General features: G+C 35.9%; 2 protein-coding genes and 1 long non-coding RNA gene across 4 annotated transcripts in view; all 3 read left to right on the top strand.

Moving 5' to 3' along the window:
• Positions 1-21,634: 21,634 nt before the first annotated feature.
• On the top strand, positions 21,635-96,218 carry LOC109088243 (zinc finger SWIM domain-containing protein 6). 2 transcript variants are annotated; one of them, XM_042733240.1, is made up of 14 exons: positions 21,635-22,160; positions 64,433-64,789; positions 66,400-66,548; positions 68,128-68,278; positions 76,541-76,720; positions 78,073-78,249; positions 78,513-78,659; positions 80,913-81,041; positions 83,694-83,960; positions 88,051-88,186; positions 90,701-90,858; positions 92,160-92,323; positions 92,415-92,496; positions 93,334-96,218. In XM_042733240.1, exons 1-14 carry the CDS (start codon positions 21,734-21,736, stop codon positions 94,194-94,196), a joined length of 3,387 nt encoding a protein of 1,128 aa, XP_042589174.1. In that variant the 5' UTR covers positions 21,635-21,733; the 3' UTR covers positions 94,197-96,218. The 2 variants fall into 2 exon arrangements, with proteins under 2 accessions (XP_042589174.1, XP_042589173.1); XM_042733239.1 differs by having other exon boundaries at positions 21,636-22,160; positions 80,913-81,062.
• A 3,733-nt stretch (positions 96,219-99,951) lies between these two features.
• On the top strand, positions 99,952-119,978 carry LOC122138759. The gene is made up of 4 exons (XR_006155783.1): positions 99,952-99,988; positions 104,637-104,907; positions 106,252-106,402; positions 119,309-119,978. It is a non-coding gene; the product is annotated as an uncharacterized LOC122138759 (long non-coding RNA).
• Positions 119,979-141,319: 21,341 nt separating this feature from the next.
• LOC109096786 (kinesin-like protein KIF2A) overlaps positions 141,320-141,413 on the top strand; it is a 22,240-nt gene continuing 22,146 nt past the window's right edge. The window contains exon 1 of the mRNA XM_042733238.1: positions 141,320-141,413. This exon is cut by the window's right edge and continues 117 nt beyond it. The gene's annotated coding sequence lies outside the window, so the exon portion shown is untranslated.

The following is a 141,413-nucleotide window of genomic DNA, read 5'->3' as shown; positions in this document are numbered from 1 at the left end:
TAAACAGTATAGAAAGATTTAATATTAATAATAAACGATTAATCGCATCCAAAATAAAAGTTTTTGTTTACATAATATATGTGTGTGTACTGTGTATATTCGTTTCGCTTTTATAAATACACACACATGCATGTATATATATTTAAGCAAAATATGTTACTTTAATTTATTAAATATATTTATATATGATATAATTTATATTAATATAAATATATACATGTAAATACATGTAAATATTTTCAAAATATATGCTGTATGTGTGTCTTTATATAAATATATGCACACATATATCATGTAAAGAAAAACTTATATTTTGCATGCGATTTATTGCGATTAATCATTTGACAGCACTGAATAATAATAATAATGATGATGATGATGATGATGATGATAAAAAATCACAACAAAATTACTAGTAACAAAAAAGTCATTTTTATTTTTATTCTTTTAAATAGTTCTTTGCGCAGCAAAATTACTAAAATTTAAATAAAGATAAATTAAAGCTATATAGAAATATTTAAAATAACAAAATGAAAAAAGCGCTAAAATTAAATAACAAAATTACTAAAATTAAAATGAAAACATAAAAAGAAAGCTAATTTAAACTATTAATAAATACTGTAATATAAAAATTCCTTAAATAACACCATATGGTATACCATTATTTACAACATTATAATAATAAATGTTAAATATAATTTAAAAATAATAAAAAAATACACAATATACTGCCATTATACCATTATACTATTGTATTTAGTTTTTTTTGTATTGTTTTGTATTGTATTATACATCATGTAAGGAGCTTATCATTGAGATGTAGTATGTGTGTGTGTGTGTCAGAACCTGACAGCCTCTGTCTGTTAGTGAGCTCACATCCACTCATGTAGAATTTAAAGCAGCTTTCACATTCTGCATGACATTCTGTCCTCCTGCATGTCCAAACTGAAAAGGTTATTGGAAATAAGAGCTTGACTGAATTCACAGTGCGCAACCAAAGAGAGTTCTCACATTCTTTCTTGAGGTTCAGCCGTTGTTGAAGATGTTTGTGTTTAAGAAGCTGATACAGAAATCACAACAGTCAGGCAGGATCCACAAGTCAAATGCTTTATGTTTCCCAGATCCTAAAAACTGTCTGATCCATTAGTTTTGAAATAACAGATTAATTGTACATGCTATGATATTTTTTCCCCTTAAGGCAAGACAAAACAGGAAAACCGACTGCTTCATCCACTGGTCAGTTTTCAGAAGTTGGATTGTTTTGCTTCCCTGTTCCTTGTTGGTTTAAATCATTATGAAATGTGTTAAAAAAAATGTGGTGTCCAAAACAACCAAATTTAGTGAGCTGAACTGCCTCTTGACCTCTAGGGGCGCTATTTATCCATATAAAACACTGAACGGAAGCATGTCTCTGTGAATGAGATATTGGAAGATTTCTGCTATAGTACAAACAGTTGATCATGATTATCTGGGTCTTTATATATTGTTACAGATCACAGTTATTTTAACTTTCACTATTAGAAGCACTGTGTTAGTAAGTTTTGCACAAGCAAACACTGACATTTAAAAAAAAAATTAAATCTGGTTGCTCATGCTAATATTTTTAATATGTTGTTGTCATGTTCAATCGCACGCTTTAGACACTTTGGACACCTTAACCATGTCAGGCATCAGGGAAAAGGACCACCGGTTTGTTTTTAACACAACAACAGATGGCTCAGTGTCAGTGCGTTCTCCTCCAGCCCGAACCTGAAAGGAAATATCACAGAGAAATGCACTCCAGATTGCTGGTTTGTCGGTCGCCAGTCGTCCCCTGGGTAAAATTGGGGAATTTCGGCATTTGTTTTAGAGCCAAGAGAGTGCCAATTGTAGGAAACCCAGACAGACAATGAACATTAAGTCAATAGTTTGTTTATTTGCGGTCGTCTTCATTTGGCTTTGTGCAAGCGGCGGATTTTGTTGCTACACAAATGAATTTTGCTCAAACAATTATATCTCAGTCGCAGATGTTACTAATGATGCATCACAATTTAGACTTTTAGACTGCTGTTCTTCACGTCTTCTGAAGTCGTTTATTTTTAGTTTATTGCTTTTTTGTGAATAGAATTGAAATTCTCAGCCATGTTAAAACTCATCTCCACCATCTCACATTTCTGTCCTCTCTGATGTCTGATTGAAATGATAGTCCTTCATTAGAGACTTAAGATAATTTATGGCACCATGTATTACTTTTGCGCAGTTTCTCGTCCCACATGAGATGTTGTTCTATCAGCTCAGGTTTATTGAAAAGATCCTCCGAGATTTCGTTATTTCCCTCCTGTATTGTACAGAGACGATTCGTCTGTGTTAAACATTAATTGAATTTTGATTTTAGGCAATTATTCTTCATTTTTGTGGGTATTTGCATTAATCTAAAATATTAATGGGTTCATTTGGCTGAGCTGGAGAGAGTGTTTGGCCGCAGAGGACCCTTCCTAACTCTGACGCCCCTCGAGGCCTTTCTCCACTAATCTTATGGGCCTTTTAAGAAGAGAGAAAAAGAGCACAAATTATCTTAAGTATGTTAAAGGAAACACTGGAACAGAGAAGGATCATGCTTGCAGATCTTTCAGAAAATCCCATAGTACTATGATGTTTACCAGAGGTTTTTTGAGAGGCACTTTTATTAGATAACAGTCTAGATAAATTAATATTGCATATAATATATATTTGTACTTTGACACCTTTAAATGGCACATTTAAACAATATTAACATTGACTGGTCACTTTACATGTTGATTATTCTTTAAAATATTTTACAGTAGCATTTATGTTGGGGGAGGGGTCAATATTTAATTTTTTTATTTTTTGTAGGAAATTAATACTTTTATTGAGAAAATATGCATTTATAATGTTAAAAAAAGATTTTTATTTTTCCTGTTAACTTTCTATTCATCAACGTATATAAAAAACACGGTTCCACAAAATATTAAACATGTTTAACATTGATAATATTCAGAAATGTTTCTTGAGAAGCAAATCAGCATATTAGAATGTTTTCTGAAGGTTTATGTGACACTGAAGACTGGAGTAATGATGCTGAAAATTCAGATTTGCATCACAGGAATAAATTACATTTTAAAATATATTACAATAGTAAACAGTTATTTTAAATTATAATAATATTTCACAATATTACTGGTTTTACTGTATTTTTGATCAAATAAATGCAGCCTTGGTGAGCACAAGAGACTTCTTCTTCTTCAAAAAAATTTGTAACCCCAAACTCATTCTTCATGTACTGTATATGAATAATGCAATTAAAAAGTACTGTAGTATAGATAAAAATTACTATTGGTATTTCCATCTGCTGCTTCTTTTCCTTTATAGACAGGTTTCTGACATTAATGACACATGAATGGAATATGCATTAAATAAGTATTTAACGTGAGATTTTATTTAAAAAATATATGCAAATATAATAATGCGGCACATTTGCTATTGAAAGGCATGAGCAGCATAGTAACCAGTTCCACAGACAGACAGAACGTGGTTATAAGCCTCACTGTATTGTCTGCATGTATCTCAATATTTCCATGATATGAAATTCAGATTTTGGGGCGGGTGGGAGGAAGGGGGAGATGGAGAGAGAGAGAGGTTTCCAGACATTTCTCTCCTGGCCGTGTGGACTGTCAGACGTCACGCAGCAGATTGTTTTGACACCCCGTTAAGAAATTCAGGAGGAAGATGGACGGCTCATGAAATTTGCAGGCCCTGATTGAATTTATGATATTTTCATAAAGGCCATCAAGTGTGGACGCCTGCGGGGAGGAGAACCTGACAGACAGACGCAGAGAGAAAAAAAGCAATGTGGGCTCAGGATGCTTTCCTAGATGATCACACAGCACATGTGACTGACCACAGGAGCTGATCTGTGTGCTCTTTAACACAGAACTCACATCTAGATTTGCTTCAGAAGCTCAGCAGCTCACTGTTATACGAAAAAAAAAACATAGAAATGTGAGAAGTTAAACAACGACATTTAAAGACATTTAAAAAAAAAAAAAATTCTGCCTCTTTTGTACCAATGTAATCAAGCCTGTGTGGGCGGGACAATTATAAATTAGTTTTGCATTTTATGATTAAAATGTGAGGAGGGTTTCCATGGCAACATGCTGTAAGGTGTTGCTATGTGGTTATTATGGTATGCTGAGTGATCTAGCCTGTTGTCGTGCAGTTGCTAGGGTGTTCTGGTTGGTTGCTATGCAGTTGTTATGGTGTTTCAGCTCAGAGTGGTTTAGCTTGTTGTGCAGTTGCTAGGGTGTTCTGGGTGGTTGCTATGTGGTTACTATGGTGTTCTGAGTGGCTTAGCCTGTTGTTGTGCAGTTGCTAGGGTGTTCTGGGTGTGGTGCTATGCAGTTGTTAATGTGTTTGGACTCAGAGTGGTTTAGCTTGTCATGCAGTTGCTAGGGTCTTCTGGGTGGTTGCTATGCTGTAACTAAAGTGTTCTTAGTGGTTTAGCCTGTTGTTGTGCAGTTGCTAGGGTGTTCTGGGTGGTTGCTATGCAGTTGTTAATGTGTTTGGACTCAGAGTGGTTTAGCTTGTCATGCAGTTGCTAGTGTCTTCTGGGTGGTTGCTATGTGGTTACTATGGTGTTCTGAGTGGCTTAGCCTGTTGTTGTGCAGTTGCTAGGGTGTTCTGGGTGGTTGCTATCCAGTTGTTAATGTGTTTGGACTCAGAGCGGTTTAGCTTGTCATGCAGTTGCTAGGGTCTTCTGGGTGGTTGCTATACAGTAACTAAAGTGTTTTGAGTGGTTCAGCCTGTTGTTGTGCAGTTCCTAGGGTGTTCTGATTTGTTGCTAGGCAGTTGTTATGGTGTTCTGAGTGGTTTAGATTGTTGACATGCAGTTGCGAGTGTGTTCTTGGTGGTTGCTATGCAGTTGTTATTGCATTTAGACTCAGAGTGGTTAGCTTGTTGTCATGCAGTTGCTAGGGTCTTCTGGGTGGTTGCTATGCTGTAACTAAAGTGTTCTTAGTGGTTTAGCCTGTTGTTGTGCAGTTACTAAGGTGTTTTGAGTGGTTCCGCCTGTTGGGTGCAGTTGCTAGGGTATTCTTTCTGAGTGGTTTAGTCTGTTGTCGTGGAGTTGCTAGAGTGTTCTGGGTGGTTGCTATGCAGTTGTTAATGTGTTTGGACTCAGAGCGGTTTAGCTTGTCATGCAGTTGCTAGGGTCTTCTGGGTGGTTGCTATGCAGTTATTATGGTGTTCTTAGTGGTTAAGCCTGTTGTTGTGCAGTTGCTAGGGTGTTATGGGTGGTTGCTATGCACAGGTGTTCTGAGTGGTTTACATTGTTGTTGTGCAATTGCTAGACTTCTAAATCATAAACATATTAAAGACATCTAATAAACGTTTATTTGACATCTGATAGGAAACGTCCTATAGATATATTGCAGTTGAGCAAACTCTCTAAATGTCTTCCAGATGTAAATTCAGACGTCAAATAGATGCCTCTCTATAATGTACGTGTGCTGTCAGGGTTGTGACGGTGTATTGAAATCTGAAGTGTGAAAATTTTCCCGCCAATGTAGTATGGCAAACAGCATTAATACTCTCACTGCACAGCCTAACATGCTTCAGATGAGTGGAAAGTGCATGAAATACAAGTACAGATAAATCATGCCTTCAAATCAGCACTTCTTATGTTATACAGATTTTGTAAATCAAAAGAACGTCCGTGTGCTACTGTCTTCAAAGACCTGAGCTTTTAGTTCATTGGTTTGTCAGAGTTGCACCGCCCCAAACAGCCCTGCCTTAATAATTAAAGTAACTGAAAAATTAATATAGCACTTTTTGGGTGCACATGCCTCTGTTTGCACTGCAAAATTGGGAAGATGTCCATTAAATATTTATGCATTCACAATCCTTTCAATTATTATCCGACACTTTGATAATAAATCCTAAATGAGAATATCCTTAATGCAGAATGCACAGCTGAATTACCTCCTAACACAATATACACACTTCAATTATTAAAACTAGATGGAGGTTTCGGCGCATTATACATTTATATTTCCAAACACGCTTGAGCAGAATTCTATTGTTTTGGCGAGCTGTGATTTCTGAGACTTGATCATTGTTTGACAATAAAAAGCATGGCAAAAAAACAAAAAAAAAACAAAAAAACCTATTTAAATAGGGAACAATAAGAGGCAGCTTCCAGTCTAATGCTTCCTCAGATGGAAAAACAGCTCTTTATAAGTTGTTGTATGTAGTCGTATTGTCCAGATTGGCTCCCATCAGCATTTTACAGATGCTTAAAAGATGTTTCAGTGTGGGATGATCTGTAATTCATACTCACTAGAACCAGTTGCATGCTGCTGAATGAAAACTCTATAATGGAGTATCATTTTCATAGTTACACTGCTATAGGAGTCAGGCTGTTTTATTATCATAGTTTGTTCAGCTGATAAATTGTATGGTCAGAAGTGTATGCTGTTAACAGGGATTTCCTCTCATTTCACAACACTGTCTACGTTGCATAGCCACTTGTACCAAGTTTTTTTTATTTTATTCATACCCTGTGCATAATTTACATTGGTCTACCATTTAAACCGGTATATCACTATCACTTGGCTTATGAAAGTGAAAGTGAAAATGACGTGACATACAGCCAAGTATGGTGACCCATACTCAGAATTCGTGCTCTGCTTTTAACCCATCCAAAGTGCACACACAGAGCAGTGAACACACACCGTGAACACACACCCGGAGCAGTGGGCAGCCATTTATGATGCGGCGCCCGGGGAGCAGTTGGGGGTTTGGTGCCTTGCTCAAGGGCACCTCAGTCGTGGTATTGCCATCCCGAGACTCAAACCCACAACCTTAGGGTTAGGAGTCAAACTCTCTAACCACTAGGCCACGATTTCCCCCCTTATTGCTAGGGTTTTACTAGGTGATTGCTTATTCTGCAAGTCAAAAGAGCCCACTTCCTAATCTATAATATTCTGGTATATGCACAAGTTCAGTATGTACGAATACTTTTGTATTGAATGCAATACGTTTGATAAAATTTTTATTTTTTTTTCAAAAAGTTTTCTTATCGACCTTGAACCTTTACAAGCATCACAATTTGCAAAGATGCAACAGAATTTTGTAGAAGTGGCTCCACAGTCATCCGGCATATGGAGGAAGTCATCATTCTCAAATGTTATCTGGCTAAAGATAGGCTGGTCGTAACCATGACGACCATTGCTGCATCACTTATCACAAAGGAAATTGGTTGGGAGAGTGCAGGTGCTCGAGAAACACATGCACACTCTTGCTCAAGTCTTCAGAAAGCTGTCCATTATTAGCATGCATATAGTGGATATCTCAAGTAAAACTGAAAAATAGAATCCATATAAAGTAGATCTTTATTTTTTGAGTGATTTTGCATGTTAATATGTGGTTGTTTGTGTGTTCTGGGTGGTTGCTATGTGATTTCTTACTAGTCTCTATGAGTCTCTGATATGATATTTTAGTCTCAGACATACAATAAAATGCCATCAAATTGGACAAAAATTATCCTGCACAGTTATCTATTACATCTGTCCAGAATAAAGTGAAAATCAAACTGAATGAAACGTGCCGATTGCGGTATTAAATTTAGATCTGCTTATGTTGCACCATATTCACATCATACCAAATTATAACCAATCACACATTATAACCAATAACACACGAATCCATTGACCATACAAATGCATTCACAAGACAGATTCATTAAAATCAGTAATTTCTCAAATTCTATAGTTTTGCTAATTAAATTCGCTTGCTGACTGAATTTGCGAATTCTCTCATCAAAAACAACAAAATGCAGATGTACGGATGATGTAAGAAATTCTTTCCACATTGTAGACAGCTTCACTGGTTATAAAGGGTGTTTTTTTTTGAGTGCTTAAATTCCCGCTAGACTGAAATCAGTGATAATGTTCTATGTATGGAAGCCTGTTTCTGCCGCCGAGTAAAAAATAAAAAAGGCAATTGCAAATTGCATTACATAAACTTGCAGAACTGCATTATTTTAAGTTGCAATTGCATGTAATAAAGTCAGAATTGTGAGACATAAATTACAATTTCTGACTATTTTTCTGAGAATTGCAAAGACATATCTCACAATTCTGGCTTTATATAAAGAAAATGTCAGTTTTAAAATCAGATTGTGAGATATAGTAGATATAGCATATATATATATATATATATATATATATATATATTTTTTTTTTTTAAAACAAGTCACAATTATTAAATAATTTTGAAAAAATGAAAAAATATTTTTATTCTCTTTATAACTCACAGTTGCTAGAAAGACTTGTGAAAGAAAAGCAGAATTGTGAGCAGTTTAAAGTTTATATTTATATCTCACAATTCTGAGTTTATTCCTCGCAATTGTGAGTATACATCCTGCAATTCTGACATTATCTGGCAAGAGATTATATCTCGCAATTCTGAGAAAATTGTGAGACAATTGCAAAAGAAAAAAAGACAACATTGTGAGATAACCACAAGTACCTTTTTTAAATGGCTTGCTTTATTTTATTTTATTCTATTCTATTCTATTCTATTCTATTCTATTATATTCTATTCTATTCTATTCCATATCTTTGAAATTAAAATATTATGGCCCGGTTAGCTTAAGCCAGGACTACGCAGTTAAGTTAAAGGTATAGTTCACCCAAAAATGAAAATTAGCCTGTGATTTACTTACCCTCAAGTCATCCTAGGTGTATAAGACTTTCTTCTTTCAGACGAATCCAATCGAAGTTGTATAAAACATTGTCCTGGCACTTCTAATCTCTATCATTGCAGTAGGTGGGTGTTGCAGTCCAAAGCAAGTTGAATAAAGCACGCGCATCCATAATAAAACGTGCCTCACACGGCTCCGGGGGGTGAATTAAGGCCTCCTGTAGTGAATCCATGCATTTTTCTCAGAAAGATATCCATATTTCAAACATAATAAACACTTTTCTATCACTTCTGCTATCTGTTGGATGATGTAGGATGTTGGTGTTGCGTGATTAGTGATGAACGTGGAAAGAGAACAAAACAAAATGCCAGTCATGAATTAGAAGCACAAAATGAGGATTTGTAAAGAAAAATGTTGGTGGTTTTCAATATAAGCCAAGAAAAGACTGGTTTTCCTTTGCTAAAGTAAGGAAACTTTGCTTCCTTAAACAAACTTGTGGGACTAGCATATCTCAGAGGCGCCCATGCGATGCATACGTCCTACCTCATCCGCCAGAACGCTTCCGCACAGGGACGGTTCTAGACCCTTTTTAGGTGGGCTTCAGCCCCCCTGTTTGTCGTCTCAGCTCCCCTAAAACTATAATCAGCTATCTGAACAATCAGGCCAGTGCTGCTTCCTCAAAAAAAACTTATCATTCTCGCTCGTTTATCGATCTCAATGTGGTACTCACACACTGTGATAGATTGTTACGGTACACGCACACATTTGAATGAAGTGCGCACACACTGAGAGGCACTGCATGGACAGCATGCCGGAACCAAATCGCAGCCTGGTCTCATGAAAGTGCATTTCAATGGCACGATTTTCTGTTTCTATTTGGTGTGCTTGTGATACGCACCTTCCCCACCATTCCGTCTCGTATGCATGGCACGCCAAAGTCATTTTCTGCATATAAACTGCACACCAACAAAACAGAAAATCATGCCATTGAAACGCACTTTCATGAAATCGGGTCATTCACTTTCATGTCTTCTCGAGCAAATAAGCAAATACACAAAATATTACATCACAATGGCTGTCTTGACAAGTATTCAAGTAAACACAGTCGGTTACATCTTAAATAAACATAAACAGTTAAGAAAATATTGTATGTGTGTCAGTATAACGGATCCTTGCATTTCTTATATTAGGTTAATAATGTTAATCTAACAACAAAAGAAAAACATGAGATTCACTCACTAAGTAACTTCTGTAATTTTAAGTGGTAATTGTGTCTAATTACTTCATACAGTAATACAGTTTTCATACTCACAGTAAAATACTGTTTATTTAGGTAATTTGTATCGTTGTATCTAATGGTCTCTCTGAGGGCTAAGCCCCCCTAAAGATTAAATCCTAGAACCGCGCCTGCTTCCACGTACGACAGTCAGCATTAGTGAGAGAAAAGTGTTTATTACATTTGGAATACAAAAACGCATAGATTCGCTACAGGAGGCCTTCATTCACCCACTCGGAGCTGCGTGAGGCACGTTTTATATTATTTAACATGTTTTGGACTGTTGAACAGAAACACCCGCCCAGTACTATGATAGAGCTTAGAAGAGCAGGACAATTTTTTATATAACTCTGATTGGATTCGTCTGAAAGAAGCAAGTCATATACACCTAGGATGACTTGAGGGCGAGTAAATAAAAGGCTAATTTTCATTTTTGGGTGAACTAACCCTTTAAGATATTTAAGCAGCTTTTATAAAAATGTCTTAGAGGAAAACTTTAAATTTAAGAAACATAACAACAACAAATACACATTTTAAAAAACTCAAAAACAAAATATCATCATTTGAGACAGCTCGTTCAATTCATTCCTACACTAGCCTTAAGCCTTGTCTGTGAAACCAGGGGTATAATTAGTAACTTACTATGTTTTCTATTGAATTCTGAACATCCATATTTGATAACATAACACCCGTATCTGGTACTTGCCTAAAAAGATGGGTTTATAATGTGCATACTTAATAGATTACACTAGGCTACGTTTAGCCTTTCCCTGGAGCTGGTTCACCCTCTGCCGGTATCTTAAATTACACACTCATGAGGTGTCATTCATGTATGTATAGCCCTAACTCTAGGAATTCTGCATGTGAGTTTATTAATCAAAATTGAATATTCATATATATGAGCAATAGCAATAGTGATGCTTGCTTCAGCACACACTACTAAATAAAAATAACCCCTTACAACGCTAAAAGTCCAGTTGTATCTTTAGCTGAATTCGTAGGGGTTTCCTGAGCCCTTTGGAGGATATGAAAGAATAGCTAATCATAAACGTGGGTGGGGGAGGCTCCTTTTATGGAAAATATAATGAATATGGTTATTCTGACAGCTTGTTCACACCCAGCCTCCCACAAACCTGGCAGATTCACACTCTCCACACCCTGTCACCCCCAGCTCCTGAACCAATCCACAGGCACGAGGGAAGAGAAGCCACAGAGCCGGAGAGCACCGGACCTCCAGACTGATGCAGCCGGCCGGAAAACAATGGCTTCTTTAAGCACCAGTGCGTTTTGAATAAATAAACAGACAATAATGAAGCACACGTCGTCGACACACCCTGAGTGATGCAGCGTTACAGCTGAACTGATCATGCAAACGCCCTCTGACAGTGACTTCCAGCATGAAGGGCGCTGCTAGGAGGGGCGGAGCCTGGAGCGGCTCTGTGCTTTCAATGAGGTCCTCTTCTGGTGCATAATACATTAGCAAACTAGACATAATACAGCTCACAATGCTTTTTCATCCTAATTTTGTTCAAAACAATGCATGAACTCTCATAATTGATTTAATATTAGTAATCAGTAACAGTTATTTTTATGATATCATAACATTTTTATTCATTAATGATTAAGTCAACCATGACTATCGCTGTTGCTTATACTTTAGGTTAGTAATTCGAACAAACCTTAAACTGTAAGTATCAAACTTTGATGTGTAACTGATATATGGTGTTCTTATTTACTAATTTAATATAATTATGAATTTCGCTTAGCTATTTTGTTTATATTTTATGTTATTATATGGTAGTACAGTACTTTTATTGAATTTACTTTTATTTTTATATTTTCAGTTTAATTTTTTTTTTATATTTATTCATAAGTTTAGTATTATTTTTAGTAATTTAGTTATGTATGTTTGTCATTTTTATTATTTTTGTTTTTCATTTTTATTTAGTTGTTTTTTTGTTTTATTAATTTTAACACTTATTTACTTATTTTCTGTTTTTCATCTAATATTTATATTTAATTTTTATCTTAATGATAAAACAATAATATAACAATGATTTTATAGGAAGTAATGTTAGCTTTTGTTTTTAAATTGTCACTTCAATTTTAGTTTAATTTGTTTTTTTAGTAAATTGGTTGCGCATTTGTCATTTTTATTTTTTATTTATATTTAGTTTTAGTAATTTCAATAATTCAATTTTAATTTTTAAGCATTTAAGTTTTTTTTTTCATCTAGCATTTTCATTTTATTTCAGTTTTATTTCAATTACTAAAAAAAATGTTAATAATTTTATTTTCAGTTAATAATAACAACACTTTAAGGGCAAAATTATCATAAAAATATCTGACAATGTCTCCTTTGTCTTGGACCATTAAGCAGCTAGGAACCACCCTGAATTACCCTAGTAAATTGTCAAATTACCCATTATAGTAAAACCCTAGTGTTGTGGCGGTAAGCTTACAGTGCAAATATCACATATCAAATATCAAAAATGTAAAAATAATATATACATTTATAAATTTTAAAATGCATTAGTCAATTGCACTATAGTGAAAAACTGCAGCCTATGCCACTTCACTCTTAATTCAGGTCAATAATTATACAATTTCCACAGTAGCGAGGCGATAAGCTTCTGAAATCAAGCGTAATGGTTCAGTATGTTCCGATATGATGCAATTAATGAGATTTGAGGTGGTTTTGCCAGATATAGCATTACTACAAATTGCATTGCCCGCGCTAATCAAATCAAATGCAACACTCAAAAAAAATAGGCCACGTATGATGTTTGTCACACCATAATTTCACAGCAAAGCTCCTGTTTTAATTAAAGCAGCCCACGCAGGATAGTCCAGGCATTTCAAAGAATATTTGCCCCTCCTTTGTCCTTTTTTTCATCCTCGGTGCAGATTTGCATGAGCCGTTGCGGTGGGAGGTGACTCCCCCATCCTGCATTTACATACATAAATCTGTGGAGCACATTTGTCCATTATAGCTGAGTATTCTAAGAGCAGGGCCTCGGGGTCCGGCGGTCTAATAAGCCATGCGCTGTCAGAGCCGTGGTGCATCATCATAAATTGTGCATGGAGGTTATGTTTTAAACATTGCTCTGCTAGCACACACACACCCAAATAAACAGCGCATGCACACAAAAATCATGTTGAACTGTATGTACCGTATACATACAGGCCTACAGGATCTGTTCTTGCCTGAGCGGGACTGTTGGTTGCACCAGACGGGTGAGCGACTGAACCAGAGGGTGTGATGCAGCCCATCTGTATCAAGCTGAGTGCTCATGTAGGCGCCCATATTGCCCAGTGGTTTGAGTCTTAATTTCAGGAAGGGGGCTGGGATTTCTTCTGATGTGCGAGAGCACATGTCTGTATGCATGTGTGCACAACGTGTGCTAAAGCATGCCTGGATGCATCATACATTTTGGCAGCACACAATCTGTACATGCAAAAGGGCAGCTGAACTGAATTGTTAAATTCGAGTGTTTTAAACCAAACAACATAACCGACAGCAAATGAGAGGTGTGAATATTGTAAATTCTCATAAATATGTCTTTGTCTGTATGGGCGAATGATTCATTCAGTGTAATTCAGAGTGAATACTAGCTACCAGGCAAAGATAGCAGCGAGACATTTTTAGCTGTGTGCTGAGGATATTTCATAAAGAGGAGAACAACAGAGAAAAGCTTAAAACAGGGCGGTAGTTCTCTTTTTTTTCTGGAACCAAATAATAACATTGTAGGTATGTTCTCTGTAAACTATAGCCCTCCCAGAACTTTTGTTTGTGACGACCTAAAGAGAACCTATACAGAGCATTCTCTAACAGTTATTTTTAGGTTTTATGTACTTCGGGAAGTTAACCAAATATTATTTGAGAACCAAATATCAAAATTCTAGAAATGTTCTCCATGTTTTTGTAAACAGAAACTAGCTTTGAGCAACAAAAGATAGAAGAAAATATGACACATATTACATTAAAAACAAGTTCACTTTCCACAAGGATAAATTATTATTAAAAACAGTGAAATTACCCATAATCCTGAAGAGAGAATCAGCCAATCACAAACCAGTAACTGTTACCATGGAAAAAAAAAAAAAAAAAAAAAAAATTAAAAGTCTCTTTGCACCTTGAAACTGCTATAATATTTAAATCTAAAAATAAAAATGGTTAGGCTATGTTTAATATAATATATAAAATAATAACTGAAACAAAAAAAAGAAAAAAAAATCCTTAAACTTATTCTATTTCAGCTATTTGCCAAGACAACATTTCTCAGATTTTTATAATTTAGTTTGAAGTTCTAAAATAACTAAAAAACTAAATAAACTAAAACTGATAAATAAAATTTATAACAAATAGACAAATAAAAAATAAACATTTCTTAAAAAACAGAAAATACACTTAAAGAAACACTTATTTAAATTAATAACTTCAGTCATTTTATTATTAAAATATATAGTTTTTTATACTTATAATCAATGAAAATTTGTCAGTATTTTTATATTGTACTGATGTTTTTGATGGCATCATTTGCAGTGCCTCATGGGATGAGAAGTTCACTGGTTCATGGCTTAGAAGTGTTTAGTGAAGAATTTGTAAAAAACTAATTCCCAAAACACTTCACAAAAACTCTCACCAAACATCCATCACCCTCCCCCCTCGCCCTGTGGAGATGCAGCGATCGCAAGTTCTTCTTGCATTGGTGCTACTCCATCTCTCTCTCTCTCTCTCCACCCCCTTCCCAACGTCGACCGGCCGTCAAAACCCACTCAGCCCTTCCTCAACACCCCCAATGACACCCTCCCCCCACCCTTCCACGAGTGTAGCATTTAGTGATTAATGTGAGTTTTAATTGTCAAGCTCACTTTTATGCTCATTAAAGTGTATTATGCAGCAGTTAGGGTATTAAAGTTCAGTGAGAAATTTCATGCATACTAATCAGAATGCAAATGAGGCTGGCATAAAAGAATCCCTAGTTGCTGGCAGAAGTGTCGTTAGTTATCTCTCGCCGTGGCTGTCTCCAGCAAGCTAAAGAAATGACTCGGGCTAAATAGATTTTTTTGGTACATGTGCAGGGATGGAGCAGGCCATGTAAAAAGCCAGCTTAAGAATGGAAAGGAGCGTGATAAAAAGAACTATTCAATGCCGTGTAACAATTAGGACAATGGCGCTTGATAGAAATAGCTTTCTGTACAGAAAGGGAAAAAGCTGCGGCAGCCTCTGTGAATGGAAAACGTACATTGTACGATGCTGTTTGCACTGGAATCTCATGTAAAAACAGCCTAAATTATTGCCGCTTTTGTGAGCTTGCATGCACAAAGAAAATATTTTTATATATTAACATATTTTACATACTTATTTGATTATGGTGAAAAGAACGAAAAAAAGATATTTAAATATAAACAGCCAAAATATTAAACTTTAAAGAAATAGTTCAGTCAAATATGAAAATTCTGTCATTTACTTGCACTCATGTCCAAACCTGTGTGAGTTTCTTTCTTCTATAGAGCACAAAAGCAGAAAGTAGCTCTTCTGTATAATGAAAGTGGATGGAGACTGCAGCCGCCAAGTCCAGAAGGACAAAAAAGTGACTTGTTACTGAAAACGTTTCCTTTTATCATAAAGCCAGTGCAAGTGTTCAGATGATATTCATCCTACACTTTTGGAAATAATGGTTCCAGAAGAGGGTTTTCACAGCAATGCCATAAGAAGAGCAATTTTAGGTTTCCCTAAGAACCTTTTGTAAAGGAATAGTTCACCCAAAAATGAAAATTTGCTTAGCAAACCTCAGTCTATCAGAGATGTAGATGAGTTTGTTTGTTCATGGGAACAAATTTGGTGAAATTTAGCATTCCATCACTTTCTCACTATAGGATCCTCTGCAGTGAATGACGGCACCCATTCACTGCAAAGGACCCATTGGTGAGCAAGTGATGTAATACTAATTTTCTCTAAATCTGTTCCCATGAACAAACAAACTCATCTACATCTTGGATGACCTGAGGGTGAGTAATTTTCAGGCAATTTTCATTTTTGGGTGAACTATTCCATTAAAAGAACTATTTTAGAAATCTAAAGAACCTTCTTCTACCATAAAGAATCTTTTGTGGAATGTGGAAAGTTCCATGGATGTTAAAGGTTCTTCATGGAAGCATAGACGCCCACAAAGAACCTTTATTTTTAAGAGTGTAGAACAAAAAAAAAAATGCAGTACGTTTTTAAAAGCTGACAAAAATGCAAATAGGAAATATTATTAGCATTTTTAAGTTATTTAGTGAAAAAATGATCTCCTGTTATTGCGAAAGCAAAGATGAATGTATGAAGTGTGCACGTGTGTGACTAAGAGCATAAACGAGTGCCCTCTCTTGCCCCTCACAGTGGCACACACGCGGGGAAAAGAGCTTCTGTCATTATAGCTGCGCCATATTTCTGTCTGCAGGGCAAGATGAAACAATAATAAAGATATTCAAAATGAGGCCCATACATTTTCTCCTCAGCGTGATGTGAGCGCACAGTGATATGACAGCGCTGGTCCGATTGCTCGGCACCAGGAGGGGGTTCCTGGATGCTAATGAGATTCATACAGGCATTTGGGAACAATGCGAAACCTTACTGGCTACCCACGATTCTCAAAAGCTTCAGCTTGCATTGCATTGCAGGAAATTGTCTTGTTTTTCTTGACCTCTTTTCTTTTTGCTTTTAGCTGTGTGAGCAACAGTACCAAAGACTGAAACCCAGACTTACTGTACATACAGTGTATATATGTCCTGCTTTACTCTATATGGTTTTCAAAGAGTGTCTCAAGTTGACCTAAAAGTAATTAAATGTAGAAGTAGTTATTAAAATATTAGAATAACCAAATGCTAACTAAATTAAAATGGTAATAAAAAATAAAAAATAAACATAAATCACTTAAATGTATTTCTTATGTAATATAATGTAATAAAAATAATAATTACATTTATAATTGAGAATATATTAAAATACTTAAACTAAATCAAAATGCAAAATAAAAAATACATAAATCAAGATTTAATCTGAAGTGTATTTCTTACGTAAACTAATGTAAAATAAATAATGAAATAAACATAATAAAATAATTTAAGTATTTATAATAATTTGCATAATTATCAATATATGAAAATATTTAAACTCTAAATTAAAAAGCTAAAAACACATAAATCAAGAGATTTAATGTAATGAAAATAAACAATAAAAATAAAATTAAGTATTTAAATGTATAATTATCAGTGTATTAAAACAATAAACACTAAATCAAAATACTTAAAAAATACCTAAATCAAGAAATTTTAATGTAATAAATTGTAAATAATAAAATAAAAATAATTTAAGTATTAATATATTGAAATAATGAAACTAATCTAAATTAAAATATAAAAAAACATAAATCAAGGAATGTATTTTATACTATAATTTAATAAAAATAATCAATTATCAAATAAATAGAAAATAATTTAAGTATTTAAATGTATACATTATTATTAATATAATAACAATATGAATATTATTATTTTATTAGTATAATACATTTTTATGTAAAATTATCATCTAATAAAAATGGTAAATGTTAATATTGTGACAAAAGAAATGCATCTCCTAACTAGTCTATATTTTTATGCTCACTTTTAAGCTTTGTTTTGCATGACATTTTAATCAGTGCAACATTAAATCAGTATCATACTACTATAATATTCAAAATTATTTTCAGATATAAAGACGTTTTGCCAGGTTTGAAGTCTGTGAGTCTCTGTTACTAAACATGACACACCAAGTTATCATATGTTTTCAAAAGAATACAGCACACAAGTCATACAAAAAAATATAGAGAAACATAAACAATCACAAATATTCACAGAAAAAAAGCAGGCTTTATGAGAAAATAATGAACTAATTAGTAACTTGAACTATTCTTTTAATCATTCACACTTCTCTTTGGATAGTGTTTGCCGAATTAACAAATGTTCTCAGAAGTTCTCAGTTTTTGTTTTATCCCTGAAATAGTAATGATTGCACATGTGACATTGCGCTTTTCATGCTGAAATTGACCATCGTAAATCCATCGACACGCTTTAAAGGGAAACAAAAGTGATAGAGTTTAATACCAGCAAAATAGCCTTGCTATGATAAATCTATGTTTGTGTCTGTATAATTAAAAACACAGGAAAGATCAGAGTACAGGCGACTCGGGCCGGTCCAAATCCCCTGACTCTCTGTTTTGCCAGCTGTCATTTACATGATGCCAAAATGTTGTCAGATCAAACAGATTTGTTTTGGCCAAGCCTGTACGGATCCTTTGATCAATTATCCTAATTAGGAGGGCAGTTATCCAGGATAGAATTCCATATGCATGGATAAAAGTTTGTCCTCTGTGACAGAGCAGCCCAAACTTTTCAAGAGTACAGTAACACCTGAATGTCACATGGACAAACTAATTCTATTTTGTATGTTAAGGAATATACAGACATGATGAAACGATTGACACTGAACCAGGGTTATTTTTTGTTAGCTAACTAAAACTATTTTCATGTTAATTGAAATAAATTAGAACAAAATAATTAATTTTTTTTTTATAAATTGTTGTCAATATATTTAAATATTTTAAGTCTAATCTAAATAATTTTATGTATTTATAATTATGTATAATGTAATAAAATAATAAATAATAAAATAAAAGTAATAAAAAGTAAGTGTTTGAAAGTATAAATTATTAATATATTAAAATAATTGAACTCTAAATTAAATTAAAATGCTAAAATACATAAATCAAAAATGTAATACTATAATGTAATAAAATAAGATTATAAAATAAGTATTAAAATGTATAACATTTATGAATTACTAAATGCTAAAATATATTTGTTTCTTATGTAATATTATAATGTTATAAAAATAATACATAGTAAATTTGAATAATGTAATTTAAGTATTTAAATGTATAAATTATTATTAACATTTTTAATTTAAACTTTAAATACATAAATCAAGATGTACATGTAATGTATTTATAATCAATAATAAAATCATTTAAGTATTTAAATGTATAAATTATTATAAATCAATTATTAAAATGCTAAAAACACATTAATCAAGAAATGCATTTCTTGTAATATCATATATAAATAATAAATAGTAAATTTAAAATAATTATTTAATTTAGGTATTTAAATGAATTATCATTGATATATTCAAATATAAAATCTTATTTGAAATACTGTACATAAATCAAGATGAATATATTATAATGTAATCAAAATAATTAATAAAAATATTACAATAATGTATTTAAATGTATAATTTTATTTAAATAATTAAACTCTATTCTAAATTAAATTAAAATGCTAAAATAGTACATAAAAATTATATAAACAAAATATAAATATTAGATGAAAAACGTTTAGATGAAAACCAAATAAAATAACAACTAAAACTGAAATAAAAATAAATGAAACCTAAAATGTAATATTAAGAAGGAATAAAAATGAAAATAAAAAAGCACATAACATAACTCCTCCACATTTCCATAAAATTAATTTGAAAACTGAAAATGTAAAAATAAAAGCTAATTTAAAATTATATAACAATATCCATAAACACTTAATTAACGATGATTTGCATGTTGATTTTAAGAATTATTGTAAGTAAAATGGAGATTTGAAGAATATCTCAATGAAGATTTTGACAGTATCATGTAAACAAACCTTTGATACATTTAATCAAACAGTCTGAAGTGTGCACATTTTCATGCAAACTATGTAATAAAAAAGCTTTAGATAAGTGCTTCATTTGTAGAAATATTAAATTGAACCACATGCTTTCATCAAAAACACTGCCTACTAAACGCTCTGGCACGCGGCATGTGTCCATTAAAAGCTCCGAAATGACAGATGAGGGAAGCTCAAATTGTGCGGACACTAATCTGAAATGCACTGCATTGATCGGCTGGAGATTACAGCGTCCCTGCAATGAGTTGCAATTAGTTACATCACATTTCTCAATCAATTAAACTTACCCTGAGGCCACACTTTTTAATATCACCGGTGAGACTCTTGCATGAAATTAAATTAGCGCTCTCTCTCGTTAGGTGGTAACTTCTCCTTTTGTAGTTTTATCACAGACACCGACTGTGGTCTTCAGATCTGTCTCTTGATCAGATGTAATACATCTGATGTACTACAAGGAATCACCTGGAATGAAAATGAGAAAAGACAGGAGTTAATATGAACATCTGACTATAGCAAAGATAAGAGTTAAAACAGGTGAAATATGAAAGATCCGCACAAAATGACTCTGGATTGACTGCTGAAATGTATGGCATAAAGTTTGCATGGATTCACCTTCAGGTTGTGTGAAGGATAACTCTCTCAGCAAACGTCTGATCCATTTAAATTGGGAGCAAACCTTTTCCCTTTATACTGCACATTTAAGATTAATAGATCTCATTTATCTGTTTAGCGCTTAACAGAAGCCTTTAAACCAAAGCAGGATAAAAATGAAATTAAATTTAATTAAATGTGTTGGATTTTGCAGCTATACATTTAAGCAAGGGACGAAATGTTCATAATAGTGATGAACAATATCACTTATTTTCATTTCGATCTGGTAAAGGGCACATAGGGTAAAAGGCTTTGGTTGAGAATTTAGGATCATTGTTTAGAATATGTGTATGGCATCAATAAAACAAAACAAAAATCTATAGATTTTATTGCAAAAAGTCTAGTAGTTTTGTGTGTTGTCACTTACCAAATTGTTACAAATTGTTATTTATTTATTAAAAATATTAAATAAAACTATATTTTCAATACAATAAATAAACAAAATTATATGTATATATATATATATATATATATATATATATATATATATATATATATATATATATATATAATACCATGCATACTATTATATTTACTACTTTATTTTTACAACACAATTTTATAGAAAAATAAATAAAATATTTAAATTATACAACTAAATTTTTGTTTAAACTTTATTTCTCAAAAAGTATTATTATGTGTATGTATAAAATCTCTTCTCATCTCTATATATATGTATATAATATTTATATATATAATATATAATATATAATATTATATATATATATTAGTATATGTAGCAAGGTTTATATATATATATATAGAGAGAGAGAGAGAGAGAGAGAGAGAGAGAGATAGATAGATCATTTTTGACAAAAAACTACTAATAATTAACATGTTATCTTTATAATACATATTGTTGAACCATGCTTTAAGCATGCATACTGTGCAATATTTTTACACGTAGTATAATTGGGTCTGTATAGAGGTTAATGTAGGTTTGTATACTTTGACAGCTTTTGTGGGACGCAGGTTCAAGACTCCACCCATCCTCCTATTTACATGCCTGCTTTTTGAATGCCCTCTAATACCTACGATTTCTGTATTTCTTTCATTCGCGTGTGGACGGCGTTTCCAAGCTCTCATGCCTCTTCCTGTTGTGAACTGACACTTATTATGACTCTAGCAAGGATTCCGCCTCCCATGCCTTTTTTAGCACGGCTGCAGACGCGCAGGCCACGCCCCTTGCTTATTTTGTCTACACAAAGGCTCCGAAGCCCCGCCCTTTTGACCAAATAAGTCCAGACTGTCCTTACACGGCGAACAATCGATGCGCGTCGCAGCCTTTTCCTTTCCTTATCCCGTTTATATAGTACGGCGACTTCCGCCCTTGCCGTTAAAGCAGTGCGATCATGGCGGAGCGCGTTCAGCAGCCCCCAGCTAAACGGCTCTGCTGCCGACCCGGTTATAGTACGACGTGTAGACAGGGGCAGCGAGCCGGTGGAACAGTATGCGGCGGTTCGGGTTCTGGCCAAGGGGGATCCAGCAAAACCCAGAGCCCCGAGTCGCTCCTGGACATTGCAGCGCGGAAAGTAGCGGAGAAGTGGCCGTTCCAACGGGTGGAGGAGCGTTTCGAGCGCATCCCGGAGCCCGTACAGCGGCGGATCGTGTACTGGTCTTTCCCGAGGAGCGAACGGGAGATCTGCATGTATTCCTCTTTCAACACTGGCGGAGAGGAGAGTGCGACTAGCGGGGAGAACGTAGACGAGACGCGGTTACCGTTCCGACGCGGGATCGCATTGCTGGAGAGCGGCTGTGTGGACAACGTATTGCAAGTCGGTGAGTGTGGACGTGAACCCGCGGCTTGGAAAACGTGTAAATCTAGCGATTCCAGGCACCTTCGCGCAGACACAGTCGAGAGAAAACGTTCGAACGTCGTTTAAATGAGGAACACGAGTCGAATGAAAGGCACTATTGAAATTACGGCGAACAAAGGGAGGAATACAACGGGTTTAAATCTCTCGACAGGGTGCCGGTGATGTCGTTTCGCACTTTTAGACACCGAGCGCTCAGGTTTATCGATACATTCCGAGCGTTCTGGGAAACGTTCTGAATACATTGTAGCGCTTTTGTATCTGCGCGAGATAAACAGCGCGGAAGTGGAGCTCGACGTCTGTAGCTCGATCCATTCAGCGTTTAAAGCACACTTTCTTGACTTTTTCCTTATTCTTTCACCTCGGACATGTTTTGTAGTTCGACTTTAGTCGGTGTAGCGACATATTAATCGTGTGTTTTTTCGTAAAGCGATTGAAATGTCACCTCTTCCGAAGCTTGTCTGGTCTGTTTATTTTTTTCTGAAGTGAAAGCGAGGAGGGGGTTATTGGCGTAGTAAGTCGACCAACTGCTGGATGTAGAACTGTCATGTCAACTAAAATAGCTGGAATAGACGCGAATATTTGTTGTTATTGCAAACAAGACCTTGGCTCTTGTTTTTAGTAGCGAAACACCGCTGTTTTGTATTTAGTGGGTGCGCATATCAAATAGCCGTCAGGCATCCCTATTGAAATTGGCACTTTGTTCCCATTTTCATGTTCGTTTGTGTCTTTTCAGCTTTCCGTCATCCTTCAAAAGGAAGGGAAACAAAAGCGGCTTTTTATTTTCATTCACTGCTTGTTAAATGGAAAAGATTTGGGAAAGGGGTGGGAGGAATGGCGATTTAAAGACGCAGCGCCTCGATTTCTTTTTAAATGTCCCCTAATAATATGCATACGTTCCGGCTGACCCTGGTGACGTCAGCGTGCGCCTCAAAATTGTTAAAGTAGCTGCGAACGTGATATTCAGCTCTGGCATGTAGTGATTCACTCGCTTTGTCGTTTCACAACTTTATCCACCTTTGTTTTTAAAGTCCCCGCAATTGATTCAGCGGCTCTCCACCCTTTGGAAACAATTCAAGATTTTAATCACATTAGTGCCTTTGCTTAATTCGAATTGTAATGCAATCAGCAGACATAATTTTCTGCATGACCATTCCCCCCCTCCTCCACGTCCGTAGCCCCTCAAGTGAAGAGGTGCCTCAGCTGGGCTCTGTGCCCTCACCCTTCAGCCAAAATGGGTTTGTGCTCTTAGGAAAACGCACACACTGGCCCATGTGTGTCTTCCCTGCCCGGAGCCTCTCGGGCGGACTGGCTGTCTTGGAAGATCAAGGGCTCTTGCCCTTTTTCCAACAGGCTACGTGGAGCTCTCTGCTTTTGATTCTGCTTTTTCCCCTTTGTGTGCACCTCATTCCGAGCTCCAGCGATGGGAAATGACAAGCCTGCGCGCACGGGGAGGGTTTCTTGGCTGATTGCATCCCAGTATGGAATTCTCTGCAAAAATAAAGCCAAGCGGCGATAAATAAAAGATGCAATCTTGCGACGCAGGCAGGGCCGGGGGGGTTGCTTCCAGCCGACCCGGATTAGCCCCGATAGGTAGAACTCACCGTGACGAACGAGCTGAGACTGAATTCAGGACAGGAATTTGTTTTCCTTTCTGTCATACGCAGGGGGAGGGGATGTAATAAAGCCATATATTTCTCATAAATATGGCCGTGGCGTCCCTCGGCTGGCAGTTGGCCACGATACTCTATATTTACATACCAAGGGCAACTGAGCAGCCCTCCTCTTTTAGCGCATGCAGGGAATGTTTATCGCATTACAGGATGTGTAGATGGTACATGCAGCACTGATCTGGGTGGAAAGTGTGTGTGTGTTTTCATGAACAATTTGGCTGAAGCACACTGCGGGACTATTGCTGTGGAAACGCAGGCGATAAAGCTCTGGGTTGCAATTGCAAACCCAGTAGAAGTTATGTATTTATTACCAGTGCTTATGCGTCTGTTGCTGCGACTTGCGTCATATTGATCACCCCGAGCCCGAAAGGTCACAGAGTTCAAGTTCAAGCCCCTTCTTTCCAGCCTTGTGTTGCGTTTCCATCTGTTATGACTTTATTAGGCTGCCATTCGGTGATCCTATTAGCTTATAATCTGCCTTTTGCTTGCGATATGTTTGCCAATATGCTCAGCTGTTAAAGATCAATCGGAATTAACCGCAAATACCATGTGATGCGTGTCGCTGGTGTGCTGTTTGATGTGTAATAACAATACCGAGGAGCGCCGCTGAAAAGATCACAGGTCTACATTGTATATGTCAGTACTTTCAGTTGGCGTAATAACTTGACAGTTAAATCTCAAAGCGACCCTGTGATGTCATTTTCCATTATTATAGCTCAAGTCAGGACATTTTGCGGCGTGTTCTCGGAAATACTTCAGGTTTTTTGAAATTTTAACATTGTAGATGTTAATGGCAGAACCATATGCGAGTCCCAGAGGTGTATTGATCAGATGAAGAAGACGGTGTCATAGCGGCATAATGATATAACGGGACAGAATAAACTGATTTGTTTATTGATCTCGCGTCAGAGGAGACGCACATTTCCATCAGCCTCATTAACCCAGAAAGGGTGTGTGTTTTTAAGTGTGTAAAGAATGAAAAATAGAGCGCTGCACATGCTGTAATGTGTGTTCCAGCTCACTGAGCCAGTGGAAAGAAAAGCCTTATGCCGGCGTTAACATTTCTGCTATTCGTACACAGAAGTGCAAAATTTAAGATGTACAACTTAAATCTTGCATGAGGCTGTTGCTTTTGGGGCCTGTCAGAAATGCCATGCGGAAGAGAGCGTTGCTGAGTGTATAAAGGCATCAGAGCTTCTGGTTTGGTAGATTTGAGGTCAGTGTGCCTGTGTTATTGCTTTATGATGCTTTATAAGATGTGTGACGTGTCTGTGAAACTGCTGATGCTTTTTCTACCTTCCTAACGCACTTTTTAGATGTTCTGGAGGAAGAGACCAAGATTTCCCCCTGTATTCTTCTCATTTTCACTCAGAAACTGCTAGTAAATTTCACAAATAATTACAAAGAAACAGAATTAAACATAAAATTTAAAGACAAATATTTTTTTCTTGTAAAGCATACTATTTACAACATCTAAAATTATTATTTTTATTATTATTATTATTTTTTACAGTTTAGGAGAAATTGAGTGTTGAAATGTAAATTGATTGATGGGTAATGGACTTGGCATGCTATAATATAGCTAACTTGTGAATTTTTTGCACACATACAATAGTCAAAATGCAATGTGGTCGACTTGATATTCCACTGAACCTGAAGTAATAACAGTCGTGATTTTTTTTAACGTCTCTTTCTTTACTTATTTAATATGACTGCAAAAATCAAGTCAATGTTTACTCAAAATTGGATTTAAAATGCAAAATAACAGTTTATTTCTTAGAAGATTTACTATTTGTAGTGCATAATACAATGCGAAAAGTTCATTAAATAATGCATTCTGTTTCACATACTATTTAAAAAAAAAATAGAAAGCAGTATTTCATAGAAAAGCTAACATGCATAAAATTCCCTACTGTATCTTACAATGCAATGTGGTTGACTTGATATTCAGCTGAACCTGAAGTAATATCAGTTATAATTTTTAACATCTCTTTCTGTAATAAGACTGACAAAAAAGATTAAAGAAAATGATTAAAAATGCAAATTCAGTTTATTTCTAAGATGCTTAACTATTTGAAATGCATACAACAATTTGAAAAGTAGGCTATATTATAAATAAAAAGTACTATTTCACATCATATGATAATAAAAAATAACAATTAATCAAAAATAACCTAACAAACCCATACAAATTCACATAATTTTTCAGAGTTTTTTTATTTTTTATTATCTTAGCTCAGCATTAAATCAGATCATATGGTCTTGCCGTAAATGCTACATTTTCCGCAGCAGCTTTGAATAGTCAGATTGACAGTAAGCCTACAGATTTGCACCATGTATTGAAAGTTAGCACTCCACCCACAATGCTTTTTGATGTAGTTTGTGGTGGAGGGCGTAAGCTCTGCTCTCTGCTGCAGGGTCTGTTATAATATTAGACTGTAGTTTCTTCACACGTCACATGCTTCAGTTAAAAGTCTACCAGAGCTTTATTACCAGTCCTATAAAAAACCCAGCGATTCATTCTTGTGGAATTCAGTCTGTTCTGGAGATTTGGAGAGCTACGTTGCGAAATATCACATCATAACGAACTGCATTTTGACTTCATTGTGAAGTTTAGTCATTCCAAACTAATGCTGTGACCCACAGCACTCGGTTTGAGCAAAACTAGAAACCTGCAGTTGTCCGATGAAAGCTAGTCTTCATAGTTTGGATGCTAGGTTGAACTCAAATGTTTACATGCATGACAGACTTGGTTCTTTGTGTTCGACAAAGCAAAGATGGAGGATTCTGGCATCGAACGAGCTCCTGTGCTCTTCCATTCTCTGGAGTAGTTTGTTCTTGTGAGTTGTAATGCGCAATGATGTGATATGCATTTAAGTGATGTTGGTCAGAATAAAGTGGACTTGCTCGGTATCTTCATATTTCTTTCTGTCCTTTCACTTCCCAATGAAGATAGGAAGCTTTTATAGTACAAAAAAGATGCATTAGGCGTGTAGGCTAATCGATGCTTTGTGTTTTAGTGTTCTCATGCTGTCACAGAGAATGATGGGAGATATAGTTCCGCCTCGTAATCTGGTGAAATTTTTCTGGCAAGCTTGAAAAAGTTCGAATGCACAGTAAAAACAATATCAGTGAGCTTCTGATTTGAGGTGTTTTATGAGTTCGTAGAACTTTATTTGATTTCAAAATGTTAAAATCATAATTCAAAACGAAAACATAATTATGAAGAATATCAATGACCTTGTGACTTGATTTCTGCGATTCTTTTTATTATAAGGATCAGGGGTGTTTTATGAATTTTCAGTGCTCAATTAACTTCCATGATTTGTTATTACGAGAATCAGAAATGAATAAATTATATGTTGAAATGAGTAAATAAAGAAATTAATAATTATAAATTTGTAGCGTTTTGTTAATTTTAATAGTCAGTGAGCTTCTAATTGGATTTCTACGATTAAAAAAAAAAGAAATTCTGAAAATTCTTTATTTTATTTAATAGGCATCAAGATATTCAAATTAAAATTCACAATGAAAACATTTATGGTCAATATCGGCGAACTTCTGATTTGAATTTTTGTTGTGAAATTGCATTCAGATTGTTTTGAAATTCTGAATAAATGTAGACCTGTGACTGCACATACTATGTGTTCATTTTAATGATTAATATGTGCAGATTTTACTATTTATTGTATTTTGGAATCTTTGATCACGTTGCTTTTACTGCTACTTGAGGTTGTAGTTATTTTACCCTGGTAAAGAGGGTTTTGCGGCCATAGTAAAACACTGAAACTTGTGCGTCTCAAACTTCTTTGGGAGATAAATGAAGTGCATCCAGTAAGCAGTCGGCAGTCATTTTCTGTAGCGTTTGACCTTGTTCTGGAGGATTGTAGTGTTTCTCGGTATGGTAATATCTGCACGCACTTCAGTTTGAGAGCGGCATCACGGTCAAGTATCTGGAGAGGATCAAGGAGTTTGACCTCTCCGCAGGATCACAGAGCAACGACAGGCTGCCCTTATATCATTATTTAATAGCCACCCCTTCCTGTACCTCCCTGTGTTATTTTGTAGTGTGAAGTAAGATGTTACTCAGTAGCCACTTGCATATGTGTCTCAGACAATGACTGACTGGAATGTGCTCCGCTTCCCAGCATCCACATACTTGAGCAGCATCCAGTGCCCTGGACGGGTGGAGTTTGGTCACAAGGCCCTGCCTGGGCCCTCTTTAAATGAATAACATGGCTATCTTAGATCTCACCAACAGCCAAACATGGTTCCGACTGATGGTTTTGAAATGGGTTTCGGAAATTAAAAGATTTGCATTGCAACATTGCAAATGTTTGCATTTTTTCTCTGTATTTTTAATGCTATTGGAGTTCTGTTTTTGCAATCAATAGTTTTTCAGTGTCATAGTGTAAAGTTTAGCATGCATTCATCCTTACTATTTACGGGCTGAACAAACAGGCCCCTGCTGCATGCCTTTGCCTTTGTTGTTTTGTTTAAAATGCATATGCAGGCAACAATGAAGAACTATTAATAAATAATTTAAAATGAAATTCAAAATGTAAAATAATGTAATTGTTTTAATTTTTAATGTTTATTTTGCGTTCATTCATGTTTGTAGTATCTTAATATTAATTCAAACAGCATGTAATGATAAATTGAAAATTGTAAATAGAAAAATTGTAATAAATAAAAATGGTCACCGTCTTCATTCTTCAGTTTAAGATATGTGATAAACAATGAATACTTTTTTCATTTATCAATTATTTTTTTTAGAATTTAGTTCAATATGTTGCCATTAATGGATTGGGTTGAACATTTTTCAATTTTGTTATGTTTATGTATATTTGCGGTATTTTGCATTGTTAATTCATTTTTGGTTAATAAGTGAATTTATGTAGTTAGAAATATTACAAAAGTTGTAAATGAGAAAATTCTTTATTAATAAATGCTATTGTAATATATTGCAATATACATATGATACATGCATCCGCAATGAACAATAATTTATTTATGTTAGTTCTATATGTTAACCTTTTTCTAATGCATTTGGTATCATGAACCAACAATAAAGAATTTTAATTGTTGTAATTTTTAATGTTTGTTTATGTTGGTTTGCATTGTTACTTGTTTGTTTGCTATACAATTAATGTTATTTTATACATCTTAAAATAATACGAAAATTGAAAATGAAAAAAAAAAAGAACACTAACCTAATGTCACGCTCTTCATTTTCAAATGCATATGTGCTCCATCTGTGCATATGGTGTTATCGTATTAAGTTTGACTGCCCAGTGAATACCTTTTGAATCTGACTCAGTTATTAGTAATCTGAGGGGTTAGAGTGCGTTCTGCTCCTTATGGAATTCTCCAGAGTTTCTGTGCTGCTGTGCCTCTGTAAAGCCCTCGTCTGTGAACATGCTGAAGCTGTTTGTAGAAGGCATGGGTTTTTTTTTGGATTGTGCTCAGGCCTGAATGAAGACACCTCGCCCTCATTTGCCTGCCATTGTTTCCCTTCATTGTCTGAATCAATACGTTCAGCTAAAGATAATGGCTGATCATTCAAATGCCTGGCAAACTGTTGACGTGTTTTTCTGTGCATTCATAGGGCGTTTATCAGCATTGCTTTAAATGCAAATGGAATTCAATGCTGTTTGTTCAGAATCAATTTTTATTCACGTGACTGTGATTCTGGAGCTGTATTGAGCTGAAGTAGAGAGTTCAAGCACATGAACCCAAGGCCGCACTCAGCGATTTCAAAAGGTTATGCTTTAGTTGCCTTTGAGAGGCTTTGAATCTTTAACTAAGCTAGTGGCCTGAGACTGAGAGAAGGTATTTTGGACTTTCAGATTTTTTGGCTAAGTATAGCAATTGAGGATTTATAGTAAATGGGATGAAATTTTGTTATAATTCATATCACTGAGTATTTTTTTTTTTTGTCTTTAACGTTGACTTCGTGCAAAATAGAAAACTTAGTGCTTGCTGTATGCTGTAGATGCATTATGCAATAAAAACATTTCTGATAGTAGTATGACACACCCTTGTCACGTGTTTAATTGGCACTTGGCAACACAATACGGTTCAGTATGTTAATGCATTGGGTATCATGAACTGACAATGAACAAACATTTTTATTTATTTACCTATTAACATATGGAACTAAATAGTTGAATTGAGTGTCATGATCTAAAAATAAATAGTTTTCATTTTCAATTATTCTATTAATATTTGTGGTATTTTTACATTGTTTATTCATGATTGTTCCTAATACATTACTATTCATTTACACAGCTTGAAATTATCTAAAAAATGCAAACATTAACGTTGACCTAGATTAATAAATGTTATTCATTTGATTTCATGTTAGCTGTTGCATTGACTAATTCAGCATGTGACGTCTGATTCTTCACTTGAAAATATTTAGCATTTTTCTTTCACGTTTGTGTAAAAATCTTTTTTCAGAATAATCAAATTGTTGTTTATTATACACCTCATCGGTAAATAAATAGATTTTTTTTGTTTTTGAAAGAATACTCTGCTCAGTTTTTGCTGCTTAATATTTTTGTGCATTTATTTTTTCTTTGTATAAAAAAAGATAAATGTCTTCAATGCCATTTTTCATCACTTTAATGCGTTCTTGCTGAAAAAGTGTTAATTCATTTATTTTTTTATTCTTACTTACCCCAAATTTTTCAGTGGTAGCGTATCACATTTTTGATAAAAAAATAAAATAAATAGTTGATAGGAAATGTTTCTTAAATGTCAAATCAGCATATTCAGATATATAGAAATATATTCAAGTAGAAAACGGTTATTTTAAATTCTAATAATATTTCAGAATATAACTGCTTTTGTCCACTTATGTTATTCTACGTGCTTTTTTTTCTTTCTACATGTTATCTTAAGGGTTTTTCCCATTATTTTAATGTTAGTTTTGGTATAACATTATAATACCATTCATATTTTTACTTTTTTATAATTTAAAGAAGAAACCAATCCCATATTTGAGGCTTAATACTATAGAAAAGCACTATAAGTGTTTCATTTAGTGTTTTCAGCTTGTTTATTTTCATATAAAATAAAATATGGCATGCAGTTGCATCAAACAATGGTGTAAACATCATTCAATGTAAATTGTGATAATCGTAATTAATAATCGCAATAACAATTTCAAGGGAATAATTGACAATTATGATTTTTGTCATAATCGTGCAGCCCTAGTAGGATGCTATTCTGAACACAGCACAGAAACGCACTTCCCCTTTAAGGGGCTTTCTGTACTAACCTTCAACATGCACTTGGGCAAGGAGCATGGGAAGTCTAAATATTATTAGCTCATTCTCTGGTTTGTTTCATTGGGAGGCGTTTGATGGAGGAGTGAGCGTCTTTAATTGCTTTTAGGGCCGCAGCTGTATGGGTTTTTTTGTTAGTTAATATTTAGTTAATCTGTAGACTCCAGACCTGCGGGAGAGTTTTCCAGCACCTCTTCATCCATCTTGTGCTGATCTGTATTCCTCCAGCACCATTAACCTTCACCGAGGGTGAGGAAGAGGGGGGCTAGGAGTCGAGTTTGTGGGGGCAGGGACACCGAGGACTCTCTCTGCTCTGTTTGTTTTCCATTACACACCTCTACGCCCGGCACCGTTCTCCTGGCCTGCGTTTGCAGCAGACATCAGGGCTCACCGCAGGTCCATACGGCACCGGGCCCTATAAAAAGGCTCAAACGTCGGGGCCCAGTATTCCCGAACGCAGGGAATTGCCTCAAAAGCCAGATTGCCTGTCCTGTCCCTAATCCAGGCTACAGCGAGTCACTGGCAGCGGATCTGAATTCGGACGGAAACCCCGAAGCGCACTGACGCACAAACCAGTTAAGTCGCGCAGGGGAACGGGCCGTCGGATCTCGCGACCTCTCGCGCTCCATATGTTGACTTATACGAGGGATGGCGAGTGGGTTGTTTGTCCCAAACCCTCTTTTTTTTCGACGAGGGCCCGATTGGTCTTCATTATCTAGGCCGCAGCTGGGACCTGGAAACGGCGCGGTGATGAATGAGACCTTTAAGCTCACATTAATAGCTAAGTATTGCTCATAAGGAGCTTTAGATTGGCGCTCGCTGCTTGATTGGTGCGCCGCTCGCCGCTACTGTCTTTGTGTGTCTTTGAAGAGCGTTTTGAGTGCTTGTGCTGCTTTTAGAATGATAAAGCCACCATTTTGCATGTTTTAGGTTGTTCAGAGGTTGTTTGGAGGCCTCTGGGTTGGTAAAGTGCTGCAGGCTTTGACATGTAGACAATTTACTAATCCAAAAATGACAAAAAGCACCAAAAAAAAAACAACTTTTCACATTTACTAATCCAAAAATGACAAGAAGCACCATAAAAGTAGTTCAGCTCGAGCAACTCGAGTGGGTCAATCCTCGTCATCATTGAATATGATTTAATTATTTGAATAACTAAAACAATTCTTTCTGGATTTTCTTCCATGCTTTTTGGTGCCTGGCAGAACTCATTCCCTTGTATGGAAAAGAGCAGCTTTAACATTCTGCTCAATATCTCCTTTAGTTCTGAGGGTGAGTAAATAATCACGTGATTTTAATTTATAGGCGAACTCTCTTTAAAGAGCTCAGCCCGGCATGGTGCGTTTGATGGTGATATAGCGGGCTGTGACAGAGGGGCTGTTATTTCCCTTTTCTCTTGTTTTTTTTTTCTCTTTTGTCTAACCGTGGTTAACCTGACCACGGAGCAGAGCTAGCAGCTGTGCTCCTGACAATCAGTTTCAAAAGCAAACCCGGGTCACCACTTATCCACCATTTCCTGCTGCAGCTCCCCCTTCTGGGACCCATGTGCTGGATAGACTTACACACACACACACACACACACCTCCTCCGCCCCTGCCTTCCGTCTGCTCACCGACTCTAATGAGCTATGAAGAACAGGACGCCAAGAGTTTAACCTTCCCGTTCAAACGGCCCGTTTTTAGGTAAACAAAACAAACGCAGGTTCCTTCAGGGGCCGCACATGCTCGCACAGGCCCTTCGTGCCCCGTGTGAATCGCTGTTGTTGATCCAATGCCTCGCCCATCTCGGTCTCACCCTTCAGCCGCCCCGTGGAGAAATGAGAACCAGAAGATCCTGAAGTCAAACAGGTTGAAATGTATCACGAAGCGCAGGTCTGGTGACGTGCCGCAGGAGATGAACGTAGGCTATTTGGCGTGAGCGCTTGGCAGAAGTGTGTGTTGGGAGTCGCAGCGGATTGAACGTGAATCACATTTGGACCTGTTTACTTCCTTAATGCACGTTTCTGGTTTTGTGAATGATTCATCAGTTATTCACAAAAATGTGCTTGTTATTGTAATCTTTCCTTACTTTCCTTATTAGCTGCGTCAACAATCACTCATATTTTTCCTTCCCTCCCCTGTTGCCATTTATATTTCATAATAACTCAAATACTTTTTAATTTATCATTAATCTTGTTTTATATTTCTTTGTAGCTTAAATTTTTTTTATTTGAGTTTTAGTTTGTCATTTTAGTACTTAAACGTAGTTTATTTCAGTTTGTTGCCAAGGTAAAGTTTCTAATTTATGTTTCCCATCTAGGCTTATAATTATATTTTATTTCATTTTTGTTTCATTTCAAATGGCTGAAAACCATTTCAGTTAACATAAATAACACTGGCTGAACATTTTTCATTATCCATTCAATTCTTGATGCATACAATTGTTTTTTTGTCACTAAATGTTGTTTTATGTTGTTTATTTTAGTAATGTGTTTTATGTGTTATTTTTGTATATTTAATCAGATATTTTCATAGTAAAATATCTTATTAAATACGACCATAATGACATGATTTTAATGAATAAAAGTTATCATAAGTAACATTTTAATTTGTTTATGTGCTGCTTCTGTCATTTTTTAATGAATGTTTTTTTTTTATATTTCTGTGTACCTAATTTTTAGTTTTAGTAATTTTATTAGTTTCTGTTTATTTCAAATTTTTGTTTGTGTGTTTTTTTTATTTTTATTTTTATAAATATAAATATATATATATATATATATATATATATATATTTTATATATATATATATATATATATATATATATACCTATATATATATATATATATATATTTTAAATTATAGCTCCCTATATATTTATTTTTAATTTAGCTCAGTTTCAAATGACTGAAAACCAGTTTTAGTTAACAATAATAATAACACACTGGCTGTTGTGCATATACTTCACTATCCAATAAATTCCTGCAAAAAAAAATCATATATTTTTTTTCACGAAATGTTTTGTTTTACTCAATAACTTGTTGGATTGCTGAACTAAAAGGAGTTGTGAGTGATGATGTTAAACTTTTTAGTGTTTAGAGCTCAGTATCTGCTTTAAGGCTGTTTTTAAGGGTACACTATCAAAATAGCTGATGAAATATGGTCAGAGATGTGATGCGATGATGATGCTCTATGGCAGATGATGTTGTTTTATTGTGTTCGTGTGTGTGCGGTGGCATGTTTTCCCATCAGGATTTGAAATGGGGCTGCAGCACTGCCGCGGCTCGATTTGAGTATGCAAACTATTGATAGGCCTTTATCATTTTTATTTACTGGAGCGCGGGAGGCAGGAGTGTGTCATTTCACTGGCAGAGCCCAAAACCGTCCGAGATTTATGGATGCATAAGCAAGACGAATGGATGGGCCCCACTTCCTCTGCGGAGCACCTTCCGACGGCAGAATACGCCATAAATGACATATTTAGACCTGTGAGAATTGGGCGGCATCCATTAATTTAGCGTGAGTATTGACAAAGCCTTGAAAACGGGGGGAAAGAGGCTAGTTGTGAACTGTAATAATGATTGTAATTCCATCCATGAGCTGCGAGAAAAGCTACAAAATGGAATAGGATTCAGAAATGGTGTGCGGCATGACAAATCGCCTGTGCCAAACCAAAAGGGTTAGCAGTCTGTAAATTACTCCCGGAGAAAGAAAACAAAAGCTTGGGAGCATTTGGAAACGCATTGATTTTTTACGTCAGTTCACCAGCATATAATCTGACTTACTCCTACAAGATGGAATTGTGCAAAATTGCTTGTAAAAGACACCGTGAGCCTTTGTTTAGTTTGTAGCCTCTTGCCTAACCTGAACGATTAGTCTTTGTGTTTGGGATGAAAGGTGAAGCCATCGGCGCTTTAAGTTGACGTTAAGTGAATGAATTGTTCGAGACGTGCCATAAGATAAGCGAACAAGTCATTCTTTGTGTTTGACTCAGCTACAGGCCTGCTTTTGTGCCTCGTAAGAGTTCACAGCACCCCCATAAAACCAGCTAGTGAGTCAGTAACTGTTCAAACGTGGTTTGGAGTGGCTCATATCCTCCAAAAAACAATTTTCTCTGGGTAAGGAATCATTTAACACCAGGCCAGAAGTCTTTAAGAACTCCCCAGTAAGCGTTTTCTCTCAGAAACACGAGTAATGTGTTTAACGTTAAGGAAAATCGGTCTGCGGTTTTGCGACGGGCGGCTACACTGGCATGGCAGCCCTTTGCAGTAAGTCTGCTGTGACTTTGACACACTTTTAAAAAGTTCTTGAGCGGAGCACAGCTGTGCCGGCACTGATTGTCCACACACACACACACACACACACACACACACACACACACACACTCTTGGCTGCCAGCAGGCGTGGGTGGCGTTTGCATTACTAAGGTTTTGGCATGTTTGTCTCTGACAAGGTTAAAGTTTTAAATGGGCATTGTGTCACAGCGCCCTGCATCTGTGGAGAAGAAACAGCTGAAATGCTCACATAATTAACTTTTAGAGATTTGTTGCAAGCGGTTATGAAAGGCAAAGGGCTGTTTTTCTCTCAAGCATTGGGTCCTTGTTTTTGTTTCATTTTATGCTGCGTTCATGTCTCGTTGAAGCTCACACATTCCCAGACTCAGAAATTTGCTCCTTTTCTATTGCTAAAGAGGATCTATGGGCGGCTGTGTTGTTGATGGCAAAACTAGTTTTGTGTCTTTTGTTTATGCCTGTTAGCTTTGAGGTTAATCTATATGCTAGGGTTTAAATTTTGCAAGCAGATTCAGCCTGTGTTTCAGGAAAACTGACCAAAATTATTGATCATCTTGGACTTTTTGTTCAGTACGAGAATGAGAACATCCACCCACATTGAAATATTATGCAAAAATATTCTATTAAGCATTCTTTTTTCATTAAAAATATCCAAAAACAAGATACATTTATTTGAAGCGACACTGCATGAGATATTAAGACTAGATTTCAGAAAATGCGAGTCAATTTTGTCTTGCTACACTAGCAGATTTTTACACTTGTTTTCATCTTGTTTATACTTAAACGCATTAAAAAGACAATTATATTACTTAGGACAATCTATGAAAACAAGTTTTAAAGTCTTATGCAGTGTTGTTTCTGAAGTAAATTTATCTTGTTTTAAGGATTTTTGGATATGTTTTTTTAAAAGAACACTAGATTTATCAATAATTTTTAGATGCTATAGCTGGAAAATAAGACAACAATACTAGGCTAAACTCATTAAGAATTTTTTTTTTTTTTTTTTTGCAGTTTAACAAATCTAATATGCTACTTCCTGTTTAAGTAGGAAGTATGTCAACATAAGAAATATTTTAATGGGTGACTGATGTATTCTCTTGCTAAATATTTAATAACAAAGCACCTCAGGTACATTAGCAAAATTTTGGTGAAAATTTGCCTGCAAAAATTTGTTAACAGTGTTGTGATGTACCGTTCACACAGAAGTCACTTTCAAAACAAGCAGCTGTCTTTTGGTCAATGTGGTGAATTTGCATGGCGAAAGTCATGCAGAACTCTCAATTGCATAGATTTCTATAAATATGACTGGATTTTGGGAAATTTCGCCAAACATTTGTAAATGTAATTGCACTTTAACACTGGCTTTGAAAACATGACGTATGAATGAGCTGCTACATTTTTGATTATATGCAAATTGGGAACATGTATTCGTATTCAACAAAGATGTGAACGTTTTATACTAGGTCTCAAACTTGTAATTTTGACATTGGTCTGACTGCTGTTCACAGTGAAATGCTGTAGTACCGAATAGATGGGGGTCACCAGTCAGACCCGCAGCTCCGGACAGAAAACGTAAGCGGGCCGCTGACAAAACCCTGGGGGATCTCGAGAGGTTTCAGCTGTCTCTGCAACGCACACAGAGAATAATGGATCTGTTTTTGTTGTGCATTGAATGACACATCGGACCCAATTTATATGTTCTGACAGTGCGCTTGCACTAAAACACAGTTTGTGCTAACACACCTCTGCAGATCCCCAATACTGATACGATCTGGGCGCAGCATGTCTTTGTTTGCTGTCGGTTTCTGCGGCGTCCTTCTGGGAAGTGGCCGCATGTGCCTCCAGCACTGATCACACACTGGGAATTAGGTCTGACACGCACATGGCTGGTTGGCTCACTTGCTCTCTCTCCCTCTCACTCGCTCAATCCGGGGGAGGAGGTGTGGAGGGGTGGAACTTGGCAGCAGAATTCCTTCTTTGTGCTGCAGTTTTAGGCCTGGCTTTGTCTCGAATTTCATGTCGGTTGATGTCGCAGACCGAGGACATGTGTGCTCGTTAGCTTTAAAAATGAGCCATGTGGCTAAAATGAACAGCGCCACAATACCCATCTCCTTAGCCGTGTTCCAGCGGGCACAATGAGGGCTTGGCATGACAGCCTGTCGCCATGCCACTCTACCCAATGGCTCCAGCTGCACGCTGGTCCCGTTCCCGCTATGCGAAAGGGCATTTCCAGATGGAACGAGTCCACCTTCCACTTTCCCCTCAGACAGGAATGCGCCATCTCCCCGCTGGATCCCAGCTCAGGTTTTGGCCATTAACCTCTACAAACAAATGACAACTGGCTCTTTTTGATCAGCCCAAGTGGGAGCATATGTGGTGGGCCGCTCTTTCTTCTTCTACCGAACCAGAAGGATCGGACGTCATTTATAACCTCCTTCCTTTGTCCATGAGCCGATGCAGCATGTGGTGCCAATTGAGAATCTTTTTCTGTCTTAATAATAACTCTTTCCAGTCAGCTTTGAACAAACTTCTTTGAAAAGTTTCTGTTAACAGGAAGTGCAGCTGAGTAGCTGGAGGCCACTAAACAGACTGTTGAATATGACTATCTTGACCGCCAAGGTGATGGATTCTTGTTTAAATTGGATTGTTTTTTTTCTGCCTATTTATGCAGTCTGCGCACCTGTTGGAGTTAAGATGTCAAGGGTCGTGCTGCTTTGTTTGTGCCCTGCCCCCAGTCTCTGAGCAGCAGCAAGTGTTCATTTGTGCAGGTGGAGCAGCACTGGCGGCTCTCAAATGGTGCGGGGCAGTTGTCTTTAAAGTGACAGACTGTTGACAGGTTTAACTCCAACTGCACATTGCTAACAGATAGCTTTAATTAACATGCCAGCTCTCGGGCTTGTTTAATAGCATTGGCATTTTGTGAATTACACTATATTCCAATGTGTGTATGTGAATTTTTTATTTTTATTTTCTTATAAAGTCTTTTTGTGCTGGGTCACTCTTTTTAATAATAATAACATTACACAAAAAATATTATAATCCAATAAAAAAATCTAAAAATTACTCAAAATACTATTAACAAAAGCGAAAAAGGCCTCTAACTCTAGCTTGCTCTATTCTTTTTCTATTCTGTCTGTTTTCTTTTTATGTATTATGTAATTAAAAAAAACCCTGGCTACATGTACTGCGTTAAGCTGAGACTTGTAGAACTTGCGTATCATTGCTCTTTTGTCGATTGAAATGACTAAATGTAAATACTAATATAATATTTAATATTTTAAAATATATTTTTTTAAATGTTAAAAAAATATATAAATTCAATTTATACATTTATATGAATTGTAAATTTAATTGATAAAATTACATATTTTTTTAAGTCACTAATCCAAATTTCATCATTTCGTGTTTCTTTACAATAACACATTGGTTCAGACAATTTTTTTTAAATGTTTAAATAAATTGACAGCTGTGTAGACAAAGTGTAAATATGTATATTTCAGTGTTGATCGATGTAATATTGACTTTAAACGACTTCCAAATAGAGATCTATAGGCACAACTGTAAACAAGCTCTTTCCAGCTAATATCACCATCAGCCAGTGTTTGCATTTGAAATACTTTTTCCTCCAAGTTTCTGTTATCTGATCTGTTATAGCTGCAGTTTCCATTCATATATACATTGTTAAAAAATGTATTTGACTTTTTACAGCATGAAATTTTAAATTATAATTAAAAACCGACAGCATCTATATTGCATCTTTGACCCAGGTAAAAGTGTGTGTGTGTATATATGTATGTGTGTGTATATATATATATATATATGTATATATGTGTGTATATATATATATATATATATATATTATATGTATATATATATATATATCTTTATATTAATATGTATATGTGTGTGTGTTATATATATATATATATGTGTGTGTATATTATATAATATATGTGTGTAAAGACCTCTAACTAGCTTTCTACATTATATTATTTTTTTATTCTGTTAAAGACCTCTAACTAGCTTGCTCTATTATTTTATTTTTTTATTCTGTTTGTGTGTGTGTATGATATATATATCTTATAATATATATATATATATATATATATATATATATTATATATATATATATACTATATAATATATATATCTATATATATATATATATATATAGAATAAAAATATGATTTATTTATTTATTTATTTATTTTTATTTTTTTTTTTTTCAGCTCATTAGCTCACTTGTTGAGGTCCAAACCTGAAATAGGGGTGTCTGATACAGGAAAATCTCTGAAGTGTGTGTTGTTTGAGGGGCTTCCAGGAATCACTTTGACAAATGATGCTTTAGATGATTTCAAGGAGAACATTGTGACTTCTTTCTTGGCACGCATGGCCTTTTTTCTGTTGTAATCTGAGATTTTTATAATGTTTCATTTCCTCTATCGTCCCACGCAAGGTTCACATGAGGCAGGCTGAATATTCATGCGATTTATGAGCGTGGAGGTTTTCTCCTCTGATCTGTGGTTGGCAAAGGTCTGAGGGCAGAAGGCATCCTTTTGACATTTCCTTTCAAAAGAATCATTTCAGAGGGTGATTTCTCTCTCTCTCTCAGTATTGAACGCTGTTTTGTTTAGCTGTTTGCTCGTACTTGTGCTCCGCCCTTCATTGATTAACCCGTTAAGTGTTTGGTTTGGTTAATGAACACCATACATCATGGCCACAATACAAATCTTATCCCATCTCTGAAAGCTGCCTTCATGCTTAAAATCCAAAAATAAGTGAGTAAACCAATCCGAAGGTGAAATGTAATGTTATTTTTCATGTTTCATGTCTGTTCCAAATGCAGTGATGTTTGGTTGCCTTTGGATGAGATGAAGCTTCTGAAATGTTAAAGCATTGATGTGTCTGTGGGCTATAGTGAAGCTCTCAGGACAGCTTTGCTTTAGGTGGCTCCTCTCGTGTGTTATGGAGCTCTTTAGTCGTTTCCCTTGCAGCTGGCTCTGAGAACAGCTGACAAAACCAGGACCCAGGAGGCAAGCCGTAACCCATCACCAATCAGAACGAAGAACTAATGACCTCATCACCTCACCGAATTAATCAACTAAAAGCAAGAAGCAATCACATTCTTCACAAGAGCCTCTCATCAGCCTCTATACATCATACAGGCCGAAGCGCTCAGGGAGCATCTAAACGTCCCTTTGCTTAGTCCTTTAGTGACTGTATGTTATAAAAAAGGCTGGTAACTGTGTTTATTTTTAGACTTATTCATGACATTTATTGTTTTAAATTTCTAGGTGTGTTCAAACACACCTTTTTTTTTAATCTGTCCTCTGAAAGTTACAAAAGTGATTTGTGACTATATATGTACATATGTATGCACGTGTATATATTAGGGCTGTCAAATGATTAATCACGATTAATCACATCCAAAATAAAAGTTTTGTTTACATAATATATGTGTGTATACGTGTGAGATTTATTATGTATATATAAATACACACACATGCATGTATATTAAGAAGAATATGTTTATGTTTATATATTAAATATATTTATATATAATATAAAAATATAAGAATATAAATATATAAAGGATATCTACATGTAAATATTTTCTAAATATCATAATTTATGTGTGTGTATTTATATATACATAATAAATATACCTGTAACCATACATATATTATGTAAACAAAACTTTTATTTTGGATGTGATTAATCGTGATTAATCATTTGACAGCCCTAGTGTATATATGTATGTATATGTATGTGTATATATATGTATATGTATGTGTATATATATGTATATGTATGTGTATATATATGTATATATGTGTATATATATGTGTATATATATGTATATGTGTATATATATATGTATATGTGTGTATATATATAAAAATATTTCCAATAATTTCTTAAAATAATAAAGTATGTTTTTATTATTATCATAAAAGTATCTATACCTATACATTATTCCAAAAATAATATATTTAATTAACTGTAGTAATATAAATAAGATTTAAATATATAAATTAAGTATAAATAAAAATATATTATTATAATTGATTTAATTATTTATCTTTAAAAACGGTACTTTTGTTTTACGCCAATAATTTTTTACTTTTTTATGTATTGTTTGCATGAATTCTTAAAATGTAGCTATTTAATGATGTATGCTTTAACAATACTTTTTCTTCTGGATATCAGTTATTATCAGTCATTTAAACATTAAATATGTAATCGTATCATTTGGATATTGCATCAGTACTGTGGGTATTATGTCATTATTTCCTCCTGCATCTGAGCTCATGGTAGATACGTTATCGCTAAAAAAATTTAGATTTTTGTGGTGGTTTTTCCCAAGTGACATTTATTAATTTTAATATACATTGGCCAGAGTTCTGGAAGCTTTTGTGTTTGCAAAACGACTCGAGTGCAGTTCAGGAAATGGGTGGAAAAGTGTGGAGGTCAGGAAAGAAGATAGAAAACAAGGAGGGGTTCTTGTTTCGTGGGCGTCAGCCTCGCCAAGCCCTCAAAAGTGTCTCGGAGAGTCTCACAGAAAAAATTAAAGATGGCCGGCTCTGTTAAATATGTTTTCATTTTAAGTAGCAGACAGACACTGGGGCTTTGGTTTATAGCGGAACAAAGCTGAAAGCCATATGCCTGAGTCTGATCAATGGGGCCTCGCAGCACGTCCATGTGCCTATATTTAATTACCCATCCACCCCCACCTGATCATTACCACATGTTTGTCGCTTGCGTTAAGTTGTAAAAAACACGACGCCGCTTGGTCCGTGACGACAGTATAGTCTGGGTGGTGAAGTAAGCTGTCGTTTGCTTGTGCTCTTATTAATTTGTGTACTAGCGTGCGAAATGCAACCAGACGTATTTGGGTTACAGATTGTAGTGCTCTTGAGAGAACCGTGTTCTTTAAAGCCTGTTGGAGGTTTGCTTTCATATTCAGTGAAATGGCTCTAATGCATCCCGCGCGCCTCTGTCCTCCCCCTTCGCTTTATTATGCTCTCTCTATCTCTCTCGCTCTGCTTTTCAGTTGTCTCTCTTAGTCTCCGCTGATCCAAAAACTCAAGCACTACTTGTCAAGTCGTTCTCTAAGCTTGTGTCCTTGAGAATCAAACGGAGAGAAAAAAAGTCTTTTGAAATTCAGCTGAGTGTCCGTTTCTCCCGACTCTTTGGAGGCTTTGTCCGGCTCTCGGTGAGAACTTGGAGCCGAACACGCTGTTTGTTGACATGCCCGAGTGTGTGCGTGTGGCTTTTTACCCGTGAGCTGACCGTGATAGCATGGCACCGATGGCCCTGTTCTCCTGATAAGGCCTTGTTCTAGGCGCTTCTGTGCCTGTTACCGCCTCTCGGTCCTCTTCCCCCGCTCCTATCGGACTGGAAGGAGATCCGGGCTCTCGGAGGAGCCGTTTTAGCCTTGTTTTTCCTCCCTTATCATCAAGAGAGAGTCTAAATATGAGCGTGTCAGGAAAACGGGCCTGACCCTGCGTGAACTGCAGCAGTGCTTCTCAACTCATGGTTCAGACAGGGTCACGAACAGCAGGGAAGAATCTATTGAATGCAAATAAAATGCAGCTCGTTGGGTATAGTTTAGACCGATTTTTTAAAAAAGTATAAGTAAATGTATTACATATATTAAATATCAAATGAATTTAAATATATGAATGTATTAATTATATTAATTTGATTATTTATTTAAATATATTATCTCTTTATATTATTTTATATATTTAATAGTGCTGTCAAAATAAAAAACACCAACAATAAAGTTCAAAATAAAATAATATATTACATAAAATACTTCTTATATTCATTATTAAAATAATAATACACATATCAAACACACACATATTCAAGAAAAAATTTAAGAACAATATGTTACATTTATATATTAAATATATTTATATATAATATCATTTACATGAATATAAATATAAACATGTAAATATTTTCAAAATATGCTGTATGTGTGTGTCTTTATATATACACTTATAAAAAAAAACAACAAACACACACATAACACACAAAAAAAAATTAAACAAAAACGCTAATAATGGATTTTCAAATAACTGGGATTAATCGTTTGACAGCACTAATATTTAAATATGAATATTAAAAATAGGAATTTGATTTTTTTTATGATATTTATATTTATTTTAAACATTGCATATCATTATTTTATATGTATTTTATCTATAATATTTATATGCAATTTAAGTGTATGGAATCTAATTTTATTTATAATATTCATTATTATAAGTGATAATTAAATATAATATTTGTGTAGTTTAAATATGTAAAAAAAATGAAATGAATGTTTTAATACATTTATATATTTAAATATATAAATATATGTGTGTGTACACATATTTATATACAAATTACACTATTTTTTGACTAATTTATATATATATATATATTATATATATATATATATATATATATATATATAGTATATATATTTATATACATACATACATTTTATTTATGTATAGTATTTATTTTTAAAAATGTAAATACATAATGCACTTAAATACATATTTAAATAAAATGTATGTATAATATTATTATAATATTAATATATTTTTACTGCATGCACATTTCCTCTATTTAAATCATCTGATGCTCTTCAAGTTTATCTTTAAAAACACTATTAAATGTCAACTAGATTAAATTTTAAAATGTTAGAATAAAGATACCTTAAATATGACTTTTCCATACATTTATATATATTTTGATTTTTATTTTTTGCTGTAATGCCTGAATTCAGTTGTTTTATTTAAAATTATTGTTTATTTACTTTAAAAAATATTCAGCTAAATAGTTTGGAATTTTTAGTATGTCAATTTGAATTAGAATTTAAAATTGTAAAAAAAAAAAAAAAAAAAGAAACATTTATTTTAATGTTTAATTTAAGGACACCTTTGTTCACTTTTGTATGACTTAGGCAGAGTGTTGGGTTACAACTTCATGTCCATGTAAAGTCGTGACGCTCAACAGAGCGTAGTTTACCGTCCGGGTCTGGATCTGTTCCTAGATCTTCTCTCTCGCCTCCCTTCTGCGACGCCAGCCGAGTGAGCTTTCACCCCGTTCCAGTCGTGACGTGCCTGTGTCCTTTCTTAATTGAAAACACAGACCTAATGCGTGTCGCCGCGGAGGAGGATTTTTCGTGCCGCGGCTCCCCTCTCTGCGCAGGAATTCTGGGAGTTAAAGGTGAGGGAAGTGAAAAGGCTGACTGCGCTGTGTGTGTTTGCATTGCGCCTGATCTGTGTGTCAAAGCGCTACGACTGTGAACTAGCCAGCTGTCCTGTCTGATGAATGCCCGCTGCTTTTACTGCTCTTAGCTGTTGCTGTTGGAAATGCGCAGGACAAAGGGGAATTTTCATAGAGCCTAAAACCAATATCTGACCGGGCATTCACTCTCGCACAGAATGCTTCAATGTGCAACTAATTAGTGGAACTTTGTTTTGAGAGCGGGGGGGGATTGTTTAGGATGAACGATGTGAAAGTTTCGTGTCAGGAAAAGGTTCCAGTGGTATTTGAAGAGAACTAGCTTTATACATTTGCAGAAGAAAATGTGCATGCCAATGCAGAATTCACTGCCAGGATGCCAGGAGGTTGTGAGTGCTGGCCAGGATGTTGCTATGCAGTTGCTAGGGTGTTCTGGATGGCTACTAGGTGATTGTTTTCTGTCCCAAGTCTTTGTGATGCTTGAGTCCCTCCACCAGTTTACGTCTAGATCTTTATTATTATTAATGTTTATAGTTTTTAGATTTTTATTGTATTTTATCTTATGTTTTCTTTGCCTTTGATTTTTTGTTTTATTTGATCTTTTAGACATTTTACTGTTTGTATGAATGATCTGTTTTCGGGTTTTTTTTTTTTTGCTGTTTTATTTACAGTTTTTTTATTTTAACACATATATATGTGCTGTCAAATGATTAATCGAGATTAATATATATATTTCAGATATATTTCAGAAAAATTTTGTTTATATATTAAATGTTTATTTATAATATAAATTATATGAATATAAATATAGACATGTAAAGACGTAAATATTGTATACTGTATGTGTGTGTTTATATATGCATAACAAATACACACAAAACACATACAATACAAAAAAAAAAACTTTATTATTTAGTACGATATTAAAATTTTTACAACACCAAAAATATATTAAAATTATATTTAATAATTATCATCATTAAAATTTTTTATTATTTTTCTCTTTTTTTTGCTGTTTTATCATTTATAGTTTTTATGAATTGTTTTTAATTTTATATTTGGTCTTTTAGATGTTTTATTCTTTGTTTTATTATTTTTTTATTTGCCATTTTGTAATTTACAGTTTTTATTTTATCTTATGATTTCTTTGGTGTTTATAATTTACATTTTTTTGTTTATATTGTTTTATGTGATTTAAAAAAATGTATTATTAATTTTCATTTAGTTTTTTCTTTGTTTTAGAGTTTTTTATTTTTAGTATTTGTATTTTATTTGATATTTTTGTTTTATTCTTGACACAATTTTGTTTTAAATTCTTTGCAGTTTATTTAATTATTTGTTTGTTTGTTTGTTTTTATCTACCAGGTAAGCATTATAAGTAATTGCACACCTCTCCTCAACAAGCTGCATGATTCAACATGTCATTTGTTGTGGAATTATGTCCATAATTCAAACTGTGAGGGACGAGCTACACAGAAAAGTTTACTACCTTAAGTATAAGCAATAGTAATCATGGTACTTGCTTTAGCGAAAACCACTAATAACTTGCTGCCATCCATTTTGCTCATGAAAGCCAGTAGGGTAACAACCACATATTATAATCTATTATTCAGAGAGCTAAGTGCATGAACTTTCCCTCCAATTAGGCCTAAGTGTTGGTTGCACTAAAGTAGAGATTAGAGCAAAGACTGTCAAATTTCAACAATAAAACTGAACTTCTCTCTCTGGTACACACTGAGTGCTTGCATACAGTCATGCTACTTGATTTCCAGTAATAAAAACAAATAAAAATAGCTAGCAACAGTTATAGTTTCGGTAAGAACGTCGTTTTGGTTATGAATGTTTTGGTGACTGTAATGAGTCATTCCAAGTTGGCACGTGTTAACGTCACATTTGTGGTCACCAGCATGCTTGTCGAATCAAGCCCAGACTTTGTAACCAGTCTTACGGGAATGGAGACGTTGTCAGCAAATTCCTCTGGTTTTCGTTGAGATTCTGTATACCATAATCACCGCTGTGATCCTTGATCGCTAGCTAACTAATCGCTGAAGTATCTGAACATCATTAATTTCTGATGTTGGCGGGTCTCTGTAGGCCTTTAATAGTTCAGTGATGCATGTCACGGCTGGAATTAACGCCGGTTAAAGGCGAGTCGTTAGTCAGTAATGCTGTGCAGCTGGTAGAGATGCCACTGGGCTGTTTTTACAGCTTACACACTTAAACACAAATGTTGCAGCTTTCTGTTTCTTGTTGTTTGAATAATCTGTCAGCTTTGTTTTGAAAGAGAAGACTCAAACTGAGACCTTATTATTGTACGTTGACCTCACTTTCTCCACCCTGTCTCTCCACCCACGTTGCAATTAGTGAGTTGCACCAAGCGTGTTAATCCTCATTCAGATTGGTCATTCTGTCGACTCCGACTTAAAGTGTGCATCCTCCTCTGTGCCTCAACCATGGGTCTTCTGCTGCCGAAAGCCAAAAATCCAATCATTCCCATGGCCAGATGGAGCTCTTTTATTTTAAAGCTAATGTTTGAAGAGGAGCCCACCAGTTTCCTCAAATGACTCTTGGCAGGCTTCGGCGGAGGCATGATGGTCACAATTAGACTCAAAATGTCACCGGACCGCCCTCAGTGATGAGTTCTGAGTGGTTTGATCGGTTTGTTGCCAGTGAAGTCTCTCAGACTTCAGAAGAATTAAGTGGTGTGACATCACTTTGAACAAAATAAGGCCAAAAAGAAGTTCAGTTCATGAGTTTGAAACAGCTTGTCAAAGCGGACTTTCGGAAAAATTGGCTTCGGCTGGAAAATGCCTTCAAGCTACCATTGGTCCATGGCGATTACGTAATAGTTATGCTCCACCTTCTTTGACGTGGAAATCTTCTCTGGTTCCTTTCTTCAGTTCAATCAAAACATGAATGCACTGGAGAGCTGCTTAAGTATAAACTGAAGTTGTAGTTCTTATTGAAAGTGAGGGTAGCAATATTGCAATATTGACTGCTAGTGGTTGAAATGGGTACTGCAGTCTAAATTCAAAATATTAGAGGGAGTCGTTTCTCCCGCCTGCTGCTCCTCAGACTCCACATTCACGTGGGTTGCCAGATTAGGACACGCAAGAGGAACGATTGCAATTCACAATGAAAAACGACAAGCCGAACAATGTATGTTGTTGAGCTGATTTATCCATGTTTTAATATTCCTCTGGTTATAGAGCTTTTTAGGTGGATGCTGAGGCTTTTTAGGTTGGTCAGAATCTGCGATCTCTGACCCAGTTTGTTTGCTGGCTTCCATGGCTGCAATTTGTTTTCCGCCAACTTGCAACCTGTGCAGTTGAAATACTATTGGTTAAATTGGCAGTGTGTGAAGTCACACAGACCAAAACAAAAACAGTCATTCCGACATGGAACACACATTTGAAAAGTAGAATAACAGGCAGTAGTGTTGTTTTTTGGCATAACAAGAATGTTAACATGCTTCCAAAATATCTGCAAACATATTATGATATTTTTATGCTTTAGCACAGTCCAAAAAAAAAAAAACTGCATATAACACCCTTAAAACAACATTTGAGATTTGTGATTAGATTGATCTGCTGGTCAGTCCAGTTATCCAGTCACATCATTCGTTGAGGCAAAGTCACTCGAGTTTTTGGTTGTGCATTGAGAAATTTATTCGGTAAGTGTGTTTCCATCATAGTTTATTTGCATATCTTCTTATCAGTGTAATTGAGTACATTTTTCGAATTTATACTCCTCTTGCTGTTTCCATCCAGCATTTTTTTATGTAGTATCACAAAACTCCCGAAATGAACTTCGTTTTGGCCTGATTTTGTTCGAAACTGTCACACCAGATCATTCTTCGAATTCGTTTGAAGTATATCAGGGCCTTAACTCCTCAGATTCAAGCTGGTGAATTTTTGCTGCACACCCATCCACCCTCATCTCAATTTGTTTCATCACCAATTCATCAGGGTTTCAATTGACCCAGTTTGGGGGGAAATCCTCATTGACCTAATTTTTGGACGGCTTGCTTGCATATATCCCGGTTCCTCCCCCAGCTCCCATCACATGCTCCTCCATCTCTCATTGTTGTCGTCTGCTCGGAGGTCTTTGGCGTTTTGTGCTGGAAGGCCTTGGCGGCTCCTTTTGTGGTTCTCCAAGGGCCGTGGAGAGGGGTTTGGAGGCCTATTGTTGGCAAAGCTTTAGTTGGAGAGCCCCTCACTCTTCTTGACAATTATGTACCGACCCAAACCCCACCCCCTCCTCGGTTCGACCCCTCCAGGGGCGAGCTGGTGTGTCTAAAGGAGAGATTGGGTTCTCTATTGAAAGCGGGGCTTACAGCTACCTTACACTGCACACCTAACCCCGCACATTCAGTCGCACACAATGCAGGGCTGAGAGGGAAGCCGGAGGTCTTGTAGGAGGGGTGGGATGCTGTTGAAAGAGGTGGGGAATGCTATTGTGTCCCGGGCCTGCAGTTAAAGGCAGGTCTGGTCACAGCAAGTTGAGAATGACCCCCTCCAGACAGTCATGTCAACCATCTCTTGAGCGCCGTGGCCACCACCGCTGCTCTGAATGGGGAGGAAGCGCCTTATGGTGCCTTGGCTCTTTTACAGCTTCCTCTCATGGCCGGTTTTGGCTCGCTGGCTCAGTGAAGTGGTGGTGCCATTTTGTTTGCTAAAGCCATTGAAAGATGAAGCTGTTTATAATCCAATTCAACAGCCAAACAAATAATGGCAGAAATGGGTGAGCTTTTGAGTTTCGTCAACTGATATGGGTCTTACAGCTGCCAGTGTTTGTGATATTGAAGCAGTGCATATATATGTGTGTATATATGTGTTTATATATATGTGTGTATACATATGTGTATATATATGTGTATATATATATGTATATGTGTATGTGTATATGTGTGTATATGTATATGTGTGTATTATATATAATAAAATATATATATATATATATATTATATAAGTGTATATATATATGATATATGTATATATATATATATATATATATTATATATATATATATATATATATATATAGATATATATATATATATATATATATATATATATATATGTGTGTGTGGATATATATATATATATATATATGTGTGTGGTATATATATATATATATATATATATATATATATATATATAATATATATTATATATATATATATATAGCTATATATGTGTGTGTATATATATATATATATGTATATGTGTGTATATATATGTTTATATGTATTTATAAAAACAGAAAAAAACAGAAAATAAAAATAAATAAAAAAAATTAAAAGAGCGTGGATGTAAGTTTTATGAATGATTTACAAACAGGGTTCATATGATCCTTGAAATATTGAGGAATTGTAAACTTCAGTACATTTGACATATATCTTGTATATTTCTGGAAAATTGTAGCCTTTTATGCAAAATTCATGGAAAAATCATGCAAAATCAAAAATTATGGGAATCCTGTAGACAGAAATCATGAACAATGTCAAACGTGTTTATTGTTTTAGATCTCAAAAGTAGCCAAATAATCTGATATCGCAGTCTAGTTTACTGGTTAAGATTTGGCAAATTTAATTTCAATCCAGCAGCATGTCTTTCAGGAGGACACACACAGACACTCTTATAACCCATCCACATTCAGGGACGCAGGGCTGCCAGGTATAATTTGTAGGCGAGCGGACCTTCCTCCTCAGAGGTGACATTTAAATCTTATTTGTGGGCGATGCAGTGAAGTTTCACCTTTTCAAACATGCTATTTGCTCTCCTTTTTTTAGCCATGCACATGTCTGTCTCCCAAGACTGGAGGATATTATAGACTCGGGTGGCTGGCGGTGTATTAATGCACCAATGAAAAGCGGATAAACATTTATGAGACACCATAGTCTTACGGCTGAATTGAAATTTTTGCTTGCGCACAAAGGGAACTAGATTCGGTCCGCCCGCACAAAGCTCGAGATTCTCTTTGTCACGTTTCTAAACTCCGGACTCATGTCAAATGCCATTACTTACCCTTCCTTTCCATCAGACTTTTGAATGCCAGTAGGATATTTTCATATCTGGCAGTGCAGTAGGCGTCGGGCAGGAACTTGAGTGTTTCCAAGAGCTGCAGGACGTGGGTATTTGAATTCTGGGAAGAAGATTTACTTGTTTATTTAGTGTTTTTGGTGTAGCACACGTCATGCATTCATTTTAACCCTCTACATGGCGTGTGCACAAAATAGTGACCAGGATGCAAAGAGTTAAAGGTTGGCGGCTGTGGCGGCCGGCGCTATTATGCAAGCTGTTAAGCGAAAAGGAAGTGCATTACAAAATGCTGAGCTCAGAGGTCTGGCGTGCGGCCAAGCCTTGGGTTTTTTTTTCTTCGTCACAGCTGAGGGCTTTCTAAGCTTCCCACCAGTGGGTTTGTCTACTGTTTAGGAATTCTCTCTCTCTCTCGCTCCTCCCTTGTGTGCCCGTGACGTCAGCAGTTCAGCTCGGGGCCAGGCACGGTTCGGGGTTGGGCCACACTGGGGAGTGTCTGTGGCACGTTTGTGTGTGGGTTTACTTGGCTGTACTTTCAAGATGAATTTATCCCCAGACGTTAGTGAGATTTGACTCCTCCTGAGGTCGCCTTCATCTGGAAAAATCTTTCAACGTTTTTTATTCTTAAAATGCAGTTTTATTTTAAAGTGTTTATGAAAACAATGATAGCAAATGCAAAATGCAGTGCCAAACTTATTCATGTAAACGTATTCATGTAAATGTGATGCATATGTAAAAACATTATGTAGTAATGTTTTATTTCAGTTGCTTTCACTAGGGTTTGGCTATTATAGATAAAATTAAATTTTAATGGAAATATAATTTATTAACAGTTTTCATCCTTTTGCTCAATATAACTCTTTTGAATTTTAGGCTTATTTAAAATGTATGATATTTATAATATTATAAATCCTCATTTATATGCACTAATATAACAATACATAATGCACAGAAATACTTACCTACATGTATTTTCTAAATTGTGTATCAACATCAAAATCATCAGATGTATTGTGAATATGTAATGCATTGCATTTGCATTTGTGTGTGTATGTGTTTGTCCAACATTAATTTTTGTTTGTTATTTATAGATTATCAAATTGATTGTTGTGTTTTTCTTTAAGAAAACAATCACTGCTTAATTCATTTTAATTTAGAAATGTTTTGTTAGATTTAGGTTGTAGATTTTGTTAGTCATTAGTCATCATACTTTACTAGCTGTTTCTAGTCTAATCCTAGTCTAGATTTAGATGGCCAAGAAATTTTATTTTGTTTTTTGAAAGGGTACTGTACTCCATAAGGCTTTTTAATAATTGAATTATTGCAAATGAGGCGTGTGTGTGTGTGTGTGAGACAGCATGTGAAGCACATCCCGTGTGACCTCTGTGTCACCTGACTGTGGAGCAAAATAGGGGCGGGGTTTGTCTGTTGAGGTCTCTTCACATCCCCTACATATTTGTCAACCCCTCTTGTCTGCAGGCCTCCGTGTCTGTCTGCTTTCCTCTTGTGCACATTATTAGTCAGGTTTTGCAGTCGGTTAGTCTGGGTGTAAATTCCAGGCATTCTAACCGAGCAGGCGTCTCTAAGGGGATGTGAAAAGCTTGCTGAAGTGTGCACATCTTCACCACTGTTTTCGAATAATAACCACTTGGTTCTTGAAGCCTAAAATTAGTTTTGAGACTAGTAAACTCAAGACTTTAATTTGCAGTTACGTCCTGTCATTACAGCCCTTATAGGCTTAGTCTGTTTTTATATAAGCTTACTAATAAAGCTTGTGTTGCCATGTTTTATAAAATGGATTATTTTGCTTCTAAATGTCTGATTGAACTATATTACTTGGAGGGTGAATAGTTCATTCTGATTGTTACTAATAAATACAACTAATATAGTTTGTAAGTAACGTAAATTGAGCAATAGTGTCTTTTATCATGTTGCTGTTGTTGCAGTTTTACACAGCTTTAGGCCTAAATTTATTATAATACATATTTATGTCTTTGAATTGCGTATGATCTATCTGGATTACACAGTTTAAACAAACTAATAAACTTAACGTGGTGCATATTTGTCAGTCATACATAAACTTAAAGGTTTATACATTTATCATCAATAAGTTTTAATTTGTTTCAATCTTATACATTTTAACTAATTGAATTTAGCCACATTTGAACCATTCTCATACTTTTTAACTCAGTAAATCTAATCGATTTCACAATCAGACTTATGTTTCTTCTAAGCAATTCGAAAATAAGATTATTTAAATAAAATCAAATAAATGCAAATGGTTAATAAACTATGCCATTATTTTTCTTACCTGTTTTGCATATGTATAACTGACAAATATGCATCACATTCAGTTCATGAGTTTGTTAAAACGATGTAATCCAATCAAAGCGGATATTAAATTTCTGTGTAATTCAAACGCATACATCTTTCATATATTTGTGCCTTTTTAAAGTGGCAAAAAGCCACTAAAAGTACTGCATCTCTGTTAGTTCTTCCTGAGTTAAGGTTTGTTTTTGCACGCTTTATTAAATGCCTATTAATTTTGTTTAGCTTTATCCTTCTATATCATAAAAGAAACAGCACTGAACACTTTGTATGTCGAGCAGAAATTCTCCTAAAGCCTCATGCACATGTAGCTATCACTGATATTATGTGGTGAAGGGGCGTAAACGCAGTTCATCCCATGTTACGTGGCTCCTTCCTATTTTTAAATGGCGTTTGGCCCTCACCGCTGGGCCCCTAATGTGCAGGGATGGGTCCAGATCTGAGCCCACGGGATGGGGAGCGACGGGCGGACGGTCGTGGCCTGGCAGACTCAGTGCTGACATTACTCACACAGCCCGGCAGGCCTCAATCACGTCAGACTGTGTGCACACTGGTTAGATGAGACATTTCCACCCTGTTTATTCCTAGAAAGTCTCTGGCTCCAGCAGCAGGAGTCTGTTTTACCAAAACCTAGGGAACGGCCCACCTGCATGACATTTTTAGACGTGCTCCCTATGTGAAGGCTAGACTAAACGCTAGTATGTAAGATTCACAAATAAGGCAGTCTCAGAATGCACTGTGACAAACTGGTGAATCATAAAATGTTGAGTATAGATTAGTTTATAGTTGCTTAATATGTGTAGTTTTTATTCTGTATAGAGTAACAATAGAATTATAAATGGTTCTGTCTAGTTATTATTTTAGTATCATTGATATACTGTTATAGTTTTTGTTAATATTGTTACTTTTTCACTTTAATTTTAAATTTGTAGAAATTTTGTTGTTGTTTTTTTTAAATTTTATTTAATTTATTTATTTTAGTACTTCTGAACTTTAGTTAAACAAAGGTTTTTCATATATACATTTTATTTGATTTAAATTAATGTTCATTTATAAATAGCTTTTAGTATCACTAATAAACTTATATTTGTTGTTAATATTTTGAATTAGGTTTTATTTTGATATTTTGTTTTCACTTTAAATTTAGTTAAAGGTTTGGTAAATTTGTTGATTTTTTTTTTTTTTTTTATAAATCTACATAGTATTTATTTTTATATATTAATTTTTTTTTAACATAAACTAAATGGAAAAAGAAATGTTGGATTGACAACTAAGTGAAATAAGTTTACTTTTTAATATTTTAAGTTAACGTTTTAATTTAATGTTTATTTCAAGTAACAGTTTTCCTTATGGTTATGGCTTTAGTTAACGATAATAACCCTGTTGTCTGATGAAAAATGCATTGTAGTTTTAAACTAGTCTCCCAGCATGTCACAGCTGAAGAGTGTTTAAAACCAGCAATAAAACCAGCCTTGTTAGGCTGGGAGACCAGCAAACCAGCTTAAGCTGGTTTAAGCTTTTTTTTGCAGCAAAGTAAGAGCACAAGGTTCACCAGGTTCTGGACTGTATCTTATCTTAAACTGCCACTCTTTTTCTTTAAGTGGCTGATGGCTAACTCTAATGGTAAGCATGGTGAGAGCTCCGATCCTGAAGTCTGACCCTACTGAAACACTAAGTGTGTCCCAAATAGTAGTTTTCCACTTCCCCGGCAGGCCGAGCTGAATGTCAGAGCTGTTGTTCCCTGCAGTGATGAAGTGGACCAGCACTCATGATAAAGGGCAGGAACGTTATATTTAGGAGCTTTTACCACCAGTGTTCAGACTCGAACTTTAGCTTTGCTTATCTTGTCTTCTCCCTGGCTGCTTTACTGAAGAATTTTTTTCCATGTATCCACAGGGCGATTTAGCCTGTTTTTGCATTTAGTTGTCTTCTTTTAGTTTGAGCTTATAATAATATAAATATAAAATTATATCTATATATTATAATCATTAAAATATATGTATTTTTTTATTTTATGCTTAAGTTTGTTGTGCTGTTCAGAGGAACTCATGCTGGTGTTTTCTTACGTTTGAGGAAACGAGGGTTGATGTTGTGCTGTAACGTGTGGATATTTTAACAGTTCGATCCTGAGCACCAGGGAAGCGGTCCGTCCGTAGCCTTAGGTGCTGTTCCCTCGTCATGCATTTCCAACAACCTGGTTTTCTGTTTCATCCTGTAACACGAATCAGTGCCCGAGTGTGACCCACCCACACGAGCAGCGTATAGTGTCTCCGAGCCCGCCGCAGGAAACAGGTGTACGTCTGTTTCTTCTTTTCTTTCATGTATCTGTGTGTGTAGGAGGGGTGTGTTCCTCTGGTCTCGGCTCCTCCTCTCTCGTGTGTTTTGGGAAAGCGATCCGCTGAGCAAACAGAACGCTGGAAGAGGGGGTGGAGACCCGGCTGGTGGACGAGGGCCCCGTGTGGCACAGTAAAGCTTGATTGTTGTGAAAACACTGCTGGGCTGCAGCTGTGCTTTTCCAGGCCTCTGGAGCCGAGAGGAGAAGACCTGTGGCACGCTGTTTACCGACGGACCACACACCAAGACTTCTACACACTTCACATATCAGCATAGTATGTGGAAACACAGCGAGTCGTGCAGTAAGCAGGTATAAGCAGGCTTGCAAATCAACATGAAATCAAATGCAACTTTCTTATTAAGCATTTTGCATTGCATTATGGAAGTAAAAAGGGTTATGAACGGCATTTCATGTTGACTTTAGATGTAAACATTAGGTAAATGGCTGAATGTTGCTGCGGCGAGTCCCTGTAGTGTCTGTTTTCATTGGTTTTCAGGAGGCCAGATGTAATTCCAGCCTGCAGATCAAGGGCCATTTTCTGGTTATTTTCAGTCAGCCTTTCACAGAGACAATATAGCCAGTCTAATACCCAGAATGCAGCTCTCTGTGGGTCAGAGGGGGATTCATTCATTACGTCTGACTGACCATGCTGTGCCAGTGTCCATGAATTCATGAGCTTGCCTGTGCTTTTGAAAGAAGTCTCTTCTGCTCACCAAGGCTGCATTTATTTGATTGAAAATACAATAAAAACAGTAATATTGTGAAATATTATTACAATTTAAAATAACTGCTATCTATTTGAATATATTTTAATATGTAATTTATTCCTATGATGCAAAGCTGAATTTTCAGGATCATTACTCCAGTCTTCAGTGTCACATGATCCTTCAGAAATCATTCTAATATGCTGATTTGCTGCTCATTAAGCATTTTTTTCCCAAGATACTTTGATGAATGAAAAGTTCAAAGGAACAGCATTTATGTGAAATAGAAATCCTTTGTAACATTATTAATGTATTTACTGTCATGTGTGCATGTATTTATATTATATTGTATATATATATATATATATATATATATATATATAATATATGTATATGTATATATATATATATATATATGTATATATATATATGTGTGTGTGTGTATGTATGTGTATATATATATATATATAAATATAAATTGTGAGGTGATTGATAGATAAATTAGAGTTGTAATGGAATTTCTTTATTTTTTAGTCAGTCTCATTTTGTTTTCAATATTTAAGTTTTTGATTTGTAGTCACAATGAGTCATGTTTTAATATACTATAAATATTACTTAGAAATCTTTGTTTATATGCACTAATATAAGAGTACATATAAATAAACATCAGTATTTACCTACATATATTTTGTATTGGCATCACAGATATGTTGTGAATATCTTCTATAGACTTAACATTAGATTCAATTAAAAATTTGAACATGTATGTTAAAAGATTTTTATACTTTTGCATACAGTATGTTGGTCATTTTACTGCTAAAGCCCAACGATGTGCTCGAGTCCACTGCAGGATGAAAAAAAAACATCACAAAAGTCAGTAACAGTCTAGCATGTTTTCATTAAGTTTATTCCCAGATAACTCACAGCTGAGGATGTCAGTTATATTTACTTAACTGGGATTTTCCAAACTCATAGTATTTGGCTTTGGAATTGAATTTGCTGAAGTATTAACAAATATAAGATATAAGGCTGTGATTGCAGTCATTGATGTTTTCCAAACGTCTCATGAGATCAATTATTTAATTTGTAAGCAGGGAAACAGCTCCTCCTTGACCCCGCTCAAGGTCTCCAGCTCCCCTCTTTCATATTTGGCTGCTGTTATTTGACTTTGAATTGATATTTTAAACATCTCGTGTTTTTCTTGAAGTGGCGAGCGCTGAGGGGACGTGGTAGTAATCACTCCATCGACCGGTTTAGCAGACGTTAACTGCTGTGTTAAAAATGCTTTTGATCCGCTCCCGTGTGTTTGGGTGGTCCGAAGAAGAAAACAAACTGGTTTGTGTAGAAACGGAGTGAGGCTTGCAGTACGGTTAACTTGGTTTATGGGTTTGGGCTAAAATTGGCTACTTTTGGGACACACTGGCCTCTTTGGGAACTCGTGGGTGACCCGCCTTAAGGGCGCGGAGGGGTTGAAATGTCAGCGTTTAATAACTTGCACATGAGACCCAGAAACGCACATGTTTTCTAATCATGCTGGGATGAGGAAAAAGAGCACAGACATTTTTTTTTATTCCTTATAGAAAGTTCAAAGCTGCATTTAATTGAATTTGAAATTTTTTGGAACATGGTAAATGTCTTTACCGTCACTTTTGTTCAGTTTATTGCATCATTGCAGAATAATATTAATAATAGCAATAATCATATTTCTTTATTTTCCTTATTTCATTTTTGTTTAGTTTTAGTGTGAGTTTTTGATTTGATGGCTTACTAAGTTAAACCATTTTTCCTCTCCTTCCTACTCTTAAATAGAAAGATTTTTAAAAATGTACTCATCCTCAGGCCATTCACGATGTAGATGAGTTTATTTCTTCATCGGATTTGGAGAAATGTAGCATTACTTCACTTAGTCAGCAATGGATGCTCTGCATTCTACATTAACTGATGGACTGGAGTGGTGTGGATTACTTGTGGATTATTGTGGTGTTTTTATCAGCTGTTTGGACTCTCATTCTGATGGCACCCATTCACTGCAGAGCATTCATTGGTGAGCAAGTGATGCAATGCTAAATTTCTCCAAATCTGATGAAGAAAAAACTCATCTACATCTTGGATGACCCTGAGGGCGAGTGAATTTTGGGTGAACTGTTTCTTTAAAAAATGGTTTCATATTCTCAACGCTATCATGTTTTTCCTCTTCATGACTGAAGCGCTTTATAAAGCAGGTGGCGTCTCGCTGCTCATCTGGAGGGGTGTGACTGTGGAGCCAGTGGGCTGAAAACACACATCACATTAAATTCGGCTTGTTCTTGCCAGGGCGGTGGGAATAAGATGATGGCCAGATACAGGCCTACAAAGGTAAACACCAAAAACACGTTTTGCATCATTATGCACCGTGTTTCGAATCGCTGCCATCGTCCCCAAAGCAAACATTCCCTGGCTCCGATATCTTCCAGCATAATGGAAACCACTTGTTTGTTTGCACAAGCGATGTTAAGCAATGCATTGTGGGTTTCCTTGTGAAAGCGATCAGTGCAACACAGATGCCGAACCTTCTTGTTATAAAATCTTTGATCTGTGTGGTTGTGTTTATGCAGGTAAGCATGCATGAGACGTTTGTCTTGTTTAGTAGCTGTGCTGCATTCCTCTGCCTTTTCCAATGTGTAGGTCAGAGCTAATTGGACATTTCGAGACCGAAATACTTGAAAAGGTCGGTTTTGGGGCCGGAAAGGTTAGATGCATGTCTGTTTGAAGGCCGGCATGGGACGTAGCGCTCCAGCATTGGACAGGAGAGGATTTACGGTGGAAATTTGCACAGCACTCAGACTTGTCGATCTCTGGAAGCGCGAGGCTGTCTGCGCACATTTCTGCTGTGCTTTTCAGGGGCGGAAAAAAAGCCCCAGCCGCCATTCTTCTTCATTTACTTTGTCAAGGTGTGTGAGAGTGACTAGCCTCGCTGTCGGCCAGGAAACGAGGAGTTATCAATCTCCTCGACACGGTAGCGTCAGGTCTTCACGGCAGATCCAGCAGCTCATCTGATAGAAACTTCACCTCGCTGGTTGCATAAATGCACCCTTACGTAGATCTAGATCTCTGGTTCTCAACTAGTTTTTGGAGAACTCACGGGATTTACACTTTATATTTATTGTTTTGTATAATATAAGTTCATAAGAAACCAAAACCTTTATCTCAGTCTGGTTGTGTTTTCTTTGTTTTTTGTGGAGTTTCGTTTTTCATATGTTACACTATCCTTATATGTTTACATTGTCATAGTTTGGATAGTTTTGCCAAGTGACCTATGAATTTATGCCAAAACACAGCTTGATTGGAAGCACATCTTTAAGAAAGCCATACATGTTTGTAATGACATGAGGGTGAAATAAATGATTACAATTTTCATTTTCGGGTCAACTATCCCTTTAACAATCTATGCTTAGAAAAGAAAAAGCAAAGCTAAACGTCAAATGCAACTGTCCTTCAGTTGATAATCGCTATGCTAGATGGGCCATCCATAATCTAAATCCTGAATTTATCAGTGGTCAGAAAGTACAAAACTCTTAAATCATCTTATTTCTGCGTCTTGTAGCAGAGTCGCATTAGCTTTTCTAGCATGTTGTAATTTCCCGCCGTCCCAAGCTGCATATTAGCTATACGTAGATTGTCCTGCTGTGCCAGTCAGAAGTGTGTGAACTCCCCAGGGTTTTACCTAAGTGCTTTAATAAAACTGACCACAGAGAAAATGTCTTAATTAAAGTCGTACTAATTGTCTTGTTGCCCCAGCTATTCCATTAACTCTGCCTTAAACATTATCTGTCGACGCAATAAATCCCCCTGCAGGACGGGCGCTGACATAACTCACGCACACATCCGCCAGCTCCAGCTTATAAAAGCATGATATACGACACAAGGTGTAATTATTTGTCATAAAAAAACAATAAATGTCACTGTGGCATGTGTGAGGTTCATTGAAGCTGCTTTCGCCATTGCATTGCGTACATAGTGCAATTATAATAGAAAATGCCTTCACTTGACGTGTGCTGTGACATGCTGTACTTTTATGCATACATCTTTTATGAGCTCAATTGCGAGTTCATATGGAATATATTTTTTATTTGTATTTTTATATTTTAAAAATGTATATAGAAATGTTTAAATGTATAACAAAATTATTTTTAATATGTAATTTTTTTAAAATAAACCTTTTAACAAATATATGTAAATATATATTATAATTTTTTACATATTTGTAAAAAGAATATGTAAATATTTAAAATATGTAGATGTTTAGAAAATATGTGAAAGTTTAAATGTAAATATTTTTCTCATTTACATATATTTAAAAATGTGTTAATATTAAAAATGCTTGTTTAAAAAAAGTCCCATGTAATTTGCATGCCGTGTGAATTTTTTAGAATTTAATTATTTTGTTTTTGTTGCTAAAAATATGTAAATAACAATATTTAAATTATTTTTTAATAAAAATGAACGTTTATTAATGTAATGTATGAAATGTATGTAATGTACTTTTATAAAGTGTGTAATGTAAAATATGTAAAAATGCAAAATATATATATTTATTAGTCATTTTAAAAAAATTATGTAAATCTTTTTATGAATTAAAATTTTTTACATATGAAAAAATTTAAAATACTTAAAATTTCAAATTAACATTTATAAAATGCATTTTTAAAAATTGAAATCTTTTTCTCTTGTCATGTTCTCATACATATTTTAAAAATATGGAAATATCAATTATAAGAAAACTCAATAAATAATTAAAAAAGTTGTACTAGTGCTGGAGAATCAACTGCTTCTGTGAATCTTCCAGAAAGCCAGAGAGATGAAGTAGCTTACGTTCAGCGGTGTGCTGTTTGGTGGAGGTGAGGCTGATTATTTAGCAGGCTGTCAGAGAACAGCAGCCTTTAACCCGTTCTAACAGATGGCTCCGTTCTGATGAACTGTCCTGGAGACACGGCTCCTCACGCGATACGAGGACTCGGGAGACTCTGCGCTCTCCCTGTACGACATCCTCTCCTGACGCCGGCAGCTCGTTAACGAGTTCCCCCGTCTCCAAATCTGCCTCTATGCCAAGAAAACCATTTAGAGTGTGAATACGTGAGTGTTTGTGTGTTCAGGGTCTGTCTATGCATGAGTCTCATGAAACTTGCCAAGAAAATATACAGGTCAAATTTCACTCTGAAATCAAAAACATGGAATGGAGAAATTTTTATGTTTTTTGCTTAAAAAAACAAAACCTGTTTTGTGTCTGTGGTGTCATTGCATTTATCTGAATAGGAAATTTAAATTTTTTCCTTTTTTTTTTTTTTGGATATATCAATCAACAATTATCCTCGCACACCTGTAGGATAAATGACCACAAACAATGTTCATTTTTGAATTTTTTCTTTGAATATTAGTGTGTGTGTGTGTGTATAGCGAGAGAGAGAGGGGAAAAATAGAAGTTTAGATTTAGATGTATGTATTTTGTTTATTTTATATATATATATTATATAGATAATTTGTGTGACATTATAATTATATTATTTATTATATTATTATATTTTTTCTGTTTTTAGATTTTTTTATATATATATATATGTATGTATGTATGATCTTTTATAATAAATGTAGAAATATAACTAAAAAACTTTTTAAATTCTTTGTTTTTTCTTTGATATTTCATGATGTAATGTGACCCAGAACGGTGCGTCGTCTGTTAATGCAGCAGTTCACAACATCGTCGCCCACGTGCTGCTCCAGATTCATTTGGGTCATGATGAATAGCAGAATCTCTCCCGCGTTTGTTTATATTGGCTTCCAAATCTGCGCTTGCTTTCGTTATTACCTTCCCTGTCCTCGGGGAGCATTTTAGAGAAAAATAATTTTGATTATGAAGCTCGCTGCTGAGCCCGTCGTCTGAGAGTTAAAGTGTTTGTGTCTGGTGATGAACGGAGCGCTGTAAGTGGCCACCTTGAGACCGCCTGCGTAATTAGTTGATTTGCGTCGTGATATACGCAACATCGCTGCTTTTGTTTGCATCCTGTGCAGATGAATAGAAGCTCTGTTTCCTGAGGCGGATGGTGGTTTGCGCTGAGGAATCCCCTCTAAAGACGTCTAGACGTGCGTCACGTGTTTATTTAGGATCAGACCGTCTTAAACACTAACCTGGGTTTGACGATGTGGCACGTCTAAAGCGAGTAGTCAGCACACTATGTGGGTGTATTAGCCTTGTCTTCTTGTTTCCACACAAACCTGCACATGACGGGTGCGAACAGAGGATCAAATGTTGTTTTACGTAAGCGTTGTTGGCGAAAACATGGATTGGAGCGCCGCCGGCCAGTTCCTCTGTGTTCGGCCTTCTGTAAAAGCTTTTCTTGAACTCGGTTTCGAAATCGCTTCTGGCGTCTTCTTTCTCCACATCCTACAAGCGAAGGCTTTTCTCAAGTGATTGAATATATTTAGCGTTGTGGAAAGGCGTATAGATGGACACTGCTGGGTCAGCACTTTGGGAAAGGAAGTGAAACTTGAACACTTGTACCAATAGTGGGCTGCTCCCACTGCTAACAGGATATGTGATGTTTAAAGGTTGGAGTCCTTACCACCCATTCAAGAAATACCTCCTATGTAAGTCACACACACAATCAAATAAAAATAATTTATGATATTATTTATTTTAATGCAGGTTGGTGGTTTTGATGTGTATGTGTACTAGGGTAGCAAAAATAGACTAGGATTGTCTCAGTAACAAAATAGTAGTAGTAAATACAAAACTAATATTGAACACACTCCTTTAAGTATTTTTAAATATATGTGTTATTTATATTATTTACATTTTCAGATTCTGATTTTTTTAAATGTTTATGAATTCATTTTTGTCAGTGGGAATTATTTAAAAAAAAAAAAAGTTAATTTATTTTATTTTTTATTTTATTTTTATTCTGTTTAATTTGTTTCTTAATTATTTTTTTTCTTGTTATAAATAATTTTATCTTTAATATATTTATATTTTATATTTTATTTTATTTTTTTAGATTTTTCAGTTTTTATTTTGAAAAGTGTTACTTGATCTATTTTATGTATAATTCATATTTTTATTTTTAAAAGTATATTTTATTTCTTTTTTAAATTCATTTTAGAAATACTTTTTATTTAATTTCCTCTTTTTATACATTGTTAATTAATACATTTTTAAATTACTTTTTTTGTAACATTTATAATCAGTTGGATGAATGAAAACAGTGTTTTAATTATTAATATATTTTATTTCTATTTAGTTATTTTTTATTTTTTGAATTATAAGTTTTATTGTTGTTTTTATTAGTTTATTTTTGGACAATCTACTTGGCAAACAGTAGCACAAATGAAAACAATAGAACAAAGGCACAAATGAAGTACTTAAATATTGGAAGCAGCCCGAGCAGGAAGTGAAGTCGGCCGTAGACGGGCATATTTGAACTCCCTGGGTGTGGGGCGGCTCATTAATGTCTGCTTTACTTCCTAGTAAATGTACAATTCTCCGCCTCTTTTGGATCAAGACTTCAAATAATATTCAAATGAGCATCTGTATTATTCAGTCCTCACCGAGCAGCTCCGCCCTCATTGCCCACCCCAACACACACACACACACACACACACACACACACACACACACACACACACACACACATCTGTTCACCACTCATAGACTGAAACTTCCTCATCCTCTCTCCCGCTTTACATTGTGCCTGTATCCATTTTCACTTTATCATATCATTTAATATTGCATGGTTGCTAAGGTGTTATGATTGGTTGCTAGGTTTTTTTTGTTTTTTGTAGATTCTAATTTTGAAAATTCAATGAATTAATTTGTGTCAGTGGGATTTATTTATTTGTTTTTTTTAGTTTAACCTTTTTTTAAAGTTTTTATTTTATTTAAAAAAAATCATTTTATACATATTTTCAAATAAATATTTCATTTATTACTTTTATTTTCTTATTTTTAATTAATATTTAGTGTTTTTAGTTTTTTCTAGTTTTAAATGATTTATTTTTGCCTTTTAGTTTTTAATTCCTTGTGTAAGTATTATTTCTTTTTTATTTTTTTATTTATTTATTTTTTTTAAATAATGTTTGTTTTGTTTGTTTGTTTGTTTGTTTATTTAATCCACTACACTACAGGGAAACCAATCAGTTTGGAAAAATAAAGCCTGATCATTTAAAATTCTGAATTTATTAAGTGGACTATCAAAGCTCTTGGAGAAAATATAGTCAGAAAACATTTATGGAATTTTCTGGACTGTCCGAACAGTTAAAAAATTATAGCATACACCATATCCAAAATTAACTCTTTCTTTCTCTCTGTCTCTCAGGTTTCCATTTGAGCGGCACAGTAACAGAACCAGCCACGACGTCAGAACCCGAGATGGTGTGCAGCGTAGCCATTAGCTTCGATCGCTGCAAGATCACCTCCGTAACATGCGGCTGTGGAAACAAGGACATCTTCTACTGCGCCCATGTGGTGGCGCTGTCCCTGTACCGCGTACGGCGGCCCGAGCAGGTCAAACTGCACCTCCCCATCTCAGAGACTCTATTCCAGATGAACAGGGACCAGTTGCAGAAGTTTGTGCAGTATCTCATCACCGTCCACCACACGGAAGTGCTGCCCACGGCTCAGAAACTGGCCGACGAGATTCTCTCCCAGAACTCCGAGATCAATCAAGTGCACGGTGAGCTCTGACTGCTCTCTTGATTTCAAGAGAATTACTGCTTGACGTTTCTTCTGTCTAACAGAGCTAACTACCAGAACTAGGCTTAAACTTTCATAATTTCTATTTATATAATATCATATTTATATTAGTAAAGCAGATGTATTGTTTAAAATGTTTACATTTATAAAACAAATCTAAAAATAAATAAAACAATATTTTGCTTTTTTATATATTCTTTTAGGGAGGCCATATTCTGGAAATTTTTATTGTAGAATTTTTTTATTCTTGAGATGATACAATTTATATTTTTTAATCTTGTTTATAATAATTTTATTTATTTATTTATTTATTTTACTATATTGAGATTAAAAGACATTTTGCTTGGATTTTTTAAATACTTTTTGTTATAACATCAAAGGCCCATATTCTGCATTTTGTAGCATTTGAGATATTTATAATAAACTATTTTCTGCATTTATTTTTATACTTTTATTTTTAATTATTACTTTTATTTTTTAGTTATTATACTTATACAATTTATAAAAAGTAATGTATTACTTTTTTTTAGTTATTATACTATATAAAAATAAAATACACAATGAAAATGTTTGTTTTATTTATATTTTTTATATGATTTATAGTTCATTATGTTTATATATTTATATTATTTTGTTTATTTATTATTATGTTGTGCTTATATTATTCTCGGTTCATTTGTTTATTTATTTTGTTATTAATTAATTTATTTATTTTACATAACCAATTTCCCACCCTTTGTCTATCCTTAGAATTAAACAAGCTGTTTTTTTTTCTGCAGCACCTTTAAGATTTCTATATGTTAATGATATTTGAATTTCCAGTTTTCCATGTGCAACAGCACTGACTTGAGTTGCCACTAAATGTAGTCGCTAATGTAAAGTGTGATATCACAAACATGAAGATAACATCTTAAGACACTTTTGCAGCTTAGTTTTTATAGATCTTCTGAAAATGGCAAACAAAGTCTGAATTTTCATAATTAGAACCTTTAAAAATGAGTTGGCTGATATTGTAAAGTGCACACAGATTAGTATAAGCACTGTTTCTAGGCTCTGCCGCGGCCTGGAGCTGTTGCTGCCAGTATTATGCCCTGATGACATAAATCTAAAGGGAAAGAAAGACTCCTCTAGTCTCTCTTATCGTTTCAGCATTAGGCACAATGGTCATATTATATTTCACTTTTTTCGGGAAGGGGAAATCTAAAGCGGATGTGCCAATTATAAGGGGGGAAAAGCGTCGGCAAACAGCACATTGCAGAACGGGGGGGGGGGAAGGAAATGCTTTCATCAGTCCGGGCCTGTGTGAGGTCACAGCTGGAACGCAGGAAGTTGGTTTGATGTGGCGTCTAATAAATCTTTACTATAGACCCTCAGCATTGTCGACGGCGCTTAAATCAAAAGCCTTTTTTTATGGTCTTTATAACACCAAAGCACCACTTGAACAGCATAAACGTTGAAGAGTTTTGATTTTCCATGACTATAATCTGTAATGGCTTGTTTTATGGGCTTTATTTTGTGAAAGTCCCATTTGATCAGCATAAGCATCAAAATACTGTTCGCTGATCGCTTGGTTGTGTGTTTCTAAACCAGGGGCCCCGGACCCCACAGCAGGGGCCAGCGTGGATGATGAGAACTGCTGGCATTTGGACGAGGAGCAGGTCCAGGAGCAGGTCAAACTCTTCCTGTCCCAGGGGGGATACCACGGCTCGGGCAAACAGCTCAATCTCCTGTTCTCAAAGGTGGGCTGAAGCTCCAGGAGCCACTCGTGATGATTTGACCTTTTCCTGCATTAGCATTTTAAGCGATCAAATGATGAAATGCTTGAAATTTAGCATGCTAGTGTAAATTCACTCACTACATTTGAATAAAAAGTCTATATTCTCACAAAAAATTTCCCAAAAACACGCGACACAAAACCAAAAAAAAAAAAAAGTGTTCAATTTGCAAATAAAATACTTTAACACTGTGTCCTTATTACACATGATTTCAGCTACAGACAATTTGGGTGCCCACACTAGACGCGACATCGCGACGCACAGAATCAATCAAATATAACAGCCAATCAGAATTAGTGTGGGCGGGCTCTCTCTGGAAGCGTACTGCACTCCCAATGAAATGGATACCTTTATAATCTAATTCATAAATATTACAGCTTTTTAACATCATTAAATGTACATACTGAGTGACTGATACCATCTTTGTTATGGAATACACTCGTCGGTTCGCAGTTTTAACGGACATCTTTGCTTTAATTTATTTTCAAGATCTAAGGTAAACTATCTGTTGTTGCTTTCAGTATGGCTATAAGGTCACACAAAATTATTTGAATAAAGCACATATAGTTTATATGTTGTTCCAGCCGCGACGTTGTGGAAATAGAAACAGTGTCTAAATTAGAAATTGCGCGTTTTGCCGTCGGTAGTTAGGACAAAAACTCAATTAACATGGAAAATACACCTTATATGTTCCTCCCAATTAATTAAGACACACTGTAAAAAAATACAAAAAAAACAACAACAAACAAAAAACATTTCATTTTTAATGCATAAGTTGAGAGGAATGAAATTTCTCTGTGGGTGGAGCTACACTACTGTGTAAAAGTTTGAAAGAAATTATTTTAGTCAGTGAAAATGCATTAAGTTGAGCAAAAGTGACATTTATTAAAAACAAAAATGAATGCTGTTCTTTTGAACTTTGTGTTCATTAAAGAATCCCGACAAAGAAAATGTATCATGGTTTCCACAAAAATATTAATCAGCACAACTGTTTTCTGATTTATGACACTGATTTATATATTTTTTATAATTTATAAAATATGTTATAAATAAAAATATTTTATAAAATCTTTTGATTAAAAATAATTTATTTAATACATTTTAAACGAGCTGTTTTTGCTGGTGCACTTTAGAAATTTCTGTACGTTAATGACACTAATATATTTTAATTAAAAATAAATCAATATATATATTTATATTTATATATATTTGATTATATATATAATCAAATATATTTTATATTATTTTATCAAATACTTATATTCTAATAAAATATATTATATTAAAATTAATTAAATGAGGAATAGAATTTCCTCCGGAATAAAAATACGCTGGTTTTTATTACTGGTTTTTATCATTTAAATGCAGCCTTGGTGAGCAGAAGAGACTTATTTAAAAACATTTCATAATAAAATAAAATGTCCTGTCCTGCACCACTTTTCATGGTCGTGGCTTTTAATCATGTCTGCTTTGGATATGGTGTCATGTTTAGCATTTTTGGTGCCCGTTCTTAAATCTTGTGTGTGTGTGCGTTTTCCTGCAGGTGCGGGAGATGCTGAAGATGCGGGACTCAAACGGCGCTCGCATGCTAACGCTAATCACAGAGCAGTTCATGGCTGACCCGCGGCTGGCTCTGTGGCGGCAGCAGGGAACCACCATGACGGACAAATACCGGCAGCTGTGGGACGAGTTAGGTGAGAACAACACAAACAATCAACTTTTTGCTTTTTCAGCACCCGAATTTCAGCTGAATCCTTTTTTTTTGGATGCAAGACTTATTGTGCTAGATTGCATGTAGGTCTTGTGTGGCATCTGCATGGGAACTGGTCGGTTGTGTTGTTTTTCGAGTCCGTCTTCACTGCACTCAGCGTCTGTGCGGATCTCCGTTTAAAATCCACCTGCGTCTCTGAGGACGGCCATTTAGAGGATGCTGCCGTTGCCAGATTCCATATTCGTAGCTTTTGCTCTTGATCAATATTGCATATTCTTTTCCCACTTAAAACCCTCTCGGGTGTTTCCATCTAAAATATACTGTGGTAAGCACATGAGCCAACCCAAGCACTAGAAACCGGCGACGCACTTTAGGCCGTTTCCGAAGTGCTGCGTCCTGCTTCTATTGCTTCAATTACTGTAACTGGATCAAAACGCACGGAGCCAACAACAAATGTTGTTTTACTGCCATTCAGTCCACCTAGTGTAGTATATGTAAGGAATATATCATGTTTTTTTTCTCCTGCTATCAGCACTATTGGAATGAAAGCGGTGAAAATTTGGAAGGACGTGTAATCATTTTAATTGTGACTGGCTCGCCGCATCGTGTCAGCCTGCCAATTCTCAAATCCTGTGATGTTTCATCAATTTTGCCTTGGCACTCGGCGGCAGTGGGCACAATTGCTGGCGTCCAGGTCCCTGGGTGCCAAGCGCAGAAACAGAGCGGGAGATAAGCACTAGACCAATGGACCCGCAAATCGGACGTTCAAGCATTTGATGAGATAACTACGCAAGTATGTGAACGCAACCGTTTCTAGCTACTTGATCTTGTGTGCTGAAATGTGGCCAAATGCAGTTGCTAATGTGGTGCAAGTGCATTTCTTCTCAGTGTTTTTGCACCGGTTTTGTTGCATGTGTTAGAGTAAACTAGGACTTCATCTACTCTGCATTAGCCAAGCATTAGCATTTACAATAAAGAAATGAATTAATACTTTCATTCGGCAAGGATGCATTAAATTGGTCACAAGTGAGAGAAAAAACTTCTATTTCAAATAAATGCTGTTCTTTTGTACTTTCGATTCATTAAATAATCTTGAAAAATGCATGTTTCAGCATATAGCAGCAAATTAGCATATTAGAATGATTTCTGAAAGATCATGTGGCACTGAAGACTGGAGTAATGATTGCTTTGCATCACAGGAATAAATTACATTTTACAATGTATTCAAATGGAAAATGGTTATTTGAAATCTTAATATTTCACAATATTACTGTTTTAACAGTATTTTTGATCAAGTAAATGCAGTCTCAGTAAGCATAAGAGATTTTTTACGGCCTCCGTACGTTTAAGTTCTTGTTTAAACTGTTTCTGTCCTCTGAAGGTTTCAAGGGCTGGAGTTTTAGAGGCTGATGCTTTTGTGTCCGAGCTGACAGTGTGACTACGAGGAATTTGCGGGGCTGGACAAGATTAGCGGGCGTTTGTGTGCAGTGAGGCCTTCTGTGTCACATTTTTGTTTGACGGAGGATGAGGAGAGGCTGCAGGAAGGGGAAAAGAGGCCCTTTTTGTCTCAAAGGGAAGTGGGCTGTTTAATGAGTGGCCCCTGGATGGGGGCTCCCAACCAACACGAGTCCTACACCCTTATAATGCTGCATCCCGCAGAATTTAAGGGAAATGCAGTTTGCAATATGCACAGTATTTCCCAGGTTTCGAGTCTTGTCTGGTGTGGCTTACAGATTAATTTGGCCAAGAACAGCCCACATAGACAGGAAGAGAACATATAATCGACATGTAAAACAAAGCAAGCTCTGCTTCGTTGCTTTATATTTAGGAATATATATTTGAAAACCAATGATACCACAATAATGGACAGAAGCAAACAGTTACACTCAAGAAAATTAGAAGAAAATGTGTCTGTTTGTTATTTTATATTTTATTTGATTTAATTTATTATTATTATTATTTTAACACATTATAAACCCTATATTATATTATATTATATTATATTATTATAATTTTTAACAACTTTATTATTATTATTATTATTAATATTTTATTATTTATTATATCATTATTATTATTATTATTATTATTATTATTATTATTATTATTATTATTAGAACCTTCTAAAACCCTTTAAACCTATTATGTTGTATTATCAATATCATCAATATCATAACCTTAAACTCTTTGGGCCTACATTTTATTACATATTTTATAATTTATTATTATTGCTATTATCATTATCATTAATATCGTTTTAATTTCTCAGCATATATACCTTTGCACCCATTTATTTAATTTAATTAATTTATTTTATTATTTTACATTTGCATCCTGATTCTTTTGAGTTGTTTAGTTAAGTAAGACGAACTGTTTGGAGTTTTGTTGTGCTCTCGTGATTTTATTTTTGTGTTTGTTGGCGATTTGGCGAACATTCTGTGGGCATGTTGACCGAGGCTGAGACTCGATCCAGATAAACGCTGGAGGTGTCTCTTCCGGGCGAGCTCCGCCATTTTGAGAGCTCTAACACCCCTGAAGGGGCACTGGTTCATTAAAAAGAGGAGGCGAGCGAGATCGGAGGGGCACATCTTCTCTCTCTCCCTCTCTCAGATGAATCATTACGCCTGTCAGGCCCTCTAAGCCCCGGCGTAATTGGAGAAGCCTTCGTTATGAAGGCTGCCCCCTCCTCTTCCTCCCTGACAGGCGCGATAATGCGAAGACGGTTTCATTAAATCCCGGACACTTAATCTGACACCGGCGGTCAGGTAGGCTGAGGATGAGGAGCGGAGGAGACGGCTGCCAGCGACTGCGAGAGGGAGATTACAGCCCAGATTTATATGCTCGCCCCTCCCAGCATCCTTCACGCCGCCTCTTCCTTCATCCATCTCTCGCTCCCTCTGCTGCAAGCGGGTCGCTTTTGTTGGGGGAACAAAGGCACGCTTGCATCAGGCAGGTCTCGGATCGCTTTTATTCATTATTTTCACAATTACGTTTGGTGCTGCTTGTGGCAGTCGCTCTGCTCGCCGTCGGCCCCATAGAAAACCCATACTGCTCGAGCAGTCGCAGTGTTTATGCTCTCATAATGACTGATCCTCACCAATCAGACTATACTAGTTGTGTGGATGTCGTTTGTTTGTTGTTGTGTGCAACCAATGAAGACATCGAGATTATCTTATTCTTATTCTTCTATAATGCTCAGTAAAATAATATGTAGACATTCAAGAACCATTCATTATTAGTTCACGAAAATCTGATTTTGTTGCAAAAATTTTTTATTTCATATTATATTACATGTAATTGTATATAATAAATTATATCCCAGCTAAAAAAATAGCATTATATTATATTATATATGCATTAGAATTATTAATAATGATTATTATTATTATTATTTTAATTAATTTAATTATTTTTCCAGTATATTCTAAAATATTGTGTATTAACTATGATGATTATTGTTTCTGATTTATTTTTTCAGATTTTATTATATATTATAAATTATTATTTACCACCAAAAACCTTAACACTTATATTATATTATATTATATTATATTATATTATATTATATTATATTATATTATATTATATTATATTATATTATACATATCATCATATCATATCATATTATATTATATATATTATATTATATTATATCATATCATATCATTTATATTATATTATATTATATCTATTATTATTATATTATATTATATATACTTTGAAATTATTATTAATAATAATTATTATTATTATGATTTCCAGTATAGTCTAAAATATTGTGTATTAACTATGATGACTGTTTCTGATATTACATTTTATCATATGTTATAAATTATTATTTTCCACCAAAAACCTTAACACATTATATTATATTATATTATATTATATTATATTATATTATATTATATTATATATATATTATATTATATTATAATATATATTATAATATATTATAATGTTTTATTATTATGATTATTATTATTTAAGTTGCCCTGGTCGATGTCGATCCCATAGAAAAGCCCATATTGCTTGAGCATTCGCTATGTTTATGCATGTGTGTTTCTGCGAGAGTGGAACCATGGGATGCTTTGGGCTCGAGACAGGCGTGCTGACAGCAGGGATGAGATTTGGAGTGAAAGCTCAAATTAGGCCCGTGAAAGACGCAGTCAGAGCGAAGGGGGAGGGATGTGTGCGCGTGATTGTGTGCGTGTGTGGATGAATTTATTCAGCAAAGCTCAATATTGTTTTAATTAATCTGGGCACAGGGGCCTGTGTGCTGAAAGCGACTCCTTTTCATCTAGGTTATGTATATGATGGAGGAGCCTGGAAATTAGGCCACGACTTCTCTCAGCTGACATAATTACACTAGCGAGCGCTAACCCTTCACATTGTCCAAACACAAAGCCGTGTAGCCTGAAAGTTTAAGACAATGGGTGCTAAATAGCCGGCGGCATCTTGAATAGCATGTAGCATTCTCCCCTCCCTAACATCACACCTCACTTATTGTGATCTTGTTGTAATGAATTACAGCTGCTGTAACGAGAGATACTGGACTGGACGATGTGACGGGCGAGTTTAGCTTTGGTTTAGCCATTTGAAGTGTTTTATGATGTCTTATTTGCTGTTGTTTGTGGTGTTTACTGTCTTGTTCATTGCAGATCGTTCGCGCCTGTCTAGGAATGGTAACCATAAGACTTTGGCCAGTTCTCGTTTCCACTTACACAATACAATACATGTTTATACTGTAAGCAACCGTGCCGACTTGAAGTTCCCTACGCTGGAAGTCTTGAAGATGCCACCTAAGAATGTTCACTAACTAGTTATCAGCAAGTTAAGGGCAACTGGAAATGGGTGAATAACTTTTTTTACCTGATGTAGATGCGGTTTCATTTAGCAAGTCTTGGTGCTGTTTTAGTAGCATTTATTAGAATAGAACTCCAGATGTTTATCTTTAACTGGAGTCATGAGTCTTTCAAAAGAATCGACTCATAAGAATCATTCACTCACAAATCGGACTTTACTACTTGTGTGGATGTTGTTTGTAAGGATTTTGATGTCTTATTTTATTGAAAGTTTTAGTTTAGTGTTGCACAGAAGAATGCTTAGGTTCATGAACTAAGCATCATAAATTCATGAAAATCTGGTTTTCTCTAATATTTGATTGATTTCTAACCCTACTCCTGTCTTAGAGGCATTCAAGTAATTATTCTATTCTATTCTATTCTATTCTATTCTATTCTATTCTATTCTATTATGATTTGATAGCTATTATTATTTTCCAGCATTTTTTTCCCCATCTTTTATTTTATTTTATTTTATTTTTTGTTGGCTGTTATCATAATAATAATTTTTTTAAATCATTTTATTTTATTATTTTATTTCCCAGCACAAAAAAGAAACATATATAATTTTTATTATTATTATTATTTATTATTATTATATCAATAGTTGTAGTATTTTGCAGCAAAAAACTTTGCACCTAATATTATATTATAAATTATTATTATAAAACAATACATTTATTTTGATGATTATTATATTTGCACCTTGACTCCTGCCTCTTACCTTCTCCTGGCATAGAGGCATTAACGTCTCTGAGATTTGCGTTTTTCAGACACGCCACTGCGCCCTGTGTTTGCATGTTCCGTGGTGCATGTTTTCTCATCTCTTCCACGTCTGTTGTCCTTCATGCCCAAACAAAGAGCCGAGACTCGGTCCCATCCCCCCACGAGCCTCCCGTGCTCCTCCAGATTTCCTCACATCTCTCCCTCCTGTTTTCCTTCTCTCTCTCTCTCTCCTCCTTTGTCTTCCACTCTTTTCTCTCGCCGCTATCTAATTCCTCTCCTGCCATCATACATTTGTCTCTCCCGCTGGCTTCATTTCTCCCCCCGTCTCGTTGTTTTCTCCTTCGCCCCTCCTCCATCCCTCTCTGGCTCTCGTTCCCCTCTCTCAGCTGGCTCTTGCAGGTATTCTCTCAGTATGTCATTGTGGAGCACTCTGGGAGTGATTAAACCATCATACACAATCCGTATGGCACGGCGCTCGCGTCAGGCTCCATACATCACTGCCTAATGCAGCCAATGGGATGAATTAGAGGCGAGATGAACCTCATGGGTTGCGGCTGCTCGGTGGAGACGTTCTGCAGCTTTGCCCTGTGAGGGACGTATGCGTATCGATCCAGAGCTTTATGCTCAACTTCTTTGTACCTTTGGCTTGAAAGAGGCCTGTATTTCTGGATGGATGTCATCTAACTTATTTTTATTCTTTTTTTTAAAATCAGGGATTGTGAGCATTTGGTGTATTCATAGAGTAGAAACTCCAAACGCTGCTATCATTTTTGATCAACCAACATGTCAGCTGGACTGTTCATCATCAGATTACAGATTACTGCAATAAACAAAAGTGCTTTTTTAGGGTAATCGTGTACCCCCAAATAAAAATAAATATACTAAAATGTATTTTCTGTTCTATTTGTTTTTATTTTTTATATATATATTTTTTTTTTTTAAAACTTGCTACGTGTACTGTGTTAGGCTAACTGAGATTTGTCATAACATTTGAATATCATTGCTCTTTTGTTGATTTTGATTGCTTCTATAATCCTCATTTGTAAGTCGCTTTGGATAAAAGCATCTGCTAAATAACTAAATGTAAATCTATTTTAAATGAATTTATTTGATGCTAAGAATACTACAGATATATTTACATATTTATGTTCCTAATAAAAATACCTTGCCATTGCACTTTTAGTATACTAAACTGGTATACTTAAAAGTCTGCTAAATTGGAACAACTAATTTTGTACTTAATGCACTTTAATTGTGCAGAAATAGTGCTGAATTCCAACTAGAGATATACTGAAGTATATTTGATTTGTTCTAAAGTGGAACTATTGCAAGTATTCTTCAGGTACACTTTAAATATCTTGCATTTAAAGACCAATATTATTCATAGATCATACAATCCTCAACAATAGACAAACTCCAAATAAATTTAATTATAATTTTGTATCTGTAAGTCTCTCGAGTGATATGTCAGTAAATATGTTAATAGATTTTAACTATACTTCATATGAAATAAATATATTTGTATATATTACTTTTTTACTAGGGCCATATTGATATAAAAACACAAAGAGAAAGAATATATCTTCCACTCGTTGTTATCAACAACATGAAGTGCATTAAACATTACATCAGAGTTTCCCAAAATAGACTTTGTGAAGAAACTGCAGGGGGGTTCGTGAGTTAAATGTAAAGCTAATAATTAATTAATTAATTAATTAAATTAATTAATTAAATTAAAAATAAAATAAATTTTTTTTTTTTAATTGCAACAATCAAAATAAAACACTTAATAAAAATATACACAGGTAATGATTTTTCTAAGGCATGTTAATAAAAATTACTTTAATGTCCTAATTGAACTATGGCCTAATCCTGGCTTAGTCTAAACCCTGTCTGTGAAACCGGGCCATAATGTTGTATTTTATATTTTCATTTCTCACCAAAAGACCATAATAATGTCAACCATGTGAATATGTAATCGTGTAATCAATTAAAAAAAAAAAACTGTAGTATGATTACAAGTATTTAAATGTAATATAACCTAGTTATGTGTTCCAGATTACATTTAATCACACACAGATAGATAGATAGATAGATAGATAGATAGATAGATAGATAGATAGATATTGTAGATAGGTTTCGTTTATAATATTGTCATTATTAAATTGCATTGTAAATTTGCCAGTCCAAAATTTGCACATCCAAATTCTGTATCTTAATTTTCATTGTGCATCGAGCAGAATGTTACATCACAACAATATAAATCCAAAAATCATATCTGGTTATTCATCCAATCAAAAGAATTGCATTCAATTCCTTGTCAACTTCAGTAAGCCTGAGCAAAAATACATGAAGCTGATTCTGAGAAATTGCTATCATTAGTGACTCAGGATTATATGATTACCATCAAATTTAAAGCGGCACATAAAGGAAGTGATTTGATGAGCTCTCTGAGGTCGTTTGTCTGTGTTAAAGTTAACGGCGTTCAGTCGAGCAGTCAGCTGACCTATTTATCTGTTTGTCTGTCAGATGTAATGAAGCTCTCTGTCTGTTTGTACCATATGAACCTCCCAGGCCGATTCCGAGGCTGTTTGGTGAGGCCTACATCATCTATTTCTTAAGAAACCGCCAAGCATCCCTCCATACTGCTTTGTGTTGACGCTCCCTGTCTTTCCCAGGTGCCTTGTGGATGTGTATCGTGCTGAACCCCCACTGTAAGCCGGAACAGAAGGCCGCTTGGCTCAGGCAGCTCAAGAAGTGGAACAGTGTGGACGTGTGTCCCTTGGAGGACGGTAACCACGGCAACGAGCTGCCCAATTTAACCAATGCCTTGCCTCAGGGTGCACACGGCAACCAAGGTAAGCGTGTGTGTGTGTGTGTGTGCGTGTCATGGTGGTAGGGGCAAAAACGGGGTGTTTTAATCAACGCGCGCCCCTTTTATTAGGCTTTGTGTGACTAATGGAATGCCCCTAATAACAGCGGTTCAGTACTTCCTCCCTGGCTTTTCTCCTCTAATCACAAATCATAACTAAAGCCAAAACTGGAACGCTGGGACGGGGAAATGAAAAATAGCTCCATTGAAACTTTTCGATTAGTCAGGTCTTTTATACCGAGGCGACAACGTCTGCAGAGATTTTATGATGTGTTTTGTTATAAATATTCATGCTCCAGACAGGTAATTGCAAAGAAATGACTTCCCCTTTTCCTAAGGCATGGATATTTTGGGCATGAATGGGCTCTAGACTGGTTGGCACAGAGGTTGTATAGATTTAATTAAAGTTTTTTTTGTCTGGGATGCACTAAGGCTGGGCGATATAGCAAATATTTATGATATATGGTCTGTTGTTGTTGAGAATAAAATTTGCTGTTTAAGTGTTATTAGACTGTTCAAAAGTTTGAGGTCAGTCATATTTGTATTTATTGTTGAAAGAATTTAATATGTTTATTTAGCAAGTATGCATTAAATTGATCAAAAGTCACAGTAAAGGCATTTATGATGTTTCTATTCCAAATAAATGCTGTTATTTTTAATGTTCTGTTTATCACAGAATACTGAAAAAAGTATCACAATTTCCACAAAAATATGAATCAGCACAACTGTTTTCTGCATTGATAACCATAAGTTATGTTTCTTGAGCATATTACAATGAGATCATGTGACACTGAAGACTTCAGTAATGATGCTGCAATCAGAGAAATAAATTACATTTTACAATATATTCAAATAGAAAGCAGTTATTTTAAATTGTAAAAATATTTCACGATATTACTGTTTTTACTGTATTTTTTTATCAAATAAATGCTGCCTCGGTGAGCAGAAGAGACTGACTTCTGCATATAAGACCACAAACTTTTGAACTGACTGATTCAGTGATTCATTTGTGTTATCACTCAAAAATGTTTACAGAAGTCACAGTATCATATAGTTTACTAAAGGCTTGATATAATAATTTATGATAGCTAGATGACCCAGCCCATGTAAAGCCACCTTGCAGCGGTCATGTCGGTATCTGCAGCACCTGTGAATGACAGTTCAGCTCGCTCCAACTAACCTAAGGACTTACCACCGAAGGTTTTACCATTTGCCCCTGACAGACAGGCCCCCAGGGGCCTTGCTCTCAGAGCTAGCATTGAGAATGACAGAGCAATTTCCTTACCCTTTTCCCTGTCTGTCCTCCTCCTCCTCCTTCCTCCCCTTCTTCGTCCTCAGATTCGGGCACCCGTCCCCACCGGACGGTTTTCACGCGAGCCATCGAGGCCTGCGATCTCCACTGGCAAGACAGCCACTTACAGCACATTATCAACGACGACCTCTACACCAACTACTGTTACCATGACAACACTGAAAATTCACTCTTTGACTCTCGCGGCTGGCTCCTGTGGCACGGTGAGTGGCTCGGCCGGAAAAAGACGTTTGCTTGACTCGCCTCTTTGTGTAACGCAGTCTATAGCATTAAGAAAAAAAAGCAGAGCGAGTTAAAGAAAAAAGCAATGAATGGAGGCTTTATAGAGAGCGAGAACAAACGTTTCTAACAAAATTAAAGGCATTTTTATTTTCTGTCCCACTAGCCTTTTGCGTGTGGGTGAATATGTTTCTATTGTGCCCATCTGAGATTTGTTAAAGGATTTTTGGGGGGATTTCTATCACAGAACACGTCCCTACAGCCTGCGCCAGGGTAGATGCACTGAGATCTCACGGTTACCCACGGGAAGCACTGCGATTGGCCATCGCCATCGTCAACACCCTGCGTCGGCAGCAGCAGAAACAGCTGGAGCTCTTCCGAAACCACAAGAAAGGTGAGTTAAAAACTGTATTGCTGGAAATTAATATTTGGTAGGGGAAAGCGTTTGTTTATAAGTTGTTGCAATGCATAATCATTTCTTACATTAGTGCAATGGCAGCACGGTTTTCCATGCACCGTTAATTATTTTTGTTATATATGGGAGGAGACAAATCTTACAGAATGATGTAATGCCTCAGACGAACTTGCTAACATTTGACCACAACCATGGCTACATTTCCAAAAACCTTTGTAAGCCTAAGTAGATCATAGAAGCATTGGCACCAATGGTCTCTATGATCAACTTAACTCATAATGCTAATGCTTTTGGGAAAGGCAGCCCATGTCTGAGTTATTAATGGTATTTGATGCATCACATTGTTGCTTATTTGCATAGTATTTCAAAGATTTTAAAGGGCACCTATTATGCCCCTTTTTACAAGATGTAATATAAACCTCAGGTGTCCCCAGAATGTGTCTGTGCAGTATCAGCTCCAAATACCCCACAAATCACTTATCGTATCATTTTGAAAATGTCTAATTTGAGTGGAAGCAGAAACGCGCTGTTTTTGTGCATGTCTCTTTAAATGCAAATGAGCTGCTGTACCTCAGATACTCTGCCTAAAAACATCTGTTTGATTATCATGTCTATCGCATTGAAATCATGCGTTTTAAAGCCATATCAATTTAAACTTCAGATACACGGTTTTCTGAGTGAACAGAAAGCAGCTGTTACATGGCTTGCGAGTACTATGTCTTATTGAGCTTAAACTGTCAGGTTTATGTTAAAAACACACATAAGTTACAAAAACACAGTCGGTTATGTCTGGGAAAGGTATCACATGTCTTTATTAGATCTGTGTAATAAGTGACAGCAGTGTGTACGCTGTTAATATGACCCAGACAAACAGAAAATCACTCTGAACTGAGTAACTTCTGTAGAATTAATAAAAAGACGTTTCTTACTTGAATGCTGCTTTTAAATGCTCTTTCGTGAGGATAAACATGGCAGATTGTGTGCAGCTCACTCAGGGCGGGGTCATTGCTAAAACAGCAGTGTCCATCAACAGTCGTGGGTGGGGCTTGTGAAATATGATTCTGCGAATGGCTTGTTATGAGACATTGCTTATGATTTATGGGGATTAAAAAAAGGAGTGAGTGCATTTTTATCGTTATAGGGTGGCTGTGTACATACACGGTCAACACACAGTTATGTTTCAAACAACATAAAAGTGAATTTTGCATAATAGGTGCCCAGTTTTTTTTTAGATTGGACAGAGCCTCATTGCATTGCCAACAGCCACTTGTGTTGCCAGATATCATCCATTTTTATTTAAGTGATTTGCAGATGCTTTGATGCTGTCGTATATGAGCAGTTTAAGTCTGACATGTTCTCTCTATAATTTCCCATCTTTTTTCTGTCATCTGTATCATTAACAGTGCCAAAAAGGCCAAAAAATGGTAGCATTGTTACCCAATTATCTTTTCAGTACGGTGTTCCTGTGCTCGCTGTCTCAGTATCTAATGGCCAGGTAACGGTTTCATGCAGCACTGCTCTTCACTAGGGCTGAATGTCCACTCATGCCCAGGTCAATTGCATTTAAATGCAGATGACTGCTTGTTGTGGTGAAAAGTGCCCACGCATAATTCATATTATTCAAATGAGCGAAGCAGCTCTATGGCCCGGTTCTGGGCTTTATGTAAAACACCAGTGTAATGAATTCCACAAAAGACAGATGCTATAGGAAATCACTGTCTCCCATTGTTCAACTCACATAGTCAGACTCTGGATACGGTTTCGTCTTTTGGTAGATAGTGTGCTATTTTTATCACTATGTTATGTATTTGTTTCTATTCATAATTTCTCTCTAGTCATCTGCAATGTCTAAAGAATCAACTAGAGTATAACTCATATTAATAATGACCCTAATAAGCACAATAAATAACACAAATATTGAGTAAAATTTTCAATTTTTTACGTTTATTTATTTTTTATCAATGCATGTCAGTACTGAATAAAATTATCTCAAGTTTGTTGCAATGCTTTCTGGAACAGTTGCAAGATACTGGCAAAAACAAAGTACCATGTAAAGCAGTGCAATTTTCTTACCTTCTTTTTGGAACAGCATTTGCTTAGGAAACATGCCTGTGATGTAAGTTGCCTAGATAAGGAGCTCTCTAGGGTTTCCATTGCTTACATAAATAAGGTCAAAGAGAGTGTCTTTTTGTATCATCCAAATCAAACCATTTTATCTTTTTCTCTATCTAGATCTGCTTCATAAAGGGGTGACGTCCATTACTAATCTAGAGGGATGGGTGGGACACCCTTTGGACCCCATTGGAACGCTCTTCAGCACGCTGATGGAAACGGGCCGCGGGGATGAAGACAGTTCGCAAGGCGGGTTTCTAGATTTCTCAGGTACAAAGATGTGAGATGCCGCAGCATGATTCATGTTATTTACAGAGCTGAAACTGTCAAGTCCTATTAACACCCTGTTAAAGCATGAGGCGTCTTAAGCATCTTCTGTAAATATTTATAGTAAAAACGGTTACGTTTATACAGCATATTTCATGCGTCATGTGCTCCACTTAGGAAAAGCCGGTCTGTAAATCATATGTCGTTTTTGCTTTGTTAACGACAAAACGTCTATTTGCAACAAGAGTTTCCCGGTTTTTAGACCACCATAGTAGACCCGATCAACCCTCTCTCCAATTAACCTCACGTATGCTATTACTTTAGACTCTGATTAAAAAGATATGGTATATATTAGGAGTAAAGCATGAGTCTCTTTTATCTGAGCCTAAAAGTCATAACTTTATTCTTCCCTGCTGCATTTTTAATGCACTTTTAATTTTAATGATTTCTGTTCCCATCTCTTATTCATGAGCTTTGATTGGAGAGATGACTGTATCACAATCAGAGAACACGGTGCTGCAATTATACATTATTGTTGCCTTTGGGCTCATGCCCATTCTGATTGGCACCTGAAAGGGTAGGTGCGATCGCCCGTCTCCAGCAAGCCCACTCAAGATGGAGACCGTAGAGCCACAAGTCCAACACACAAACAAACTAATTAATTGACTCACCCATTAATGGACTTATACATGATTAGGAGTCTTATGGTCCAAAAGGGATTTTGATGAGGATAGGATTTTGCGTGATACCAGATATCTGTGGACTATGTAGGAGCTGTAACTTTGCCAGACATATCCTTATGTAGTCCTCCAAATCTCCCAGCTTCCTGTCTAGGGCTTTCTATTAGGTTCAGTTAGTCCAAGAGTAGGCAAGGCTCTCCTCAAGCCAAAGCACTGGCTTTTATTTCTCTCTTGCTGTGGTTGGCTTTGAACTTAGAGTTTATTAGGTAAGGAGAAAGAAAGAGATTTGGTGGTGGGAGTGCAATATAAAAGAAGGTGTGAAGCCTCAAGCTTCCCTCTTTGTGCTCATTTTTGATTAGGACATTAAATCCTCCCGGAGCCAGCCGCACGGGTCCAAAGAGGCATCATTAAAACGTTATGATGCTTCTCATTATTAGCCCCAAATGAGTCGCCAATGGTATTAATGTGTAACCGAGAACATGGAGCTTTGGATTCACTTTGTTGTTAAAATAGTAAAGACAAGAACGATCAGAAATCCAGGCCTTTTTTTAATGTATTTTTTTTTAATATGTTGCCCAATTGCTTTAAGGGAGGGGTTTGTGCAAAAGTCCTTTTATAAAGCTTGTTTTAATCTCAGCATATCTTTAGGCCTTCATGCATAACACATCTCATTTTGGCCCAGTGTTTGCATGGTGGAATCTCAATTTTAGAAACCTGAGGGAATGAATCATTACTACCAATAAAAAGCCTGGAATTGGTGCTGAGGGATCAATGATGCCCAGCCAATCAGATGGGTAGATTCCTCACAGCCAATCAAAAGACTAGGGGTTGACTTCTTTGCAGCCAATCAAAAGGCTGGATTTAGTTCTGAGGGACTGACTCCCTAGGACCAAATCCAGCCCTTTGATTGGTTGCAAAGGATTGGTTCCTCATGGCCAATCAAAAGGCTGTTTTTAGTGCTGAGGGCTCAACCTCTCAGCCAGTCAAAAGTCTGGTTGAGCAGTCAATATTTAGCACCATATCCAGCCTTTTCAATCACTTCTATGCAACCAATTAAAACGCTGTATTTGGTCCTTAGGGATTGACCTCTTAGCAAATTAACAGGTTGAATTTGGTGCCAATCAAACGGCTCAATTTAGTCCTGTTGGGCTGCTTCCTCAGCAACAAATCCATCGTTTTGATTGCACCTAAAGGTTCTGTTCCTCACACCCAATAAGCAGACTGGATTTGGTGCCAAAGGATCGACTTCTCAGCCAATTATATAGCTGCATTTGGTGCGAAGGATAAGTTTCTCAAAGCCAATCGAAAGACTGGTTTAGGCATCAATCCTTAGTACCATATTTGGCCTTTTAATTGGCCGAGATGTTGAGCCTTTGGCACTAAATAAAGCCTTTTGATTGGTTAAGGGGCTAAAAAAAAACAGCCTTTTCAATCGACTCCAGTGCAGCCAATTAAAAACCTGTATTTGATGCCGAGTTGGTGGGAAGCCTTGCGAGGCTCAGAGCTGCATGTTGGAGTTGGCAGCAATGTAGCTGGAGATCAGTGAGGAGTGAAGAGCAGGGGCTCAGTCTGTCTGTCTTTCTGTCTTTCTCTTGCTCTCTACTAGTTACTAAATACAGCCTGGGCCTCATCATATCCAATAGCATTTTGCACCATCTCACAGATATGAATGTGATGCATGAACTATCCAGTACATTTGCAAGTCCAGGGTACAGTGTATTACCTCAGTCACTCAGGAGCCTAATTGAGCATGCCTTGCTCTATGCCATATCAGGATGAGCTGCTTCATTAGACCAGGCAGAGTCCAGGCAGAGTTTCTCTCTGGTGCCTCATTATACGACAAGACCTGTCTAAGAACCAGTGCCTGGGAGGAAGGTCTCACTATGGTGGTTAACTCCGGAGGTGTCACCACCTCCCGGTTTCTTACACTCTTTCTGTTTCTCACCCTCTGCAGCCAGCACAATGAGCTCGAGCAAGCACAGCGAGCTGCACTTGTTTCCGTCCACGCGCCGCTTTCTAGAGGAGGGTGAGTCATATCTGGCCCTGGCGGTGGAAACGGCCCTGATGGGACTGGGTCAGCAGAGAATCATGCCCGACGGACTGTACGCCCAAGAGAAGGTGTGCCGCAATGAGGAGCACCTGATCGCCAAGCTGCAGGAAGTTGACCTGGATGACACCCTGGTCAAGATCTTCCGCAAGCAAGCTGTCTTCCTGTTAGAGGGTAAGTCTTGGTGATTTAGGCTACAGTGCGAGGGAATGACGGGAATGCTGTTTGTTTTTCATTAACTGAGGCTGAAAGCAATAGCCTGGGGAAGCAATTTGGACATAGCTAACTATTCTGGAATGGGTGCATCTGATTTCCTCATGCGTCAGCTTAATATCTAGCCAAATAGTTTGTGAAGCGTGTCTTTAAAAATCTGCTCTAGAATAGCACATACTATATACCAAGGGTGTCCAATTCTGCTCTCTGAGGGCTGCCTTCATGCAGTTTAGCTAAAACCTGTTCCGACACACTTGATCGAATGTTCCTAGTAATCTTGAAGACCTTGATTAGCTGGTTCAGTTGTTGTTTGAGAAGGCGATGCTCTGGAAGTTGGTACTGTAATAAGCTTGAAAAATACAGTTAAATCGCATGTATTTTTTACTTAACATAAAGATGATGTTAAACTATCTAGCGATCACAACATCGTGGAAGCCTTCCCTGCAAAATTCGCCACCATGATGTTGAAATTAGCTTAACAACTTTACCTGTATTTGCTAATCCATTGCTGATGTTTCTGAATCATTTATAGGGCATTGGTAGTGTGTTCTGGGTGGATGCTAGTCAGTTGCAAAGATAGGGCCTTGTTAGATGGTCGCTTACTTTGCAAGGCCCTAGAAACCACTAAGAATACCTTAGCAACTAACCTAGAACAGTCTAGCAAATAATTCAGAAACTTAAGGAAAGTTGTGAAGCTACCAAACTTCAACATCATGGTGGCGTGTTTTGCAGGGAAAGAACCATGCTTGTTTTCTTCAGAAAACCTAGTTGTTTTCCTCTTTTAACAAAGTTTCAGACTCCATTAAGATGCATTTCCCTCAAAGCGGTGTTCAGCATGCGCAAAGGCGCTCAGTGGTGGACGAGGCTGTTTGTTTCACTCGCGGCTGGTGTTGGGAGTAAAACGAAATGGTCTTTGCCTACAGAACCACCTCTGAACGCCACTGGGTTGTTTTGAAAGAATGAAGAGAACTGATAAACTGGCCCCACTGTATGGATTCCTCCACCCAGCATATGCCAAGAGCGTGACGGGGGCACAATAAACAGGAAGGCACGCATTCTATTGGCTACAGGGTTTGGGGGAGTTCTGGCCAAATGTGAAAATCCATCAAAACAACAAGAGCGTTCTCACACTGAGCACGCCACCCCCTTCCAGCACACGCTGTAATAGAGTTAGCATGCTCAGCTGTTGTATGTGTGTGTGTTTTCAGTTAGCATCTTCAAGACGTGACTGTAGCTCTGTTGCAAGCCTAGTGAGCTGCCTTGCTGTAATCTGGCTACATAAGCAGATGCTTACTAAGGTTCAGTTGAACAGAGGTTGACCAAACACTTTATATTAACCAAGATGGTTTACTCCTATTACTATGAATGAGAAAATGTTCAATGCACAAAATTGCAGAATGTCCTACCGTTTAATTAAAAGGTACACACCATTACACACCATTTTTCAAGTTCAAGTCCACCAATGTTAATCTACTCTCCTGTCTGGTTTGTCTGTCGGACAAAAATGGCAGATTCTGCATTATGATTGGTCTGATCGCCTGTCAGTCGAACTTCCAGCGAAGGGTCAGTTGGTTTAAAGTCATCGCATCACTGCAGTTGCCATTAGAGGCTGCCCTAAGCTTTACCATCCTGAAATATATGCTATTTAAGTGTTAAAAATATAAATAAATAAAAACATTTTTCAGATTTTATTGCCGATTTGAAATGTTATTTAAATGTGACTTGATTTCAGTATTCCCATATTCATGTATAAAAGAGTTGGTCTTGCATGCCAAAAAAAAAAGGCAGACTTTCCTTGAAAGGGACTTTAGTTTGACATTAGCGTGATGCTAAGCTAACAGCTTGAAGATCTAATAAGTATAAAATACATAGTATGGTACTAATTAGTTTTTTTTACTTTTTAGTAGTTAAATACATAGTAATTTAATGATTTATTTTTCGCTCAAAGCTCATCACAAGGCATTCTGGGAAGTATACATGCAGTGTTTATGATTTAGCCAAAATAAGGGATGTTATGAGGCAGCATGATCATGCTTTGCAAAGAAGGCAATCCCAGAATGCTTTGCAACAAACTCTGGGGAGATCATGTATCCGAAATGAATAATTTGTCGAGATGGATGTTGACTATGCGTATACTTTATTATTTAGTTATACTATTACACAATATTACTAAATATTTGTGTGTAATAAGTATTGTTATGCTTATCTGGGTTAGCTTAGCAGTACGCTAAGTCGAGTTGAGTGCTATTTGTGAGTTTCTGCCTATGCAGAGCATCACGTATGAGGTTTTATTTTGGTTAAGATGCTGTCTAGGTAGCTGGTAGCACGTATGCCTCTTATGAATGTTTATTTTGGTTAGTTTGTCTGTGTCTGTTTGTATGTCCAGTGCTGTGTGTATTTGTGAAGTGGCTTGTGGTCGCTGTGCTCTCCATCTAAAATAATCTAATGACAGGAAAAGCTAAGCTCTAACACAGGGTTATTCAAATGTTGCACTGGAGGGCCAATGCAGTGCAGAGTTTGGCTCCAACCGTGATCAAAGTCACCTGCCTGTGATTTTCTAATGATCCCAAAAACATTGATTAGCATGCTCAGGTGTGTTTGACTAGTGTTGGAGCCAAACTCTGCACCGCATTGGCCCTCCAGGGCAAGATTTGAATAACCCTGCTCTAACATATGGCTTCTAGCATTGCAGTTTATATTTTAGGCAAGTGTGAAAAGGCCTGCATGCTTGAAAGTGGGCGTGTGGTTTTCATCTGGTTTGAGGATGAGGAGGGGGAAGGTCTGTAAAATGATCTGTAAGCACCACGATGCAGCACTCGCCCCGGAAACGCCACGGCCCGCTTTTTGTGAATTTCGAATAATGTTAATTGACGGTTTTCAGAGAAGATGTTATCCATGTTCACTCTTGACCTACAGTACGACCATCTATGATGCTGGAGGGAAACCGATGGTAATACGCTTACAATACCATGGTGGTGTTTAAAGCAAAATGCAAATACTGTTAAAGTGATGGCAGCACCTAAGTACATTATGTGGTTTTGATGTGTCATGCCGAAGGGTATCTTGGGTGTGTGTGAAACAGTGCATCACAGGTTGGGAAGTGAAACATGAACCTCGAAGGCGTTTCTTTCTCACAAACACACGCTTACACCCTGTTTGTACCTACAAATCTGTGCATTCCTAACCACATCTCACACCTTCAGAAAGGCATGTGCTGTATCTTCCGAAGGTGTACGACACCTTTATTCAAATCATTGTTCACGATTTTGCATTTTCAAACCTGTGGTTTATATTGGTGATGGAAATAATTAAATAAATGTAAAAAAGTACTTTCTGTAGGTTTCATCTAGATCTTATGTGACTGTATGTTGTTTTTAACATTTCACAGAAGCATTGCACCTAAATAAACTGAGTAGTACGTGTGAATGGAAATTGAAACTGTGTTCATTTAAATCAGAGTTTCCTAAACTGGAGAGTTGATGAGTTGTTTCAAGGCTTATAATTATTTACATTTATAAAAATGGCAACTTAAATCATAATGAATATAATTTAAACCATAATGAAAAAAATTTAAGTAATTTACCTTCGGGTCATATGACCATAAGCCTAAACTGGAGAACCAATAAAAGGTGAATGTGTTAAATTTGACGTATTCAAAGCCATAAACAAAAAAATAAACCAAATAAAATAAAAAATACAAAATTTAAATTAAAAATTAAACATCTAAACAAAGCTTTAGTCAAAAAAACATCTTTATTTGTTGAGTACCATATTTGATGCATCAGGCTTTTTTTGGCTCATACAGCTTGATATAATTAAAATTTTGAGCTTAAAGGAAAAAAAACATTAGTTATATTTAGAAAGTATGCAGTTTTGTGCCGCTGTTAAATGCTTTTTATTTGATAGACAAAAAACAGAGAACAGAAGGCATGTAGTAGACTGTGTGCAACATGTGACAAAAAGGTTTGGGAATCTCTGATTTAAATGAAAGTAAATGCAATTGTTCCTGTATGTTTTTGTGTGCATGAACGGCTGTGTTTTTCTCTTGCAGGTGGGCCCTACAGTGGTTTGGGAGAGCTCATCTATAGAGAGAGCGTTCCAATGCACACGTTTGCCAAGTATCTCTTCACATGCCTCCTACCTCACGATGCCGAACTGGCGTACAAAATTGCACTGAGAGCAATGCGGTGAGTTTCCACAGGCCGCACGGGCGACACTTGCTGCCAAAACAGTCACGTCCACCTACAATAATGAACACGCCCACGGCTGTGGCTTAGTTTCCCCTCACGTCTCTTGTTTTTACCGATTTTACTCACCCTGAGAAGGCACGGTTACGTCTTCGCTGATTCTCAGATATGTATGTGTGTGTGTGTGTGTGTAGGGCGTGAGGTTATCTGGGGCACCATTTAATCAAAAGACGCCTTTTGCTTGAAAAACTGCTAAATAATTCATGGCCACTGAAAATGAGTTTTTGAAAAAGTGTGAATAATAAATATGTGTCGTTGAGTCTAATTTGGGCTGCAGAGGTAACGCAGAGCACTCCTTTCACCCCACACTCCCCCTCAACTCCTTATGCGCATTTATACAAACCCTGTGTGTGTATATGTTAGCAACAATTTCACATTATCAGCAGCAGTTATTCATGCGCCTTTACAAAACCTGTTTAATACATATTTTGAATATTTAAATAAAGTCTTTGTCAGCATACACACACACAGCACATTCATGAAACACAAGCAGAATGAAATTAAACCGTTATATATTAAATAAGTGTACAAATGTACAAATAATAAATTACATGAAATACATCCGGAAATGTCAAACAGATTTTGAATCTCTTTTAAAACTAGATTTGATCAAGTGGTATTTACCAGATGTCACATAGGTCATACAAGACTGACTCATGCATTTTTGCTTGAAGGTGAAAACCCTACTCAATGCATGTTTTGCAGGGTTTCCCTTTCTGTCAAACATATTTTATTGGACTGTCCACTTTTTAATGTATGTAGAAAACTCTTTTATGAAGTGAACTCACTTAAAGAGTTATTTAGTAAAATTTTAGAATTCTTATCATATGTTAATCAAAAAAATCTTGTGTAATATAACTTGTTTGTTTGTGTGCTGGTTTTTATTTTATTTGTTATACTTGTATTTTTTAAATAGTTTTTGCCATAAAAGTAGCCTAAGATGCTGACATGGCATTAAATAAAAATATACTACTACTAAATATAGATAAATTGGTTAAATTGGAATTTTGCATACACTGATGTATTCACGTATTTCAAAGCAAGTTTACGTTTAGTTTTACGAATTAACACTGAAAATCAGTTCTGCTTGTTACGATGTAAACTGGTGCATTCACTCGAGTATTATGATTCCAACCAAGTTGTAAAGTTAATCTTTGCACAAAATTGGGATATCGTTACACCAAAACATTTCGTTAGTTATGCTTGTGTTTAATAAATGAGTGCCGATGTGTAACAGAAATTCTTAAACTGTGTCCTAATAGGTGTGATGCAATAATTAGTCCATCCACTGAAAGCGAAAAAGTTGCACAACGCGATCACAGCCAGTCCAAACATATTTAATGTTTAATATGCAGTTAAGCGCAGTGGACTCATAAGATTTCACTGTGAACATCAGTGTTATCTTTGATCGTATGTTGCTTTATGGCTGGTTCTGGCAAGGTTTCCAACTTCCGGCTGGTCCAACAGATTTATATCGACATCTTGTCACGGATTTCCTCTCATATGTTTTATTAATTTTCCTTTTTTAACCAACCCACACAAAAAAAAGCCAAATCTGTATGATATTGTATTATATTTTGATTGGATTGTGTTTACCGGGTGATTTGCAGCTCAGGATACACGTATAAAGTCGATGGTATCAAACAAAGATCCACCTAAATTTAGCCAGCGCAGGAGCTTCGGGCTCAGTATTGACTTTCTCTATAAAAAGACCGTGGCCTCCAAATAACTGCTCTCCATGGCATTGGCTCAGACGAGGGCTGATCTCCTCACAATACAATTCCCTTTGTAGATGGCTTGGTAATTAGCTCCATGCCAGGACACGATGCTTTGACATATTTGCGCCGCACTGGAGACGAAGAACGAAATCCTGCTCCGACATGAATATGCATGATCAGTTAGATGATTTTTAGTTGCATACGATCAGAAAGCCAAGGTAGCCTCAGAAAGCCATCAAAGATGCCCAACATGCAACTAACAGCCAATTTGCAAGATCATATTTGACATCTGCGCATAATGAGGATGACAATTTTGTAAGTGCATGGCAAAAATATGCTCCTATTAAGATCTCTGAAGTTCATGTCATGATTCAAACCGGGTGGAATCCAGTCAGATGCACCTGTTGGCCTTGTTGTAGTTTTTCAGAAGCACAGTGAGTGTCCAGACAAACAGGATGGTCAGTAATGGGGTGTGTGTAAAGGCCGCGGGCCGCCTCCAGGCTCATGTTAGCTGGCAAAAACAATACAACAAAACCTCTGTTTGAGAACAACACACTGTCCTTTCCCGGAGGAAACTTCTGCTCTGGACCAGCCTGAAAAATACAGTTTTATGCTCAAGAAGCAACATTTACTTACACCACTGTCTTGTGTTATTGATGATTGACTGTACTCCTCCACAGGATGTGGTTTAGAACTTACTCTGGTGTTAATCTGTATGTATCTTTTTTTTGTTCAGGTTACCAGTGTTGGAATCCACGGCTCCTTCGGGCGACATGTCCCGGCCTCACCATATAGTATCAGTCGTCCCCAATCGTTACCCGCGATGGTTCACCCTCAGCCACATCGAGTCCCAGCAGTGTGAGCTGGCCTCCACCATGCTCACTGCAGCCAAAGGTTAGAGCGTCACATTCGCCAGCACGTCCATCACTCACGCGCAGGCTGCAATTACCCTGACAACAGCACTGTTTGCTTAATGGCAGGCCTGCGCACCGCATTTCCGCTAGTAGACGGCAAAACAACGAGCCCTGACCGTAAAATCAAATCTGCATTTGTCTCCTCGGTTTGGAGAAACAAGACACTTGGAGAAGTTGCAAATTCGCAGCACTATTTTTAAGATCTAATTGCACCGCAGTGCAGAGAAGCTGAAATCAGAGGAAATCAACATGCTGGTGATAAATAGAAATCCTGTCCCAGAACTGAGCGTTTGAAGGTTTTCTCAGCGTCTTGTATCACACCGGGCGTCTGGCACTAGTGCTGACTCACGGCTCATTATGCAGCTGTGTGTGTGTGTGTGTGTGTGTGTGTGTATGTATGTACACGCACACGCGCATGTGTTATGCAGTGCTGTAGACGAGTGAAAGGGTTTCCGAGTGCCTGATGTCTCTCCAAGGTCACTGGTGACTGTTTGCAGTGTTTACAAAAATGGCCAGTCATGTCAAATTTCCATCACTTGCGTGAATCCGTTTATATGCCATGAAATATTTACAAAATATTAAACGTTCTCTGTCCTCCCTTGTATTTTTAGTAGAGATGGACATGAGGACCTGAGTAGTTCAATCAATGTTCAATCAAATTTAATTAAATGAATTATATTAATATTAAATATTTGTATACTGACAACAGTTTAATCATGAATGCATACATATTTATGCACTATTTATTAACATATTTTTACTTTATATATATATATATATAGAGAGAGAGAGAGAGAGAGAGAGAGAGAGAGAGAGAGAGAGAGAGAGAGAATGTAAAATTTGACTCTATTATATGTTCATATGATCTCTACATACATTTATACATCTAAATTGCTTATGATGTGTAATATATATGTGTTATATATTTATATCACAACAAAAAATAGTCTGAGAACAAATCTTAACAAATATGGAATATGGGACTTCATTTTTAAGATTTTTACAAATTACAAAGCTATTATTTAAAATGTTTTATGTTACATCAAAAATGTGTACATATATAAAACTCTTTCTGTATACATATACACTAATTACATAACATTCTAATTACATTGAGAACTATATATATACGTGTGTGTGTGTATGTGCGTTTTCTATGTACTTTTGAAATTATTCACACTTTGAAATGATCTCATAGTTTTAATAGCTTTACTATGTAGAAAACAGATTTGTACAGATGTTTAAGTCTTAACACGCGTTGTTTTCCTGTGGTGTTTGTAGGTGATGCTCGAAGGTTAGAGACAGTATTAGAGTCCATACAGAAGAACATTCACTCTTCCTCTCATATCTTCAAACTGGCGCAGGATGCCTTTAAGATAGCGACGCTCATGGACAGTCTGCCGGACATCACTCTGCTGAAGGTCTCTCTGGAGCTGGGTCTTCAGGTATCTACTTCTTCATCCATCGGCACACTGTGATCTCCGCTTATACCTGGTTTTACCCATTTCCTTACATTTTCTTTATAATAAATCACAGGTAATGCGTATGACGCTTTCAACGCTCAACTGGCGGAGGCGGGAGATGGTACGATGGCTAGTCACATGTGCCACAGAAGTTGGTAAGTTTGAGCCTTCAGCTTTCACTGTTACCAGATTTTGGTTACAAAAAAGCAAATAGGCAGTCAAGGATGTTAGTGATTTTACCATGGTATGGTATTATCAAGTCTTGGCTAGTTACAAAAAAAAGCAGCTAATCAAGGCTGCGCATTAGTGATTTAACCACGGTATGTTACTGAAAAGGAGTAATATGATCATAATAAATGGCCATGGGTGATTTATTTATTTATTTTTTCTCTTTACAAAATTGCAGTAATTGCCTTTTGATTTCAAAACACTGTTCAATAGTTATTTAGTTTATTATTAGCAAAATAATATAATAAAAAATAAAAAAATAAACAATAGCACAGAAAATGTTGCACTGTCATTGCAAAGATTATAAGAAACTGATCATGATAATGAGAATAGATAAATTCATATTAATTTGATCAATTTAATATTAATAAACATTATATAAATATAAATATATATATACATATTAAGTGTGTGTGTGTATGTATGTATGTATGTGTGTGTGTATATATATATATATATATATATATATATAGATATATATATATATATATATATATATATATATATAATTTACATTTATTTTATTAATATACTATGAATTAAATTAATTACATATATAAAATATTTAAATTATGTACATTTTTTAAATAAAAAATAAAATAATTTAAAAAAATAAAAAAAATACAACATCATTATGAAGAAAATCCAAGACTTTTATGTGCTCTGACAAATTGAGTACAGCACAAATATGTATAAAAAAAATAAACGGGCAGTTTTGTTTTGAGTGAAGTTGAGTGACATTGTGCTTCCTCGTGTGTCTGCAGGGGTCTACGCACTTGACAGCATCATGCAGAGCTGGTTCACCCTCTTTACTCCCACCGAGGCTACAAGCATCGTGGCTACCACGGTCATGTCCAACAGCACCATCGTCCGGCTGCACCTGGACTGCCATCAGCAGGAGAACCTGGCGAGCAGCGCGCGGACATTAGCCCTGCAGTGTGCCATGAAGGACCCTCAGAACTGCGCGCTGTCGGCCCTCACGCTCTGTGAGAAAGACCACATCGCCTTCGAGACGGCCTACCAGATCGTGCTGGACGCGGCCACCACGGGCATGAGCTACACACAGCTGTTCACCATCGCACGCTACATGGAGCACCGCGGCTACCCCATGCGCGCGTACAAACTGGCCACCCTCGCGATGGCGCATTTGAACCTGAGCTACAACCAGGACACGCATCCCGCCATCAACGACGTGCTTTGGGCTTGTGCGCTCAGCCACTCGCTGGGAAAGAACGAGCTCGCCGCCATCATCCCGCTGGTGGTGAAGAGCGTCAAGTGCGCCACCGTGCTTTCGGACATATTGCGGCGTTGCACGCTGACCACGCCCGGCATGGTGGCGCTGCACAGCCGCAGGAACTCTGGGAAATTGATGTCATTGGACAAAGCCCCACTAAGACAGCTCTTGGACGCTACGATCGGGGCCTACATCAACACGACGCACTCACGGCTCACGCACATCAGCCCGCGGCACTACAGCGAGTTCATCGAGTTCCTCAGCAAAGCCAGAGAGACTTTCCTCATGGCACACGACGGACACATTCAGTTCACGCAGTTCATAGACAACCTGAAACAGATATACAAAGGCAAAAAGAAACTCATGATGCTCGTGCGCGAGCGCTTCGGCTAGTCCGCCTTTGTACACTTTCTAAGTAAAAAAAAAAAAAAAAAAAAGAAATGACAAAAACAATACGAACCACACCGGTATTATGTGTATAGACTTACGTTTGCGCAAAAAAAAATTGGAAAAAAAGTGGAACCATGTCATGTTGTGGAAGTTTGTGTGTTTCCCCTTTATTTGTGTGAAAGCGTGTGAGAGTATGTCACAATGTTTCGGTTTACACTGAGTATATGTTGTCCAGTGGCGAAAGTCCACACAGCACTCCAGATCTCTCTGTTAAACATTCACAGCCTCAAAAGTGAAGAAGAAATATGGCTTTAAACCAAACAACACCTCCATCCTAAGTGACAAGTACCTCGTACGGCTTCAGCTTTACTCCTTCCTGAACCAGTCACACGTTACCAGTGTACTAAAGAAGGTGTTAGAAACCAGAAAAACAAAAACACGTCTCCATTTTTTGAGTTTCCCTTTCAGTTCACCAGGCTAATTGCGTGGCTTTGCAGTGCTGTTTCGTCCAAAAGCATGTCACACACACACGCTCACACACACAACCCCATTGTGCTTGCGCTTGTGGAAACTTAGCGACTGTCGACATACATCTCAGGGATTCTCTTTGAAAAAAAAGAAAAAAAAGAAGAAAAAAATGGTCATGAAAGAATGAGAGCATTTTATTGTACTGTATATATGATAGTATATGTCTGAATATTGAAAAAATGTATACGTTAACTAATTTATAAAAAGAATATTCTATGTAATGCAAAATACTTGAAGCTGCAGTACCTTGGTTTGAAACAAAACATATCAGAGGGACTAAATGCGAGCCTCGGGCTGTGTTCGGAACAGAAGGCTAGCGCACTGCTTACTGCATGAGAAATAGTACGCGAAAAAGTAAGCATTATTCCACATTTATCGTTTAATGTGATTTCATGACGTTGCATGTTTAATTCAGTTCATCTTGGAAATGAAACTGGGTGTTTTTCACATTTAATCCAATTTAAAGCGCATTGCATTGCACAGTGTCCATACTACACACTGCAGCTGCAGAAGCAGTATGCTAGCGTGTTATTCCGAACACAGCCGTGCTGTCGGGGCTGGAATCAGGCAGTGAACCTGTGTGCTGGGTATCTATGCAGAGCCACCTCCGATGCACGATCCGAGCGGTCCGGGATGCGTTGGCGTAGACCTGACCGCGCAGGGCACCAGTGGTTTGGACGGACACCCAGTGAACCAGAGCAGCAAGCCTTAGCATTAAGAATTGGGAATGCAAGAAACGCAGGCCCATGTGCCTCAAAAAACGCCTAGAAATGTAGATCCAACAGTATCGATGTTAACACAAACATGCAGAGCGATTGGCCTGACGCTCTTGTTTCTTTCCACAATAATCGAGTCACAACGAAGCTCCATTTTTATGCACAATAACATGTACATGCCTATCTGCTGACATCTTAACTTTGTGCAAGACAGAAAGTTGCTGTGTAGGTCTGACTGTTCAAACGTTTTTTTAAACACTTTTTTTTAACATTTCTTGTTTTGTTTTGTTTTTTCGTTCCTATAGGATTCCTCAACAAAACGAAAACAGCCTTCTTTCTTGCCTTGTCTTAACGCTTTAAAATAACCAAACTGGAGTTCTAACTACCAAACTTGTTCGTTAAAAATGAAAGCCAACCGACTTTGATTACAACTTCACGGTCTTTAATTTTAGCTGAATGGTTCTGTATTCTGTGCTTTAAAAAGCAGTTTTCCTATGTTTTTTGGTGCAAAAACATTGTCGAGTGTCCCCTTCCTTAGAGGTATGTCTGTAGCTCTTTTCTTTTTTTGTTCGTTTAGAAACAGAGATATCATTTTTCTTCATTTTATTTATTATGAAAGGTAAACGATTGTACTTCTTCACCCATGTCAACATTCTCATGAAGTTGAATTTAAGATTTGATACACCGATATCAATTTATTTATGTAACTAAATCACTGTTTTATAAACTTGTTAATGATTCAACATTTTTGTTTTAATTAAAATTAGTTTTTTGAGAGGAAGCAAATCATTGAGTCATTTGTGTGCACAACACTCACTTTTTCCATGACTGATTTTCATAGAATGTTCATCTGTTCAAGATTATAGACCAATAATAATGAGAAAATGTTCCATTTCGTGTAGTTTGAATGTGTTTTTTTTTTTTAATATATAATATATTTAATATAATATATAACTCAGACCATTTTGCATGTATTTTCACCAAATTTGTAATGCATTCTGGGATTAAGAACAAGAAATAATTGTGACTGCATTTTAGAAAATCCTACACATTGGGAATCTGCTTAAAATGGTAGCAGCTCATTAGATTTGGAACAAATGGTAAGTATTAATAAGAAAATGCTTCAGTAAAGTTTTAAATTATCATTATGGGTTATCCAGGAATCCCTCCTTTGTCTTGTGCTTCTGGGTTAGATTAGCTTTAGGATTTAAAGTTTGGTCATTTCCAGATGCCAGTTCTACAAAGACATGTCCCTCTTGTCTAAACTAAACAGGAAGTGAACAAACGGGCTGCAGTGGAAGATTATTGACACTTGAGTTGCTCCTTCACACTTGGAGCAGAACGATAAGGTTGACCACAGTCACTCCCAAACTGATCCTCTCACGCTCTCGATTGCATTTAATGGCAAACTTCCAGGAATTACCAGCCAAGAGCTTCAAGCCATTGAGATGTCAAGAACGTGAAGGACTGAACGATGTTAAATACTGCAGGAAAAACTCATTCTCACACTGATAAGGTGGGCAACTTCACACTGTGTAAATTACATTTGTCGTAAATTAATGGGATTTGAAATGCCAGCCTTGAACTCGATGCTCTTTTGCCATTCGTTCATCACTATTTTATAACTAATTCAATGGTAAAGTTATATCATAAATACATACATTTAAAAAACACGCTATGTCTAAACTAATATTAAGTGACATACCTTTTATACACAATATTGTCTGTTTTTGCACTATACAGCCAACGAAAAAAGTTCCAAACAGAGTCAATGATTCTTTGTTTTGAATCAGTTGTCAATGATTCAGTGACCCATTCATGAAGACATTCTTGTGCTTTGTTTCTGAATGAATCAGCCGTTTTGAACAAATCGGTTGAATGAATGAATCAATGACTGGCTCATTAAGACAGTGACTTGCTGCCAACTACTTGCAGTTTTAGTTTCACATTTACAGTATCATTTCATTTACTCCCAATATTTCATATTTTATTCAACACACTGAACCAGTTATTCCTACAAACGGTCTTTTCAGTTATACAGAAATGAACAAAGTTCTTGTTTAATGAAAGCACCACAGTTTATATTCTGTAGCCGCCTCTGCACAATAGTATATTAATTACATTATTTCAAAACAGGAAAAATCACTCTCTCTCTCTGCCCCTTTTAACTTGAAACTGAGAAATGAATGTTTTAAAAGGATGCATATGGATTCTTTTCCACATTTGCTTTGGGCTGTAAAAGCCGCAGAGTTTAGCAGTTTTTCCACCTCTCTTCATCAGCGGAACGGACAGATGGGAAGAAGACCCGTGCTGACCAACGCTTTTCACTCTCATTTTGTTACTGAGAGCACAGATGCACAGTCAATCCAAGATGGAGCACTTTGCCCAGACCATCAGCCCCTCAGTACATTTGGAAGAACAAACTGTAATAGCCTCGGCCATAATTCCCATGAAGCATTTTGAGGCCTGTGAGGAGATCTGTTCCTGCCAAAGTGGTGTGGAACAGGAGGCCGGGGGGTTCGGTGGGGGAGATATCCAATTGCTTGAGTGAAAACAGTGACAAATTCAAGCTTTTTGTGACTTCAGGCCTGGCACAACACCACTGACCACAGACACAGGATAAGGCCCTTCAGAAGATCTGTGCACTAAAAACCAAGCACTGACATTAATGTTTGCTTATATTTACAGTACAATATTAACTCATTGCATATACAGTACTTTATTGGTTTAAAATAATATGTGAAACAGTGGCTTTTCACACTGCGCTAAACTTTGTTGTTCTAAACCCCGCTTTTATTCCCAGTAGAGGAAGGTTTCACACCTATAATTTAGCATCGCTTTTAACCCAGGGTTAATCCTGCATTGCCCTGCCAAACGTGTACAGTGTGAATCCATGCCGTGTTACAGTGTTCTACCTAGATGCTTGGCAACTATCAACCAATTGCTTTTGTACAGTCACAGAAAATCATTTCGATATTTGAGGGGAAAAGAGAAAAAAAATTTTTTGATTTCGATTAAAACCGTTTCATGCCTACCTTTATAGTCCAAAAATTCCATGCAGGAAAAACATGATAGTACAATACAATAGGATAGAGATGTTATGTAAACAGGTTGTGTGCTGCATTCTTTCAATCAATAACACAGACACCGTAAAATATGCAAATGAAAACATTAACCCATTGTTTTATGAAAGGTCACCAAATGAATATTAATTGTTAACCGCAGCTAAATTATGAGCAGTGTGAAACATGAAATAAAATAACCTTGGATTTCATTTACCAGGGGGCTTAGAATGACCTGGCCTGGGTTAACTATTTAAGTGTGAAAAGCACTTTTAAAAGTTAATATGTTAAATTGTTGTCACTTAACTTAACAATGTTGCTTGATTAATTTAGTGGCATCTAGTTAGAATGTCAGAAATATTATCATTTCTGACCGTTTCTCATTTATTTTGTATTTTTAATGCAGTTTTTTTTTTACCTACACAAATAGCATGTGAAAACTTTATGCAATATTGAAATGTTTCCAAGATAAGCATGCAAATAAAGGTTTAAGTATGATCTCGCTATGCTGAATATTTAATTGTGCAATATTATTTTATTTATTTTTACTTTATTTTTAATTCAATTCTGCATAATGGAACTTTTGACCATTTGATCAAACAAGTTAAAGTTACGACATATCAGCATTGCATTGTGGGATTTGGCTTGTATATTTCACATTTTAGCAAATGTATTAAGTCATCTGGGTATTCTATGCATGCAGAAGATCCACATATAAAAATCGCATGAGTAGTAAGCCATTCTGAGCATACACCCACTGATATTTTAACATTTTTAAAAAATGCATGCAGCTATAAAGCATTAAACGGGTTCCTTTTATACCTTTCATTGCTCATGAAACTTTTGTGAAATTTCCTTTTCTCCAACTCATCGACCAGTGCTCTGAACGGCCGGATAAAGAGATACGGTATCTATTGTAACGGCAGCAGAGCGCTGTACACTTCCTCCTCGGGAGGAAACACTGGTTGTAAATGTCGCCTGTTGACATGTGTTGCTAACACAGGCGTTTAGTGCTGGGCAGTGGTCAACTTTGATCCTTTATCACAAGACAACCAGACCCAAACACCCTACAATTACTGCAGAGCCAGTCGGGCCGGACAGAACCCCTCACAGCCTCAACAGGAAGCAGAATCGCTGAAACAATGAACGACTGCAGCCAGGAACACCACAACCTCCTGCTCTCACAGACACACATCCACAAAAAAACGCTCAAAATGCCTCAGAAGGTATTCCAAGGTCACATAATACATCACATCCCCTATTAATTGTTTCTTAATAAATATTAAACTCACTTTTTTTATTTTATTAATTGTAAATCACTTTGATTTGAGCAGATGTTTTTATAAAAGACTTGGGAATATTGTTTGAGCTGATTTTTCATGGCATCCTGTTAGTCTTCTGTAAAATCCCTTTAACAAACAAAAGCCACTCCCTCAGTGACATCACTGGCCAGGAAGTGACATGGTTTTGGAGGGAAACAACAGTACTAGTGAGTATAAGCCATGGATCAGATTATTCACTGTGATATTTTGTGGTGTTACTTGTTTTGTGTCATTATATACTCTATCCTGGTTGATCAAACTACAGAGTTCACATTATGGTTATGTTTAGCTGTGTATTTCCATCCTTTCCTAGCATCATTTTTGTAAACAGTCAAGTTCTAATGAATAAGGTTTAAGTGTCTGAGACTGACCAGAGCATATAAAACTGCTTTCTGTAGATTACCAGCATATTTATATTTTAAAATACACTGAATTCAGTATGGCAATGTATTAGAGGAATGATCTAATGATCTCAGTTTGGTCTAAGAACTGTTGTATTCCAAAATAAGGCAAAGACTCAAGGTTTTATATTGTTGGAGCTATACCAGCTGGCTGGATACCTTCAGTGTTGTGCTTTGACAAGAATATGGAAGGGAGATGGAAGGAAACAATTTTTGGAAATGTTCCTTGAGTGAGGTTTGAGAAGATATCCAGAAGAAAGTCAGGGGTGAAAAGTAGTATAGTTCTTCCTTTAGGCCATTGACATTTGCTGGAGAATGTTCATAAGATCATATCTGACTAATGTAGGCATTTATTCCAAAAAAAAAGAAGATAAAAATTAGTTGTTGTTTTTTTTACTAATTTCTTTTATTTTAAAGTAATTTATTTCATTTTATTAACCCATGAAATGAATTGTAGGTTTTTGAGTCGTTTTCATTTCCTTTTATCCATTTACCATCCAATGACTCCCTCATGGAATAAATCAAGATTTATTTTTAAATTTGATTTTCAAATAATAAATGCATTGAGAAATGGAAGAAAATGGTTGTAAAACTAAACTATGACATTTTTTTAGCACAAAAGCCTTGGCTAACGTTATAAGTGCACCTCAGGGAAAAAAGCACAATGATTTTAAAAAAGTGTAAGATATAAGTAAGAGCGTCAAACTTTACTTTAACTGCAGAAATGAGCTGGTAAATGCCACTGGTCATAATGTGGGAGCAACAGAATGCACTGACCAATCAATACGCTTCACATTTTACCCAGTCGCCACTGTTTGCTCTTTTGGAAAAAAGTATTTCCATATGAGGGCTTTGAAGGCCACCTTTTGAACTTTCACATTCTCAAGATTTTCAGATCTCACTTTTCAATTATGCATGCTTTAACCTTTCATGCTCTCCTGTGCAAATCAGTGTCAGTTCTCTGTAATCTGTTTCTTACACAATCTGATGGCTTTAAAACTAATCATTGCATTAAATAATGCTTGATTTAGACAATGTGGTTATCAATCATGAGTGGGCCTAGAACACACAGAGTGTAATGTGATCAAACCTGAACCTCTGACGGACAGAATATACGTGTTGGTGTTTGTGTGTAATCTGTTGAGGGGATTATGTTTTACCCGAGCAGCAACCTTCCGGTCTCTCTTGCAATTCATTGACTCCCAAAAGGGAGTCAATACCATAGACTCCCCATGTTAAAAGCAGAAAAAAATGTTTACAGCCTGATACAAAAAGTGGATTTGGTCTATATAGCTAATTTTGCCCTACATGACAACTGTGAGGGGGGTGAATTTTTTATAACTCATCAATTTAAATTATATTAAACCTTAAAGTTCTGCATAATTAAGGGCGTGGCCACTTGAGTGACATGCTTTCACCACCGTCGAGCTAGATGGGCATGGCTTCAGCAACCAGCTCCCGCCTCTTTGCCCATTTTCGATTATCCAGGAGTGACGCGCGGTGAATCGCTGCCAAGATGGCGATGGCCCGCTCTGCCCACTTTGAGCTTCAAAAATGCTCTTCAGGAGTCTACTGGTGACGTCACGGACACTACGTCCATATTTTTATACAGTCTGTGGTTTTACCACACTGTCACAGTAAAAGCATGCTGGTACTCTAAGCATCACAGTCACATGCAGAAATCCTGTTGGCTGAATACACCAGACATATATGGAAGGCAGACAGGGCCAAAAGTCTTTAAACATAACCAGTGGTGGACGAAGTACACAAATCAAGTACTTGAGTAAAAGTACAGATACGTATAATAAAATAATTCTCCAGTAAAAGTAAAAGTACTCCTTTTTCAATTTTACTCAAGTGAAAGTACAAAAGTACTCGATTTTTTTATGTACTTAAGTAAAAAAGTACAGATAGATAGATTTATTTTGCAATTTTATATAGGCTGGCTACTTAATTTTATATTAGCACATATTTTTTATAATTAATCCTACTGCTCAAAATACCTGGAATTTTCTCAAAATAACCCACTACATGGAGTCAAGATATATTTTTGTTGTTGATATGGACTACGCTGACAAGAGTGATGTAGTAATGTTCACTGTGAAGCTTACACTGCGATGTACCTGAGAGAAAACAGATTTGTGACCCTGGACCACAAAAACCATAAGGGTCAATTTTTTGAAATTGAGATTTAGGCATCATCCGAAAGCTGATTAAATAAGCTTTCCATTGATGTTTTGTTTGTTAGGAAAGGGATGATATCTATTGGAAAATCTGGAATCTGAGGGTGCAAAAAAATCAAAACATTGAGAAAATCACCTTTAAACTTGACCTAAATGAATTCTTAGCATATTACTAATCAAAAAATAAGTTTTGATATATTTACAGTAGGAAATTTAGAAAATATCTTCATGGAACATGATCTTTACTTAATATCCTAATGATTTTTGCCATAAAAGAAAAATTTATCATTTTGACTCATACAATGTATTTTTGGCTATTGCTACAAATATACCCCAGCGACTGAAGACTGCTTTTGTGCTCCAGGGTCACATTTGATCATCAGATTTTCACCAGTAAGAAAAAAAAAGTGTTTTAAAATTTGTTGTTTTGCAGAACATCACAGTTATATATGGCATGAGAATAAGGCCTGAAGTTAGAAAGAACATTTTCTCAAACCTTGTCTGTGGTGTAAAAACACTCCTGGCCAAATACTCCCAGAGGGCATCACTTCCCACTTTGATAATTACTGTAGTTACCATGTTCTGAACATCACAGCCTTTCTTTTTCCCCAGATATAATATATCTAGGTGATTGAATAAAAATATTTGGACTTTATTTTTAAAAATAACCTCAACTTAGCACCAGCAAGCTTGTTAGCTAGACAGTTAGCATCAGCTACCAATATTTACTTATTTTCAGTATGGTTATGAATAAACATTCATATCTGTCTACTTGGGTGGTTAATTCAAACAATATAAACGTTTATACACTTTAAACAATATAAAAACAGACGTCACATAGGGATAAATGTGTAACATTTTAATACAACTGTTAATGTTATGGCAGCGGGAATTTGAACGTGCATTAGTTATTTTATTTAATCTGTGTTAATTTAATGTTTTGTTTTTTTGACCTAAGAGGCACAGATGCTGATGTGTTTGCATTCAAGCATTTCAGTGGGCTTAAATAGATCACCCTTTACAGAAGATTTAGTTCACAAACAACTGACAATTTTGACCTAAATATGATTTTCAGTTACAATAATTAATCTCAAAATTCGACATTAGTAACTTACTTTTAGAAGAATCAGTCGCGCGCGCTCACAAGATCTCCCGGTTGTGAATTGAGTTCACTAGAGACTTGCACTAAACGGTTCATTTGAATCAGTGAGTTGTCGACTCTAGAACAGCTGCAATCAGATCATTCTAATTCGTGAATGAATCGTTTGGTGCGATTTGCGAAGCGATTTAAAAGTTCATTGAAAAAAATCAGTTCGTTCTTGAATCAGACACAGCAACTACATGTCATATCAAATGAAGAATAACAATATGTTTTATGAAATGCAAGTGAAGTAAAAAGTACGATCGTATACTTTGGAATGTAATGAAGTAAAAGTAAAAGTTACTTAAAATAAAACTACTCCAGTAAAGTACAGATACTTGAAAAATGTACTTAAGTACAGTAACGAAGTAAAGCTACTCCGTTACTGTCCACCACTAAACATAACGCTTAAAAATGTGAGCGTATCAGTATGCAATATGCTGCAATAATTTAAAGGAATTAATGCGTGGGTAAATCTGCTTAAAAAAAAAAAGTATAACACATTCTAATATGACCAGAATGTGTGTGTTGTGTGTGTGTTGAGAAACACATTTAAATTTGTTGTCTAAACATCATCTGCATCTTTACAGGTACTAAAGAAAACTGATCCCCTAAAATTACCAGAATGTGCATGTCTACAAATACAAAAGAAACACGTTAAAAATAGTGGCGTTAAGACGGACTAACAGTGCATGTTGACACCAACAAATTTCACACAAGTTTTGGCCCTGTCTGCCTTCCATAGACATGTCATATCACTGTGTTTGCCAAGTTAAATATATACTGATCTGAAAACAGATATTGATATGAATTGATAGACAGTGAGTTTTAAGGTTTGTTTATTTATATAAAGATACATGCATCTGCACTAACTCCAGATATTGTGTGGATTTGTCTCCTTAATTGAAACCCCTAATATTATGCTATGCTTTATCATGAAAACACCCCAAAGTGCTTCAAGCAAATCATATTAACACGCACATTTTAATAATTCCAGCTGAATGTGTGTATATGTGTATGTGTTGCAGCAGGATTTCATAGGGTAGCGTCTTCTTATGACACACTAAGATTAACCATGGGATTTTCGCAGGCCGCGGGAGGTGTGTGGGGGCCATGCGGGATTAAATTAGGCACACAGGGGCTTATGGGAACCGAAGGACAGCGCAGGCACTGATACCACACAGCTCACCTGAGCGAGCGTGTCCTTGAGAGATAGGAGTCTGTAATCCCTGTGCCTCCGCTGGGAACGCCGGGAATGCGCCGTGAATTCATGCATCAGGCTTAAGGTCACACTCGCTCACTCCAGTCAATGCTGGATTTGCTGTATGTGCATCTACATACACAAGTGAAGTGACTGACAGGTGAGTAAATAGTTAATTATGCGGACATTAGTCTGCATGTTCAACAACAATGCCATTTCTAATCTGATTGGCTAACTTCTAGGACATGAGTTAATGGAATCAAATCTTTGAAAGATACTAAAAGATTGAGGCACCCTACTTATTCATAAGTTCCCTAGTTATTCATAAGCAGATATCTGTCTGCTAAGTTATTTCTGTAAAATATATTTTGGACTAAAAGAAATTCTAATAATTTTTCAGTAGTTTCTTTATTTTCATTGTACTATAATCAATTGAATATTTTTATTTTTCCCTAAAATCGATGTATAAAAAAGGTAAAGATAAGCTTAAAGCTTAAAATGTCTTAAATTCTTAAAATGATTGTCAAAATAGCAACAATTGCTGTCTATCAAGTTTTCATATGTCCTTGCTGAGGAAAGGGACATGTTATGCTGGACAATTAATTGGTATTTTTATTGTGGTGTAATTTAGGGTTATAAATGTTAGATAAAAATCTAAAAAGTTTAAAAATCTAAAATAAAAACTAAAATAAAATATATAAGCTAAATATAAAATGTATAATATGCATAATATATAAAAAATACATTATATATATTATATTTCTTATATTAAGAAAATTACTAAAATGTAATTAAAATTAAAATCAAAAATATAAAATATTTCTATGTAGTTCCTATACTAAAAAATTAAAACCTTAAGCATAAAAACTATATAGGCATAAAATATATATAAACATGACTCAAACCACACAAAACTAAATTTAAAATGAAAACAGAAAATATTAAATGTTTCTATGCAGTTGCTAAACTTAAAAAAAACAACAACAAAAAAAACAACATCTAAAACATAATAGATGTAAAAATTATGAAAATGACCAAAAACACACAAAATGACTCAAATGTAACTAAAATGAAAATGTAGGCAGAAATATATTTTTAAATATTACCGAAAACTATAATAGTATATCAATGATAGTAAAATAACACTGTTATAATCTTTTTGACATTTACTCAGTCCTGTTAAACATGTGTGACCATGTTAAAATGAATTTCTGCAGATTTTCCCCTAGAATAAGTGTATAAAATGCCAAAAGTATATCTGGGCATGGTTATCAGTGATAAACTGTCTCAAAATCTTAAAATGATTTAATGAAGTATAAGTATGGGTAGTTTGTGATAAATGGGGTCTCAGATCTGTTAAAGAAAAATCTAAGGTGCCCTTTAAGTTCATTAACTTAACTATTGACCCTTTGATCTAAAAATGTCAGCCTCCTCAAGTTCCCCATGAGGGGGATTTCACTGTGGTTGGCAAATTTGATTTTTTATTTTCCCCCTTTCGATACAGAACTAGCCTTCCTGTGCTCCCCTGGGCGAGGAGGAAACTTTGGGGCCGAAGCGATTGCTGCCGTTTGAAGCCGCCGGGCCCTCATTCCCATCGCCGGGCTTCAAAGACGATCTGGCCACAGATGCACCGTTAACCTGGAGATTTAAACAAGGTCTTTGCAAGTTCTTCTCATATCTAAAACATCTATCAGCATGTGATACATTGCACCAGGGTATTTGTGACCTTTTCTCTGGAGATGAAAGCCCCATCACACGCTTTCATCTAAAGTAGCTGCGCTCTCAAGATTTGAAGCCTTGTCGCATTGTATTTTTGAGTCTCTGGACAGGAGAGTGACGTCCTAACATCTCGACTTTAAAGGCAAATGAAAATGTCACACATAGGAACAATTGCTGTTCATAAAGTTTTCATAAATGTCACTGCTAAGGAAAGAAGAAACTAATGATGGACAATTAACTGACTTGGATTAATAGGCTTTTTGTAAACATGCATTTAATTCACTAGATATTTACATTTTCTGTAAACACGTGATTGTTTTTCTGTGCAAAACATGATGCTACACATAATACTATAGAGTGCAGCTATGTTTTTGAAAAAAGGCTGCATTTATCTGATAAAAAAACAGTAATATTGTAAAATATTATTATTATTTTAAATAACTGTTTTCTATTTTAGTATATTTTAAAATGTAATTTATTCCTGTGATGTAAAGCTGAATTTTCATCAGTCTTCAGTGTCACATGAGTCTTCAGAAATCATTCTAATATGCTGATTTACTTCTGATGTTGAAAACAGCTGTGTGGCTTCATATTTTTGTGGAAACTGATACACAATTTTTTTTTTTTTTTTTTTTTTTATGAGGGTTACATATTTCCTCAAATGTCTAATGCATAGTGTGATTCCAGGGACCAAACTAATTAATTATTTAATTAAAATTAATATTTTTGTTCTAAATTGAACTAACAAATTAAAAATATAAATATTTTATTTTATTTTATTTTATTTTATTTTATTTTATTAATTTAAACCATTATATAATGCTTAAACAGTTTTATTTTAACATCACTGAAATACTCATATAGTTTCTATTAATATTTGAATAAGTTTCTATTTTATATAATTATTTTTATTTTAGTTAATAGTTTTGTTTTGTTTTTATAATTGTTATTATTTTTCTATATATTTTTATTAATTTATTTAATTCATATTTATATTTACTTAATTAAATAAATCAATTTTTTATTTAATTTAATTTAATTCAAAAAAAATTTAATTTAAAACAAAACACAAAAAAAAAAAATATTTTTTATATAGTTTTAGTTAATTATACTAAACCTGTGCTTAACATATCAGTAGTAGATGAATACATATGAAAATATATGAATTATATAGCTAATTTTGGATTGGATGGAACTATTATTTCATTATTGAATGAAATAGAAGTATATTTATTGGATAAAAATTAGCACTGAGCTCACTGATATGCCTCCTGAAATTGACTTTTCAAGAATGACACATGCAATGCAGACTTAGAAGTTGGCCAAGACGTCTTAAAAGACAGCATGAGTGGTGTTAGGAGCATAGAATCAGACTGTCTCAACTTTTAACTTTTACTCACAAGAGTCTTTCCTGAAGTCCGTATTAAAATTAGCCCCTAACTTCTCTCTGTCTCTGTCTCTTGTGTAAAATCTTCTCTAGTTTCTCGTTGTGTAACTCCAGAGAGACTAGCCGCACACTCTCTAATTTATTTATCTCACAAAAATGCCCTTCCTTCACATCCCAAGTGGATTTCTATAAAAACCTCATGAATACCCCCTTTTATTTTTATTTATGGGCCAGGCTTTTATAATTGAATAGTAATTAATACTGTCATTCTCCAGCCCCGGCTCCGTTCTTTACATAGACGCTTGCAGGTGATGAATGGGGCCCATCTATTACGCTACCTAACAAGGGCCGGTTCCTCACGACGCTCCTGATTAAAGGATCATTCCTCCGCGCTCATTTTCACACAAAAAAAGACCGGCTCTCAATTTAATTTCGGAATTGCCCTCGATAATGTCGGACCGTTCTCTGGCAACCTGACCACTCAGTAAAATAGATCTCTTGTAAGATTCATAATAGATGAAGAAGAATAGAGACCATTAATAAAACTGATAACTTCATTTAGGCATTGTGAATTCAGGAGCATTTTACCAGAGGGCCCCCATTACTTTTTATTGTATTTAAAGGAGATATAATTAATGTCCGTGATCAGTGAAATTCCGAAATACCTTGACAGAGCAGGTAATTATGGGTATGACTGATACTCTAATATTCACTTCTGCTCTGTTCTGTAATGTTTCCTTTTAATTGCTTCTCAGAATGACATCACGGTAAATAATGTGAGGCTTAAATGCTGATGTACTCAACACGGAAACAAATAATACCATTAGGAGAGGAATATATGCACTGCCATTTTCTGCATTAACATTTTACCTGAATGGACAGTTAGTATCAAAAATGAAACGCATATATTAGATTAGATTAGATTAGATTCAACTTTATTGTCACTGCACATGTAAGGTACAAGGCAGCGAAATGCAGTTAGCATCTAACCAGAAGTGCAATAAGCAGTAAGTACAGAATATACAAGGTCTACAATATGTACAATAACTATACAGATAAGTATTATGGACAAAATTTACAGATTTTAAATACTATCAGCATGATATACAGATAGGTGTACTATGAACATATTATACAGATGAATATGTGAAGTGTATGTACACTATAGGCAGAACTATGAACATATGAACAATTTAAACTATTGCAATGGAAAGTAAAGTGCATAGAAAATATTCAGTGTGCAATGGATTATTCAGTGTTCCTGGATGAACAGACAGTAGTGCAAGTAATAGCAAGTTTGTTGTTTTTGCTTGTTGTAAATAAATAAATAAATAAATCAGTCAGATGTAGTGATGAAGTGGGGGAGGAGTCTGTGTGTATGGTGTGGGGGGTGTCAGAGGGCAGAGTTCAGCAAGGAGACAGCTGTAGGGAAAAAGCTGTTCCTGGATCTGCTGGTCCTTGTCCGGAGGCTCCTGAAGCACCTCACGGAGGGCAGGAGGTTAAACAGTCTATGGTCAGGGTGAGAGGAGTCCTTAAGAATGCTGCGAGCTCGACGTACACAGCGTTTCCTCTGGATGTCCTCAATAGCAGGAAGTGGTGTCCCTGTGATGCGTTGGGCAGTTTTCACCACCCTCTGCAGTGCTTTGCGGTCAGCCACCGTGCAGTTTCCATACCAGACTGTGATGCAGCTGGTCAGGATGCTCTCGATCGCACACCGGTAAAAGTTCACCACTATTGCTGAAGACAGCTGGTTCTTCTTCAGTGTCCTGAGGAAGAAGAGGCGTTGCTGAGCCTTCTTGACCAGGCTGGAGGTGTTTGTGGTATATATATATACATATATATATTACCTGAATGGAGTCTTTTTGTCACTAGTGGCACAGAGAATTATTTGGATTAATTAACATTTTGAATTGGCTTTTATTTTCACATTTTCAATTTCGTTTAATGTTAGTACTGCAATTTACTTCAGTTAGCTGCTGATTTTCATTTGTTTTAATTTTAATTAACAACAAAAACCTTGCCAGTTGCATTTTCACTGTTTTTTCCTACTTTTTTGTTTGTTTGTTTGTTTGTTTAAATCCTTTTTACATGCATATTGGAAGTTTTTATACAATATTATGTCAAATAAACCAGATCTGGGTTGTTTAAATGAAGCTCTGTATAGCTGACCTTTAGCTAAGTGTACTTTGGTCCGTCTAAAAATGACCTATAGAAGATCCTGTTATAAACCTGAACAACTTGGAAGGCATTGAATAATTTGGATGAATTCAGTGCCAATTTAATAAGTTAAAGATTGGCTGGTTATATCAGCATTTAGTGCCTGCTAGATGCCACAACTACACCATGTGGGCAAAAAAAGGATCAGTAACACTTTATGTATAATGCATTATGTTCATAATGTACCTTGTAAAGCATTAAATATTTTCATAAATAATTGTAAACAAAGCAAAAATATATTATTTGCATATTTCTGAATTTTTTTTCTTGTGTGTTTTAAAGCCCATATGCTTTCTGAAGGTGCACCATGGAATAAATAAATATTATAACGTATTATAACTGTGGTCAGAATTAAGAGACATCAGTGCATTATAAGGTGCATTACAAGGCATAATTAATACATTAAATAGATTTTTATAATGCATTATAATATAAAGACGTCATGTAAAGTGTTTCTATCACTGTAAAAAAATATTCATATACTGAAATACTGAAAATAATTTTTTGTACACTTTAAAAAAAAAAGCTCTAAATAAAACAAAGATTTATTTTATTTAACCAGGAAACCAGGAAAATCGCATTACGATAGTACAGTCTCTTCTTCCAGAGAGATTATTGAAGTACATTTTACAAGAAAATGCTATTTTAGTTTTTGTAAAATTTCACCCTTAATTTGATGTTAATGTTCTTTGTAATTGTGAAATTTACTAGCAATTTCTATGTGAAATAGAAATGTGAAAAATTTTCCTACACCATTAACATTGCATATTTTCCCATTTACAGCCATATAAAAGTATTGACATATTTAGAAAAAAATACATTGTGTTGCAAGCAACATAAATTACGCATAAAGTATTATGTTGTAGTAGAACTGTTTACCATTTAAGGTTTTTTATTATTATTATAATCGTGTTCATAAACCTGTGACAAATACATTGCATCACATGACATTTACGGCTCAGGTGACTGGTTAAAAATAAAGCAATGTAGAACCTATCAGCCAATCAGAATCCTCCTATCACTCCAGAGCAGAAGAAGGACAGAAACACACATTAACCTGACAGACAAGTCAGACCACGAAGAGCTGAACGCACATCAAAACACTGTGTCTCACTGGCAGGGGGCCATTTTGCTTCTATTGTTCTCAACCATCCTCCAAATCTCTCTCTCACACACACACACACACACACACACACACTGTATCGACTGTGTAATGACAGCATTAACGCAGGCAGCATGGGCAGCTCCGACGAACTAAAAGCCACCACTTGTCTTTGCGTTTTCAGCTTGAGTGTTTCGTCTCTGCTGATTATTTTGCAGTTTGTTTCCCTGCTTGGGCTTCTGAAGTGAGGTGTGAGCCACCGAGACAATGAACACCTTATGTTCCGCTCCACCTGTTCACTGACAGGCAGTCGAGCAGGTGTGTGTGTGTGTGTGTGTGTGTGTGTGTGTGTGTGTGTGTGTGTGTGTGTGTGTGTGTTGTAGGAAACATGCAGAGCGGGTTCCCAGGTGACAACACACTGACACATATACACAAGCACAACACAGACGCATGCACAAACACACACACACACACACTGGCACACTTTTAACATCTCAATTTAACCTGATTTATACACAAACTGGAGCATGTTAAAATAAGGGCCTGCTCTTGTCATTTCGTGGTTTAAATGCGACATCTTTCTATACACAGTACACTATCATTTGAGGTCAGTGAAACTCTTTTTTTAAAGAAACGAATACTTTTATTCAGCTAGGATGCCTTAAATTGACCAAAAGTGACAGTAGAGACATTTATAATATAAAAAAAATAAATAAAATAAAATACAAATCTGAAGCAGCACAACTGTTTTCAACATAGATTATAATCAGAAATGTTTCCTGAGCAGCAAATTTAGCATATTAGAATGATTCCTGAAGACGTATGACACTGAAGACTGGAGTAATTTGCACAGGAACAAATAATTTTTTAAATGTTCAATTAGAAAAATGCAATATTTCGCAATATTACTGTTTTTACTGCCTTCTTTTTTATTTCCATTACTTAAAATAAAATAAATGCTAGAAAGAGAGCATATAATTATTTTAAATATAATAATGCAATATAAAAATTCAAAAATGTTAATACAAACTGTAACAGTATCTCAATGACGTTAAAATAGCAGTATAGTGTATATTCTGTATGCAGGTACGCAAATGCATATGCGAATGCTTGGCCACCGTATTGCAAGTTGCATTTACGTAAAAGTGTGTGTCTCTGAACTCAAAGGTGATGGAGTGTCCTGCAAATATCTGTGCTATAAAAATGGATGTGCTTTTATTCAGGTAGCTATAGACATGTTGAGTTTAACTAACTTGCTTGGGCGAGATTCTATAGTTGATTTAAAAGAGAAAACCTGACTGTAGAAGGCGGCAATTCATGCTAACATTAACTTTAGCACCCCTTGTGGCTACACTGAGAATGCAAAGCGCACATGCATTGCTTTATGAATCATGGCTGATGTTCAAGCTAATATTCTCCTACTTTTGAAAGTAATACAGATTTTGTGGATTTTTAACTTTCAATATCCAACGCCGCAGGAACAAAGCCTTCCTGATTAAAAACGCAGTCAGTGTGTTGTTTGACGGCTTTTCACTGTAATTTTATGACGTGACCCCTCCTGTTAAGTGAGCTATTAGCACCTAACTGTCCATTTAATACACATAACCAGCGCAGCAGCTCGCAGAAAGCTTCATTAAGAAAGCATGTTTGGGCTAGCAAAAACACTACACAGATATAAAAAGAGAAGTAATTACTGGAAATTAGCTGAACATCTGCTTGTGGTTTTGGGTTACCCTGAGATTAATTAAATGAAATATGGAGATTTCTGGTGTGTGTTTTTTCCATTAAACAGTGATGCTGCAGTGTGGCCACATTGAAATGCTGAGATGAGATTTTGAAGCTCTTGCTGTTTTGTGAACTGCAGCTGGACAGAGGTAGTTTTGGCAAGCCCTCACACCACTGACCTGAAGTGGATCTCCACAGATTTAACAACTGTACTCGAGATATGTGATGGAATTGATCTTTAACATCTAAAAGTAATCTGTCAATGTTGATTAAAGGAATGGTTCCCCCAAAAATGACAAATTTGCTGAAAAATGACACCCTCAGGCCATCCAAGATGTAGATGAGTTTGTTTCTTAATTAGATTTGGATAAATTCAGCATTTCATCACTTGCTCACCAATGGATTCTCTGCAGTGAATGGGTGCCGTCAGAATGAAAGTCCATGCAGTTGATAAAAACATCACAATAATCCACACCAAGTGAAAAGTGGCATATTTGTAAGAAACAAATCAATTATAAAATAACTTTAAACCATTGCTTCTGGCCTAAAAAGAATCTCATTCTGACGGCACCCATTTTGGGATGAACTTTAAATTAGTTTCATCCCACTATATAAAAAACACAATCTAAACATCAAGTTCGTCAAATAGAAAACTTGTGTTCTATTATTTGCACTAACATCTGATGAAATTGGATGTTTGTTTAACACATACATTATTGGATTTTTTTTTTTTTAATTACACTTTATATGCTAATTACTGTAGCTACACACCATCTGCAGGTAATCACTTCCATTTAAGCTGGTTTCAAATACTTTAAAATCCTGAATATTGAAACCATTATTACAACTGGAATGCATATTGTCTAAAAAATATATCTTACAGCTGACACTGCCCACATCATGTAGACACCACAAAACTGTTCATGTGCTACCAAATAAAAAAACACAAAAGAAAGAAAAACTACTTTGGATTTTGTATTTAATTATGTGTTTTGACTGCAGATGCACTGCAAAAAAAAATATTTTCTTACTCCGTATTTCTTCTTGTTTCGTACAAATCTAAACATTCTTAAATCAAGCTGCAATTACTGGAGAAACAAAAATGCATAACAAAAGATTACATAAATCTTGTTTGCTAATATATATATTATAAAATTAGTGATTCAATGATTAAAACAAGGGCAAAAAATAGAAAAACAAGATTGTTTTCCCTTTGAATTAAGTTTAATATTCTTGCATTGGCAGTATGAACTCACTTAATTTTGATAAATTTTTTCAGAAAACAAGACTTGTAAAGGAAAATTATTTAGTATTTTTTTCTGGAAATAAGAACAAAAAATTCTAAGGAAAACGTTTTTATTTTTGGTTTTCTATTTTTCTTGTTTTAAACAAATATTAATCATATGTTATCTTATGTAATTTTGTTTATCAAGTAAAAATATATTGATTAAAGAGTGTTTTGATAATTGTACTGGAAAACGAGACAAAAACATTAGCAAGAATAGAACTATTAATTAACACACATGCAGGTCAGTCTGGATTAATTCTCATTAAGCTCTTCATATCTCGTCAGGATGAAGCACAAAGAGGCGTTTGCTCTTTCGAAACAAACCTACATCCCTCCTCCACCCCTGTGTCAGTTGTCTGTTTTTCTTTGTGTCATCCGGGCAAAGTCTACCAGTTGTCATGGCTTTGCGTTTCGAGTGTCTATCACCGGTTCCTAGCCGCGTTCCTCTGAGAGAGAGGACGCTGTTCTGACCGGAGAATACAGCTATAAACACGGTGACATTTCCATAATAAGCTATACGGTAATGACTGGCTAAACTATAACGGGAGTTTATGATGTCAGTAGGAAATGAGAGGCAAAGTGCACGAGTTTGAAATAAAGGCATGTGGCGTTTCGGAAGCAGAGACGGAGAGAGATAGAGGGGGGTGGAGCTCTTTTCCACCAGCCATCATCCCAGATAATAAGCGGGGAGGTTGGCCCAGTGGTGGGGCTGTCACACACACACACACACACACACACACACACACACACATTCACGCACAGATGAAGGCCAAGCTGAGCTGAGAAGCCCAGGCATGTCCCAGTGGCGCTGATGGAGCCATCAGCTGCTGGTGTGACAGGTGCCCCCTCGTCCCCGCGCAGAGGTGATCATTTTCTGCCGCTGCATAATGGACCATTGTTCTGCGCTACAGACCCCCCTTCCTGTTGTTTCGCTCGCGCGCTCTCTTTGTCTCTTGCTGCCTTTAAATCATGTGGAATTATTGTATTTACGAGCACACATGAGCGCCACCAAAATAGCGTAATTACCGTTGGGCAACTCGAGACTTTTGCTGCATTCAGGTGCACATGGTAAACGCCTACTTTGGAGATGGAGCTATTCGTTGGCATTTATATTCATCTCAATGTCAGCTGCTTGGCTGGCGCACAATGTTCAAAACGTGTCTGTTATGTCAGGAACTAAAGCATGGTCATGTTAACCAGATAATCAGGGTTATTATAGTTAACTAAAACTAAAAGCATAAAAACACACACGTTTTTGCTATACTTAAAACAAAAATATCTGAAATTAAATTACATAAAATAAAGAACTTTGTTTTATTTCAGCTGGTTGCCAAGGCAACGTTTCTAATTTTTTATTTAGTTTAACTTCTGGTGCTAAAATAACTAAGGGGGCCTTTGCACGACACCATTTTCAACTAAAAACAGAAAACATTTATGCGTTTTGGTTGTTCATTTACACAATAATGGTGTTTTAGGGGCATAAAAAAATGCAAACTTTTGAGAACGGGTTTCAAAGTTCAAGTTTTTTAAAATTATGTTCTTATTGCCTCTGTGCAAACTACAAAAATGCAGATTTGTGAAAACGGTGACGTCATGCACCTGAATTGTATGTGTTCACTCGAAAGGTACAGTGTTTCTTTAAAGGTGACATCGCCAACTACTGGCCGGGCATGCATATTACAGCATTTTAGTCGTTTTCGTGCATCTGTGTAAATAGGGATCATTTTGACAATGTTGTTGTCTGTATGGTAAAGATTTTTCCATTTTCAGAATTTCACTGTTGTGTAAATGTACCCTATAACACATACATAAAACGAATAAAAACTATATAGATATTTAAAACTATACATAATAAAAATGATAAAAAAACAATCAAAATTGCTATAACTTTAAAAAACAAAATGAAATGGAAAAAATAAAAATAAAAAGTAATCTAGAATAAAATCTACCTTATGTGTTGTGTGTGTGTATATATATATACTATATATATATATATATATACTATATATATATATATATATATATATATACCTTCACACAACAGTACATTCTGGTTCCGCAATCTGATTTGGCTGATAGGAGTGCGATATTAGAGTCAACAGAGCTCTCGACCTCTTCAAATACTTAAAAATAACACTAAATTCAGAAAAAAAATTCATAAAAAAAATAGAATATTCAACGGATGCCCAAATCCACAATAGTTTTAAAAATAATACTGTTTTGTGTCACGAAATGCAGTAAAAAAATTGTTTTTTAGGCGAGAATATGCTTGCTTGGACGTCAAATATGCGGTTTGTTAATGAAGATAACGTCTGTTTGAAAATTTGCTTCAACGTTTTCGGAGACGTGAGCTCCAGCAGCCGTTCAGCACTCATTACACCCGCCGAGAGCGCCTCACCACAGCCAGATCTTCTGGAATTTACAGCTGGTTCTGATGTCTCTATAGTGGTTAAACATGAGATATAATTAGTTTTGAGTAAATCTAATGGCCAGTCTTTGGTCTCATTAAACTATTATTTGTTCCAGAGCAAATAGTTTTCGCAAAATCTTATCATGTTTATGTAAATTCAGTGCTGTATACAGTATATCGTGCTGCCTTTGTACGGATGACTGGATTGCCTAGCAACTTTTATAATGGTTGTTGTTCATTAAATATGATTATTCAATAAATAATATTTTATATAAATAATAATAGTATTAACGTTCCTTCGTTACTAGCTCTAAAGTGACGTTTTGGAATAAGTAACGGATCTTAAGCTCAACTGTTAAACTGTCAACTTTAGATTTTAAAAATATGCCTAAATAAATAGTTCTTCACAAAATATTTCACACACTAAAGACACTCCAAATTTTATTATAATTTAAAATACAGACTCGTACCGTCAAACTGTTGTATAAACGCAATATCACACTTGTAGAAGTGAGATATGGCTGTATATCGGCATGCTATGATTACCTACAGCCGAATCACAGCCATATCGATTTTTTATTTTAAAGACATCTTGTAAATGTGATCATTCCAACATGACTTGCTAAAACAATCATTTCACTTCAAATGTGCAACTTTTGCGCTTTATTTTATTGCAAAGCTTTAAAAAAAAGTAGTTTTTCTTAGTAAGTCAAAAAGAAAGAATAATTGAAGTGCTTTTATTGTACCAAGTAAATAAACTGCATTCTTGTGTCATCTCACTTTACTAAAATCTCATGTTACAGAACATGCAACCCACCAAACCCGTTACACGTGCTGCCTTCATGTCATCTCATCAATGCAGTGCATTTCAACAAGACTAAAAAGGATAAAGCAACAGTTCCATAACTAATTTTTACTCTTCCTTTTGTTGTGTAGGTCTAAAATAAAAATGATTTAATTAATATCTTTTTTTTTTTTAATTCCAAGTCCCAACCTCATAAGTACAGTAGGAACTTCCCAAGAGGACTGTGTCTCTTTTCACCTTGTTTGTGGAGCAGCACCCCGTTACATTCTGCTGCGACCGTCTGAAGTTGTTTGCTGGCGTAATGCTCACATAAAACACACGTGGCAGATGGTGATGCTGAAATGTTGCAGCAGGATTTCTTTGGCTCGCAGGAACACAGAAGCTCTCAGCCACTCATGTCGGATATCAGTAGTCAGGTGAATAGATGAAGCAATTTGTGGGGGTGCGAAGGCGTACTGAAAGAGCGGAGGATGAGATGAGGATGAGAGAAGGTGGAGACAGGCGGGTGGGAAGGTGATGTGATGGTCTGGGGTGAGAGATGCTTCCCTGGGGGAAGGGTGAGAGGCAGGCGGATCACAGGAAGTCCACAGGGGAGCAGATCTAGGGATGTGTCAGGATTCAGGCTCCCGCTCCAAACCCCTTCATCCAGATTTCTGTGCCAGAATCCTCCATCTCTGAGAGCTCGTACAGAGATACATGCACATCAGATCTTTCTGAAATCCATGTATCCTCGCTTGCTTTCTGCATTTCCTTCATGTATATTTATTTATAATAGAATTTCAAATCTGCTTCTGCATCTTACAGATAGTTTAAGTACTACTTGCATTCTATTTGAAAAAATCTATTTGAAAATCACAATGCATTTTCTCCTTGATTTTTTTTTCTTCCAGAATTTCAGTTCTAATTTTAGAAACAGTATAAAATCAATAACTTTTTGTAAATGTTTCACAAAAATATATACATCTGGTATGTAACACCCTCACCCTCTCAGATGGATAAAATCCCACAAGTATATTTCTTGTTTGAATATCATATATATATATATATATGTTATGTTGATATATCTTATATCATTTACGTAAAAACATATATATATATATATATATATATATATATATATATATATCTTATATCATTTACGTGAAAACATGTCACATTACAGAATTAAAATGGGTTGCAGGTGCTATTTTAAGTTGACTTTGATGTTATTACCTAAATTGCTAAACCATAAAATTGTATTTAAAAACTGTATTTAAAGATGAAAAGCCTAATAAAATGTTGCCTTGGTTGTAATCTAAAATAAAATATTTTTAAGTTGAAGTATAAAATTACTAAAATTAAAATATAAAATAAATTACAATAGTAAAAAACAAGAACTAACAGAAATGAAGCAAAAATACTAAAATAATACTGATTAAAATAATCCAGATTTGTACAGTTTTTTTTATGGATGGTCTCCTACATCAGGCTGTGATACTACAGGTTATGATACTAATCATAACGATGGTGATTTTATTGTATTCTAGAGAGTAAACTAAATAAAAAAATAAAAAATATATTAAAAAAACAGAAAAGCATTGCATGTTGTTTTCTAACAAATAGCTCAATTTGAACTTGGAAATTAAAATAGTCATCATTATCCTTAAAATATTACAATTTATTTATTTTTAGTATTTATTTTTTAATATTTAATTAAGTTTTTTTCTGATTTCATATTCAGACCTGTGAAGCAGCTGAATATCTTATGTTAAGTTTTAATGCAACTAATTTTATTCAATATCTTATGAACATAATTCAGCATGGGTGTCGCTATTTGATTCTTATGGGTGTTCTAGTACCTAAAATGATTATTATAAGTGAATCAAAACTAGCAAATTCATTGCATTCCCTTCATGACTTGCCCCACAGGAAGCAGAAGCGTCAGAAAACCGTCCGTGTCTCTTTCAGACGCGACACCTGAGCAGAAGGTCACCAAGCAGATGAACTGAAGAGGCAGGCCGTCCTCATCCCAGCATCTCTCCATCACCGCCTGTCGATTCTACCTATATTGTGTCCCACTTCATAATGGCTTCCAAGAGTATTCATTTGCTGAAGAGTCTCACATACCTGGGATTCGTGAGAGCGTCACTTCAGATTCACTCTTTCTTCGGCACTCATTCTGCACTTTATTACACTGAAACGCTTCTGACCCTGGCTATAATTCCCATTCTATTTCAAGGAGAGCATTGCAATAAAGCACAAATATGGGGGGGAGTGAAATCCAGTGGGGTCCTGGATTGTGAATGTCAGAGCGAGCAAACAGAGGGGGATGGGCTGGAGAGAAGAAAGAGAAAAACCGCAAGAACAGAGAAAGGGAGAGCGTGTGATGGCTTACTGTGAATATTTTCACGCCTCTTGTGTTCTATCTGTGTTATCACAGCGTTTGACTCGCCTCTTGACGTGTCAGTCTCGACTTCAAAAGAATCCAGGCACCAGCCTTTCACCCCCCACTATATATGCTTCGGAATCGCTTCTGGGATTGAATTAGGGCAAATCCATTATACAGTTGCCATGGAGACCAAGGCACAAATGCTGATAAAGTGTGTGTGTGTGTGTGTGTGTGTGTGTGTGTGTGACAGACTGCATTGTGTGTGTGTGTGCATTTTTTTTCTCGCCAAATAGGCTCGATGAAACAGACTGCATGCATGCGTGCCACATTCCATGCAGAATGACAGTGAAACTTCCTGTGTGTGTGTGTGTGTGTGTGTGTGTGTGCGTGTGTTTGCCATGAAAGGTCTGACTCCGACTGGGAATGCTTAAGTAGTCGAGCGCCTGCAGGAGTGCTGCACTTACCCATACCATCATTGCAGTGCTGAGGCAGAATCGAGCTTGGGTGCCAATTAAGGGAAGGTTGGGCCGCTGCCGGAGCAGCCACAAATAATCTGTCACTTTCATTGGGTGGCTACAAACGGTTGAGATGGTTATCATTACAAAAACAAGAGCATGTTCAATCAGACGGAGGGATAAATCACCCCGCGTCTGACGTGGAACAAAGGCACCTGGGGTCAGGAGATACAGGCGCTGTATCACCTGAATATAAAAACACATGCAGTACAGAAGCTCCTGATGCCATGTTTAGAGGAACAAAACACTGGCATCGTTTACTTATCTGCATGCTGCTCGAATGGCATATGATATAATTTAACCCAAAGTTAATGCAGTCTGGATCATATCTTCTTTTACTTTGAGATGAATGGGACAAGGGTTGTGCACCTTTTATTTTTTCTAAATTAACAATTCTGTGTTAATTCTAGGTTTTGTCGAGTCCACGTCAACATCAACTCATGAGAACATGATAATATGTTGTGCCCACAAAATAATTTTATTGATGTAACACAACATCCTTTATACTGTGGGTTGTCCCATAGCTATATTATATATTGTAATACATGAATATGTAATATATAATATAATTCCTCTTTTAGCTTTATTTCATTGCATTTCTCTATGCAGCATAATTTTGATATGGGCGGTGCCAGAGTGATTAGCCACAGATGATTGGCTCAGACTAAACTCAAGATGGCAGCATGCAGGTCATGTACTTTCGAATCAGAACTGAATTAAGAATATCTTTTAAACTGCAGTTTGAATTTGAATGCAAGGATCAAAATAGAATTGAACTTCGTATAACTGTAATTTTTAACTAGAAAAATACTCTTGATGTGGCCTGAATGCAGGAAAAAGCCATCAAAGCAGTCACATTTCACAAAAGACAGACCTCAGCCAGTGCATGGAAGTGAACAAGCATGATTTTTACCCTTAAAATATTCTTTAGAGATTTTCTTCAACAATTATTTTGCAAACAAAGACTTTTCACACACAGCCTTTTTTTCTTTTCAGCATCAGCATTTGCGTGTGTGTGTGTCAGCATCTGCATTTCAGTGAGCCGCTCTGTAATCCATGCGACCTTTCTTTGTGTTCAAGCTATACAGTAAGTCAATACTCTCTTTCTGCCGGCACAATCTTTAAACTCTTTTATTTTATGCAGACAAGCAGAATTCCATATTAGCTTATTTCCAGGGGGCGCCGTTGGAAGTCGTGGAAGCACCTCTAGCCATGTCATTATAATATATTATACACAAATTTGCCGCAGATCACTTTCATCCTGGGCAAATGGCTGCGGAGAGACGGAGAAATGAGAGGGAAGGGAGGCAACAGCGCGGCCGTGCGCCACCATTCAACAGAATCCAATTTACAGAGGCAATGAGGGATATGACACATAATGTATACTAATTTCACATCAGGCTAATATAACCTCAAACATGCTCTCTTTACAGAACACGCATACATAAACGGCCCCGGCCTGATCCGATGCTTGGAAAGCCATGATGCTAAAACATCACAGCATGGCACTCTCTGAAGATGTTTTGTGATAGTAACTGGTGGCTTTTATTTCCCCAAACTAAACAGAATTAAGCAATATCACAATGCCAATTGTGATTCATGCATATTGAAACTTTCCACTAGATTTAATATGAGTGGCACTGGTTCATGCATCTTATACCTCAACATGAAACTTACCACCGTATCTTCTGTCTTAGTTGCACCAATCGACCGTTGAATTTTAAAAGTTGCATTATTATAGAAATAACTCAATAAACACAGAATAACCCAGCAATATGTTAACCCAGATACTGGGTACAGCAACCAACCCAATGTTTTTTAGAGTGTAGGAAAATATTAGTTAATTAATTTGTGTTTCCTGCTAGCTAAATTTCACATACATAAAAATCTACTGGCTCTAAAACTCAATTTTCTTTATTCAGAGATGATCTAGATAAGTACATGGAAACTATCCAAAGTTCTATTAATCCTAAAGCAGTGAAAAACGTCTAAAAAATTTCATCTAAAATGAGCATTTTTCTCAGGCTCCTATGTTTATGTTCAATTATTTTACTTTAATAGAAATGAAAACAACCTATTCATTGCCATTAAAGTGAAATAACTGAATCTACACATAGGAGCCCGAGAAAAATGCTCATTTTAAAAGAAGTAACACTGGAATAACATCATACGACTATGACAATGATAATCTCAGGTACTGATTATGTATTTTATTTAATATTAAAAGGGTTTAATTTGAGTTTGAATATAATTTTCTATGAAACGAGAAAAGTACTGCCGGTGTCCTGACATGTTATCTTACCCGTCAGATTGTCCTACCAGGGCTTACACTCTTAAAAATAAAGATGCTTCACAATGCCATAGAACAGTGGTTCCCAATCACGTCCCCGTACAAACACAAACACTGCACATTTTATATGTCTCCCTATTCAAACACACCTGATTCAACTCATCAGCTCATTAGTGAAGACTCCAAGACTTCAAATGTGTGTGTCAGATAAGAGAGACAGCAAAAGCATGCAGTGTTGGGGGTTCTCCAGGACCAGGATTGGCACTGCCACAGAAGAACCTTTTTGTCTAAATGGTTCCATAAAGAACCTTTAACATCTGAAGAACCTTTCTGTTTCACAAATGGTTCTTTGTGGCGAAAGAAGGTTCTCCAGATTATAAAAAGTTGAGAAAGAGATGGTTCTTTAAAGAACCTTTGACTGAATGGTTCTGTGTGGCACCAAAAATGCTGCTTCTGTGACATCACTGTGAAAAACCTCTTGCATCATTTTTCTCACGCTGAACCACGATAAATACTGTATTTGCATTACTGGGTAGGTTTAGGTTTGGGGTAGGTGTAGACGTTAATAAAACACAATCTAATAGGTAGAAAAGTTCATTTATTGTTGGTTTCCGGCCATAGCTGTATCCCTTTTTAGCCAAAACACTGAACGACACATTATTACTGTATTTGCATTACTGTAAGAGTAGGTTTAGGGTTGGGGTAGGTGTAGACGTTAATAAACCATAATTCAACAGGTAGCATTTTTCGTGCTATTCTTGCTACCTGTTTTTGCTATTCTTGTGTACTACATGTTTTAATGGGAGGTTAATCTGATAGGGTAGCACAAATCAACATTACACTGGTTTCCCTGATGAGCAAACTGATATACAGCTCTGCTACTGTATGGACGATGCCGATATCAGACCATTGGATAGCTTACCAATCAGAATCAAGTATTTGATGAATGGCAAAATGTATCCTTTATCATTCACTTTCTTTGCAGAAACGACATGAGGGAGAGACGGCAATGACAGAATTTTCATTATTTTTGGTAATTGTGTTCCTGTGGCTCAGTGGTAGAGCTTTGTGTTAGCAGCGCAAAAGGTTGTGGGTTTGTTTCCCAGGGGAACACATGTTAGGTAAAAAAAAAAAAAGTGTATAACCTGAATGCACTGTAAGTTGCTTTGGATAAAAGTGTCTGCTAAATGCATAAATGCAATTGTATTCCTTGTACTTTTACATCAGTGAGAAGCCGTGTCCTTGACTGTCTAAACCAAAGGCTGTGTGACTGTGAAAGGTCATTTGTCTCTGAGACGTTCAGATAAATGACCAGCTGAAATCCTCTTCTGCGTTGAGTTGTTTCATATCCACATGCAGCAGAACAGCTGTACTGGTATGTTAGTATGCACATGAAGCACATGTCTGTGTGTTGGCTAGAAGAGATACTGCGCAGCATATGACCGCATATCTCCCTGTTGACATTTAGAGAGTTTTGGTATGCAAATGGAACTCCATGTATGTGCCATCTGTGTAATGTCTTTTGTTGTGTATGTGCGCCTGTAAATTGAGCCCAAGAGAAAAAGTGAGACCATTCCACATAATCAGGCACAAAAAAACACACAACCAACACACATTTTGTGGTGTCAGACAGAAATGAAGGTCGAATTATAAAAAATGTGCATATTCTATTATATCTAAAATAATACAAAAACGTAATTTTCTAGTACTTTATTGAAAAGTTGCCTTTTTAAAAACAAGCAAACACTTGTTTTAATGTTTCAGTAGACCTCAGATTTTGCGTTTAGTTATTTTTTTTTTTTTTGTTTGTTAGTTAATATTTCATATTTTTTAAAAGACTGGGTTACGTCAGACATTTTGCTACCTGCTTCTAAACTGATACTGCTGAGGCATTTGTTAAAAAAAAAAAATCATAATTTTATGGGGGATTTTATCTTTTAAGGGTTGCTTTATTAAATATTTTATTAAATATATTTAATTTTTAAATAACTTTTTGACAAAAGGAATCTGACAATTGCCAACCACTGTGTTAATGATCATGTTTAAACCAAAAAGACTTCTTCTCTACAGTCTGTATCACCTTTGTTCTAATATGCTGATGTGTGCATATATTAATAAGATTGGGCCTCATTTGCATATTTTTACAACTTAAACCGATAAAGACACAAAATTAGTTTTCATGCATTTTGATGTCAAAGTTTTATTTTCACCTGTATTTCCTCCCCTTAAAGAGTAGTTCATCCAAAAATCACCATTTACTTTATGCATTTCTTTCTTGAGTAGAACACAAAAAATATTTAATTTTTGGGTGGGCTATCCCTTTAACAAAGAACCAAATGAAGCCACATGAAGACAAAAGAGACTTTCCACCCACTGTTTTTTTCCATGCACAATCTCTGCCAGACCAAAAGTGCTTCAGAGTTCATTTGTCACTTCACAGATCACTAGTTCCTGTTAAGAGCGGCTGAACGCGGGGGCCCAAATGCGCACTGGAGAGACATGTCGCTGTTTGTCATGCCGAGAGAGATGCATTGCGATTTGCACAGGATGTGTGAAGCCTCACCCCCTGTCCCGTTCCGTTCCGCCACTTCAGGAGCCCAGCCGCGTCCACGCACACGCATCCTTGATGTGGGGACAAGAAACATCTTTTATCACCATTGTGCGGTGCGGCGCGCGCGGTCCAGATGGAGGGATAAAACATGCATGAGTCGCCCGCAGCTCTGAAAATAATTATACTCATTTACCAGAGACAGAGAGAGTGCATCCAACCAAGTCACCACCCATCATAGAGACAAGCTCCCAGCATACTAATGAAGACACGAGACAATGACTGACCACCACAGAGGGAAACAGCAGCAAGCATGTGAGAGAATGTGTGTCTGTAACTTTTAAAAAGGAATGAGGGAAAATGTGTGAGAGAGATAGACAGGTGTCCAGCAGACCATGTGCTGGTTTAGCGCTCGAGTCAGGAGGAGTTTAACAATATCATGGTTCATCATCAGAACAGATTTGGGGAAATGTAGCATTACATCATTTTCTCACCAATGGATGCTCTGCAGTGAATGGGTGCCGTCAGAATGAGAGTCCAAACAGCTGATAAACACATCACAATAATCCACAAGAAACCCACACCACTCCAGTCCATCAGTTAACATCTTGTGAAGTAAAAAGCTGTGTGTTTGTAAGAGACAAACCCATCATTAAGGTGTTTTAACTTTGAATGCTTACTTCTGGTAAAAAAAAAAAGAGTTTAAAATACATAATAATGTCTCCTCCGCTGAAAAAGTCCATCCCCTGTTGTCTTCTCACATCAAAATTCTGTTTTTTGCTTGGAAATTGTGTTTGAACTGTGCATATTTCTCTCCTGATTCAGATGACATGACTTTCACAGGAGAAAACAAAATTATGGATAGAGGAATGGTGTGTTTATAAAATATGACCAACACTCTATATAGGTGGTGTAAAGGGTTAACATTTAACCATAGAAAGCCAGGTTTTTACTATAGCATTAAAAAAAAAAAATCCTGTAAAAATTACATTTTTTACTGTAGATGAACTTCTGGTTATACATTATCAGTGTACAGTAATTCCACGAAAACTCTGGATATGTTCAGAATTATCAGACTCTTATTATTGCTGCAAATATTATGTGAATATTCTGTGTGCAGAGAATGCGCGGATGCCCTGTTACATTTGCCAAAAATGTTCAGTGTAGAACAGAGCTTACTACATGCTGTGCTTTATCCCACAATGGAATGCTCTTGACTTGACCTTCCATTTTCAATGTTATGGATGAGCCAAAAGTAATCTGGCACAATTCTAACCAGGTAAAAAAAAAATTATTATATTCAGTTTTATTTTTAGCTGATCATGACACAAACTAAAAGAATGGATAAAACTGCATGGATAACATAATGTTTAATTGTTAAGCTGTGTTTTTTTTTTTAATGATTTGAACAACAATATATATAGGCTATATGGGCTATGTGTGTGTATATACATACATACATACATTATATACACAGAGAAAAACTGAACAATTTGAACACTAATTCACAGTAGAACAGTAGAAAGATCATTCTCAATTTCTTTAAAGACTACTGAGAAAAGAGGCTGTTTATTGTACTCTGAATTTGTGCTCTGAATTTGATCCCGCCCAAGTTAGAGGGTAAAACAGGGCTATATAATAAAATAAATGATGAAAACAGGGCTATATAATAAAATAAATGATGACAATAATAATAATCAGATTAATTATAGAAGGCTATTTTGTAACACTATGATCATACTTTAATATCCAAAAATGAAGTGATAAGTTGCGTTGTGTAATTTTCATCATCAATACAATCCGCTAATAGTCTTTTCGTGTCCGCGCGCAGACATCAGAGCACGTGCCAGTGATTTGTGCACTTAAAAAGAACAATCCTCCCTAGTGCGCATGCGCCGGACACGTTTATCTCTGTTCATGGTCAAAAAAAAGAAGTCTTTTTGCTTTGCGCTTTCAACCGTAGTCCTATACATGAGCCTTTTATCGATATACTTTGAAGGGCTCTATATGTGGCACAATACAACTAGATGTCCCTCATGCAAAACATTAAGAAAACGGGATAAATAACGAGTGTGGGTGCACTCTCTCTGTCTCAAAGGGATCTGTAATGGATTTTTTATTATTGTTTTAGTATGCTCCTTGAGGTTTACTTAAAATGTTAATAGCCTACATTTTTTTTGCACACAAAAAGTAAAATAAATAAATAAATAGGCCTACTGTATGTGGAAAAATGACTATTTAACCCTCATTCTGAACCTCTCTCTAAAATGACCTGTTTTAAGGGCCCTAAAGCCCAGCTGTTTGCTGGTACAATCCACGGTTACTGACCAACCAATAAAAATGCGACATGAAATCAACGCAACATGGCGTTAAAACCATAGACTGTATGGTTTTGGGGTTAAGACTTGTCAGGAATCAGCCACGTTTATGATTGGCTAACATCATTGGGTAGGAAACCTTATCAACGCCCCCTTGTGTTTTGACAACATAATCAAAATAAAACAGTCCTTTCCAGACAAAGCATTATGAAATAATTTACTTACGTTTGTGATGCAGCTGCAGTCAGATCTAGTTCCGCTTCATCTTTCAACAAATGTTTCTTTGTGAACTCTCCATGACACTGTGCCTCGTTTACAAAACAAAATACTCCAAACGATCCTGGATGCCATTAAAAATAAAATATCCACTCATTCCTTATGCTGGGATCATTCGGATATCTGTACAAAGGCGTAAATGAGTTGTTAAAACCAAACTTGTCAAAGCAAACATGTTTTCACTCCATTTGTCCTGACGACAGACTCAAGTGTGTGTACTGTGTCAGAGAGTGAACACACATCTATATACAGTAGGATTGTCAAAGTGGCTGAAAAACTAAATTTGAATTTTGTACTTAAATATTATCAATATTCAAAGTATATTTGAATTTAAAAGGCATAATTTCAGTTGGGGGAAATAAGCTTTTGACTTCTCTCCTGAGGCCACAAGAGAACGCATCAAGCAAAATATTACTAATGCACATTTCGTCAAAGCCATAAAATAACACAACTATGTTTAAAATAATGTTTACAAACCATATAGAATTAATTAAGTTGCTTTAACAACTGAAAACAAAACAACATCATGTATGAAAGGACCGAAATCACAGAGAGTAAATTTTAAATGTTTTTCATTTAAAAACATGAGATGCAGTGGAATGGGGAAAATCTGCCATAAAGTTTCGAGACATGTTTTTTAAAAGTTGAACTTACATTAATTTTCCATGGCTTTCTAAACAAGTGGCTCTCGTGTGTGACGGTAATAGATGTCCCTATAGACAGTGCGATAAATATGCATTCTGTGTGAACGGCTTGGTTTCAGTTTTGACGTAAACAACATCTTCTCCACACTGATGTCCTTTTTCCGCAATATTTTGAATGAACAACGTAGCAGCGCCGCATCCAGTGGGTTCAACTGGATAGGCTAACAAAAGCATTAAAATGTAACAACAAAAAATCTTTTTTTACAATGAGGAGGACGTTTTAAGCTGAAAATTGCAGGATGTTTTCATGGCACGAAGACCTCTTATATGACAAAAGATCAAGGCAAATTAGATTTCTCATGTCATGACCCCTTTAAAAATGTGGGGAGGGCCAACAGTTTCAATACATATACAATAGCTGGCCTAGCATAACTCAAAATAAAAAAACATAAAAGTAGCACAGCTATGTAGGGCAGTCATTGCATGTACAGTTTAGCATCACTGTACCCAGATATTTGACTGCAGAATGATGCAGCTGAGCAGAAGAGAGCCATTTAGTGGTCATTTCAAACGAGCGCAGGCTACAGGTAACTCTCGGCCTGCGGAGACCGTTCATGGACATTGTATTAGTGGAGTCGTGTGTATTTGGGATGTGCATTCTGCCGCCAGCGCTACAGTAATTGATGAATGGGCTGTTTAAATGGTGGAATATGAATGAACAGCAGGTCCCCTTGAGAATATTCAGCAGTATTGTAATCAGCCCTGCTGATAGTGTCCCTACCTTTGACTAATGGCCTTAAAAGAAGCCTCTTAGAGCTCCGTTATTAAATTTACGATTCACACAGCCAGGCGTCCCATCTCTGACCCAGTCGGACTTCCGTGCAACAGTCTGAATGATTAGCCTAGTTGCTTGAAGACAGTGAAATTATTAAACAATATTACAGCTCTGTATGCATGCTACATTTTGTGAAAAATGTAATGGATTAAGACCTCCATGAATGATTCAAACAGAGTTATATGTTTGTTAATGAACCTCATAAGTTTAAGATTCACAATGTATTGCTTGCATGATCAGAAAAGCCTCTGTTGTACTTTATCACATAAATGCAGCCATGATTAAACAGCACTTAAATGCAGACAATATAGTGTAGGGTATTTCATGTAACGTTCTTTTGTGATGCCTAATATAATGATAAAATTACAGAGAAAATTTTGTATTTATTTTAACATGCTGCATAAACCAAGGCCATGATAATATGCTAAATACACTCTTAAAAATAAACGCTCCATATGTCATAGAAAAACCATTTCCAGTTCCACAAAGAACCTTTTAGTGTTCTTGAAAGAACATGTTTGTAAGAAGAACATTTTATTTATCTAAAGAACCTTTTTCTACTATAAAGAACCTTTAGTGGAATGGAAAGGTTACAATAATGTTAAAGGTTCTTCATGGAACCATATATACATTTATTTATAAGAGCGTACCACTGAAAACATTTAAATATTAGAATAATTTGTAAATATTGGCTGCTCTGAAAACTATGTTTTTATTGCTTATAACATGTCTAATAACTGAAGTATGTTTTTTAGTCACTGCAGTCTCTCTCTCTCTCTCTGCACTCCAGTGAACCTGTTCAAAAACTTTCCGGACGGAGGTGGGAATCTGCTCAATGAGCCTTGATTTATGTCTTTCGATATTAACACATTTTTCATGCAGAGGCCGGATGGAAAGCAAAGCTGATGAAGGATGGGATGTAATCAAGGGTCTAATGTGGAGCAATGCCTGACCACAAATGAGTAATGAAGTTGCTAAGAATTCAAATGGCATTAGTTCAGACATTATATAATGAATATTACATTGACTTTCAGCTATTCTATAATGTCTCCTGGTAAAGTAATGGCAGGTAACAAATTTGTTTGTCCAACTTAGACCATCAACTATGTTTGTTTGTTTAGTAGTTTACAGTATGTTTCAAGCCATGTGGTCATGTGGTAAAATCGCTTTCAATAACATGGGGTCTAATATATTTAAATATGTTTAGATATAGGGATATAAATTGCGTATTAATATTATATATATATATATATATATAATATATATATATATAGTATATGTATACATGTATAAAACTATTAATAAATTAATTCTCTCTCACTCTCTCTCTCTCTATATAAAGCATGATAGCAATTATAAAATATTTCACTTAAAAATGAACAATATATGGAAAATATATTAACGTATAAATATATGCACTTTTCACACTTATGACTTATTGTGGATGGTGTTAATTTCATTGTGGAATACTGCAGTAAATGCATGCATTAATCAGAATTGCACTCAGAAACTAACTGTATATGCCTTATGTATAGCACACAGGTATAAGCTATTAGATCAGCATATATTAAGCATGTATAGATTCAGAACTGTATACTAATAAACGCATGCAAGTGGCCTTTAGCAACTGTCCTCTGATCCTGATTACCTGTCGCAATTGCGACAACCTACAAGCAGTATCTGTGACAATTACGAGTCCTTTGAGATCCTGATATTGATTTTTCTTGTTTTTAGAGCCCAGTCAAATAGATCATGGCGATCCTAGCCTCTCATGTCTTGTTTCTTAAGTCCTTCCGCCATAATCAGCATATGTTGGCTGATCTCTGTGAATTTCCATGTGGAGTTTAATACAGGATTATGCTGGATTAAAGATAATCATCATCTCTCTAAATTGCGCTTATCCTCCAGTTTCTAGAGAGAGGGAAACAAAAATAATTGGCTTTGGTGGTCATGATGTATCAGGATATTGGACATAGACCCCTGCATTTAAATCCAAACCGATCATGATCTGGATCGACAATGGAGAAACCTCTGTTACAGCTTCCATAGTAACCAACAGACCTTGTGATACCTAAGATGAACTGAATCCGTTTTTAATGTTTTAATGAGTGTGAATGCATTAGTATGGAAACCCGTTTCTACCATGGAATACAAATTCCAATTGCGATCTGTTTCTCATGATTCTGACTTTTTTCACATCTTTTCACTGAGTTCATGTCTCAATTCAGTTTTTTGTCTTCTGAATTTTCTGAATTGCAATTGTTTTGGGTTTTTTTTACTCTGAATTCTGAGTTTAAATCTTGCGATTGTTCTTTTCCCTACTGAATTCAAAAATATTTCCACCCCAGAATAAAACATATGAAGTGTAATTGCAAATTTTTATTCCACAATTCTGACTTTTTTCTTGTAATTGCAAGTTCATATTCATATTTCACAATTTTTTTTTCAATTTCGTGTTTGTATCTCACATTTGTTTCTCGCAATTCTGAAAAAGTTGGAATTGCAAGATATAAACACAGAATTTTGAGATTTCAACTCAGAAGTCAGATTTTTTTTCTCGCAATTCCTCAGGTTTATATCTCGCAATTCAGTTTTTTTCCATCATTGTATAAAAAATACAAAAGGTAATTCTGACATTGTCTAGCAAATCTAACATTTTTCTTGCAATTCTGTTTATATCTCACTTATTTTTAAAATCCTCAATTCCGAGTTTATATTTCACAATTCCGAGTTTATCACAATTCCGAGTTTATATCTCAGAATTCTGTGTTTATATCTAACAATTCTGTTTATATCTCACAGTTCTGGTTTATGTCTCACAATTCCAATCTTATAAAAAATTGTGAGGTAATAAGTTGCAATTACCTTTTAAATGTTTTTATCCTTGTAGCAAAAATAAGAAATTATGACTATTTCCAAACAGGTTTACCGGTCATGTAGCTCCGCCCCAAACTCCTGCCATTGGTTGAGGCAAAAGTTTTGTGTTCCGACATTTCTAATCCGAAGCAGAGAGATCATCCAGAGCGTTTAAGGAAGCGTTCTGTAAAGAGTGAGTTTGGGACAGGCCCTGACTTCCTACTGGCTGAAATATTCATCAACGGCTGTCTGAGGGAAACACATGCGCTAATGCCTACAAGCTCAGTGCCAAGGGCTCTTTTCACATCGTCAGTCACAGGACATCACATCAAACGCTCATCTGAACAAAAGAAAGGCCCAGTGCAGCCAGATGCACCAAACCTGCCCACACGCTCCGAGATAAAAATACTCACCGATCATGACAAATCATGACAAACAGTACAAATATGGCTCACATATGAGTCTCTGAGGGCTGTGGTGTGATGTGGTCATGTTTAGTCCTCTATAGACCATACATCACTGGTTGTAATGCCTCATTAGCACACAACAGTCATTCTGGCCTTTATATAAAAAAAGCTTTGATCCATCATATCAAAGATCTGTATACAGTAGAATAGTAAATAATAATAATACAATTAAATGTTAGTGGTGTATTAATATATATAGGCTATTCTTATTTTTTATATATTGTATTTATTATTATATACTTTTATAATAAATTATATTTTGAAGGAGTCTGACAACAGCCAGTGGTCCACACAGAGATCTGATCATCATCACTCTGTCTGGAATGACATGAAGAAACAGAACAAACTGAGACAGACTCAGTCCAGAAAAACTGTGGCAACGTCTCCAAGATGCTTCAAGTGACCATACCTGTGTTTTATTTTAAGTTTTATATTTATTAATGAAATGTGGAATTACTAGGGCATGATGACCGGCAACACTTAAAACATAATGACCCTACAAAAAACTAATCAAACAACACCTAGTGGATCTGAATATATTTTTTCATGTCAGCCCTGGCGATGTTTACTGGTTTCAACTCCTTTCAAACTACATTAGCTACATTAATATATTTCCACAGCTAGCCTTAAAATAGCAGACGCTGTAAATGTTTTATTAAAAAGTTCAATTTATGGCAAAGTCTAATATCTACAGATATCCCAAGATTCAGTTCTGAGAGCAGGCAGGGCAATATGACACAAGATAGATGCGTCTCATTTGAGACGAGCTTTGCATATTCAGGAGCGGCTATAATAAAGTCAGATGGATGGGGTGTGCATCGTTCATGATAGGTAGAGGAGGAGCGGGATGAGAGAGAGAGAGAGAGAGATGTAAACAGTGAGTGACACGGTGCTCTAAAATAAGCCCTTCATAACCCTTGTGTCTCCTATCTGACAGTAGCTGTAAATCCCAAATGTAATGATGATACGGCTGCAAAAGCAGCTCTGTGAGGCCTCCGGATACAATATCTGAATGTGAGCAATAATTCAAGACTTGAGCGGAGGCCTTCCTCTTCTTCAAGCCTTTAAAAGACTGATCAAAATATAGCAATGCATAATGACTGCCATTGAAGGACTCACTACCCATCAGCAACCGCACAAGCATCTGGTTTTCTATAGGGTCTTTGTTTTACTTTTATGCATATGTCTGGTTTTCCATATTGGCAAGATTTTAGAAAGTCTGCATTGTCTACGGCAGCAGTTTAAGACAGATCAGTTAACATTCTCCAATAACCTGAGCAGCCGAAGCGGTGTCAGCCAGAAAAGAATGTTTGTGGATGAAGTTTTATTTAATGATGAAAATGAATAAGACAGCGTTTTTGGGGTTAATAACATGCACTGATTAATCATGCATATAATAATAAAAATATTAAAAATCTTAAAATTTAATCCTTTACTTTTATGTTGATTAGAATAAAGTTTAATTATGAACAAAACTTTGAATATGAATATTGCATATTTATTATAGTTAAATAAAACTAAAACCATTAAAAACATTTTTTGTTTCTTGAAATAAAATAATTGTAAACTAAAATCAAATTTTAAACTTATTATATTTCTGCTAGTTCTGCTACTGGCTACTATTTACTGTGCAGAATGTGAAACACTATGTTCCCATCTAACAAAAATATGTTCTAAAAATATTTTACTAACATTCCCAATAAGTTATCTGAACATTATAAAGTTTTAAAATCATTTTAAAACTTATTATTATTATTATTATTATGCATTTGATCATTTTGGCAACATTTGGAAACATTATAGGAAAGTTACTTTTGAATGTACTCTGAAAATTCTGAACAACATTAAAACAAAAACAAAACATCATTGACCAGATATCTTTGACTGAATGTTTTATTAACATTACTGGAACAATGTTTGTTCATAACTTTGGGAGAACTCCGCCAGAATGTTCACAGAGGTTCTGAAAGTGTTCCTCGTTATCTGGGATGCTTGTTTAATTTACAAAGTGGCATCTAATTGCAATTTGAGGCAAGTAGTAGGCTAATTCACATTCCAATTTTGTGGAAAGAAATCAGTAACTTTCAAATCACATTTAAGAAAGAGATTTGATATTGCTGCAGTTTAAATGAATAAATGTAATGCAAATGTAAATGAAAGAGTTTAGTATATTCCAGCATTCTTTGTTTGTATACTCCACATTTTCATAAAAGTATTAAGCAATTCATACATACATAAAGAGAGTATTCACGTATATTTCCATTGAAGAATGTGTGGTTGTGAGCGCCGCCGTGTGGCCTGAACCTGCATCTGCAAGTCCAAAAAACAGACAAAACACGGCTGCGTGAGAATGGCTGTCTAAACTGAGGCCTGAAAGTAATCAGGCTCTTTGTAATCATCGTTAAGTAAGTAATTTATTTCTTCTTTTTCATCTAAATATGGTTGTTGTGCCGTACACGTTGTTGTTTATGTGATATCAGAAACTTCCCCAAAGCCTATAAATTATTCTCAGCGTCCCTTTGATTCCCCCAAAAAGACTTTCATGCTTTTCCTACACAGGAGTTGTTCTTACACAACTCGGCATGAATTTTTTAAAAGCAGTCATATGGTTTGAATAGTTTGCAGTAAGTCTGAAGCTGCCGTGCATGCAAGTTTAATGGGAAAACTAGATTAGTCATTGAATTCACCCGGTGCAAATCTGTAAAATCACTTCACAGCAGCTCGAGATTTGTCTGGCATGTTAGACTTTGTAAAATATCACGCTTACTGATGTCACAGCAGCACTCGCACCAAAAGAGCTTTGCGCGTCTGTCACAATCTCGTTTGGGAATTGCATTTATTTATTTATTAGGCAGAGATGCCAAATATCAGTATAAGTTAGATTCGATGGAGATCCGCTTTGAGGGTCTGACAGTAGTGAATAATTTACAGTGACAAACATGCAGATTTACAGTCTGTAATGTTTGATAACACGCTGTCACGCGAGCGTGCGGGTGCGCAGTTTGTCATTTTAACATCAGCCCTTCGCGCTTTGTTGATGGAGTATCAAATGCGTTTAGAATGAAACTCAGCCTTTGGTGGAATATACAATTCTGAATGGAAACTGACAAATAATGTAAGCGTATGCGCCGAGAAAATTAATTGCGCTCGCGCTGAGCTGAGGTGTGACAGCGCTTTGAATAGAGGAGGAGATAATGACTTTATCATCAAAGCGCCCTATAAATGACAGCCAGCAGACTGGAAATGAGAAATAAGTCACTTGAACAAAACACACAGATCAGCTGATGGCAACTAGTCTGCGTTTATTTGTTAGCTTGCTTTTATTTGAATGACAAAAGTTGAGATTTGTATGTTTGTATGCCAGCAGAACACCTCAGGTTGGTTTGTTTTCATTCGGTGTATGGGAACATCAGTGAGTTTAAAGATTTTGGATGGATTAACCATTTGAATGCACTTCCAGCTAACGGGAAACGTTTTCAGACTAACGTTCTGAGACGTTCCCGTATGAACAAACGTTCTTCCAGTAACATTAATAGAACGTTCCTTCAAAGTTATCTGACCTTTAATAATGTTCTCAAAACGTCAGAACGGTTTGAATGTTACTTGATTCAGTTTAGAGAACACTCAAAAGTAACATTCCCATAATGTTTGCGAAATGATAAAATTGAATATTTTCTTAAAGGGTTAGTTCACCCAAAAATGAAAGTTAGCCTGTGTTTTACTCACCAGGTGTACTGTATATGATTTTTTTCTTTCAGACGAATCCAATCGGAGTTATATTAAAAATTATGCTGGCTCTTCTATTTTCTTTTGTTAAAGTCAGGAAACTTTGCTTCCTTAAAACAAACTCGTGAGACTAGCATATCTCAGATGCGTGCATGACGCATACATCTAACGTCATCCGCGGGAACGCTTCCGCATACGACAGTCAGCAGAAGTGAGAGAAAAGTGTTTATTACATTAGAAATATGGATATTTTTCTTACAAAAACACATGGATTCGCTGCAGGAGGCCTTTATTCATGCCCCGGAGCCATGTGAGGCACGGTTTATTATGGATGCACACGCTTCAGGACAAGCCAAAAACACTGTTTGGAAAATGGATTCATGGTTTACTCGCTTATTATATAAATTTTGTAAATTTTGAACACAAAAAAGTTAAGGACTGCAGTTTTAACATTCACATAAAAAAAAAATAAAAATAAAAACTTTTTAAATTATTAGACAACAAAAAACTTAACATAATAATAGGAACGTTAGCAAAATGTTGAACATTTTTGTTAGCCGTGTTATTATTAATTTCAGTCTGTATAGAAAACAATCAAGTTCAAAGTTATCTGGTCTTTCATAATGTTCTCAAAATTTTAGCACAAAAACATTGTTTACCGTTCATGGAATGTTTTTTACTGAAACATTTTAGTTGGATGTTTGACTAACATTTTTTAAATGTTACTACTTCTAGAACGTTCCCATAATGTGTGCAGAATTCTAAAATGGAATGTTTTCTTAACATTCGGATATAAACGCAGGACATTCAGTTTTGCTGTTTTATATTAGATTTCAAATGTTTGCCGTGATGTCCTTTGCTCTCTTTCCGTGCGTGAGGCCTTTGTAATCTCACACCGGTGGCAGGAGTGAGAAAGCACAAACACACAACAAACAAACGCGTTGTTTTTCTGCAGCACACAATCTCATTCTGCGCTTCAGAGTCTCTGGAGGAAGTCTTTCAGTCGCCCTTCACCTCGCTGTGTGTCCCGATCAGCCCGCGTGTCGTCTGTCAAATCTCCACACGGGAGAAGAAAAAGACTCGGGATGAGGGAGCGCCGCATCCGAATCCATTCCCCGGGTAATTCATCTCCTGCTGTGTTAAAGAAAAATGAGTGGAAAGAAAGTAAATACGCTCTATTCAGAGACAGATGCATCATGGGATGTGTGTTGTTTTCCTCTCCACTGCCTCAATCATCTTAACAGAAACCGTCCCGCACCCTAGACACCCTGATCAGAGGGAACACAAAGAAATAACGATATTGGCCGTGACATTTTGCTGTGATTTTTCAGAGGGATGTTTAATTGTATTCATCACGTAGAGCCGACAGGAGCAAAAGATGCAGATTCTGACCGGGGAGAAGCCATTAGTCAAATTACACACACCGTCTAGGTCTTTACAAAAGCCAATATCTGACACCAGCCTCTTTTATTGCAGAAGAATGATGGCAATTCTGGCGTGACACATTCATTTCTTTGGTTCAGACGGGCTGTGTAAAGGGCTGAGATGAGGGATTTCTTTGTCATCGCAGAACAAAGCAAAAACAGACACAGCAACATTAAGGAAATATGATATTTTGTAAGAGGGAGTTTAACAAGCTTATATCACATGATCACAGCAGAGTGCCATATGGTTAGTTTATAAGTCAGGTACTCGGTATACTAGCTACAACCATTGAAGGAAGGTCATGGGTTCAACAGTTGAGTTTTTGATTGCCACAAAAATTTATTTGATTCATTCTTTATTTTGTGTAAAATTAGATTCAAATTTCACATTTATGTTATGTGATGTAATTGTTAGTCTAAAAACAGCTTATATTGAAGTCAGTCTGCCAAAACGACAGCTAGTGGAATGTGCCACTCTATGATGTAATAGTGTGGATAAGCACCGCCTCCGCAGATCAATGCCTGCTGCTACATCACTGCCTGTTTAGCCCCCCCCCACTGTTTGGTGCAAGAAGTGTTTACGAAAGAGGCAAACGTGTTATATAACATAAAACACATTATGTTGTATAATTTTATATTTATTTAATTTTATTTTTTATTTAATTTTATTTTTTAACTAAGTCCAAATGATATTGATTTAAATCCAGTAGGCCAAAAATGAACATACAAAGCGACTGTACAAATGTATATTATATTACAATATATTAAAATTTTGTACAGTTGCATTGTAAGTTTTTCTTTTTACTTATTTTTTTGTGGCCTCATGGTGATTAAAGGAATAAAAATGAATTTAGTTAAAAACAGATTATTAAAAAAAACTCTAAATATAACAAAAAAAGAAAAAAACAAAAAAAAAAAAAACAAAAAAACAAAACATAACAAAACAAATAAAATATAATATAATAAAACATAATATAATATAATATAATATAATACTGTTAATACAATACATATAATACAATAAATTCAAGATTTAAAATCTCTCCCCCTTTAATCTTTAAGAGTACAAAAAGAATAACTTGCAAAGCAACTGTACAAATATTATGTATTATATTATATCAAATCATATCATATCATATTATATTTATTACTGATTAAGGGATCAGTCAAAATTAATTAATAATATAATATAATATAATATAATATAATATAATATAATATAATATAATATAATATAATACTTCACTAATTATGGGAGTCAAAAAAAATTTCTCCCTGTAATCTCCAAAAAGTAAAAAAAAAAAAAAGAAAGAAAAAAAATTAAGACATTTTATACTTCTTTTGGAAGTATATATGTCTTTCTTTGGTCAATGAGTTTTCTGAACTAGTTCTAGTTTCAGATATATGACAGTGAACAGTCTTGTTATTCCATTCCATGTTGGATTTTTAATCAGGTCCGACCTCAAACAGACAGTTGGTATGATTATGTATGAGAGGCCAAAAACATATTAGTTATGATTCCACTGCAAACAAAGAGAGCAGGGCAAAGTTGTGTGGTGAATCTCTGGGGTGTTTTGCAGCTCCAGTGCACAGAGGGCCATGCATCTGCCGTCTCCCATTATTCATGAAACCTCTCTTTTGGGTTTATTCTCTCTCTTTCCCCTCATTTCCACTGCGACTTGCACACTGGAGTCTGAGGTTGCGTGACATTAATTAAACCCGGGAAACTTGCCATGACTTTGAGCAGAAATCTGCCTTCATTTGTTTGCTTCTTTATTAACCACTGAGTTTAGTGACCAATGAGATGAATGCCAGTTTGCTTTTAAACTGTTGCCTAATTGAAAACATTTGTCAGATCTAAAGGTAAATAAGATTGCATGTGTGTTACAGATAAGAAGGTCTTAAAATTGCATGCATTTCATTGGATTTGGTAACAATATGCTCCTGTATAAAGTCAGTTCTCTGAGACTGTGGCAGGGCCGCTTGACTGTTACTGGGGAAACAGATGATGAGAGAGCGATGACGAACCCACCCGGGACTGAAGAGGTGCGTTCAGCTGACAGCGAGTGCGGCCCGCTTCATTCATCTCCACCAATGGATTGTCATCATACAGAAGAATGACAGCACAGTTCAAGGCAAAGGAGGTAAGGAAGTGTCTGCGTCTGACAGATGTTTCCAGCTCACACGTTCAGCACATTTTCTGATTCAGAAGACCTGCGTCTAGTGTTTACTTCAAACATTGCATGCTGTAACACATTAGGGTTCAAACGGAATCCATTACTAAATGTGAGTTTCTCAGGTGCTTGTTTAATTTCTGCCTCAGTAAAGTAAAAGTGTGACACATAAATCGTTTCCAAAAGGGTACAAAATAGACCTGTACTTGAATGATATAACATTTTCATAGTTAATATATATATATATATATAATATATATAATATATATATATATATATATGTGTGTATATATATATATATATATATATAATATATATATATATGTATATGTATATCTATATACATAATATGTATATGTATATGTGTGATGTATATATATATATATATATATTATATATATATGTGTGTGTATGTGTGTGTATATATAATTATACATGTATATTAAATTATAAAATAAATTATACTGTATATATTGTATACATTTCATTTTTTTTGTAGCCCACTGTACATGATCATTCAAAGTTTTTATAGTAAGTTTTTTTAGAGTAAGTCTCTTTTGCTTTTTATTTAACCAAGAAATCAGTAATATTGTGAAATATTATTGGTATTTAAAATAACCATTTTCTATTGTAATATCGGTTTATGCCTGTGATGTAAAGCTGAATTTTCAGCATCATTACTCCAGTCTTCAGTGTCACATGATCCTTCAGAAATCATTCTAATATGCTGATTTGCTGCTCAAGAAACATTTCTTATTGTCAGTGTTTAAAAAAAAAAAAAAAAAAACACAAAACCATTTTTTTAAATTTAGTATTTATTGATTAACATAATGGTAAAGAACAGCATTAATCTGAAATAGAAAACTTTTGTAGCATTATAAAATTATTTTCTCTCACTTCTGATCAATCTAATGCATCCTTTCGCATTAAAGTCTTTAATTAATGCTTTAACAAATCTTACTGACCCAAAACATCTGAATACTAGTGCATATTTTTAGTTACTGAAATCATAAATGTTTATAGATTATTGCTTACACAAAAGTAGTTTACTTAAGTTTTAAAAGTTATGTAAAACAATAAATCACCGAACAGTGAGGTTTCTTTCAGAGTACAGGATTTCATGAAAACCAGCCCTTTGCTGCCATCATGTGTACTTCTGAAAAAATTCATATGATTTAAGTTACATCCTTAGGAATGAAATATTTTAAATTCATTTATTTAGTTTAAATGAAAGCAGTTAGACAGATCTGATGTCAAGATAATAGACTGAATATACAATATAAATACAGTTTATTAGGAAGAAAGCATACATATAATATATATTACACTTTTTTTGACATCTTGTTTTATTTTATTTTTATTAAAAAATAATGTTAATTAAAAGCAATCTTGATCAAGAAAAAAGAACAATTATCAACATTAAAAAAAAAAAAAAAACTTGGACAGACTGCGTCCAATGCAACTAGACAAAAGAGGTTGATGTGACGTTCTGTGCTGGGTGTGTGAGCGCTCTGCGCATGCGCGCTCATCCTTCTTTCCCGGTTTCTGCTGCGCCGCTGCCGCTGATCACCT

Source organism: Cyprinus carpio, chromosome B10 (assembly GCF_018340385.1).
Source record: "Cyprinus carpio isolate SPL01 chromosome B10, ASM1834038v1, whole genome shotgun sequence".
NCBI classification, from domain to species: Eukaryota; Metazoa; Chordata; class Actinopteri; order Cypriniformes; family Cyprinidae; genus Cyprinus; species Cyprinus carpio.
The sequence above is the reverse complement of the archived record's forward strand: the minus strand, read 5'-3'. Positions and strand labels throughout refer to the sequence as shown.

Excerpts from the sequence above, each read along its gene's own strand:
- LOC109088243 (XM_042733239.1), top strand. The coding sequence starts at position 21,734 with ATGGCGGAGCGCGTTCAGCAGCCCCCAGCTAAACGGCTCTGCTGCCGA. Across the intron at positions 81,063-83,693 it reads CGGGTTTCTAGATTTCTCAG|CCAGCACAATGAGCTCGAGC; the intron begins GTACAAAGATGT and ends CACCCTCTGCAG. Across the intron at positions 90,859-92,159 it reads CATGCTCACTGCAGCCAAAG|GTGATGCTCGAAGGTTAGAG; the intron begins GTTAGAGCGTCA and ends TGGTGTTTGTAG.